The 144,179-nt window shown below is 44.8% G+C and overlaps 1 protein-coding gene and 2 long non-coding RNA genes across 5 annotated transcripts; 1 reads left to right on the plus strand and 2 right to left on the minus strand.

The window, feature by feature from the left end:
• Nucleotides 1–13,786: 13,786 nt before the first annotated feature.
• On the minus strand, nucleotides 13,787–22,281 carry LOC139277221 (uncharacterized). Of its 2 annotated transcripts, none has more exons than XR_011596053.1 (3): nucleotides 22,203–22,281; nucleotides 16,984–17,126; nucleotides 13,787–16,852 (listed from the first exon to the last, which is right to left on the minus strand). It is a non-coding gene; the product is annotated as an uncharacterized lncRNA (long non-coding RNA). The 2 variants fall into 2 exon arrangements; XR_011596052.1 differs by lacking the exon at nucleotides 22,203–22,281 and adding an exon at nucleotides 21,698–21,852.
• A 522-nt stretch (nucleotides 22,282–22,803) lies between these two features.
• On the plus strand, nucleotides 22,804–78,346 carry LOC139277220 (uncharacterized). The gene is made up of 3 exons (XR_011596051.1): nucleotides 22,804–22,890; nucleotides 67,693–67,787; nucleotides 78,137–78,346. It is a non-coding gene; the product is annotated as an uncharacterized lncRNA (long non-coding RNA).
• On the minus strand, nucleotides 62,042–86,304 carry alas1 (aminolevulinate, delta-, synthase 1). Of its 2 annotated transcripts, none has more exons than XM_070895379.1 (11): nucleotides 86,162–86,304; nucleotides 78,099–78,313; nucleotides 76,926–77,126; nucleotides 76,098–76,244; nucleotides 75,748–75,970; nucleotides 71,635–71,819; nucleotides 70,264–70,443; nucleotides 68,498–68,662; nucleotides 64,997–65,265; nucleotides 64,271–64,433; nucleotides 62,042–62,366 (listed from the first exon to the last, which is right to left on the minus strand). In XM_070895379.1, exons 2-11 carry the CDS (start codon nucleotides 78,298–78,300, stop codon nucleotides 62,206–62,208), a joined length of 1,896 nt encoding a protein of 631 aa, XP_070751480.1. In that variant the 5' UTR covers nucleotides 78,301–78,313; nucleotides 86,162–86,304; the 3' UTR covers nucleotides 62,042–62,205. The 2 variants fall into 2 exon arrangements, with proteins under 2 accessions (XP_070751480.1, XP_070751481.1); XM_070895380.1 differs by lacking the exon at nucleotides 86,162–86,304 and adding an exon at nucleotides 85,675–85,859.
• Between the last annotated feature and the right edge of the window lie 57,875 nt (nucleotides 86,305–144,179).

A 144,179-nucleotide genomic window follows, 5' to 3' on the forward strand; every position in this document is an offset into this window, starting at 1 on the left:
GCTTCCCTTTCAATTTGCGCATAATTACTCTCACTGTCACTGAGAGTGCGTGAAGCAAAAGCAATTGGTCTCTCCTCCCCACTACGTGATACATGAGAGATTACTGCCCCAACTCCATACGGAGAGGCATCACATGCTAGCTTAATCTCCTTCGATATGTCATAGTGAACTAACATGGTGCTCTCTACCAATTTGCTTTTACACTCCTTGAATGCTGTATCGCATTCTTTTGACCACTTCCAATGGACCTGTTTTTTCAAAAGTTCATTCAGTGGATGTAATACTGTAGCCAACTTTGGTAGGAACTTCCCATACTAGTTCAAAAGACCCAAGAATGAATGAAGTTCAGTGACATTCCTGGGAGTGGGTGCATTTCTAATTGCATCCAATTTTGCCATGGTTGGATGTAAACCATCTTTGTCTACTCTGTACCCTAAGTACTCCACTGAGTTTTTAAATAACTCACACTTACGAGCAGACACTCGTACTCTGTGCTTCTCTAGCCATTTGAGGACTTCATTCAATATGTTATTATGAATTTGCCTATTTGGTGCTGAAATTAGTATGTCATCCAAATAACATACTACCCCTTCAATACCTTGCAAAATCTGGTTCATCACCCCTTGGAATATGGCAGGGGCGGAAGACACTCCAAACGGTAGCCTATTAAATTGGTATAGGCCTAGATGAATATTTATAGTCAAACATGACTTGGACTCCTCATCTAGTTTAAGCTGTAGGAAACATTCGTAAGATCCAGTTTTGAGAAGATCTGACCATCTGTCATTGTTGTGAACAAATCTTCTATATTCGGCAATGTATTGAGTACATTTCCCTCCAGAACCTGGTTTACGGTTACTTTATAATCACCACACAATCTTACCTTACCATCAGACTTAGGTACAACAACAATGGGTGCAGCCCAATTACATCAATCTATCTTACAAATAATGTTCTCAGTCTCTAGTCTTTTGAGTTCTTGCTCAACTTTCTCCTTGAGTGCATATGGTACAGAACGTGGCTTGTAGTAAACCGATCTAGCGTCCTTCTGTATTCTGACACTCGCCTTGAAGCCTTGGATCGGACTGCCCGTTTCGCAGAACACCTTAGGATACTTCTTGATAACCTCATCCGTTGATGAAAATCTCGCTTCCACACAGAAAATCTTACTCCAATCCAGCTTCAGTGAGCTCAACCAATTTCTTCCTAGTAAGGCAGGCTTGTCTCCTTTCACTACTATTAGAGGCAAGTTCTGAAATTGATCTTTATATTTCACCGGTATGGTGATATGACCTACCACAGGAATTTTCTCTCCTGAGTAGCCTCGCAGCTCTATCTTGGATTTCTCCAGTTGGAAATCACGCAGTTTATCGAGGTACAGCGACTCTGGTACTACACTCATGGATGCACCCGTGTCAATTTCCATTGGTATCTTGAATCCCGCAACATCTATGTGGATTTTGATGCTTTCCGAATCGCTGTCCGTTAACCTCGTGCTCCTGTTGACGTGTAACTCTAACATCTCCTTGTCCTGTTGTTGTTCTTCCATTCTATGTAGTCTCTTTGGATTTCTACTCATAGCTTTGAACGCTGGACTCATAGCTTTTAAAGCTGGTTTACCCTTCAGTCGGCATGCCTTCGCAAGATGCCCAGTCTTCCTGCAGAAAAAACACTCTGGACAACTTTGAGCAATGTGTTATCCCAGGCACCTATAGCACGACTTTGACGCTCTGTTAGAATTTTCAGTTTCTGAGACTTTGGGCCCCTACCATCTTTTACTTTGAACCTGCAGGTGATTTACCTCGGTTGAGTGACGACCATAATCATTATTTAATTCTCGGGAATATTGTTCGGCCATGCCCATCGACCTCGCTGTCTGACAAGCAATCTCAAAAGTCAAGTCATCCACCGTCAATAACTTCCTTCTGATCACATAATTTTTCACCTCACAAACAAAACGATCCCGTAATGCTCGGTTTTGAAAGTTTCCAAAATTACAGTGCATCGATAGCTTTTTTAATGCTATGATGTAATCACTGATACATTCATCAGTCTTTTGATTCTGAATCCCAAAATGATAGCTTTCAGCAATTTCTAACGGTTTGGGGTTATAGTGCTGCTCCAGCTTCATTATAATCTCTTTAAGCGTTGTGTCCTTTGGCTCGTCAGGCACAAGCAGATTTACAAGGGTTTCGTAAAATGCCGGACTTGCCTCCGATAAGAAGATCACTTTCTTACATTCCAACACAGCCCGGTTCTGGACTGCATTGTCTGGAACTTTGATTATGTTATTTGTAGTGAAATTCATTTCTAGCCGATCCACATACGCTTTAAAACATTCCCAGTCATGTCTATATTCCCCCAAATGTCCAATTAGACCGGCCATTTTAATCTCCAGCTGTTCACACCGTGTGCTGTATTTCACCTCGGATTTTTGTAGCTTTTTCCAAAGACAGAAACTTCCAAAGTCTCTCTGTCGGCTGGCTGAATCCTTCACCAACAAAATTTAAGCTTTAAATCATCCGAAAAATCCCATCTCGCTGCCAAATGTGATATCTTCACAGAGCACAGCACACACAGCTTCCTACATGGCGGGCAGCTCTCTCTCAGAAGCCTCCTGGTTCTGTTTAATTATTAACTATGCCGTTGCAGTGCACAATACGTCCACATCCACAGTGTGGAGCTACAAACATTACAAGTTTACAGATATTACAGGATCCAAGGAAAAGTGACAAGTTGGATCCAAAATTGGCTCTGAGACAGGAAACAAAGGGTTATCTTTGTTGGGTGTTTTGTGACTAGCAGGATGTTTCCAGCGGGGTTCCGCAGGGCTCAGTACTAGGTTTCTTGCTTTTTGTGATATATATCAATGATTTAGACCTGAATGTAGGGGGTATGATTAAGAGGTTTGCTGATGATAGAAAAATTGGGCATGTGGTTGATAATGAAGAAGAAATTTATAGACTGCAGGAAGATATCAATGGACTGGTCAGGTGGGCAGAACAGTGGCAAATGGAATTCAATTTGGAGAAGTGTGAGGTAATGCATTTGGAGAGGGCTAACAAGGCAAGAGAATAACAATAAATGGTAGGACACTGAGAAGTGTAGAGGAACAGGGGGACCTTGGAGTGCATCTTCACAGATCCTTGAAGATAGCAGGACAGTTAGATAAGGTGATTATGAAGGCATATGGGATAATTGCCTTTATTAGCTGAGGCATAGAATATAAGAGCAGGGAGGTTATGCTTGAACTATATAAAACACTAGTTAGGCCACTGCCGGAGTATTGCATGCAGTTCTGGTCACCACATTACAGGAAAAATGTGATGGCACCAGAGAGGGTACAAAGGAGATTTACGAGGATGTTGCCTGGACTGGAGAATTTTGGCTATGAGGAAAGATTGGATAGACTGGGGTTGTTTTCTTTGGAACAGAGTAGGCTGAGATGAGACCTAATTGAGGTGTACAGAATTATGAGGGACTTAGATAGTGTGGAAAGGAAGGGTCTATTTCCCTTAGCAGAGGGGACAATAACCAGGGGGCATGGATTTACAGTAATTGGTAGGAGGTTTAAAGGGGATTTGAGGAGGAATCTTTTCACCCAGAGGGTGGTGTGGGTCTGGAACTCACTGCCTGAAAAAGTGGCAGAGGCAGAAACCCTCACTACATTTAAAAAATACTTGGATGTGCACTTAAAGTGCCGTAACCTACAGGCCTCTGGACCAAGAGCTGGAAAGTGGGATTAGGCTGGATAGCTCTTTGTCGGCCGGTGCAGACATGATGGGCTGAATGGTCTCCTGTGCTGTAAATTGCTATGATTCTATGATTCAATGACATGTCATCCTCTAACTTTTGATCACGTGAATACCTCTAGGACTACTTTGTTGAAGGTAAAGGTTTAGTTAAATTCCTGTGAACACAAAACATTGACAATTTTCATAAATATGTAAATAAATTGAGCCAGACAGCCCAGAAAAGTTAAAAGGTTGATTCCTGCCCTGTGTGGAGTTGACTCCTCCCAGCTGGGTGGCAGTAGGGGCGCTACACTTAACCTGAGACCCATTGGGTTATGGAGGGGAAAGCTCAGTCAGGGTTCCCACTCCCAATCACTAGCTATGTCCTAAAAACTGATGCCTAAGATACGCTCGTCTCAAGTTTGATTAACCTTTGGCAGGGGGTAACACTACTTCTCTCTCCCTTTTCTTCTTTTCTCTCTGTCTCTCTGCTGTGCACCCACCCCTACCCCCAATCATCATCAAAGTGAAGAGCAATATCTTGTCCATCTCAAGTTTGCACAGTATCAAAACTGAATCATCATTCGACTTTAATCATCGACTTAATCTTCACCCCAGTACGATCTGTGGGCTGAAGTTAATGGTTGACAATAGATTATCATTTTTGAAGCTAGGACCCACAATATATCAATGCAACTGTACAATTTGCTTGAACATTGCATTACTCCACAGTTTTGAATCACGTAAAAAAGCAAATGAGTTCATCCTAAAATAAAAATAATATGATGTGTCGTCTATTTCACTGTAGAGATGCTGTATTAACATCTGAAATGTAGCAAGTTGTATTGTAACAGACTCAACACTTCCCCATTGCTGACAGAAGTAGCGTAAGCCCAATAAAGGATTGATCGTGTCTCGGGAATCTGTAAGCCAGCAGATGCTGTTGGTTAGGGCCCTTGGTGAGCTCTCACCAGCTGAACCCCCTTCACTCAACGGGTCTTCAGAGACTTAAAAATCCCCAGTCTAGCTCTTAGCAGATAAAACAGCTCATCCCACTGACTGCACGTTGTCCTGCAGATGCTCGGACAAGACATTCACCAGAGAAACGGGAAATTGCAAGCCAGGCTGAGACAAGCTCCTTAATACCTGATGGTAATAAATTGGTTAACGCTCAAAAATACATTTAAATAGGGTTTCCCTCTTCACTCCAACATGGCAGCAATGTAAGGAAATTACATTTTATTGATAGAATTTTCCTAAAATGTAATTTTACGCATTAAAATATATGTCGGGGACATTTCCTTATAAAAAATACATTTTCCAGTAACTCTTAAAATTAAGACACCAACATTACTCAGTGTTTTAAAATGATGCACAAACCACTTCCAACGTACTACTCAAGGGGTCCAGGGAGAGCCTGAGGTGCTGGCACTCAGTGATTCTTTCTAATCTTCCCTCCCTCTTTCATTTTTTTTAAAGTAAATTTTGTTGCACTCTTTCTCCCACAGCGTTTGTTCTGAGCTCTCAGTTGCTGGGAATGGCTGGCAGGCTTCTCGAACACCAGATAGGTGGATGGGATGGTGGGACCTTGAAACGGAGCTCGGGCCTATCGAGGCGAGCAGGTGTGAAATACTATCATCCGGGCTACTCGCAGCAGCACGTGGGAGATCGATCCTCAATTCTGGGAGACACCATCAATTCAGGGAGGATTAGCAGCCCTTTGCCCTTACCCAACAGACAAGACCTCCAAGTGCATATCGTGGCTGCAAGAAGTATCTGGGTTCCTGGAGCATATCGGCACGTGGTACGTTGTCAAATCGTATGTAAGCTGTATAGTGATAATTATAAACGCAATGAAATTGTAGCACACATACTGTGCCTAACAAACAACAAGAACAATAACTTACAGTTATATAGCACATTTAACGTAGTAAAACATCCCAAGGTGCAATATCAATAAAAATGTTTTTGACACCTAGCCACAGAAGAAGATATCAGGACAGAGTATCAAAAGCTTGGTTAAATAGTTAGGTTTTAAGGAGCATCAAAAAAGAGGAGAAAGGTGTAGAGAGGCGGAGAGTTTTAGGGAGGGAATTCCAGAGCTTAGGATCTAGGCAGCTGAAGGTGCAGCCACCAATGGAGGAATGATTAAAATAGGGGATGTGCAAGATGCCAGAACTAGAGGAGAGCAGAGATCTTGAAGTCTTGCAGGGCTGGATGAGCTTACAGAGATAGGGAAGGGTGAAGCCTTGGAGGGATTTGAAAACAAGGATGAGAATTTTAAAATTGAGGCATTGTTGGACTGGGAGCCAGTGTAGGTCAAGCAGCACAGGGGTGATTGGTGAACGAGACTTGGTGCAAGTTAAGATATGGGCAGCAAAGTTTTGGATGAGCACATTTAAGGAGGGTGGAAGATGGGAGGGTGGACAGGAGAACATTGGAACAGTCAAGTTTAGAGATAATAAAGGCATGGATGAGGGTTTCAGCAGCAGATGAGCTGAGACAGGGTCAGGGTCTGGCAATGCTATGGAGGTGGAAATAGGCAGTCTTGGTGATTGAGCGGATAGGTAGTCAAAAGCTCATCTCGGGGTTGAACACATCACCAAGGTTATGAACGGTCTGGCTCAGCTTCAGATAGTTGCCAGGGAGAGGGATGGAAACAGTGGTCAGTGAACGGAGATTGTGGCAAGGACCAAAGACAATGGCTTCAATCTCCCCAATATTTAGTTGGAGGAAATTTCTGCTCATCCAATACTGGATGTTGGACAAGCAATGTGATTAATCAGAGACAGTGGAGGAGTCAAGAGAGGTGGTGGTGAGGTAGAGCTGAGTGACATCAGCATACATGTGGAATCTGACATTGTGTTTTCAGATGTTGTCGCCGAGGGGCAACATGTAGATGAGAAATAGAAGGGGGCCAAGGATAGATCCTTGGGAGACTCCAGAGGTAATGGTGCGGGAGTTGGAAATGCAGCGATGGCAGGTGATTCTCTGGTTACAGTTCTATAGATAAGAATGGAACCAGGCGAGTGCAGTCCCACCCAACTGGACGACAGAGGAGAGGCATTGGAAGAGGATGGTGTGGTCAACTGTATCGAAGGTTGCACATAGGTCGAGAAGGATGAGGAGGGGTAGTTTACCACAGTCACAGTCACATAGAATGTAATTTGTGACTTTGATAAGGGCTGTTTCAGTGCTGTGGCGGGGGCAGAAATATGATTGGCGGGATTCAAATATGGAATTGTGGGAAAGATAGCCACTGATTTGGAAGGCGACAACATGTTCAAGAGCAAAGGCAGGTTGGAGATGGGGCAGCGGTTTGGAAAGGCAGAAGGGTCAAGGGTAGATTTTTTGAGGAGAGTGGTGATGAAGGCAGACTTGAAGGGAAGGGGGACAGTACCTGAGGAGAGAGAGCGCCGTTAAGAACATCAGCTAACATGGGACTCAGGAAGGGAAGTTAGGTGGTCAACAATTTGGTGGGAATAGGGTTGAGGAAGCAGGAGTCAGGTCGCATGGACAAGATGAGTCCAGAGAGAACACAGCAGGAGATGAGGTAGAATCTAGATTAAGATGTGAGTTCAGGGCTAGGCCAGTGGGGAACGTTAGGGGGCTAGAAAAAGGGAGGGAAGCGGCAGAGGCAACTGAATGGATGGCCTCGATCTTTGTGCAAAAATGTCCATGGGTTCCTTGCACGTGTTATTGGAGGTGAGGGTGGAGTAGGCATGGGAGGGTGGTTTAAGAAGACATTTTGTGGTGGAGAAGAAAAGCTGGGGATTATCTTTACATTCCAGGATGATCTTTAAATAGTGAGCAGTTGAACAGTAAGCGTGATTTGTCAAACCAGGAAATAGTTGAGATCAAAGGCTTTGAATGTTTATAAAACAAGTCTGAAATATTAGCTTTGACCTATACAATTAGAAAAACATTTTCTCAGCTGTGCTATTTGAAAGGAATCTTCTGCAAGCTGCCCTTGAGCAGTTTCAGGAAGGGAAATCTCTTCCTGCCCACCCTCATATACTTTGCTGTTTTTATTTTTATTGTCCTTTGGTCACTTTAATATGTTTTGCAATGTTTATTGGGGATATATTCTTAAAATTAGAGCTTGGCCACTTAAGAGGGAAATCAGGAATCACTTCTCCACACAAAGTGTAATGGAGATCTGGAACTCCCTTCCCCCAAAAGGCTGAGGATGCTGGCTGAATTGAAATTTTCAAGACCGAGATTAATAGTTTTTGTTAGGTAAGGGCAACAAGGGATATGGGGCAAATGGAACTGAGGTAAAGATCAGCCATGATCTAATTAAATAGTGGAACAGGCTCATGGGCTAAATAGCCAATCTTGTTCCTATGTTCCTTCTAACACCGAGCCCTTACCAAGGGTTCACTTTGGGCATTACTATATACGTGCTTATTCCGGTCATAAAACAAGAGTAGGAACAACCACAACAATTTGCATTTATATAGCACCTTTAACACAGAAAAACACCCCAAGGTGCTTCACAGGCGCATTATCAAACAAAATTTGACACCAAGCCACATAAGGAGATATTAGGGCAGATGACCAAAAGCTTGGTCAAAGAGATAGGTTTTAAGGAGCGTCTTAAAGAAGGAGAGAGAGAGAGATCGTCAGAGAGGTTTAGGGAGGGAATTCCAGAGCTTTAGGTCTAGGCAGCTGAAGACATAGAAACATAGAAAGATAGAAAATAGGTGCAGGAGTAGGCCATTCGGCCCTTCGAGCCTGCTTCACCATTCAATATGATCATGGCTGATCATGCATTTCAGTACCCCAGTCCTGCTTTCTCTCCATACCACTTGATCCCTTTAGCCGTGAGGGCCACATCTAACTCCCTTTTGAATATATCTAACGAACTAGCCCCAACAACTTTCTGCGGTAGAGAATTCCACATGCCCACAACTCTCTGAGTGAAGAAGTTTCTCCTCATCGCGGTTATAAATGGCTTACCCCTTATCCTTAGACTGTGACCCCTGGTTCTGGACTTCTCCAACATCGGGAACATTCTTCCTGCATCTAATGTCCAATCCTGTCAGAATTTTATATGTTTCTATGAGATCCCCTTTCATTCTTTTAAATTCCATTGAATTCAGTCCTAGTTGATCCAGTCTTTCTTCATATGTCAGTCCTATCATTCTGGGAATCAGTCTGATGAACCTCTGCTGCACTCCCTCAATAGCAAGAATGTCCTTCCTCAGATTAGGAGACCAAAACTGTACACAATATTCAAGGTGTGGCCTCACCAAGGTCCTGTACAACTGCAGCAATACCTCCCTGCTCCTATACTCAAATCCTCTCGCTATGAAAGCCAACATGCCATTTGCCTTCTTCACCGCCTGCTGCACCTGTATGCCAACCTTCAATGACTGATGTACCATGACAGCTAGGTCTCGTTATACCTCCCCCTTTACCAATCTGTCATCATTCAGATAATAATCAGCCCTCCTGTTTTTACCACCAAAGTGGATAACCTCACATTTATCCACATTATACTGCATCTGCCATGTATTTGCCCATCACCTAACCTGTCCAAGTCACCCTGCAGCCTCTTAGCATCCTCCTCACAGCTCACACTGCTACCCAGCTTAGTGTCATCTGCAAACTTGGAGATATTACGTTCAATTCCTTCGTCTAAATCATTCATCATAGACGGTCGCTCGTATCGAGGATGACTTGTTTCCACGCCAAAAAGGATGAGTTCACAGGTGTTTCAATGAAGAACCTAATATCCCAGGTCCAGAACTATTTCCTGAAGGATGGAAGATGCCTGTGCATGGATTTTATTAACGTGGGGTGGCCGTTGCACACCAGCCACTACAATCATTAATGTATATTGTAAATAGCTGGGGTCCCAGAACTGAACCTTGCGGTACCCCACGAGTCACTACCTGCCATTCTGAAAAGGACCCAATTATTCCTACTCTCTGCTTCCTGTCTGCCAACCAGTTCTCTATCCACATCAGTACATTACCCCCAATACCATGTGCTTTCATTTTGCACACTAAACTCTTGTGTGGGACCTTGTGAAAAGCCTTTTGAAAGTCTAAATACGGCACATCCACTGGCTCCCCCTTGTCCACTCTACTTGTTACATCCTCAAAAAATTCTAGAAGATTTATCAAGCATGATTTCCCTTTCATAAATCCATGCTGACTTGGACCGATCCTGTCACTGCTTTCCAAATGCGCTGCTATTACATCTTTAATAATTGATTCCAACATTTTCCCCACCACCAATATCAGGCTGACCGGTCTATAATTCCCCGTTTTCTCTCTCCCTCCTTTTTTAAAAAGTGGGGTCACATTAGCTACCCTCCAGTCCATAGGAACTGATCCAGAGTCTATAGAATGTTGGAAAATGACCACCAATGCATCCACTATTTCTAGGGCCACTTCCTTAAGTACTCTGGGATATGGACTATCAGGCCCTGGGGATTTATCGGCCTTCAATCCCATCAATTTTCCTAACACAATTTCCTGACTAATAAGGGTTTCCTTCAGTTCCTCCTTCTCGCTCGACCCTCAGTCCCCTAATATTTCCGGAAGGTTATTTGTATCTTTCTTAGTGAAGACAGAACCGAAGTATTTGTTCAATTGGTCTGCCATTTCTTTGTTCCCCATTATGACTTCACCTGATTCTGAATGTAAAGGACCTACATTTGTCTTCACTAATCTTTTTCTCTTCACGTAACAGTAGAAGCTTTTGCAGTCAGTTTTTATGTTCCCTGCAAGCTTACTCTCATTTTCTATTTTCCCCCTCCTAATTAAACCCTTTGTCTTCCTCTGTTGAATTCTAAATTTTTCCCAGTCCTCAGATTTGTTGCTTTTTTTTGGCCAATTTATATGCCTCTTCCTTGGATTTAACACTATCCCTAATTTCCCTTGTAAGCCACGGTTGAGCCACCCTCCCCGTTTTATTTTTATGGATGACAGCAATGTACAATTGTTGAAGTTCATCCATGTGATCTTTAAATGTCTGCCATTGCCTATCCACCGTCAACCCTTTAAGTATCATTCGCCAGTCTGTCCTAGCCGTCGAAGTTACCTTTCTTTAAGTTCAGGACTCTAGTCTCTGTATTAACTGTGTCATTCTCCATGTTAATGAATAATTCTACCATATTATGGTCACTCTTCGCCAAGGGGCCTCGCACAACAAGATTGCTAATTAATCCTCTCTCATTACACAACACCCAGTCTAGGATGGCCAGCTCTCTAGTTGGTTCCTCGACATATTGGTTTAGAAAACCATCCCTTATACATACCAGGAAATCCTCCTCCACCGTATGGCTACCAGTTTGGTTAGCCCAATCTATATGTAGATTAAAGTCACCCATGGCCGCCAATAGTGGAGTGATTAAAATCGGGGAGTGCGCAACAGGCCAGTATTCGAGGAGCGCAGTGATCTTGGGGCGCTATAGGACTGGAGGATGTTACAGAGATAGGGAGGGGTGCGGCTATGGAGAAATTTGAAAACAAGGATGAATATTTAAAATTACGGCTTATTGAAAGCTTTGACCTTGCAGTTCCATATGCTGACTCACCTCATGCATTTCCAGCATTCTCTATTTTTATTTTAATGAGATTTACTCTCATTTCTCAAAAGATGGACTTCTGCTGAAAGAGGAAGTAACATCAATAACGAAACGGTCTTTGAATACATCCCACACTCTCTTTATGAGTTATTTCCCACAAGGACACCAAATAACTTTACTGCTTTTTAAGCATTTTGGCTGTATTTTCTTTGAGTTCTTTCAGCTTTGTATGGCTTTGTAGCTTATACTGAGTCCCATGTCTTGCCCTCTGGTTTCTCTCACATTACTAACCTTTGTGTTCTTCCCACAGTGTCCTACGACAAGCCCTTGTTTCATTCCCTGATTTTTGCTTTCAATGTTTCGATTGTACTGCATTAACAGGTGTGGCATCAATAGCTCAGTGAAAAGCCCAGTTATAAAGCCCACTAACATCACTATAGAGCTGGGAGAGTCAAACATGTACTCTATACTCAAACATGAGCTTTGAACTTACTGACCTTAGTTTGCCACTTACATATTTGTGACTGAGGGGAGTTATTAGGCCAATTATCTTGTTCCCTATGCATTAGAAACTGAATGATGGAATAGCTAGATGGCTGCTTCTTATTGACTCATGCTCTCCCACACGCCCCAAAAAATCCCCAGGATCTGCCCAAGGGGTCAGGGGAAGCTGACCTAATTTAAATACATCGGGCTGGCTCCCGTGCCATCAACAGTGCAACATGGACACCCATCCACCAGAGGGGATAGATTGTAAAATGTAGGGCTGAATGAAGGGCTGTCAAATCACCCCACCCAATAAAGATCACTGAAGATCATTGGCCCCTCAAAGAAGATCATTGGCCCCCATTACGCAGACCCCCCCCCCCCCTCCACACCGGATGGGTTGGTACCCCTGATGTCACTCGGCCCAATGAACGGGCAAGCTGGAGGGGTCAAGAAAACTCCCAGGGCCCTGTCAGTCGAAATGACAGCCCTTGAGTTCTGCAGCACCTGTTCCTGCCAATCATCCACTGGAGATCTCTGCAACATCAGGCAGGGAGCTGCGAGGGCCTGCGTTGGACAGGTGACAGAGGTCCTCTTCTGCAGGCCATTGGCTTCACCAAAGGTGGCATACCCCCTGTGGCACAAAGAGACAGGGCCACCACCTCCCACAGGCTTGCCAGCTTCCCAGGGTGCCGGAGGCTACCAGTTGTTCCCACAAGGTGCAGATTGCTCCACTCACGGACCCAGTCACATTTATCAAGGGGAGGGGAAGGTCCCCATTCACTAAACATGTAAATTGTCAAGCGATGCCCAACAAAGGAACTCTGTAAACTCTGAACATGGGGGAAGCTGTCATGAGGACTTTGTCCTTCGCCCATCCGCTATCGACAAATTATTCAGCAGGGATGGTGAAGGAAGTGGCTGGATCCTAGCAGACATGGACTGCTCCCTAAACCCTCCAGAGAAGTGCAGGAAATGTACAACTGCGTACCCGAGGCTGCCCAGCAGGTGGCATAGTGCAATGGGATGCTGAAAGCTCACTGAACAGGGGGAGGGGGGTAAGAGTTCCTGCAGTACATCCCTGAAATGGTTACATCTATCGAGTTATATCCAGTGTACAGCACAGAAACAGGCTATTCGGCCCAACCATGCCAGTGTTTATGCTCCACACGAGCCTCCGCCACCCTTCTTCATCTCACCCTATCAGCATATACACCTATTCCTTTCTCCCTCGTGTGTCCCCTTAAATCCATCTATGCTATTCGCCTCAACTCCTCCTCCTGGTGCACGTTGCATACTGTTGCTTTGCGGGAAGGGCTCAGATGCACTTGGCAACGGGACGTTTGTGGAACCAAATAATCCTGAGCTGCATGTCTCCATGCCCGGGATGGTGGCTCCTCGGAGGAATGCCCACTCACGGCAGCCATCATCATAGGCAGTCCCTCGGAATGGAGGAAGACTTGCTTCCACTCTTAGAATGAGTTCTTAGGTGGCGGAACAGTCCAATACGAGAGCCACAGTCCCTGTCACAGGCGGAACAGATAGTCGTTGAGGGTAAGGGAGGGTGGGACAGATTTGCCGCACGCTCTTTCCGCTGCCTGCGCTTGATTTCTGCATGCTCTCGGCGAAGAGACTCAAGGCGCTCAGCGCCCTCCCGGATGCATTTCCTCCACTTAGGGCGGTCTTTGGCCAGGGACTCCCAGGTGTCGGTGGAGATGTTGCACTTTATCAGGGAGGCTTTGAGGGTGTCCTTGTAACGTTTCCTCTGCCTGCCTCACGGAAGCCAAAGAGCAGCTGGTGGCACTATGTTCAGCCAGTGGTAACCTCCACTTGCATAACCCCTCCCCCTGCCACTTCTCACTGTGTCACCGCCCGACATGAAGTTCTAGGCCTAGAATTTTTACTCAGTGAAAAACTGTAATTACAGTCAGCAAACTACAGCAATTAAAAGAGTGTTCAAAAAAACAACTGTACTGAACGTTTATCCAACAAGCCACATCGGAAAACTTTTTATTCAACGGGAAGCAACATAAAAGTTCAAGATTGGAAGGCACAGGTGATGAGGTGCACACTTCGCCGCAGAAAGCAGATGACCTGTTAAAGTTCAGGCACTCAACATTGTCAAAGGAGTTGTAACAAGGTAGTCATGGACTACAAGGCCAGTATCAAGAAAACAGTGGTGAGATAGTTAGATATCAAGCTGTGTAAGTAATTTGCAACTGTACAGTTAGCTTCCTTGTGACAACGTTTTATTTGTTTAACAGTAAGAAAAACAAAATCTCATGTTACTAACTAAGAACAATGTAATACTGTTGACAATTCTGCAGTATTAACTAATGAAAAGGGTGTGTAAGGAATCCCTGAGGGATTTAAGGTGCAGGAGGAGGTGGACCCTGCAGGCAGGCAGACACCCTACCCACCAGGGACCCCATGCTTTCCCTCCAGGTTCTCTGACATGAGTTTGCCTTCTTGGCCGAGACCAAGGAGTTGGGAAGTGTAAGGTGGGGGTGACGGAGGGGGCCCTGATATTGTACTGAGGGACATGGGGCACAGGTGTCTCTCGACCCCTGGCAACTGTCTCCTGTGATTGGGCTGCTGCTGGCTGAGTCAGAGGAGGGTCAGTAGATCAGCCAGGTTTCGCCTGGCTTGTGCCACTGGCTCAGAGACCAAGGGAAGTGGCCACAGCCTGCGAAGAGCTGCTGTCCCCCTGGGACCATGACCTTCGCCGCAGCCAGATCCACGGGCCTTGAAGCACCTCGGTGAACACTGGCCATCTCGGGTCCTATTCCCATTGCCGCAGCAGTGAGCAGTGTTCCGAGCCAATATTCTAACCGCAGCCTAACCAATAATTTGTATTGTTTTAAATTCACATTATTGGTTTTGCTCCTTTTAAAATATTGGCATAATATTTTCATTTGCTCTAATTATTCTTCCTCTCAAAATATAAATTTGTCAGCTACAACCTACCTTTTACATACCGGTTTTTCCTTTCTTTAATTAACCCATGTCTTTCTGAGTATTAATTGTATCCTATATTATAACCACTGGGAGCTTCCTCATTACTGGTGCCAGGCTACTAGTTTATAGCTACCTAGTTGTTCCCTTTCTCTATTCTGGAATGGCGCTGTTAGATTATTAGCTCTCCAATTCATGGCACAACATCCACATCCACGGATCTTTCAAAAACGTCCCTCTCCTGCTCCATTTTGTTCTACCATGCGATCAATGTCAGTTTTATCTATGTGATTATATTTACCGAGAACGCCTCACCTTGGACTCAAGTAAAGCCGCATGACATATAAAATATGTTGTCTATCGCTAACCTCTTCCAGTTTTAACAAACAGTCCACACTCGAAACATTGATGCGTCTGTTCTGACCTGCTGATTGTGCGCAATATTTTCTTTCTGTATCTACTGTGCTTTGCCTCACAGCAACAGCAATAGGCCATTCAGCCCCTCGAGTCTGTTCCGCCATGCAATTAGATCACTGCTGATCCGTACCTCAATTCCATTTTAATGTCTAATTTTAATGTCTAATTTTGTTGCGTACAATTTATTAATATTTTTAGTGTGCGTCTGTGTGTGGTGTAATAGGTTTGGACTAGGTTAGGTAGTGATAGGTGCAGCTGAGGACAGTGGTACTGATCAGCTGTCTCATCCAGCCTCCGACCTCCGCAGAGAAGAGGAGCGGAGGTCGGGACGGGCGAGATCCAAAGATCGGAAGCGGAGAGGATGGACAAGGCATGGAGGAGCAGATAGGTCGGAGCCCAGAGGTGGAGCAGCGTGGACAAGACCAAGGGAAGGCGCAGCCCGGGCCAATAGCGAGGCTGTGAGGTCGTGAGGCTCACATTGCGTACTATGAATTCCACGTAGAGAGAGGTCCTGTTGGAATGAGGGAGAAAGGAGGACAGTAGGAGTATGTTTGAGTCTGTGTGTATGTATTGGCCCATGCGACGGAGCCTGGTCTCCAGTGGTCTTGGATCCCCTTGCCACTAGACCAAGACCTTGCTCCATCAAGCCCGTGTGGTGGCTGGTGTGCAACGGCCAACCTACATTAAAATAGGCATCTTCCAATGTTTAAAACGAGTTCATCAGTCATCTGAATACTCATTTTTAGTGTGGAAGCAAGTCACCCTCGACCGCAAGGGACTGCCTATGATGATCATCCAGCACCTGTGCATGTCTGTCAGGCTTGAACACTGTATTTTCTGTTAATAGCGGTGCAAAAATATTTGGAAACTAATGATAGATAACAACATCTCTGTAGAACAGAACCAAAGTTATAAGTAACCAATCATCAGTGAGCAAGGTAAAAAAAAAATATAATCTGCAGGTGTGTTTTCTTCACAAGAAACAAGCTTGTTTAAAAACAGCCGCACCAAGGTTATCTTGACTGCATTCATTTCAACAGTTGTGGCATCTTAGTTCTTTCAGTTCAAAGAATAAAAGTTGGAAGGCACACAGGGCTAGAGTTTCATTTGTACCACTCGAGCAAAAAGCATTGGCTAGGATATGCGCAGAAAAACCTGACGTGGAGGATCGAACAAACTTGAACTCACAAACTTCTGACTCAGAGGCATGAGTGCTACCACTGAGTCAAGGCTACACAATCTGGAAAGGAAATCAGTAAATTAATATGCAGGCAGTTTCTGCCCACCGCAATGGTCTGTGACACCAAGCCACTCGTGCTTCAGGCAGACTCCTCCATTCTCTCTGCAATAGTGGTCAGTGTGATTGGAAGGCCAGTCAGTGCACCGCACATTCTCTGCTCCTGTTCAATGATTCTCCTTTTAATCGACGGCCCCCAGGTTACAGCATCTGTGTCCAGCTGAGCAGAGCTTGGAGAGGGCTGCCCCCTCCAGCGCGGACTCTCCACTGTTGTCCCTGCCACCACCATCTGCTCTTGCCCACGAGTGAAGTGTGTGTCACCAGGTGAAAACCCAACTACATGTCCAATTTGACCCACCAAAGCGCAAGTATCTTAGTTGGAGCGTGAGTCCTGTGATGGTGGACCCTCAGGAGGATTCAGACACTCTGAGGAATCATCGTCTGTGACCTCTGCCCACTTCTGCTGTATGTATGATGGCACTGTCGGAAATAAAATATATGAATTAGTACTAGCAAGGTAAGAATATTGCTACTTATCATCGCTGTTGAAATCAAGTCAGCATGGCTGAGTGTCATATGACATGTGGGTCGAAGTTATTTAATTGTGTCACCAGGTAGCTGGGAGGTCCCCATCTCTGAAGGCCAGGGATGCCGAAATGCCACTGATCTCCAGCGCCTCCTTGTGAACAGGCAAATCTGTGGTGGCCCACCTCCAGTTCTCTCCCCTCTCGCTCGTGTTCTGTGCTCTCTTCTCCTGCAATGAGGGAAAGAACAGACCTATGAGTGACTGTAATGGCATGTGTTCACTCGATGGATGCGATGCATTTGGTGAGGGTGAGGAAGAGGCATGAAATTATATATATAGATGATCGTGAGAGGCAATGGTGGATGGATAGGTGGGGATGTGAAAAAGTGCACAGAAAGAGAAGGATCGGTGCACGTGCAAGGTAAGTGGGTGTGGGGAATGATGTGAGTGAGGGGGGTGGGATGATGCAGACAGCAGGATGAAGGTGAACATGCAACTGTACTCACCTTTCCTGACATGGCTAGGTCATTAAAGTTCTTCCAGGAGTGTGGCACAATGCTCCTGCTGCCAATCTCCTGGACTACCTGTAGCCACGACTTCTTGGTGTCAGCAGCAAGCTTCTTCCTCCCCGTTGTGGGGGAAGAGCTCTTTCTCCGGCTCCTCACTCACCCCAGCAGCACATTAAAACATTATTAAAACAACACGCAGCCTTTTCCCATCTGGAATCCATTCTTAAACTTCCTCTTCTGTTGTTTCCAACTCCTCCAAATACTATCTTCAGATTTGCCCTTTAAATCTAATATGGCAGGGGGATGGGAACCTATGCAGGGAGACAGAGGGAAATAAAATGGAGGCAGAAGCAAAAGATAGAAAGGAGAATAGTAAAAGTGAGGGGCAGAGAAACACAAGGCAAAAATCAAAAAGGGTCACATTACAGCAAAATTCTAAATGGACAAAGAGTGTTAAAAAGACAAGCCTGAAGGCTCTGTGCCTCAATGCGAGGAGTATTTGTAATAAGGTGGATGAATTAACTGTGCAGGCAGCTATTAATGAATATGATATAACTGGGATTACAGAGACATGGCTCCAGGGTGACCAAGGCTGGGAACTCAACATCCAGGGGTATTCAACATTCAGGAAGGATAGACAGAAAGGAAAAGGAGGTGGGGTAGCGTTGCTGGTTAAAGAGGAAATTAACGCAATAGTAAGAAAGGACATTAGCTTGGATGATGTGGAATCTGTATGGGTAGAGCTGCGGAATACCAAAGGGCAGAAAATGCTAGTGGGAGTTGTGTACAGACCACCAAACAGTACTAGTGAGGTTGGGGATGGCATCAAACAAGAAATTAAGGATGCGTGCAATAAAGGTACAGCAGTTATCATGGGCGACTTTAATCTGCATATAGATTGGGTTAACCAAGTTGGTAGCAATGCGGTGGGGAAGGATTTCCTGGAGTGTATTAGGGATGGCTTTCTAGACCAATATGTCGAGGAACCAACTAGAGAGCCATCCTAGACTGGGTGTTGTGTAATGAGAGAGGACTAATTAGCAACCTTGATGTGCGAGCTCCCCTGGGGAAGAGTGACCATAATATGGTAGAATTCTTTATTAAGATGGAGAGTGACAGTGTTAATTCAAAGACTAGAGTCCTGAACTTAAGGAAAGGTAACTTCGATGATATGAGATGTGAATTGGCTAGGATAGACTGGCAAATGATACTTAAAGGGGTGACAGTGGATAGGCAATGGCAGACATTTATAGATTACATGGATAAACTTCAACAATTGTACATCCCTGTCAGGATTAAAAATAAAAAGGGAAGGTGGCTCAACCATGGCTAACAAGGGAAATTAGGGATAGTGTTAAATCCAAGGAAGAGGCATATAAATTGGCCAGAAAAAGCAGCAAACCTGAGGACTGGGAGAAATTTAAAATTCAGCAGAGGAGGACAAAGGGTCTAATTAGGAGAGGGAAAATAAAGTATGAGAGTAAGCTTGCAGGGAACATAAAAACTGACTGCAAAAGCTTGTATAGATATGTGAAGAGAAAAAGATTAGTGAAGACCAATGTAGTTCTTTTACAGACAGAATCAGGTGAATTTATAATGGGGAACAAAGAAATGGAAGACCAATTGAACAAATACTTTGGATCTGTCTTCACTAAGGAAGACACAAATAACCTTTTGGAAATACTAGGGGTTCGAGGGTCTAGCGAAAAGAAGGAACGAAAGGAAATCCTTATTATTCAGGAAATTGTGTTAGGGAAATTGATGGGATTGAAGGCCGATAAATCCCCAGGGCCTGATAGGCTGCATCCCAGAGTACTTAAGGCAGTGGCCCTAGAAATAGTGGATGCATTGGTGATCATTTTCCAACATTCTATTGACTCTGGGTCAGTTCCTATGGACTAGAGGGCAGCTATTGTAACACCACTTTTTAAAAAAGGAGAGAGAGAAAACGGGGAATGATAGACTGGTTAGTCTGACATCGGTGGTGGGGAAAATGTTGGAATCAATTATTAAAGATGAAATAGCAGCACATTTGGAAAGCGGTGACAGGATCGGTCCAAGTCAACATGGATTTATGAAGGGGAAATCATGCTTGACAAATCTTCCAGAATTTTTTGAGGATGTAACTCGTAGAGTGGACAAGGGAGAACCAGGGGATGTGGTGTATTTGGACTTTCAAAAGGCTTTTGACAAGGTCCCACACAAGAGATTAGTGTGCAAAATTAAAGCACATGGTATTGGGGGTAATGTATTGACGTGGATAGAGAACTGGTTGGCAGACAGGAAGCAGAGAGTCGGAATAAATGGGTCCTTTTCAGAATGGCAGGCAGTGACCAGTGGGGTGCCGCAGGGTTCAGGCTGGGACCCCAGCTATTTACAATATACATCAATGATTGAGATGAAGGAATTGAATGTAATATCTCCAAGTTTGCAGATGACACTAAGCTGGGTGGTGGTATGAGCTGTGAGGAGGATGCTAAGAGACTGCAGGGTGACTTGGACAGGCTAGGTGAGTGGGCAAATGAATGGCAGATGCAGTATAATGTGGATAAATGTGAGGTTGTCCATTTTGGTGAAAAAACAGGAAGACAGAATATTATCTGAATGGTGACAGATTAGGAAAAGTGGAGGTGCAACGATGCCTGGGTGTCATGGTACATCAGTCATTGAAGTTTGGCATGCAGGTACAGCAGGCGGTGAAGAAGACAAATGGCATGTTGGCCTTCATAGCTAGAGGATTTGAGTATAGGAGCAGAGAGGTCTTACTGCAGTTGTACAGAGCCTTGGTGAGGCCACACCTGGAATATTGTGTTCAGTTTTGGTCCCCTAATCTGAGGAAGGATGTTCTTGCTATTGAGGGAGTACAGCGAAGGTTCACCAGATTGATTCCTGGGATGGTTGGACTGACATATGAAGAAAGATTGGATCAACTGGGCTTGTATCCACTGGAGTTTAGAAGAATGAGAGAGGATCTCATAGAAACATATAAAATTCTGACAAGATTGGACAGGTTAGAGGCAGGAAGAACGTTCCCATTGCTGGGGAGTTCCAGGGGTCACAGTCTAAGAATAAGGGGTAAGCCATTTAGGACCGAGATGAGGAGAAACTTCTTCACTCAGAGAGTGGTTAACCTGTGGAATTCTCTACCGCAGAAAGTTGTTGAGGCCAGTTTGTTAGATATATTCAAAATGGAGCTAGATATGGCCCTTATGGCGAAAGGGATCAAGGGGTACGGAGAGAAAGCAGGAAAAGGGTACTGAGGTTGAATGATCAGCCATGATCTTATTGAATGGTGGTGCAGGCTCGAAGGGCCGAATGGTCTGCTCCTGCACCTAATTTCTATGTTTCTATGTTTCTATGTTCAGATCACATCATGCGGATTCTCATCACACCCGCTGCCTTGCAATGGGACGCCAAATGCACAAGTAAAATGCTAACGAACTGGCTGAGGTAAAAAGCCACTGATAGACACGTTGAACTTATTTTCAGTTTTCCCCTTGATATCGGACCCCCCAACCCCGCTCCTACACGTCTCCAAGTTAATGTCGGCGCCATAATGTGGACTGGCAGTCCGCTCTGATCTGTAATCCTCCTCGCCTTCTCCATTCATTTGCTCCCTCCTGACTTGTCAATATTGCTCCACATGGTATTCTTTCTTCACAGAGATGGGGCAATAAAAGCAAGCTTTGTTTTGCCAGCGACACCCACATCCTGAGAATGAATATTAAAACAAAACCTCAAACAATGCTTGTTAGCAATTTATACTTTGGTTTAGTGGGTAAATGCACTGCCTCAGGTGGTACTGTGCCACACAAACCGGAAAGTCCAATGTGCAATTGTTGGCCTCAATACTCCTTGACTAGGGCGGGGAAAACATCCGGAAATGTGTGGGGACATCAGGTGAAGGCATGATCAGGCCCAGTTGTGATGCCCCTATTGTTAAATAGTCGGCTACCACTCACTGTCTAGGTTCACAACTCAAAAATGGTCACTTGGGCAGAGTACCGGGTACAACCAGCGCCAGTGGAACTGACCCCAGTTTAAATCTATACCTCTAAGAGAAACAGGAAAATACTGAGGAGGAAAAAGGAGGAAAAATGTTATACTGTACATGCTTTGGTTTCTCGTTTTTTTCTCCTTTTTCAAAGGGGTTTTGGTACTGACCTATAAATTATATAAATATTATTCTGTAATATACAAACAAATGTGCTTACACAAGCTACAGTATGAACCTTTTACCTTGCTATTCTGTGTCAGTAATTTAAGCCAATATTATTCAGGGTACATTACCGGGGTGTGCAGCAATATTTCTTGCAGTACGCTACTGAAGGAATGCTGAGTTGTCTTCATGAGGAGATGTTCAGCAGAGATACTGTCTGTCTATGCAAATGGATCTCATGGCACGGTTCAAAGAAGAACAGAGTGTTCTCCAGGGTCTGGGTCAACATTCCTCTCTCATTCAATGCCGCTAAAGATTAATTGCTCATGCATCTCAATTGGTGTTTGTGGGACCTTGCTGACTGCAAATTGACTGCCATGTTTGCCTGCATAACAGTGATTACATTTCCAAAGTAATTAATTGCCTGTGGAGTGTTCTGGGATATCCTGGGTAAGTGAAAAGTGCTACGCAAATGCAAGTTATCTTTTTTCTTGGCCTTGTTAACACTCATTAAACAATTACTAATCAGTTATTATGAACTAGTTGTAACTCAAATGTGGTTTCTTTTCTGAGGCTGTGGCTATGGCCAGCTGCCCACTAGTATTACTGTGGAATTAGCCTGCCAATGTGTTTTACCTTTGCTTACTTGTATTGGCCCTGGAATCCTGGCCTCCACGGGCCTGTACGGAATGTTTACGGACCCGGGAAGGCATCGCAAAAGCTGGTTTTCGGCGCACAATGCGCATGCGCCGAAAACCGGCTTTTCCGATCTGTCAAGCATCTCGGGGAGAAGGACAGTCCCACGGCAGAGATTGGGCTATTTTCCCATCTCTTGCCCAACGAATGTCCTTAAAACTCTTGCGCCTGGTAAAAGCAGGCGCATAGCCTACTTTTAACAGTGTAAGAGTTTTAAAACATATCAAAAACATATAAAAATAAAATTTAAAAATACATATTTATATTAAAAGCTCTGCCTACTCAGGTAATTTTATTTTAAACCATAATTAAAACTTTTTAAAAAAATCAACAAATATTTTTTTTTGAAAAACATTTCTATCAACTTTAATTTCTATAATGTATTTATGTGAGGTGTTTAAAAAAAAATTATGTAGTGTTTGGGTGTTTGGGGGTGTTTCTCATTCAAAGTAATTGGAGTTTCAGACTTACGAAACTCCTATTACTATGAATGAGAAAATACTTTACCGTGATTGGGTGTCCAGGCCCACGTGACTCCTACGGACATCCCAACGTGAACGTTCTCCATTGTGCAAGAAGAGGAGGCCTCAAGTCCGAGATCTCTGGTGGGCGTTCGACCAAAAGATAAGTGCGCATCTTTTCTCCTATTTTTAGTCAAACGCCCGCAGGAAGAAGAAACCGGGATTTCAGGGCCATTATCTTTCCTTACTGCCTGTTCTGTGTCTTCTTTATTTGGTTTGCCTTCTCTGGTTTGTTTTTTCTGGGACTGTTCAAGTGATGATTATTGTCTCATTTGTTTGTCCGTTAAGTTGCACTAAGGGGGATAACAGCTGCCTGTATCATCCGATCAAGACAGAAGAGGGGCTTGTGAGCTTTGGAAGAGTCTGGAGAGTTTGGCTAGTGATTTTGCAGTTTGAAAAAATATTTGACCCATTTTCTTGATTTGTTGCTACTGAAGCTTGCACAATTGTAACTGGGTCAGATTCAAACTCCCGACCCCAATCGAAGTTGCCATGATGTCTTCATTCCCTAGCATTCGGTCCTCCCTGGATTCTTCAACGAAAAAAAAACATATCAATGATGGCTACTGAGCAGCAAGGCATATCCCTTGCTGCCATGACTCCACCGAATGGAAGCAGAGGAGCGGGACAATAAGGCACTTGCAGCTACCATACTGTCAATAGAGAGGATTATTCATTCTGGGTGTTGAAAGTGCACTTTCGCTGCCTGGACAGTCAGGTAGGGATCTACAGTCAGCACCGAAGAAGATCTTCCGAATTGTGTTTGCCTGCTATGTCCATCCAGGAACGGCTGCAATTTGATATGGCTGAAGAGAAGACACTGGCTCTAAAGGATCCTAAGCTTCAGAAAGCAGAACATCAGGACGACATCCACTCGGAGGAGTCCTTGTTAACAGTTGCTAGGGGTATCATAGGGCAGACATTCTCAGATGTCTTCTCTTTATGACTTAATCCATCTGGACACCACAGCCTGACCTCCTTCTCTCCCACTAGCAAATAAGGAGACATTCACTCAAATGAAAACCTACCACATGACAACACTTCATCCCTCTTTGCCCCAACATGATGTTGCCAGTAATCACAAGAATGAATAAATCAGCACCGGATGAGTACAGCCTTTCCTGTTTGACTGCAATCCCTGTGAATAACAAAGCACAACATACGTGCGCTATGTTAATCCACTAATTGCAAAGTGGAAACAAACAGTCACCTTACTATTTCCTAACACTGGGTTTTCCATATTAATCATCATTGAGAAAGACATGGAGCTAGATTTTCCACTTTTTTTGCATGCTTAACGCCCACTAAACACCCTTTTTACCACTGAAATGACGTATAATGCCGATATATGGCCCATTTAGCTACAAAATGGAAACGGACGGGCATTTTTCAGAAACTTATCGCTGAGCGTTACTTTCCCCATGTGCGTAACGCAGAGAAAAAATAATACCGCCCGCCTACTTTTTTTAGGCAGAATCATCAAAATGGGTGAAACCAACATCCATAATATCGCCCAGTGTTAATTTCCGCGTGGAATTAATGGCAAGATTCAATAATACCGCCCGCCCACTTTTTTTGGGCAGAATCATCAAAATGGGTGAAACCAACATCCATAATATCGCCCAGTGTTAATTTCCGCGTGGAATTAACGGCAAGATTCAATAATACCGCCCGCCCACTTTTTTTGGGCAGAATCATCAAAATGGGTGAAACCAACATTCATAATATCGGCCAGTGTTAATTTCCGCGTGGAATTAACGGCAAGATTCAATAATACCACCCGCCCACTTTTTTTTGTCGTAAAGATCACATTTGCCGAAACTAACGCTCAGGATATCGGCCAGCGTCACTTTCAGCACCTCGCACACATATCGCCCACAATATCGCTCGCCCAAAAAAACGCCCGGAAAAAGTGGAACTAACCGAAAATAATCACAGCGTTATGGACGTCATGTTCTACATCACATGTCGCATCATTTAAAAGGCCGCTCTGCTTCAACCTCAGGGCAGTTCGGATGTACTCTGGAGGTCTTTGGAGGTGCTGTGAACATCTGTACAAACATCTTTACCATACTGTGAATGATTGGAATTTAATGGGTGTCTTCGTCGGCACATTCATTCTTTGTGACCAATCGGTGGAAAACAGAGAGCTATTGCAATGGGGCCTGTCCTTTCTCACCCTCTATTGATGACCAATTACATGCTGCAGACTCGAGATGGCCAAAGGTGCCCTCCACAGCATTATGTGCCCAATGTAAGATTTGCCAGACTGGTGAGGAGGACCAGATGTTACACCCCTCGCAAGTACAGGGACAAGCGGTCTTACCTCGACTTGCCTGACACCACCTGCCTTCGGAGACTGTACTTCCATCAGTAGTGCACTGTCCGTCGAGGTCAAAGTCACTGCGGCACTGTCGTTCTACGCCTCGGGTTCTTTTTAGGCCTCAGCTGGTGACATTTGCGGTCTGTCTCAGCATGCCACACATTGCTGCATTAGACACGTCACGGAAGCCCTGTACGCACGCAGGACGAACTTGATCAGTTTCCCTATGACCAGGGAGGCACAGAGTGAAACATAGAAAATAGGTGCAGGAGTAGGCCATTCGGCCCTTCTAGCCTGCACCGCCATTCAATGAGTTCATGGCTGAACATGCATTTCAGTACCCCCTTCCTGCTTTCTCGCCATACCCCTTGATCCCCCGAGTAGTAAGGACTTCATCTAATATATTTAGTGAATTGGCCTCAACTACTTTCTGTGGTAGAGAATTCCACAGGTTCACCACTCTCTGGGTGAAGAAGTTTCTCCTCATCTCGGTCCTAAATGGCTTACCCCTTATCCTTAGACTGTGACCCCTGGTTCTGGACTTCCCCAACATTGGGAACATTCTTCCTGTATCTAACCTGTCTAAACACGTCAGAATTTTAAACGTTTCTATGAGGTCCCCTCTCATTCTTCTGAACTCCAGTGAATACAAGCCCAGTTGATCCAGTCTTTCTTGATAGGTCAATCCCACCATCCCGGGAATCAGTCTGGTGAATCTTCGCTGCACTCCCTCAATAGCAAGAATGTCCTTCCTCAAGTTAGGAGACCAAAACTGTACACTATACTCCAGGTGTGGCCTCACCAAGGCCTTGTACAACGGTAGCAACACCTCCCTGCCCCTGTACTCAAATCCCCTCGCTATGAAGGCCAACATGCCATTTGCTTTCTTAACCGCCTGCTGTACCTGCATGCCAACCTTCAATGACTGATGTACCATGACACCCAGGTCTCGTTGCACCTCCCCTTTTCCTAATCTGTCACCATTCAGATAATAGTCTGTCTCTCTGTTTTTACCACCAAAGTGGATAACCTCACATTTATCCACATCATACTTCATCTGCCATGCATTTGCCCACTCACCTAACCTATCCAAGTCACTCTGCAGCCTTATAGCATCCTCCTCGCAGCTCACACTGCCACCCAACTTAGTGTCATCCGCAAATTTTGAGATACTACATTTAATCCCCTCGTCTAAATCATTAATGTACAATGTAAACAGCTGGGGCCCCAGCACAGAACCTTGCGGTACCCCACTAGTCACTGCCTGCCATTCTGAAAAGTACCCATTTACTCCTACTCTTTGCTTCCTGTCTGACAACCAGTTCTCAATCCACATCAGCACACTACCCCCAATCCCATGTGCTTTAACTTTGCACATTAATCTCTTGTGTGGGACCTTGTCGAAAGCCTTCTGAAAGTCCAAATATACCACATCAACTGGTTCTCCCTTGTACACTTTACTGGAAACATCCTCAAAAAGTTCCAGAAGGTTTGTCAAGCATGATTTCCCTTTCACAAATCCATGCTGACATGGACCTATCATGTCACCATTTTCCAAATGCACTGCTATGACATCCTTAATAATTGATTCCATCATTTTACCCACTACTGATGTCAGGCTGACCGGTCTATAATTCCCTGTTTTCTCTCTCCCTCCTTTTTTAAAAAGTGGGGTTACATTGGCTACCCTCCACTCTATAGGAACTGATCCAGAGTCAATGGAATGTTGGAAAATGACTGTCAATGCATCCACTATTTCCAAGGCCACCTCCTTAAGTACTCTGGGATGCAGTCCATCAGGCCCTGGGGATTTATCGGCCTTCAATCCCATCAATTTCCCCAACACAATTTCTCGACTAATAAAGATTTCCCTCAGTTCCTCCTCCTTACTAGACCCTCTGACCCCTTTTATATCCGGAAGGTTGTTTGTGTCCTCCTTAGTGAATACCGAACCAAAATACTTGTTCAATTGGTCTGCCATTTCTTTGTTCCCAGTTATGACTTCCCTTGATTCTGACTGCAGGGGACCTACGTTTGTCTTTACTAACCTTTTTCTCTTTACATACCTATAGAAACTTTTTCAATCCACCTTAATGTTCCCTGCAAGCTTCTTCTCGTACTCCATTTTCCCTGCCCTACTCAAACCCTTTGTCCTCCTCTGCTGAGTTCTAAATTTCTCCCAGTCCTCGGGTTCACTGCTATTTCTGGCCAATTTGTATGCCACTTCCTTGGCTTTAATACTATCCCTGATTTCCCTTGATAGCCACGGTTGAGCCACCTTCCCTTTTTTATTTTTACGCCAGACAGGAATGTACAATTGTTGTAGTTCATCCATGCGGTCTCTAAATGTCTGCCATTGCCCATCCACAATCAACCCCTTAAGTATCATTCGCCAATCTATCCTAGCCAATTCACACCTCATACCTTCAAAGTTACCCTTCTTTAAGTTCTGGACCATGGTCTCTGAATTAACTGTTTCATTCTCCATCCTAATGCAGAATTCCACCATATTATGGTCACTCTTCCCCAAGGGGCCTCGCACCATGAGATTGCTAATTAATCCTCCCTCATTACACAACACCCAGTCTAAGATGGCCTCCCCCCTAGTTGGTTCCTCGACATATTGGTCTAGAAAACCATCCCTTATGCACTCCAGGAAATCCTCCTCCACCGTATTGCTTCCAGTTTGGCTCACCCAATCTATGTGCATATTAAAGTCACCCATTATAACTGCTGCACCTTTATTGCATGCACCCCTAATTTCCTGTTTGATACCCTCCCCAACATCACTACTACTGTTTGGAGGTCTGTACACAACTCTCACTAACGTTTTTTGCCCTTTGGTGTTCTGCAGCTCGACCCATATAGATTCCACATCATCCAAGCTAATGTCCTTCCTAACTATTGCATTAATCTCCTCTTTAACCAGCAATGCTACCCCACCTCCTTTTCCTTTTATTCTATCCTTCCTGAATGTTGAATACCCCTGGATGTTGAGTTCCCAGCCCTGATCATCCTGGAGCCACGTCTCCGTAATCCCAATCACATCATATTTGTTAACATCTATTTGCACAGTTAATTCATCCACCTTATTGCGGATACTCCTTGCATTAAGACACAAAGCCTTCAGGCTTGTTTTTTTAACACCCTTTGTCCTTTTAGAATTTTGCTGTACATGGCCCTTTTTGTTCTTTGCCTTGGGTTTCTCTGCCCTCCACTTTTCCTCATCTCCTTTCTGTCTTTTGCTTTTGCCTCCTTTTTGTCTCCCTCTGTCTCGCTGCATTGGTTCCCATCCCCCTGCCATATTAGTTTAACTCCTCCCCAACAGCACTAGCAAACACTCCCCCTAGGACATTGGTTCCGGTCCTGCCCAGGTGCAGACCTTCCGGTTTGTACTGGTCCCACCTCCCCCAGAACCGGTTCCAATGCCCCAGGAATTTGAATCCCTCCCTGCTGCACCACTGCTCAAGCCACGTATTCATCTGCGCTATCCTGCGATTCCGACTCTGACTAGCACGTGGCACTGGTAGCAATCCCGAGATTACTACTTTTGAGGTCCTACTTTTTAATTTAGCTCCGAGCTCCTTAAATTCGTTTCGTAGGACCTCATCCCTTTTTTTACCTATGTCGTTGGTACCAATGTGCACTACGACAACTGGCTGTTCAGCCTCCCTTTTCAGAATGTCCTGCACCCGCTCCGAGACATCCTTGACCCTTGCACCAGGGAGGCAACATACCATCCTGGAGTCTCGGTTGCGGCCGCAGAAACGCCTATCTATTCCCCTCACCATTGAATCCCCTATCACTATCGCTCTCCCACTCTTTTTCCTGCCCTTCTGTGCAACAGAGCCAGCCACGGTGCCATGAACTTGGCTGCTGCTGTCCTCCCCTGATGAGTCATCCCCCCAACAGTAGTCAAAGCGGTGTATCTGTTTTGCAGGGGGATGACCACAGGGGACCCCTGCACTACCTTCCTTGCACTACTCTTCCTGCTGGTCTTCCATTCCCTATCTGGCTGTGGACCCTTCTCCTGCGGTAAGACCAACTCGCTACACGTGCTACTCACGTCATTCTCAGCATCATGGATACTCCAGAGTGAATCCATCCTCAGCTCCAACTCTGCAACGCGGACCGTGAGAGGGCTCTAGGATCCTCCAGAATTTCAAATTTCCCCAAGGTACAGGGAACAATAGACTGTACGCACAGCGCGATGTAGGCACCTTTTCAGGATGCAGAGGTTTTCAGCAAACCACAAGGGATTCCACTCCCTGACTGTCCAACTCGTTGTCGACCACCAGCAAATTATACTGGCAGTGAATGCTAAATTTCAGGGCAGCATCCATGATGCTCACATCCTGCGTGAGAGCACTGTATCTGACTTGTTTAACAATCAGCCACAAGGTCAATGCTGGATGCTTGGTGACAAAGGATATGGCCTCGTCACCTGGCAAGTGACCCCCATGCATGACACCCTCACCGAAGCTGAGAGGCGATACAATGAGAGCCACAGAGCCACTCGCAAGATCATGGAGAAAACCATTGGAGTGCTTAAGCAACGCTTTAGATGCCTGGACCAGTCAGGAGGTGAGCTCCAATACCACCCTGAGCAGGTAGCTCAATTCGTGGTGGTGTGCTCCATGCTGTACAACTTGGCTATCAGGTGGGGACAAGAATTGCCTGATGAGTCTGATAGTCCACCTCACCAGAGAGAGGAAGAGGAGGACGAGGAGGCGAACGCTGACATCGGCCCAGATAATCAGGCTGATGCTGAAGCCATGCCCCCGCCCCCCTGTAGACTGCATGAAAGTGCAAGTGCCTTATGTCAGGAGCTCATCAATGAGCGCCTTGCCTGAAAGAACGTTGGTTATTTACAAGGCTGACAGACCTCTGGATGTGTAGGTCATACATCAATGGTGGGCATCACCTTGGTGAAGTTAAAGTTTAAGTTGAGTGACGTTAAGTGTAATTATACCCTTTGGTGTTAAGGAATCACCAGTGTGTAACGGTGCAGCTATCTGAGTCAATGCGCAACAAGGTTTTGTTAAATAAAAAACATTTAAATCGAACATTTGTCTGAAATCATCAGTATTTCTGTAAAAACCAACCCTTCCCCTCCCCTCCCCCACCGCTTCTCCTCCCCACTTCTACCCCTTCCCCTTCTCCTCCTGACTCCAAGCAGCCTGGCTGAGGAGCTCCTCAAGTGATGCTTCGTTTGGGTGGGCGGGGGGTGACGGCCGAACCGCTGCTTGGATAGATACGGGAGAGGACGGTCCCGAGGTGGGAACGTGCTCCGAGCCAGAAGAAAGATGTTGCTGCTGGCTCTCATGTGTCATTGGCAATGGGGGTGTGGCACCTTGGGGTGCAGTGCCGCGCTCCGGGACTACTGGGAGCCCTCTGCCACCAGTGTTCCTGGCTATCAGCTCCAGGGCCTCCACCATCCCTTTCATGTTATATCTTATTTGTTGGACAAAAACTCGGTGCCAACTATGTTCTTGGTGCTTAGTAGGCTTTTTGCTTCTGGTGAATCTCCCTCATGCCTCCCACAATAGTCAAACAAGCTAACACCATAGCCACAAACGCTTTCAGTCTCTCTCAGCTCCCTCTCTCTCTGTCTCCTCTTCGACATTGACCTCCTGAGTCGCGGGAATGGAGCATTGCCTTGCCATTGCTAAGGACGGCGACACTTTACGGCAGAAGGTCAGTGAGATTTAACGCTACCGCTCATTTCATATCGCTCACAGTAACGCTCAATTTCAAAAATAGAGACTAGGTGCTTTGAGAATGGGCCAGAATCACTGGCTTCTCACCCATTCTCAAAGCACCTAGTCTCCATTTAAGTTTCCTAAAAATGCCCGTCAGTTTCTATTTTGTGCCATAATGGGCGATATATGGGCATTATTCGTCATTTCAGCAGTAAAATGGGCATTAAGTGGGTGTTAAGCTTGCAAAAAAAGTGGAGGTTCTAGCCTATGGAGTTGCCACTCCCATTCACAGCCATCTCCTTCCACATGAGCCATTCTACTGCCTGCTGATAGCTTCTTCCCATAAATTCAAACAAGTGTTTTTCTCCTTTCTCTGATTTCTGACAGAAGAACATATAGATGCTTGCTCTGTTCCTTGTCTTTCAGCTGCCATTGCACTCCCTCTTAGCAGAACCTGCTCTCTCCTTTATAGGAGGAAGCTATGCCCTGGCTCTGTCCCACGGCTGAATGTGCCTCCAGGTATTTCGCCTGCTGCTGGTAGCTTTATGGAAATCAGTTGGCCCTGGGATTTCTGAGGGGGTCAGCCTCCCAGGTTGTCGGTGTGTAAGGGGTGGTCTCGGGGGTCAGGTTCACCTCTGAGCAGTTCGAATCGCTCCCACTCCCTTGGGTTCTAGACTCTGGATTTATTTGGGGGATTTGATAAAGTGCAAGAGACAGCTGGTTTGGTGCAAAAGAACTTTGATTTTATTAAAGACAAGAAAATACAATGTCAAACTTATAATCACTTAAAATAAGGAACAGTACATCACACACTCAAAAGGGTTACAGCGAATAATACACCTCCCACCTCCCAATACTTAATACTAGCTAGATTAGACACCAGGGCAAACAGGGACTATGCTTACCAATCCTTTACTGTTAGTTAGTGGTGGTTTGCGATTTCGGGGTTCACTGTATTCTGTCAGTGCTGCTTGCCGTACCCCGAACGTCGGAGAGGACTTCTCACTGCGTAGTCTTCAGCTGGGTGGTTTCCGCTGATACGGTAGGGCGCGTTTTGGATCTATGGGGTAAGTATCCGCTTTCCTTCGTTAGAAATAGGTTCAAAGTCTCTTTAGGTAATGTTTTCACCTGTTGGTAGTCAGGCCTTAGATTGTAGAGTGGAAACTTTTGATTCTTCGGTTTCTTCCTTGTGGAGTTTTGTTTCGAAATCGGTCGATTGCGGTGGTTTTTGGTGGTACCGCGTTGGCTGTGGTCGGTTGCTGCTGCGATGGTGATGTTCTTCCTTCCTTTTTGATTTCAGGATGACGAGGTTGGAGAAGTTAGTTACAGCTGCTGTGGTGGTCTCTCTCCCTTCTTGATGCTAGGCTGTTGTGTGGATAGCATACCAAAGCATACCATAACACAATCCTGCCCTTTGTTAAAACAGGGGCCAGTTATACTGTTTGAGTTGTCCTAATCTTCGCACCAAATCAGTCCAGGATTCTTTGTTTAATTTTGGCAGGCCCGATAAATCTTTGTCATATTTTGGCGGGCTCATTAAAATGTTAACTTGTTTCGGGTGTGCCGATCTTCTAAATCTGTTCCTTGATGAAAATATTAGCTTGGCATTTGCAATGTCTGCCTGTGCTTAGGCTTTGCATGCAGGCTGGATTGGGCCTTTTTTATTATGCATGGGCTGAATTAGTTTCCTGTCCAGGGTGATGGCTGGCTATCTCGGAATTGATTGATGCTAAGTTAATGTCTCTTGTGGAGAAGGGTTTTCGAGTATCCACAATTTCTAGACAACCTACATTAGCTTCAATACCCCAGACAGCTTCAATACTCAAACTGGTTTCCTTGTAGGATAGTCACCCCTTAGTTTCTCTAGGTCTGCCCACACAGACTAAATTTGTCTTGTAAAATCCCAAATTCAATTAAAGTTCGTAGTTTCTTCCATGTGTACTTTAGGATTCCAAATTTTCTGGTAGATAGTTCCAAATTAAATTTCCTTTCCAATGAATCCAAACACTTGGGGGGGGGGGTGTGGGGGGGAGGGAGGTTTCCCACGAATTTTGCCCCCTTCAGGTGGGCATAAGTTCTTCTCCACTGCACTTCCACTGTCACTCTGGGGAATGTCCGTTCAGCCTGCCATTGTCTGTGTTGAAGTCCTACTCTGGGGTCTATTGCTGCCTGGGGAGTGTCGGACTGCCCCACCTGCCTGCAGGGCTCTGAGTCACATTGATGATGTTGACTCCCTGATCCATCGCTGCGTTAGAGGCAGAATTGCGCACGTATATTATTTTTGTCTCTTCCTCCCCCGCCATGAAAGTTTGAGCTATCAATGCCGCCGCTTCCAAGGTCAAATTCTTGGTCTCAATTAACTTGTGGAAAATTCCCGCATGACTGATGCCCTTGATAAAGAAGTCCCTTAGCATCTCTCCTCTGCAGGCATCTGTGAACTTAGTGAGGCTGGCCAAACGCCGGAGGTCCGCTACGAAGTCCGGTATGCTCTGTCCTTCACGACGTCGGAGGATGTAGAATCTGTGTTGGGCCATATATATGCTACTCGCCGGTTTGAGGTGCTCCCCGATCAATTTGCTAAGTTTTTCAAAGGTTTTGTCCGCCAGCTTTTCGGGTGTTAGTAAGTCCTTCATGAGCGCATAAGTCTTTGGTCTGCAGCTGGTCAAAAGATGAGACCTTCGCTTGTCGGCCGCTGCATCTCCCAGCCATTCTTTCGTAACGAAGCTTTGCTGAAGCCTCTTGACAAAATTGTCCTAGTCTTCCCCAACACAGTACCGTTCCTCTGTGCTACCGGTGGCCATTCCCGTGGGTCATGAATTCCCGTTTCTTGTCGCCAAAGTAAAGTCATTACTCTACAGTATGAAACCACACGAGGCACATTCTGGGGACAAGGTCACTCTGTGACCTTAACTCTTTATTTACAGGACTCCAAAGACGATGACCCTGCGTGGGACCTCCCTTTTTATACCTGTGTAATCAGGTAAGGAGTGTCTCCCACAAGTTCATCCCTTGTGGTCAAGGTGTGCATCTGGGTTGAGTGTATACAGTAATACAGTGGTGTTACATTGTGGTTACATACATGACAATCATCATTATAGGCAGTCCCTTGGCAGTCCATAGGCAGGAAGCTAAAAATGAGTCCTTAGGTGGATGAACAGTCTATTGTGTTCCTAACACAGATGAGACTGCACACAGGGAGGTTAAAGTAACAGTGACGCAGTCTTTATTAAGACACTCCAGAGTGAGGAACAGGTCTTAGGGGCCGGCTTATATACAGTGCTCCCAAGGGATGCTGGGATCCCTTTGGACTTCAGGGGATGCGCTCCGTGGTGGTGGAACATGGGAGTGCATGCTTTACAGATACACAACATCACTCCCCCACCAAAGTCAAAGTGAAAACTATTTACAAGGTGAGGCTTTCAGGAGCCTTTCTTTCCCTGGTGGACTGCCTCGGTACAAATGTGAGTTCTGGTGTGTTGGCTGTGCCCTCGCTGGGCTGGTGTGTTGTTGGCCCTGCAGGGCTGGGGTGAGCCTGGCCTTGCTGGGCTGTTGGGCATGATGGGTTCAATTTCCTGGTCCGGGGTAGTGTCGTTGATCCTTTGGGTGTGTGTTGTGGGCTCGAAAGAGGTGGTGTCTGCTTTGGGTTGTTCAGGGCAGTCTGCAGCCTCATTTGGTCCAGGTACTTTCTACAAATTTGTCCATTGCCCAGTTTGACTACTCCCTTCTTTAGCTATCACTGTGCCCGCGATCCACTTGGGACCATGTTCATAGTTTAGCACATACACAGGGTCGTTCAGATCAATTTCCCGAGACACAGTGGTGCGACCATCGTTTACATTTTGTTGCTGCCGCCTGCTCTCTACCTGATCATGCAAGTTGGGGTGAACCAGCGAGAGTCTGGTTTTAAGTGTCCTTTTCATGAGTAGCTCAGCCAGGGGCACCCCTGTAAGTGAGTGGGGTCTCATGTGGTAGCTGAGCAGTACTCGGGACAGGCGGGTTTGGAGTGAGCCTTCTGTGACTCGTTTAAGGCTCTGTTTGATTGTTTGTACTGCCCACTCTGTCTGCCCATTGGAGGCTGGTTTAAACGGGCCCGAGGTGACGTGTTTGATCCCATTGCGGGTCATGAATTTTTTTAATTCGGCACTGGTGAACCATGGACCGTTGTCACTGACCAGTATGTCAGGCAGGCCGTGGGTGGGAAACAGGCTTTCAATGGTGGCGGTGACGGTGCTTCCCGACATTATTTCACGTTCAATCCATTTTGAAAAAGCATCCACCACCACCAGGAACATTTTACCGAGAAACGGGCCCGCACAGTCGACATGGATCCTCGACCATGGTCTGGAGGGCCAGGACCACAAACTTAGTGGTGCCTCTTTGGGCGCGTTGCTCAACTGAGCACATACGCTGCATTGCCGTATGCAGGACTCTAATTCAGATTCGATACCGGGCCACCACACGTGGGATCTGGCTATCTCTTTCATCATTACTATACCCAGGTGTGTGCTGTGGAGATCTGAGATAAACATCTCCCTGCCCTTTTTGGGTAGCACTACGTGGTTACCCCACAACAGGCAGTCTGCCTGAATGGACAGCTCGTCCTTTTGCCGCTGGAACGGCTTGATTAGCTCTTGCATTTCAACGGGGATGCTGGCCCAGCTCCCATGCAGTACACAGTTTTTTACTAGGGACAGCAGAAGATCTTGGCTGGTCCAAGTCCTAATCTAGCAGGCCGTGACAGGTGATTTATCATTTTCAAACGCTTCCATGACCATCAACAAGTCTGCGGGCTGCGCCACCATCAACAAGTTTGCAGACTGCGCCATTTCCAGCCCCGTGGTGGGCAATGGTAGCCGACTGAGAGCATCCGCACAGTTCTCGGTGCCTGGCCTGTGGTGGATGGTATAGTTATACGCTGATAGCGCGAGTGCTCACCTTTGTCTGCGGGCTGAGGCATTAGTATTTATCCTCTTGTTTTCAGCGAACAGGGATATGAGGGACTTGTGATTGGTTTCGAACTCAAATTTGAGTCCAAACAGGTTCTGATGCATTTTCTTTACCCCGAACACACATGCTAATGCCTCTTTCTCAATCATGCTGCAGGCCCTCTCGGCCTTAGACAAGCTCCTGGAGGCATAGGCGACAATTTGCAACTTCCCCGCAACGTTAGCTTGTTGTAATACACACCCGACTCCGTCGACGACGCATCACATGCGAGCACAAGTTTTTTACACGGGTTATACAATGCAAGCAGCTTGTTGGAGCATAAAATGTTTCTGGCTTTTTTTCCATATATCCAGTTCTTACCTTTATGCAATAACACATGTAGGGGCTCTAAGAGGGTGCTTAACCTCGGTAGGAAGTTACCAAAATAGTTGAGGAGTCCCAGGAATGACTGCAGCTCCATGACATTTTGTGGCCTGGGCGCGTTCCTGATAGCCTCTGTCTTGGCATCTGTGGGCCGAATGCAATCCGCCGCGATCTTTCTCCCCAAAAACTCCACTTCTGTTGCCATGAAGACGCATTTCGACCTCTTCAGCCGCAGCCCTACGCAATCCAGTCGCTGGAGGAGCTCCTCCAGGTTTTGTAGGTGCTCGACGGTATCCCGACCCCAATATGTCATCCTGAAAAACCACCGTGCGTGATACCGACTTGAGTAGGCTCTCCATGTTTCTCTGGAAGATCGCTGCAGCTGACCGAATTCCAAATGGGCATCTGTTGTAAATGAACAGTCCCTTGTGCGTGTTGATGCAGGTGAGGCCCTTCAAAGACTCTTCCAGCTCCTGCGTCATGTAGGCCGAAGTCAGGTCAAGCTTGGTGAACGTCTTGCCTCCTGCCAGCACCGCAAATAGATCGTCTGCCTTAGGTAGCGGGTATTGGTCCTGTAGCGAGAAATTATTAATAGTTACTTTATAATCGCTGCAAGTCCTGACCGTGCCATCACTTTTGAGTACTGGAACAATCGGGCTGGCCCACTTGCTGAATTCCACTGGGGAGATGATGCCCTTGCATTGCAGCCTGTCCAGCTCGATTTCCACTCTCTCCCTCATCATGTGAGGTACCGCAAGCCACTTGTGGTGAATGGGTCGTGCCTCTGGGACCAAGTGGATCCGTACCTTCGCCCCGGAAAAGTTTCCAATGCCCGGCTCAAAAAGGGAAGGAAATTTGTTAAGAACCTGGGTACATGAGGCCTCATCGACATGTGATAGAGCTCAGACGTCATCCCAGATCCAGCAGATTTTGCCCAGCCAGCTCCTTCCAAGCAGTGTGGGGCCATCGCCCGGGACAATCCAGAGTGGCAATTTGTGCAACATGCCCTCATCGGTGATCTTGATCATGGCGCTGCCCAGGACAGTGATGAGCTCTTTGGTGTACGTTCTCAGTTTCGTGTGGATGGGGCTCAGGGCTGGTCTGAGTGCCTTGTTGCACCTCAGTCTCTCAAACATCTTTTTACTCATGATGGATTGGCTAGCGCCAGTGTCCAGTTCCATGGCTACAGGTAAGCCATTCAATTTTACATTTAGCATTATAGGTGGACATTTCGTCGAAAATGTGTGCACCCCGTGTACTTCAGCATCTGCCTCCTCTCTCTGAGGCTCGAAATTGCTTTGATCCACCATGGACTGATCTTCCTCTGCCACGTGGTGGTTAGCAGGTTTTGCAGAGCTTGCAGCTCGTCTGCAAGCTCGTTGGAGGTGCCCCATTGTTCCACAGCTCTTGCAAACATACCCTTTGAAGCGGCATGAATACGCTGAATGGAAGCCTCCACAACGTCAACAAGGTGTGAATTGCCTTGCATTCATCCTTTGTTGCGGACTCTGAGTCATCTGGGTCACCTGAGGCCTGCTGGCAGTTACAGACTCGTGGGTTCTGCCCTGTACACTTCTGCTCGCAAACACAGTTCCAGTTAATTTATGAACATTGCTCGCACTTGTGTGCTGAGAGATTCGTTTGGTGTTATCACTGGTGGACATAAATGCCTGTGCTATCGCAATGGCCTTACTGAGGGTTGGTGTCTCTACATTCAAAAGTTTTCATAGAATGGTCTCGTGGCCAATGCCCAGTACAAAAAAGTCTCTGAGCGCCTGCTCCAGGTAGCCATCAAACTCACATTGTCCTGCAAGTCACCTTAGTTCAGCGACGTAGCTCGCCACATCCTGACCTTCAGATCGCTGGCACGTGTAGAACCGATACCTCGCCATCAGCATGCTCTCCCTCGGGTTAAGATGCTCCCAAACCAGTGTACACAGCTCTTCATACTACTTATCTGTGGGTTTCACCAGAGCCAGAAGAATATTCATGAGGCTGTAGGTCGGTGCCCCACAGACCGTGAAGAGGACCGCTCTCCTTTTTGCAGCGCTTCCTTCTCCGTCCAGCTCGTTGGCAACAAAGTACTGGTCTAGCTGTTCGACATCCCAGTCCTCATCCTCCGAGAACTTCTCCAGGATGCCCACAGTTTGCTGCATCTTTGCGTTGGATTCGTATTCTCATCGCCAGTTATTGTGTTCCTAACACAGATGAGACTGCACACAGGGAGGTTAAAGTAACAGTGACCTCAGTCTTTTTTAAGACACTCCAGAGTGAGGAACAGGCCTTCGGGGCCGGCTTATATACTGTGCTCCCAAGGGATGCTGGGATCCCTTGGGACTTCAGGGGATGCGCTCCCTGGTGGCGGAACATGGGAGTGCATGCTTTACAGATACACAACACAGTCCAATACGAGAGCCGCAATTACTGTCACAGGTAGGACAGATATTCGTTGAGGCAAAGGGTGGGTGGGACAGGTTTGCCGCACGCTCTTTCCGCTGCCTGCGCTTGATTTCTGCATGCTCTTGTCGAGGAGTCTCGAGGTGCTCAGCGCCCTCCCGGATGCACCTCCTCCACTTTGGGCGGTCTTTGGCCAGGGACTCCCAGGTGTCAGTGGGGATGCTGTACTTTATCAGGGAGGCTTTGAGGATAACTTTGTAATGTTTCCTCTGCCCACTTTTGGCTCATTTGCCGTGAAGGAGTTCCGAGTAGAGCTACCATGTTGAAGGTGGCGGTGGGAAGCAATGGCAAAGGCCCAGAGTTCTTCCACTGTGGGGAGCAGGCCTTGTCATGGCCACTGACTTGCTAAAAGCTTCAGTCTCAGCCCAAGCCTCAGTAGAAGCCAGTATTCTGATCTTCTGCAACTTAATGGTCACTCGCCACCTCTTCCCGTGCTGCAGTGGTGTCCCTGTTGCAACACTACTGGATTTTTGCCAATAGACAGCGTTAGCAGCACTAGGAGTCTGCGCCCATTAGGATAATAAGGCTGACCCCAAACAATTCAACAGGGCCTGAGCGGATTCATGCTGCCAATTTGAAAAACCTAGAGTTTCATTGGTTCATTGAATTTCAGCCAGATGGAGCATGGTATGAAAGTGGAATGCTCCACGTTGGGCAGATGGAAAATGAAAAGACCAAGTCCGTGTTATAGAAAATTGGATGGCATAGACAGCAAATGTGAAGATGCACACAAATCAGACCAGTGCCTTCTTTTTGGGGCACGAGCAGCAATTAGTGACAATTGTGATATCTTATTACAAGGTGCAGTATGTCTCAATTTTACTTTTTGGAATAGGCGTTTCATGATCTTTTATTTCCTTCTTGACAAAGCCTTGCTCAATTGTTACATATTTGCTAGTGTTGCATGCAAATATTCCAGGAAGACAAGAAAAATTCAATGACTCTGAATCACGCACATCGATTTTTGTGCCGATCAAGTGCCTGCTTGTCCACATTCTGGAGTTTCTGATTGCTCACATCACACAGCTTCACGTCTAAGAATAGTTATAAATTGGGATATCAATTATGCCCTGGCTTGGAGGTGCGTGCTGGTTGGAATGCAACTTAGCAAGTATCTAATAATACACTGTGGGTGGAAACTGGAGAAACTACCAGGACAACAGACTTTGCCTTCCCCATGGACCACATACATGCCGACTCGGCCTACTCCCATCAGAAGGGTGTCCTGCTGGCCATAAAATCATTTCATTATTGTAACTGGAGAGAAAACATACATCCCGCTGTTGTGGCTCGAGAAGACACCCCCAAAATAAGTGTGTGGACAAAATCAGGTGGTAGGGTAGCATAGTGGTTATGTTACTGAGCTAGTAATCCAGAGGCCTGGACTAATAATCTGGGAACGTAAGTTTAAATCCCACCACGACAGCTGGGGAAATTTAAATTCAGTTAATTAAATATATCTGGAATTATAAAGCTCGTATCAGTAATGATGACATGAAACTACCGTATTATTGAAACAACCCAACTGGTTCACTAATGTCCTATAGGGAAGGAAATCTGAGGTCTTTACTTGTTCTGGGCTACATGTGACTCCAGACCCACAGCAATGTGATTGACTCTTAACTGCCCTCTGAAATGGCCGAGCAAGCCACTCAGTTGTACCAAATGGCTATAACAAAGTCAGCACTGTGTGAGTAACGGACTGCAGCAGTTCAAGAAGGCAGCTCACCACCACCTTCTCGGGGGCAGTTAGGGATGGGCAATAAGTGCCAGTCTTGCCAGTGACTTCCACATCCCATGAACGAAAAAAAAAACAACTGTGGCACATTTGCCAGTCTGAGCGAGTGATGTATCATCATCATCATAGACAGTCCCTCGAACCTTCCACTCTTAAAAATGAGTCCTTAGGTGGCTGAACAGTCCAATACGAGAACCACAGTCTCTGTCACAGGTGGGACAGATAGTTGTTGAGGAAAGGGTGGGTGGGACAGGTTTGCTGCCTGCACTTGATTTCTGCATGCTCTCGGCGATGAGACTCGAGGTGCTCGGTGCCATCCCGGATGCACTTTCTCCACTTAGGGCAGTCTTTGGCCAGGGACTCCCAGGTGTCAGTGGGGATGTTGCACTTTTTCAGGAATGCTTTCAGGGTGTCCCTGTAACGTTTCCTCTGCCCATCTTTGACTCGTTGGCCGTGAAGGAATTCCGAGTAGAGCGCTTGTTTTGGGAGAACAAACATAAGAACATAAGAATTAGGAACAGGAGTAGGCCATCTAGCCCCTCGAGCCTGCTCCGCCATTCAACAAGATCATGGCTGATCTGGCCGTGGACTCAGCTCCACTTACCCGCCCGCTCCCCATAACCCTTAATTCCCTTATTGGTTAAAAAACTATCTATCTGTGATTTGAATACATTCAATGAGCTAGCCTCAACTGCTTCCTTGGGCAGAGAATTCCACAGATTCACAACCCTCTGGGAGAAGAAATTCCTTCTCAACTCGGTTTTAAATTGGCTCCCCCATATTTTGAGGCTGTGCCCCCTAGTTCTAGTCTCCCCGACCAGTGGAAACAACCTCTCTGCCTCTATCTTGTCTATCCCTTTCATTATTTTAAATGTTTCTATAAGATCACCCCTCATCCTTCTGAACTCCAACGAGTAAAGATCCAGTTTACTCAATCTATCATCATAAGGTAACCCCCTCATCTCCGGAATCAGCCTAGTGAATCGTCTCTGTACCCACTCCAAAGCTAGTATATCCTTCCTTAAGAAAGGTGACCAAAACTGCACGCAGTACTCTAGGTGCGGCCTCACCAATACCCTATACAGTTGCAAAAGGACCTCCCTGCTTTTGTACTCCATCCCTCTCGCAATGAAGGCCAACATTCCATTCGCCTTCCTGATTACCTGCTGCACCTTTTGCTAACTTTTTGGGATTCATGCACAAGGACCCCTAGGTCCCTTTGCACCGCAGCATGTTGTAATTTCTCCCCATTCAAATAATATTCCCTTTTACTGTTTTTTTTCCCAAGGTGGATGACCTCACACTTTCTGACATTGTATTCCATTTGCCAAAGCTTAGCCCATTCGCTTAACCTATCTAAATCTCTTTGCAGCCTCTCTGTGTCCTCTACACAACCCGCTTTCCCACTAATCTTTGTGTCATTTGCAAATTTTGTTACACTACACTTTGTCCCCTCTTCCAGGTCATCTATGTATATTGCAAACAGTTGTGGTCCCAGCACCGATCCCTGTGGCAGACCACGAACCACCGATTTCCAACCCGAAAAGGACCCATTTATCCCGACTCTCTGCTTTCTGTTCGCCAGCCAATTCTCTATCCATGCTATCACATTTCCTCTGACTCTGCGTACCTTTATCTTCTGCAGTAACCTTTTGTGTGGCACCTTATCGAATGCCTTTTGAAAATCTAAATACACCACATCCATCGGTACACCTCTATCCACCATGCTCGTTATATCCTCAAAGAATTCCAGTAAATTAGTTAAACATAATTTCCCCTTCATGAATCCATGCTGCGTCTGCTTGATTGCACTATTCCTATCTAGATGTCCCGCTATTTCTTCCTCAAGCATTTTCCCCACTACAGATGTTAAACTAACCTGCCTATAGTTACCTGCCTTTTGTCTGCCCCGTTTTTTAAACAGAGGCATTACATTAGCTGCTTTCCAATCCGCTGGTACCTCCCCAGAGTCCAAAGAATTTTGGTAGATTATAACGAATGCATCTGCTATAACTTCCGCCATCTCTTTTAATATCCTGGGATGCATTTCATCAGGACCAGGGGACTTGTCTACCTTGAGTCCCATTAGCCTGTCCAGCACTACCCCCCTAGTGATAGTAATTGTCTCAAGGTCCTCCTTTCCCACATTCCTGTGACCAGCAATTTTTGGCATGGTTTTTATGTCTTCCACTGTGAAGACCGAAGCAAAATAATTGTTTAAGGTCTCAGCCATTTCCACATTTCCCATTATTAAATCCCCCTTCTCATCTTCTAAGGGACCAACATTTACTTTAGTCACTCTTTTCCATTTTATATATTTGTAAAAGCTTTTACTATCCGTTTTTATGTTTTGCGCAAGTTTACCTTCGTAATCTATCTTTCCTTTCTTTATTGCTTTCTTAGTCATTCTTTGCTGTTGTTTAAAATTTTCCCAATCTTTTATTTTCCCACTAACCTTGGCCACCTTATACGCATTGGTTTTTAATTTGGTACTCTCCTTTATTTCCTTGGTTATTCACGGCTGGTTATCCCTTCTCTTACCGCCCTTCTTTTTCACTGGAATATATTTTAGTTGAGCACTATGAAAGAGCTCCTTAAAAGTCCTCCATTGTTCCTCAATTTTGCCACCATTTAGTCTGTGTTTCCAGTCTACTTTAGCCAACTCTGCCCTCATCCCACTGTAGTCCCCTTTGTTTAAGCATAGTACGCTCGTTTGAGACACTACTTCCTCACCTTCAATGTGTATTACAAATTCAACCATACTGTGATCACTCATTCCGAGAGGATCTTTTACTAGGAGATCGTTTATTATTCCTGTATCATTACACAGGACCAGATCTAAGATGGCTTGCTCCCTTATAGGTTCTGTAACATACTGTTCTAAGAAACAATCCTGTATGCATTCTATGAATTCCTCCTCCAGGCTACTCCGTGCGATTTGATTTGACTAATCGATATGTAGGTTAAAATCCCCCATGATTACTGCCATTCCTTTTTCACATGCCTCCATTATTCTCTTGATTATTGCCCGCCCCACCGTGAAGTTATTATTTGGGGGCCTATAAACTACGCCCACCAGTGACTTTTTCCCCTTACTATCTCTAATCTCCACCCACAATGATTTAATATTTTGTTCATTAGAGCCAATATCGTCTCTCACAACTGCCCTGATAAAATCCTTTATTAACAGAGCTACCCCACCTCCTTTCCCTTCTTGTCTATCTTTCCGAATCGTCAGATACCCCTGTATGTTTAATTCCCAGTCTTGGCCACCCTGCAACCACGTTTCTGTAATGGCCACCAAATCATACTCATTTGTAATGATTTGTGCCGTCAACTCATTTACTTTATTTCGAATGCTGCGTGCGTTTAGGTAGAGTGTTTTAATGCTAGTTTTTAAACCATGATTTTTAGTTTTGACCCCCTTGCAGCCCCTTTATATTCAGTGGCCCTTTTTGTTTTTTGCCTTGGGTTTCTCTGCCCTCCACTATTACTCATCTCCTTTCTGTCTTTTGCTTTTGTCTCCTTTTTGTTTCCCTCTGTCTCCCTGCATTGGTTCCCATCCCCCTGCCATATTAGTTTAACTCCTCCCCAACGGCACTAGCAAACACTCCCCCTAGGACATTGGTTCCAGTCCTGCCTAGGTGCAGACCGTCCGGTTTATACTGGTCCCACCTCCCCCAGAACCGGTTCCAATGCCCCAGGAATTTGAATCCCTCCCTGCTGTACCACTGCTCAAACCACGTATTCATCTGAGCTATCCTGCGAATCCTACTCTGACTAGCACGTGGCAGTGGTAGCAATCCTGAGATTACTACTTTTGAGGTCCTACGTTTTAATTTAGCTCCTAACTCTTTAAATTCATCTCGTAGGACCCTCATCCCTTTTTTAACCTATATCGTTGGTACCAATGTGCACTACGACAACTGGCTGTTCAGCCTCCCTTTTCAGAATGTCCTGCACCCGCTCCGAGACATCCTTGACCCTTGCACCAGGGAGGCAACATACCATCCTGGAGTCTCGGTTGCGGCCGCAGAAACACCTATCTATTCCTCTTACAATCAAATCCCCTATCACTATCGCTCTCCCACTCTTTTTCCTGCCCTCCTGTGCAGCAGAGCCAGCCACGGTGCCATGAACTTGGCTGCTGCTGCCCTCCCCTGATGAGTCATCCCCCTGCACTACCTTCCTTGCACTGCTCTTCCTGCTGGTCTTCCATTCCCTAACTGGCTGTGGACCCTTCACCTGCGGTAAGACCAACTCACTACACATGCTACTCACGTCATTCTCAGCATCGTGGATGCTCCAGAGTGAATCCACCCTCAGCTCCAATTCCACAACACAGTCTGTCAGGAGCTGGAGGCGGATACACTTCCCGCACACGTAGTCGTCAGGGACACCGGAAGTGTCCCTGAGTTCTCACATGGTACAGGAGGAGCATATCACGTGACCAAGCTCTCCTGCCATGACTTAACCCTTAGATACACTTAAATTGGCAACAACAATGCTAAAGTTTACTCACTGATATAGAAGAGAAAAAAGAAAAACTACTCACCAATCACCAGCCAATCACTTACCCTCTTGGCTGTGACGTCACCTTTCTGTTTCTTTCTACTTCTTTTTTGCCTTCTCCCTGTAGCTGCACCGGCACACCTCTCCACGCACCTCCTCATGCTGCTCCCGACTGCCGCCGCGTTGGGCCTTTATAGGCCTCTCGCCGACCCTGGAACTCATGCCTCAGCGACGCATCTCCTCACGCTGCTCCCGACTGCCGCCGCGTTGGGCCTTTATAGGCCTCTCGCCGACCCTGGAACTCACGCCTGAGCGACGCACCTCCTCACGCTGCTCCCGACTGCCGCCGCGTTGGGCCTTTATAGGCCTCTCGCCGACCCTGGAACTCACGCCTGAGTGACGCACCTCCTCACGCTGCTCCCGACTGCCGCCGCGTTGGGCCTTTATAGGCCTCTCGCCGACCCTGGAACTCATGCCTCAGCGACGCATCTCCTCACGCTGCTCCCGACTGCCGCCGCGTTGGGCCTTTATAGGCCTCTCGCCGACCCTGGAACTCACGCCTGAGCGACGCACCTCCTCACGCTGCGCCCGACTGCTGCAGTGAAGCTTCGCCTGAGGAGCTCCTCAGCTAGGTGGTTCGAAGGCAGGCGGGGAAGTGGAAGGGGTAGAGATGGGAAAGAGAAGCCGGTGGTTGCGGGGGTGGTGGGGGGAAGGGTTGGTTTTTACAGAAATACTGATGATTTCAGACAACTGTTCAGTTCAAATGTTTTTTATTTAACAAAACCTTGTTGCACATTGGCTCAGATAGCTGCACCATTATATACTGGTGATTCCTTAACATCAAAAGGTATAATGGCACTTAACTTCAATCAATTTAAACTTTAACTGTCACCAAAATGATGCCCATCATTGATGTATGACCGCCACACCCAGCAGTGTGTCAGCCTTGTAAATAACACCAATGTTCTTTCAGGCAAAGCACTCATTGATGAGCTCCTGACATAAGGTTCTTGCAGCTACCATGCCAGCACGGGTCCTTTCATGCGGTCTACAGGGGGACAGGGGTATGGCTTCAGCATCAGCCTGATTGTGTGGGCCGATGTCAGTGTCTGCCTCCTTGTCCTCCTTTTCCTCCCTCTGGTGAGATGGACTGTCAGACTCATCTGGCAATTCTTGTCCCCTCCTGATAGCCAAGTTGTGCAGCGTGGAGCACAACATCAGGAATTGAACTACGTGCTCAGGGTGGTATTGGAGCTCGCCTCCTGAGTGGTCCAGGCATCTGAAGTGTTGCTTAAGCACTCCAATGGTTTGCTCCACGATATTGCAAGTGGCTCTATGGCTCTCGTTGTATCGCCTCTCGGCCTTGGTGAGGGTGTCCTGCAGGGGGTTTATCAGCCAGGTGGCGAAGCCGTATCCTTTGTTACCAAGCATCCAGCATTGACCTTGTGGTTGATGTGAAACAAGTCAGATACAGTACTCTCACGCAGGATGTAAGCATCATGGATGCTGCCCTGAAATTTAGCATTCATTGCCATTATAATTTGCTGGTGGTCGACAACGAGTTGGATATTCAGGGAATGGAATCTCTTGTGGTTCCTGAAAACCTCTGCATCCTTAAAAGGCGCCCGCATCGCAATGTGCGTACAGTCTATTGCTCCCTGCACCTTGGGGAAGTTTGCAATTCTGGAGAATCCTTGCGCCCTCTCACTCTGTGCCTCCCTGGTCATAGAGAAGCTGATCAAGTCCCTCCTGCATGCGTACAGAGCTTCAGTGACCTGTCTAATGCAGCAATGTGTGGCATGCTGAGACAGTCCGCAAATGTCGCCAGCTGTGGCCTGAAAAGAACCCAAGGCATAGAACGACAATGCCGCGGTGACTTTGACCTTGACGGACAGTGCAGTACTGATGGTGCTGGCAGGCTGCAGATCTCCCCTTATGATAACCTCTTTGTGGAAGCGCAGTCTCCGAAGGCAGGTGGTGTCAGGCAAGTTGAGATAAGACTGCTTCCCCCTGTACTTGTTGGGGGTGTAACGTCTGGTCCTCGACATCAGTCTGGCACGTCTTACATTGGGCACTTAATGCTATGGAGCATACCTTCGACCATCTCGAGTCTGCATTATGTAATTGGTCATCAAGAGAGGGTGAGAAAGGACAGGCCCCATTGCAATAGCTCTCTGTTTTCCACCAATTTGTCACAAACAATGAATGTCCCAACGAAGACACCTATTAAATTCCAATCGGTCGCAGTATGGTCAAGATGTTTGTACAAATGTTCACATCAACTCTAATGACCTCCAAAATACATCCAAACTCCCCCGAGGTTGAAGCACAGCAGCCTTTTAAAGGATCCGACATGTGATGTAGTGATTAGTTCCGGTTAGTTCCATCTTTTCTGGGCGTTTTTTGGGGCGAGCGATATTGTGGTAGATATGTGTGCGAGGTGGTGAAAGTGACACTGGGCGATCTCATGGCTGCTAGTTTCGGTAAATATGCTCTTTATGACAAAAAAAAGTGGGCGGGCGGTATTATTTTTTCCCGGCGTTAAACACATGGGGAAAGTAACACTTGCCTATAAGTTCACAAAAAATGCCCGTCGGTTTCCATTTTGTGGCTAAATGGGCGGTATCTGGGTGTTATGCATCATTTCAGCAGTAAAATCGACGTTAAGTGGGTGTTAAGCATGAAAAAAAAAGTGGAAAATCTAGCCCATGGGCTTTTGACAGTGCAAGTAGGGAGAAACGGTTTCCTCTGGCAAGTGGGGCAATAACCAGAGGTCATAGATTTAAAATAATTGGCGAAAGAACTAGAGAGGAAATTAGGAGAATTTTTTTCACACAGAGGGTTGTTAAGATCTGGAATGCACTATCTAAAACGTGGTGGAATCAGATTTCATAGGAACTTTCAAAAGACAATTGGACATGTATTTGAAGAGAACTAATTTGCAGGGTTATGGGGAAAAAACAGGGCTGTGGGATTCATTTGGACAGCACTTTGAAAGAGTCAGCACAGGCACGACTGGTTGAATGACCCCCTACTCTGGTGGAAGGATTCCATGGTTCTATGAATTGGATAGCTCTATCAGAGAGAGGGCACAGGCACGATGGGCTGAATGGCTTCTTTTTGTACTGTATGATTCTATGATTCTACTGATAACACAACCGCCATCGCCAACATCTTCAGCTCAGAGCAAACCTATTTCCTCACTGCCAGCGAAAACAAAATCTGTCAACGTTACACTCAATCGCAGCTCACAGTCAAAAAAGCAACAGCATAGCTGTTCATAAATTACAATATCATGAGAAAGGGCCCAGGGCATGATAATAAAGAGTAAACATAAGAACATGAGAAATAGAAACAGGTGCAGGTCATTCGGCCCGTCAAGCCTGCTCCGCCATTTAATAAGATCATGGCTGATCTTCTACCAGATCTCCACCTTCCCGCACTAGCTTCATATCCATTGAGTCCCTTAAAATCCAAAAATCTATCAATCTTGGATATACTCAATGCATGAGCATCCACAGCTCTCTAGGGTAGGGAATTCCAAAGATTCACAACCCTTTGAGTGAAGAAATTTCTCCTCATCTCAGTCCTAAATGGCCGACCCCTTATTCTGAAACTGTGACCCCACCCCCCCCCCCCCTGTAGTGTATGCAGCACTCAAATCACTGACTCCACGCAGTCTGGTGTTGTAGTAACTGCTGTGACCTTAGTCCTTTATTGTGTAACTCCAGAGTGCCTCTCAGGTGTGGTGGGCAGCCTTTAATACTCTGTCTTGCAGGTACCTTCAGGTCTCCCACCACAGCGCCCTCTGTGGCGCACTATTGTACTTATATAGTTAATGTACCTGGACAATACATAACAACCCCCGCCGAGTTCTAGACTCCCCAGACAGGGGAAACGTCCTCCCAGCATTTACCCTCTCAAGCCCCTTAAGAATTTTATATGTTTCAATGAGATCACCTCTCATTCTTCTAAAATCTAGGGAGTATAGGGTCAAGTTTCGGCCTGAGTTGCTCCTATTTTTTTGGAGCAACTAGTTTAGAATGGAGCATCTTAGAAATTGCAATTCTCGACATTTACTTTGCTCCAGTTCTAGTGAGGTAGAACAGTTTCATTTTAGAACAGATTTTTTTTTCAAAAGTGAGCGTGTCCAGCCACTTCCGCCTGTTTTGCAAGTTTAGGCAGCGAAAACTTACTCCAAACTAACTTAGAATGGAGTAAGTGTAGATTTTTGTACGCTCAGAAAAACCTTGCCTACACTTAGAAATCAGGCGTAGGGAACAAGAGATAGGGGGGTGGGGAGGGAAGTTTACAAACATGAAACACATCACTTTTACAAATAAAGAGCCATCATCAATAATAAATGATAAATAAATCAATAAATCAACCAATAAATCAATCAAAAAATATAAAAATAAAAAATAAAAAAAATAATTAAAAAATCAATAAATAAAAAATTACGTTTCTACTCACCGACTGCAAGACTGGGAACCCTCCAACAGCGTGCTAGGACAGGGCCCCCCCAGTGTGTCTCTCTCTGTCAGTGTCTCTCTCTCTGTCTGTCAGTATCTCTGTGTTTCTGACAGCGAGGGGTGGGGGGAGAAAGGGGGGTGGGGGAAGAAAACCAAGGTAAGTTTTAGGCGCGGTTTTGAGTGCGGAAATCAGGCGTGGCTTGCGGGGCTGCGCCGTTCTAGGCACGACCCAAAACTTGACCCCTATAAGTCTAGTCTACTCAATCTCTCCTCAGAGGACAATCCCCCCATCCCAGGATCAGGCCAGTGGACCTCCGTTGCACTCCCTCTAAGGTAAGTATATTGTTCCTTAGGCAAGAAGATTAAAACTGTACACAGTAATCCAGGTGTGGTCTCTACAAGGCTATATAGAATTGTAGTAAGACTTATTTACTCTTGTACTCCAATCTCTTTGTAATAAAGGCTAATGTACCATTTGCTTTCTTAATTGCTTGCTGAACCTACATGTTAACTTTCTGTGATTTGTGTACAATGACACCCAGGTCCCTTTGAATACCAACATTCCCTAATCTCTCACCATTTAAAAAGTATTCTGCTCTTCTATTTTTCCTAACAAAGTGGATAACTTCACACTTCTGCATATTATATAAACACACATGGTTTGCAAATTTGGCTGTTTGCACACATTATACCAGTTATAAAACCAATTCCTGTTTGGAAAGCTACTGGTAACAAAATATATACATGAACAATTTAAATACATGGGGTCGAATTTTCTTCTTTGGAGGTGGTGAGGTTGGGGTGGGGGTTTGGGGGGGGGGGAGGGTGGTTCCATCACCTTAATTGCAAGGTATTACGTATTGGGAGATTGTTATTTTGACACATGGCATGTGGTTGAGGTTGAAGGAGATCCAGGGGGAGGTTAAACATGCAACATCCAATCCCTGTGGAGCAACAATAAACATGAACTATATAGCTGAACCAGTGAAGTCATCATCACAGGCAGTCCCTCGCAATCGAAGAAGACTTGTTTCCACTCTGAAAATGGGTCCTTAGGTAGCTGAACATTCCAACACGAGAACCACAATCCCTGTCACAGGTGCGACAGATAGTCATTGAAGGAAAGGGTGGGTGGGACTGGTTTGCCGCACACTCCTTCCGCAGCCTGTGCTTGGTTTCTGCATGCTCTCGGCGATGAGACTCGAGGTGCTCAACGCCCTCCCGGATGCACTTCCTCCACTTAGAGCGGTCTTTGGCCAGGGACTCCCAGGTGTCGGTGGGGGTGTTGCACTTTATCAGGGAGGCTTGGAGGGTGTCCTTGTAACGTTTCCTCTGCCCACCTTTGGCTCGCTTGCCGTGAAGGAGTTCCGAGTAGAGCGCTTGCTTTGGGAGCCTCGTGTCTGGCATGCGGACAATGTGGCCTGCCCAGCGGAGTTGATCAAGTGTGGTCAGTGCTTCAATGCTGGGGATGTTGGCTTGGTCGAGGCCCAGTGAAGTACAAGTCAGGGGATGTTGCATTACATAGAATTACGTAGTATTTACAGCCCACAAACAGGCTATTTGGCCCAACAGGTCCATGACCATATTTATGCTACACACGAACCTCCTCCCATCCTTCTTCATCTAACCCCATCAACATATCCTTCTATTCCTTTCTCCCTGACGTGTTTATCTAACTTACATTACAACAGTGACTACACTCCAAAAATACTTAATTGGCTGTAAAGCATTTTGAGACGACCGGTGATTGTGAAAGGCACTATATAAATGCAAGTCTTTGTTTTCTTTCCTCCCCTTAAATGCATCAATGCTATTCATCTCAACTACTCCATGTGGTAATACATTCCACATTTTAACCACTTTCTCATAAAGACGTTTCTCCTGAATTCACTATTGGATTTCTTAGTAACTATCTTATATTTATGGCCCCTAGTTCTGGTCTCCCCCTGCAAGTTCAAAGTTCTTCTCTATATCTACCCTATCAAACTCTTTCATAATATTAAAGACCTCTATCAGGTCACCCCTCAGTCTTTTCTTTTATAGAGAAAAGAGCCCCAGCCTGTTCAATCTTTCCTCATACGTGCAACCTCCCAGTTCTGATATCATCCTAGTAAATTGTTTTGCACCTTTTCACGTGAATCTATATCCGTTTTATAATATGGAGACCAGAACTGTTCAGAGTACAGCAAGTGTTCGATACAAGTTTAACATAACTTCTCTGCTTGTCAATTCTATCCCTCTAGAAAGGAACTCCAGTGCTTTATTTTCCTTTTTTATGGCCTTATTAACCTGCGTCATTATTTTTAGTGATTTGTGTATCTGTACCCCCAGATCCGTCTGCTCTTCTACCCCATTTAGACACTTATTTTCCAAAGAGTGAGTATGTGGCCTCATTATTCCTCCTATCAAATTCTACCACCTTACACTTATCTATTTCAAAGTCCATTTGCCAATTGTACACCCATTCTGTAAGTTTATTAACGCAGTATAATGTGGATAAATGTGAGGTTATCCACTTTGGTGGCAAAAACATGAAGGCAGAATATTATCTGAATGGCGGCAGATTAGGAAAAGGGGAGGTGCAACAAGACCTGGGTGTCATGGTACATCAGTCATTGAAGGTTGGCATGCAGGTGCAGCAGGCGGTGAAGAAGACAAATGGCATGTTGGCCTTCATAGCTAGGGGATTTGAGTACAGGAGCAGGGAGGTCTTTCTGCAGCTGTAAAAGGCCTTGGTGAGGCCTCACCTGGAATATTGTGTTCAGTTTTGGTCTCCTCATCTGAGGAAGGACATTCTTGCTATTGAGGGAGTGCAGCGAAGGTTCACCAGACTGATTCCCGGGATGGTAGGACTGACATATGAGAAAAGACTGGATCGACTGGGCCTGTATTCACTGGAGTTTAGAAGAATGAGAGGGGATCTCATAGAAACATATAAAATTCTGACAGGATTGGACAGGTTAGATGCAGGAAGAATGTTCCCGATGTTAGGGGAGTCCAGAACCAGGGGTCACAGTCTAAGGATAAGGGATAAGCCATTTAGGACCGAGATGAGGAGAAACTTCTTCACTCAGAGAGTTGTTAACCTGCGGAATTCTCTACCGCAGAGAGTTGTTGATTTCAGTTCGTTAAATATATTCAAGAGGGAGTTGGATATGGCCCTTACGGCAAAAGGGATCAAGGGGTATGGAGCGAAAGCAGGAAAGGGGTATTGAGGTGAATGAACAGCCATGATCTTATTGAATGGTAGTGCAGGCTCGAAGGGCCGAATGGCCTACTCCTGCACCTATTTTCTATGCTTCTAAGTTTCCTGTATTTTGTCACAGCCCTCCTCTGTATTAACTATTCCCCCAATTTGGTGTCGCCCACAAATTCTGAAGTTATACTTCCGATTCCAAATCCTTTATGTAAACATTGAACAAAGGTGGTCCCACCACTTCTCACCTTTTGCCAGTCTGAGTAATTACCTTTAACCTCTAATCTCTGTTTTCTGTTTTGTAATCAGCTTGCTATCCATTCAGCTACTTGTTCCCTGACTCCACATGGTTCGACCTTAGTCATTAATCTATTGGCTGATATCTTATCGAAGGCCTTTTGAAACACCAAATATATTACGTTTATTGCATTACCCTTGCCTACTCTTTATTATATTTTCAGTTTCTAGATGTTATTTTCTTACATCTGTAAGTAAGAATTCCATAACCTTTCCTACCACCAACATTAGATAATTGGTTTATAGTTCCCTCGATTTGCTCTATCTCGCTTTTTAAATATAGGAATCATATTGGCTGTCAGCCAGTCCTCTAGCATTATTCCCTTTTCAAATGAATTTTTATATATATGTAATAGTGCCTCTGCTCTCTCTTCCCTAACTTCATTTAATTTGCACCAATGCAATCCATTGGGACCAGAGATTTTATTCTCACTAGTTTTGATTATTTTATCAATTATCTCCACCTTTCTACCTTCGATGTCTTTATATCTTTTTTGATTTCTTCTTCTAATATCATTCCTACCATGCTAGTTTCCCTGGAAAAAAAATGAGGCTAAGTAATTATTTTATATTTCTGCCATTTTGCTGTCAGTACCTTTGAGTTTATCGTGTGTATCTCTTAGTAGCCCTATCCCCATCCTGATTTTTCTTTTGTTATTTATGTGTCTGTAGAATATTTTACTATTTCTTTTTATAGTCCTTAATAATTTAATTTTGTAGTACAGATATCTCTTGCCTTCCTAGTGGTTTCTTTGACTTATTTCTGAACCATTTTACATTCACTTTTGTCATCCTCTCCTTTGTTGTTTCATAGAACCATAGAAATTTACACACGGCCCATCGTGTCCGCACTGGTTGATCAAGAGCTATCCAGCCTAATCCTACTTTCCAGCTCTTGGTCCGTAGCCCTGTAGGTAACGGCACTTTAAGTGCACATCCAAGTATCTTTTAAATGTGGTGAGGGTTTCTGCCTCTACCACTCTTTTAGGCAGTGAGTTCCAGACCCCACCACCCTCTGGGTGAAGACATTTCCTCTCATATAACCTCTCCCCAATTACTTTAAATCTATGCCCCCTGGTTGTTGATCCATCTGTTAAGGGGAACAGGTCCTTACTATCTACTCTATCCAGGCCCCTCATAATTTTATACACCTCAATCAGGTCTCCCCTTAGTCTCATCTATTCCAAAGAAAACAGACCCAGCATCTCCAATCTTTCCTCATAGCCAAAATTCTCCAGTCCAGGCAACATTCTTGTACATCTCCTCTACACCTTTTCCAGTGCAATCACATCTTTCCTGTAATGTGGTGACCAGAACTGTACGCAGTACTCCATCTGCGGCCTAACCAGTGCTTTATACAGTTCAAGCATAATGTCTTTTCTCTTGTATTCCATGCCTCGACTAATAAAGGTAATTATTCCATATGCCTTCTTAACCATCTTATCTACCTGACCTGCTACCTTTAGAGATCTGTGGACCTGCACTCCAAGGTCCCCTTGTGCCTTTACACCTTTCAGTGTCATACCATTTAATGTGTATTCTCTTGCCTTGTTAGACCTCCCCGAATGCATTACCTCACATTTATCCAGATTTAATTCCATTTGCCACTGTTCTGCCCACCTGACCAGTGCATTGATATCTTCCTGCAGTCCACAGCTTTCTTCTTCATTATCAACTGCACAGCTTATTTTAGTGTCATCTGCAAACTTCTTAATCATACCCCCAACATTCAAGTCTAAGTCATAGATATATATAGCACAAAAAGCAAGTGATCCAGCACTAAGCCCTGTGGAACCCCACTGGATACAGCCTTCACGTCACAAAAACACCCATCAACCATTACCCTTTGCTTCCTGCCTCCAAGCCAATTTTGGATCCAACTTGCCATTTTGCCCTGGATTCCATGGGCTATTACTTTCGTGACCAGTCTGCCATGTGGGACCTTATCAAAAGGTTTGCTAAAATCCATATACACTACATTATACACACTGCCCTCATCGACCGTCCTGGTTACCTCCTCAAAAAATGTAATCAAGTTAGTCAGACATGACCTTCCCTTAACAAATCCATGCTGACTGTCCTTGAGTAATCCATGTCTTTCCAAATGAAAATTTATCCTGTTCTTCAGGATTTTTTCCAATAATTTGCCCACTACCAAAGTTAAGCTGACTGACCTATAATTACTCAGTCTATCCCTTTTTCCCTTTTTAAACAAAGGTACAACATTAGTAGTCCTCAGTTAACTGTTTATAATACTTAGTGTATGCCTTTTTCTTTAGTTTCAATTTTTCTCTTTTTCTTTATACATCCATGGTGCATCATTACTGGTTAGTTTGTTGTTGCTTTTTCATGGGATATATTTCTCATGGTCTCTATTTATCACAGTTTTAAATGTTTCCCACTGCTGTCCTATTTCTTTGTTTGTCAGTAAATGTTTCCAGTTTATTTTCCCTAGTTCCATTCTCATCCCCTTTAAATCAGTTTTCTTCAAATTTATTACTTAGATTTTTGTCCTTCTCAATCTTTATCTTAAACCTTATGTTGTGATCACTATTGCCCAGATATTCCCTTACACTTACTTCTCTTATCTGATCTTGTTAATTTCCCATTACTAGATCCAGCGGTGCTCCCTCTCTTGCTGGGCTTTTTACACATTGGATAAGAAAGGTATCCTGCATACATTGTAAAAACTCAATTCCCTGTACCCCTTTCGCTATCTCTTCTTGCGAGTTTATTTGGGGGTAGTTAAAATCTCCCATGATTATTATTCTATGTCCTTTACTCATTTCACATACTTACTTATGTAGTTCTTCCTCCACCTTCTTTCCACTATTAGGTGGTCTGTAGTATTCCCCTATTAGTGTAATCGATTCCTTCACTTTTATTTCAATCCATATGGATTCTGTTTCCATCGTTCTGATAGTTATGTTCCTTTTTTCTACTGCTATTATGTTATCCCTAATTAGTACAGCTACCCCACCCCACCCCCTTCTTCTTTCCCTATGCCTATGTTGAAACTGAATCGTTTTTTTGGTCATATTGCATCATGAATACAGTTTTCAATTTTGGCCGAGACACGAGGGGAATATTCAAGGTCTGGAGACAGTGCAAAAAAAACCATGAGGCTGATATGAATGTCAGAGGTTAGAGTTACACAGAAAGATTTTTTTAAAACTTAAGCAATTTACCCTTGAAACGAGGCAACAGAAAAGTCTTCACAAAAGTATATGGTAATAAAAACCATAGATAAGATAAATCAGAGCAGCCCTTCAAGGTAAACCTTGACAGCAGGATTAGGGAGTACAAGTTCAAACCGGTGAAAGGCAAATTCAGGATTGATGTTAGGAAGTTCTTCCCCACACAAGGATTAAGCAACACCTAGAGAGGACCACTCGGTAGAGCAATGGAGGCAAAATCTACGATGTTTGGATGCTGTGATGTTCTGACTTTCCTTGTCTGTATTTATTTTGTGATCTTTTGAAACAACTTTGATGTAGCAAGAAAAATAATATGTTCACCAAACTATCAGAACTAGTAATACCAATTAGTAATGAACTATGTGTTTAACAAATTTCCTAATAACTTATATTTATATAGTACCTTTAACATAATAAAATGTCCCAAGCAATATTCCCTCATGGCGGCGCAGCTGTCTGCTGGTCCCACACAACCCGGGATCGGCTTTGCAAATGTGAAATTTTGCACATGCATGAAACTTTGAATGGGCCACACAGCCCGTTAAAGAGACCGTGCACCCCAAAAAAAGTTAGCAGGAATATTGGTCCCAAGGCGATTCACATGAGCATTATAAAAAAAACCTTTTGACACCAAGCCATACAAGCGAAAATGACTAAGGGGCCGAAATTCCCCTGTTCTGCGCCTCCCATTAGTGCCTTGGGGGGCATGAAACTGTTTTTGCCTGAGGGGGCGAGTGGGTGTCACTACCTGCTCCAGCGAAATTGTGCGGGAGTTAACGGAATTATGAATACGGTAGTGCTCCCACCAGTAGCGCCTTGGGTCACTGCGCATTCAGCGATTATGTCATCGCCATGCACGATGATACCTTTCTGCCACACGGTGGAAATTGGATAGCGCCCAGTGAGGCCGCCACAGTTGAATACCATGCCAGCCTCATAGGTTGCGAAGCGGGCCAGTGACCCATCGCAGGGGGAGCCTTAAAGGTGACATGCGCCGTGCGTATGCCGCCATCTTGTTTTTTTCCTAACTCACCGATTGGACCAATCGCCGCTCCTTCCTCGGGGTCCGGGCCGCCATCGTACAGCCCGGCACTCCGTCGTAATGCCGGACTGCAGCCATGGCACCTCTTAGCCCTCGTGGCCCTGTGGAGGCCTTCAAATGGCCTGCAGAGTTAACAGCCTCCCTCCCCTTAATGGAAGGGGCGAGGCATTGAAATGCATCAGCATAGCACTGCCGAACCCGCCCAAAAGAGAAGTGGAGTGCACGGTACAGAAAGTCCTGCCCCACCCCCCGGTTACCGCCCTCAAAAGCTTAGCCAACCACGTAGTTTTAAGGAGCACCTTAAAGGAGGAAATAAAAGTGGCGAGGTGGAGAGATTTAGTGAGGGAATTCTAGAGCTTAGGACCTAGGTAGCTGAAGGCACGGCAGTCAATGATGGAGCAATTAAAATCGGAGGTGTTCAAAAGGCCAGAATAGATGGAGTACAGAGGTGTAAGGAGATTATAGGGCTGGAGGAGATTACAGCGATAAGGAGGCCTGAGGCCATAGAGGGATTTGAAAACATGAGTACAAATAAAAATGGAGAGAGAGATAATGGCCTGAGAGATGTGGACTGCAGCGGTTCACAAAGGTGGCTCACCACCACCTTCTCAAGGGAGTCTAGGGATGGGCAATAAATGCTGGCCTAACTAGAGACTGAATGTTTTTAAATGTCCTCAGGTCGCATCCACAGCAGTATCACGCCCAAAGGTCCCTTCCAGCATGGACCCCATCAAAGTATGCGGTATCAATGTGAATGCACCCAATTTGCATGGGGCAGGTGGGCACATCTCCCGCACCCACCACCTGCCACATGCAGCAAGAAAATCTGACAGCCGGCCATCCCTGAGGAGTATTGACCACCTTCCCGACCCAACCACATCACTGAGCCAATTTGATTAAAAAAAATATTCAGCCCTTTCTTCTGGGGTCCAGATAACTTCAATGGCATGGAGCAAACCAGTGGGACCATTTTTTCCCATATGGAGACTGGTATGATAAAATCATGATTGGTCTAGACAGAGTAGATGGAACAAAACTGTTCCCATTGCCAGCAGAGTTGAAAACCAGAGGACACGAATTTAAGGTGATTGGCAAAAGAACCAAAGGCGACATTGATTCAGTTATTAAAATTCAACTATTAAACTGCTTTAACCCAGCCACTCTGCACACCCAAACGGCCTGGCCTCTCCTTCAACTCACTCAAGTAAAAAACTTTTTTTTGCAGCAAGAGTTTAGGATCTGGAACTCACTGCCTGGAAGGGTGGTGGAGGCAGATTCAATCGTGGCTTTCAAAAGGGAACTGGATAAGTACCTGAAGGAAAAAAAATTGCAGGGCTACGGGGAAAAGGCAGGGGAGTGGGACTAGCTGAAGTGCTGTTGGAGAGAGCCGGCACAGGCTTGACGGGCCAAATGGCCTCCTTCTGTGCTGTAACCATTCTATGATTCATTGCTTCAAGACACTCGCTGTACTAACCTCCAGAGATGGTCGGGTCAAGACTAAGCAAAGTTAGTGGCAGCTCCCACACGGAAGAGTCCCAGGCCCTAGATCCACCCTTGATGACATTTCCCTTGCAAGGTCAGGAGGTAGTTCTGCCCTTTATTTGTTGGAAATTCTCCAAATCAGCAGAGACACAGCAAAATTGGTTTTCTGCCATTTCTCCAGGGTATTTTGTGGCATATTCTATGGCCTGAGACAGGCAGAAGCAACAGATTTTTCTATCCATTAGTACCTACAATCAGCACACCCATAATAGACTTTGAATCTAAACACTTGAGGCTAATTGCAACTATGTTCATAGGTTAGGAGTGGAGTGGTCTGTTTCCTCCTATTCAATATATAGGAGGGAACAGAGAAAGAATGTGGTGAGTAGATATATGTGCCCTATTTTTTTTTAAACCTTGTGCCAAAATGATTTTCCATGGAAAATGTTTTTTTTTTTTTAAATCCTTAAATATGACAAGGAACATCATAATTCCTTTCGCTCAGAGGATGTGTTGAGTCAGCTTGAAAATACAAAACATGCCCTTAATGCCCTCATATTACAGCAGGCAGAGCTTATGGTTAAATAAAAACAAAATGAGCAGAGGATGTCCAAGAGTCTACGTGCTAGTCAGATGAAGGAAGCAGAAACAACAGCAGATTTACTAGTGATTAGAAGTAACGTTGGAATCCTGGCAGATGTTTCCTCTCTATCTCAGAGGTCCCCAACTACTTCCCTGGCTTAGATCAGTTAACACAGCAGAGCAGCTAGGCCCCCAGTTGTATTCTGTTCTCCAGTGTTAGCTTATTCAAGCCATGGCAGCAATTGGGGACAGCTGAGATAGAGGGGGAAAAATCTGCCAGGATATCCAACACATGATTTCCATCCAGTGACTTCTTCTGGAAAGTGCAAGTGTGGATAGCAGGCACTTTTTTTTGGAGTACTACTTTTTTATAATTACCTTTTCTAATTAATACCCCCCACTATTACACTCCCATGAAAACAAACTCATTTAGTATTTTTGCCATTCCTCCATAACATTTTTCTCATCGCTAATTAGCTCTACACTTAAACTATTCTTTACTTTTTGTTTATAAAATCCTTTACTATTTCCCTTTGTTACTTGCCAAGCTTTCTTCAATACCTCTTTTTTTTATTTTCTACATTGTTTAACTTTCTTTTGTATTATTAGCCTAGATTAGTTAAGCCTGCAAATTATCAGCAAATGCGAGAATTGTGGTTCAGACGATGAAGGGACAGAATTTATTCAAGTCAGGCTGAACACAATATGGTCAAATGTCTAACAGCATGCTTCGATTAATTCAAACGGAAATACCACACCAAAGATTATACTCCAGAAAGGCTGTCTTAAGTGTGCAAATATTCATTATTAATATAAGAATGAGTTTTAAGCTGGAGCTGTGTTGCAGAAAGAGATTTGATACAACTGTTTGGCATTGTCCAAGTCTTTCTTTCAGAAAGCGAGCTGCAGGTACAATCTCCTGGCCCTTACAGCAAGGATATATACGGACCCAAATGCATATATTCTGGGTGGTATATCAGACATTAAAATCTTAGCATGTATTAATAGAATATGCTTCGTGTTAGTGGCATTTGTATGACATGGAGATCCAAACATTTCTGGAATTTCCAAGTTGTCCTGCCATAAGCTGGCTTTTGCAGCAAGTCATGGAATGGGGCTAAAACCCACAATATTTGGACTTGAAAGCAAACATGCTACCAACTGAGCCAAGCGGACATCTGAAAGAATGTACTGTAATTATATTTGTTTGAAATTGGAGATTTGCTCACTACTTTTGGATATCCTCCTCAGCTGGACTTTTCTGGCTTCACATTGCAACTTGGTGACTCCGAACTTAGATGGTGAGATGCAAATTTTATGCACTAAAATTTTAGACCTGTCTCACCCATCAAAAGATTTTGCCTTCCGTTTGTAAATATGTCTTGAGCTGCGCAGGGTCTCAGCAGGTGTAGAAATAATCTCACTTACGTTCACACCTTTGCAGCCACTTTGGAGGACCAGACTAATCACACAATACTCACATCTGGGGAAATAAAAGAAATGGGAGCATGCATTCAAAAGGGAAAGGGGCTGAAGGATGTGGATGAACAGATACCTAGCATTCAAATGCAATTAGCTGAAAGCATGAGGACATGCAGATATAGCCATTAAAAAAAAATGGCAAACAACATTTTGGTTTTATAACTAGGGGCCGCTTTCGAGCCAATTAAGACTTTGACCATCTAGACTCTAGCGGATTTAGCTTGGATTCCATTCCTTGGTGGGCCAAATGGCCTGTTATTGTGTTGTACAGTTCTATATCCTCTTTCCCCAACACCACTTAAGTGACTGTACTAAAAGTCAATTTTGTATCATATTAAAACCACAGTGCATGATTAGAACCAAGATTTGCATCCAGATACCACAAATTCAGGATGGTACCAGCAAAAGCAGCATTGGGAGTTACAGGCTGTACAGCTAATTTCTAAGGACATATTCTGTATTCCGGCTCAGTCGTTTTAGATTGAAAATCAGAGAAATACTTCAGTACACAATCATAGAAACATAGAAAATAGGTGCAGGAGTAGATCATTCGGCCCTTCTAGCCTGCACCGCCATTCAATGAGTTCATGGCTGAACATGCAACTTCAGTACCCCATTCCAGCTTTCTCACCATACCCCTTGATCCCCCTAGTAGTAAGGACTTCATCCAACTCCTTTTTGAATATATTTAGTGAATTGGCCTCAACAACTTTGTGGTAGAGAATTCCACAGGTTCACCACTCTCTGGGTGAAGAAGTTTCCCCTCATCTCGGACCTAAATGGCTTACCCCTTATCCTTAGACTGTGACCCCTGGTTCTGGACTTCCCCAACATTGGGAACATTCTTCCTGCATCTAACCTGTCTAAACCCATCAGAATTTTAAACATTTCTATGAGGTCCCCTCTCATTCTTCTGAACTCCAGTGAATACAAGCCCAGTTGATCCAGTCTTTCTTGATCATTCTGGAAACATTCCACAGGTGGCATTTACTGCTTATGTGACAGTCATTCTTGTGGCTTTCATAGAATTTACAGCACAGAAACTTGTGATTGAGCCCAATATTTATGCGTCACACTCTACTTCATCTAATCCTCTCAGCATGTCCTTCCATTCCTTTCTCCCTCATGCATTCAAGGGGAAGTTCGGTAAGTACATCCATGTTATTCACCTCAACTACTCCATGTGATAGCAAGTAGCAAATTCTAACCATTCTCTGGGTAAAGAAGTTTCTTCTGAATGCTTTACTGGATTTAGTGACATCTTAACGACCCCTAGTTTTGGACTCTCAATAAGTGACTTCATCTAACCTATCAAACACCTTTATAATTTTAAAGACCTCTATTTGGTTACCTTCAGCCTTCTCATTTCAAGATATTTCAGTTTCTCCTCTATTTTCATTAGTGAAAAGAACTTTCCCAATCAATTCTATATTTCAAAACACAGTTACAAAACAGAGAGCCATGAGTATAGTTTTGCTGTTTTTATTAGGTTTTTTGTCTACTATGGAAATAATCTTATATAATTAAATTATATATGTAGTCAAGTTCTGTAAAAACACACATTATATGGTTTGACTTTAAATTCTAATACAAGGACAGCCCAGAATCAAATGGATCTAGGCATTAGGCATTATGCATTCACAGATATCAGGTTGCTCATTCCACTGAAGTAGGATCTTTCCCTCTCACACATGATCTCAAAATGTAGAGGTCTTCTGCAGAAGTTACACTCAGCAGAGGAATGGGACTTCAACTCCAATCCAACATCCTTCCATGTAATCAGCAGTTTTTCTGTTAATAAAACAGGAGGAGGTGATGTATTAAATAGAACACAATTCAGGAGGCAATATTTATTCAATTTCTGCAGTGGTTCTAAGCTGGCTGTTGGAGTTACATTCTGATTCCAAGCAACAACTATCTATGGATTAATTTAGGTTAAAAAAAAATCAATCCATCTAGAAGTAACCATAAATAGTTACTATAAAAACTACTGTAAATATCAAAGAAAGCAATGTATAAAACATGCACCAGATTTTTATGTCACAGTGAGCTATGCATTGTTTTATATACAGTAAATGCTTAGTGTGAAATTTATGCAATCTAAATGTTTACTTTAGGAGCTTAGGGGGAATGAAGCTAAAAATTGTGGGAAATATGTACAATAAAATTATGTAGATTTAATCTATTATTGGTCTAAATCCTAATTTTACATTAGGACAGACAACTAATTCAGACAAAAGGTTATGATAGTTCTTAAGTCCATGCCACTCCGCTCCCAACAAATTAAATAATTGCGGGATCATGTAGGTTTAACTCCTTCTGTACTTAGAAAAACATAGCAGTTACATCACAGAAACAGACCAGACCATTCAGCTGAACTAGTCTGGTTTGGCATTTACACTCTACACGAGCCTCGTTCTAAATCACAATTACTCACCCTATTCCTTCATCTACCTATCCAATCTAATCTTGAATGTTGACAGTTTCTAATTTAACCACTAACCCATGAAACAAATTTCATAGCCGCAAGTTTCTCCCGCCCTCAGTTCCAAATTTGCCCCTTGTTATTGCCCCCTCAACTACTGGTATTAGTCTGCTTCATTCTACCCTGTCCCATCCCTTTATAATTTTAAACACCATTATAAATCGGCCCCATAATCTGTGTTAATCCACTGAAGATAATTTTTCAAGTCTTCCTTTGTATTTTCCATACGTAGCAGCATCCTAAGTGCTGCACCCGCTCTAAAGCCTCAATATCCTTCCTATATAGTATGGAGCCCGATTATTCTCATAGTACTCCGAGGTTTTATGGTTTTACATAAGCTCATTACCTCTTGGCTTTTATGTTCTATACCTAGAGATAAAACCTAGAATTCTATTGGCTTTTTTCACAATGATATCAACCTGTAGTGCTGCCTTTAATGTTCTGTGAACCTATACCTCCAAGTCTCCCTGGTTTTTCACATCATTGAGCCTACTTCCATTCAGAGAATAATTACTGGGTTTTTTTAAATTGCATTACATCACTTACAAAAAATTAATTCTCTGGATGTGGACATTGCTGGCAAGACCATCATTTATTGGCCATGCCTAGTTGCTTTGAGCAGGTGGTCCTTGTTGAACCGCTGGTAGCGGTTTGATACAACGGAATGGCTTGCGAGGCCACAAGATTGTCAACTACATTGTTGTAGGACTAGAGACACATATAGGCCAGACTGGATAAGAACGACAGGGTTCCTTCCCTAAAGGAGTAGGGAATTAGTAAACTCATTGGGTTTTGTGACAATCCAACAGTTTCATTGCCACTTTTATTGATACTCACTTTAAAACAAAAATTGAACTCAAATGGCCATTGGTGGGATTTGAACTCTTGTTCTTTGGGTTACTAGTCCAGGATTACTTGTCCAGTAACAACACGTGCTGACATTGAATTCCAATCTCCTTTGCAGTTTCCTTTGGTCTTTCTAAAGAATTAACTATACCTATTTTGGTATTGTCTGCAAACTTCACCACCACTGCCTCCAAGCTGATTAGTAAATCAGTGAACGGAAGTGGCCCCAGAACTGAACCCCGAGGGACACATTCTGAAAAACTGCCCTCAAACCCGACACTATATTTTCCCTCAATCAATTTTTAAATCCAGTTTGCTATCCTCTTTATATCCCTTTACATCATTTGATGCGAAGTCTACTTACCAACAAAATAATTCATCATTTGAGGGGTGTGATGAGGGGTTGGGGCAATACGCAAGAGCTCCTCACCACGTGCAACAGTGGGGTAGTTGATAGCTTGGACGTAAATGTTGTATTTACTTAGCAGTTCATCACAGATCTGAGTGTTTTTAGCTGCATTTGCGACCTAAAAACAGCATAAATATACATAAAAATCAATGAATGTCTTACTAGAACCTTCAAAACTTTAACTGAGTCACATTGTAAATTGTTATTCTTTCATTCACTCTGGATCAATTTGCAATGGTAAAAGGCGACCGTGACTGCGGTCCTCTTTGGAATCTTTTATTTCCTACTCCAACTCCATTTCCAATTTTCTCCCCTCGTACCATGAATAATTCGCCAGTCAAATGGGGGTGAAGTAACTTGCCCTTGCAGCTCTAACATGCCATGAGCAATTTGGAGAAAATTTTCTTGTGCACCACACCCAAAATGATTGTAAAACAGAAATTGATGGTGTACAAAGTTTATTGCAAAATATGAATAAGGCAATCCTGTAACAACCTAATCATTTTGAACCGGTTAGTCACTTTTTATTTTGCCATGTATAAATGTGACAACAGGAAATATTTAGGAAGTAGTTTTGGCATGGTTGAGTATGGGGGGGGGGGGGCAGAAGGATGAAAGCAGAGCAGGGAAACTTTTGGCACCAAGTAAAAGTATTGTGTATACATGCAGAAGAATACCTACTCTGACTGGGATGATGTGACTGGGACAGTGAACCACAGGGAAACCAGCATCCATAAGTAACTGACGCATGAGCTTAACATTGCGTTGGTGTCTGCGGCGCAGTGCTCGACCTTCTTCACTTTTCAGGACTTGGACAGACTGCAGAGCACCGGACAGTAACATAGGTGGCAGTGAGGTAGTGAAGATGAAGCCAGCAGCATATGACCGCACAGTGTCTATAAGAGATGCAGTACTGGCTACATAGCCTCCAACACAACCAAACGCTTTTCCTGCAACATAAAAACCCCCACAAAATTATTCGCTATGTCATTTAAATAGTATTAATGCATTTCAGAGATTGGACAGCTATTAGCCTAAACACAAGGATGACATCAAGGTTGACAAGAAAAGATCAGCTGTTCAAGGATTAATACAAATAATTTCAATCATTTTTTTTTTATTGAAATTTACTGCCAGATAAATCATGAACATGAAAAAAAAATGCAGAACATTCAAGTTTGATTTCTTTCTATAAATAACACTATTGAGGGCATTTTAAGCTAGTTAAATAAGATGAGAAGGGAAGCACAATTGAATGCCATTCACACACATTTAAGTTGTGCTTTTCAGGCCTGACATAGACCATTTGTTAAACTTGCTTTTAAAACCGATTCAAGTCTTCCTTATAAATATCATGGGCTCACTACCATATTAGTATTCTATGCCAGTTATGCTGAACATTAAATTAATGCCCTCAGGCCATCCCCCTTCTGTACCCTTCAATGGACAGCATCTGGGATAAACACAAGAACAAGTGGCTTCAGCATCCCATTGTTCACCTGGTCACCCCAAAACCACATGCCACTGAAACCATGCTTTTATAGTTAATGACTATAATTTCAACTTAATGAAATGACACTATGAAGCACTGATGCCAAAACAGGAAGGATGCTAATTAGTAAAATAATCTTCAAAAGACATCCCTTTACTGCCAGTGCTGCAGTTAGCATTTGCTGATTGGCCAATTAATAGCTGATTTGTAGACTTTACTATTTGATTTTTTTTTAAGTCTCTAGTAACCATTGATTTACACATTCTGCATTGCCGTCTCCACGTCATAGTTAAGATTTTGATAAGTGCTGCTATTGTCAGGCCTCAGGCAGGCTCAGTAACATGAGCTTTGTTTACACTTCTCTTTGATGCTCAACAGCTTTCTAGGTCATTGCCACATTGTACGCAAGAACTTTGAAGCAGCAGAATAAATCAGTCCATGATCTCGAAAACATTTCACAAGTCTCACAATTCAGACCTCTTATATAAAAAAGTAACTGCAACTCTCAAAATAGCAATAAAAGGGACCACTCGCCTTGTATTCGGCACAACATTCCTATTTTATGCATGTTGTTTGGGGAGGGGAGGGGGGTGGGGGAGGCAGAGAAAAAATATTTAGGCATGAACATGAAGGATTATAACTGCACCAGACCCCATTTCTATCATAGTAATTTTGCAGAATTCAATACCAGTAAAATTATTTGGAAGCAAATTAGTAAATGCACTTGGTTCAACTAGTTAAGGTCAAATGGACCCAACTGCTCAAAGTCAAAAGCAACTCCCAGTGCCGTTATACAGTGAAAGCTGTTCTCTAGGTCACCCCTCATAAATTTAATATGAGGGGTGACCTGGGGTCAGAGAAGAATTTGCTTTGAAAAAGAATGGTGTTAAAACAATGTTAGACTAGTAAAGGTTCGCAAGAGGCTAGATATCGATCAGTAACTCAGTTGTTCCATTTACACGGTTGATACTTGATCGGTTTACATGTAGTGGGGGCCATGAAATCTCCAAACTGGTGCTACATTATCAGAAAACTAAGCAGCAGTATTTATGTAAACAACTTGTTCCATTTTAGAACCATTGCAATATAGTACATCAACTTTTTTTTGTGGGGGGGGGGGGGGGGGGGGAGGGAACTGACCAAGATGTTCACATCACCAATGCTTTAGAACATCCAAGAAACCTCCACCAGAAGAGTTATTTAAAACTAAAAAATGTTAGCCAAAATCCCTCTGAACACACGGATATCTGTGTGCATAATTTAGTAAAAAAAAACTGTAGCTGCATGAGCTTGAGCCATTTTGACAATGTAATAATGTTTTTGCAGTCATTTGGTGTAATTTTGTAAATTCAGTCATGGTACTAATTTACAAGAAATCCATGCTGAGGCACAGCTTTGCGCAGCGGATTGCAACCCAAAAGGTAAACCTGGTGGACAACTAATTTTTTAATAAAACCAGCTCTTCTCAGTCATTGGCCTTAGTGAACCCTGGCAGAGTTTCCTTTGGATTGCAGCCAGATGCCAGAGAGCAGTGCGTCAGGAATCAGTGGAGCAAACACAGTATAAATGAAGCCTCAAACTGATCTCATAACAATGAAAACCTGTAGATGGATCCAACTTTTGAAACTACTCATGGTGAATAAATGCTCACTAGTTTGAGTAGCTTGGCAACGATATTATAACTGGAGTATTAAAAACAGATCACCATCAGATGAGTCTCTATGGTGAAACATAAGGTTCTCGTACCTCAATTAAATTGAATTAGTTATGCCAGATCATGTTGGTTGATTTTTGAAATGCGAGTCTTAGAACTAACAGTTTCTATGCTAACATTGTACTTTTGAACAAAACGTTAAATGTGATTTTGTTGTCTTTTCTGCTTCAGGGAGGATTATATTTGTACACCTTCCCTCATTGCTATTGCAACATCCCTGCACGACTGCCACTTGGGTAAAAATGTGTGTGTTGTGCATTAAAGTGGTGAGTAACTGCAGCTAGTTAGAATCCCCCTCCCCTTGATTTGTGACAACTAACAGCAGAATTATAATAGCTTTAACTATTTGCTTCCCAACAGGCCAAGTGCAAGGCCCACCTTTCTGGGCTGGAATGGATTGTTTTAAAGTTTTTAGCTCACATAATGGGATGCGGAAAGAGATTTTTAAAATTATGGTAATAAGTTACTCCAATGTCAGAAAATCCAATTTTAACTAAAAATATAAAAATTTTAATTCTGCTCTTCTGTTGCCCCTATTGCCCACTCTTACTAAATGCAGTCTTTTAATTGTCCACATTAATTTTATTACCTCTACACCCCACCCCCTGCATAACATAACCTTTACTTCCCCTAAAAGTTTCAAATGCTTTATTTAAAATGTTTTCTTCCTTCTATTTATCTAGTGAAGGCAGCCCCAAACTAGTAACTGATTTGTGGCATCAAGGATTTATAAATTGCTGCTTTATAAAGCTACCTCGGAGACAGACCCCCCAAGGGAGTGAAAAAATATATAACTAAACCAAAGAACTTACAGGCTGATTATAATGGACACTCACAGGTTATTTAAAAATTCATCCTGCTATTTTATTCTTCAGATCAAAATAATCAATTTTGACCTCTTGTGCTCACATGCACTACTGATTGCTTAAAGAATGAATAAAACTCATCTTTTCCTGTAAGCACTTAATGTACTTACCCAGTGTGCCAGATATGATATCCATTTTATGCATGATTCCATCCCGATCTCCTATTCCTCCACCACAAGAGCCATAAAGGCCAACAGCATGGACTTCGTCCACAAAGGTTATAGCACCAAATTCATGTGCTACATCACAGAACTCCTCCAAAGGACAGACTGCACCTAAAAAGGATAGCATATTTGAACAGTTGAGCAATTTGCTTAATTCAGCTTTAAACCACAAGTACAAAAATTCAATGGTGTAATGATCACATACTCTTTAAAAAAAATGGAAAAGGCACATTCTGCTCCTACAACTGCATGTACCCATACATGCCAACCCAGTAAACCAAGTAAAGCAGAGGAATAGTTTCAACATCAACAAAAAAAACATCTAAAAGCTGACAATTCGAGAAGTTACCCAACTTACAAGCCCAGGAAGCAAGCAGGTTGCATAAGCTTTGTGACTTATTGGGTAACCAACCATTTATTTGAAAAACATTTAACTACAAAAATGTCTGAAAGAGGAAATCTAAATGTTGAAGGTTCAAATTTAGTGATTTATTTCTAGCGAAGTTTGGTGTTATGCTCCACTGAAATAATTTTTTTTTTAAAAACATAAAATGATGCATTCGAGATTAATTTTAGGATCCTTTATACTTAATAACTGGTTTTTAATCTCAAATGTCACTCTCACATCCAACCCTCCTGTCCCAATTTAAACCAACTCTATACCCCATCCAACTCTCCACACTTTCAGAAACACACTCCTCCTCCCAACCCTACTGGTTCAGACTGGCAATTCTTCTCCCCCTCCATCTTAGTCCAAACTGGTACTCTTCTTCCACAATCCTCCTTTCAAATTGGCACTCACCCCTCCCCACTGCTTAATACTGGTACTTTCCTTCACCCCCCCCCATCCTTTACGCCCCTCCATTCTTCCCTCAGTGCCAGTCCTATCAAATCCTGCCACTAACAGGCTAGGTTCCACTCCTTCAGCCATGCTCCACAAGTGGAAGAGTTCTCACCCATATACTAGACAGGAATTCTCCTGAGCACAGGAGCTCTGATCTACAGCAAAGGCAAGGATCCTTTCCACCAGCTACAGCACTATGGGGCAGTGCTAAGGAGAGATGGGCCTGTTGGGTTTTTAGCAGCAGACTTGGAATTACGTCGAGGGGTTCGGTCCGCTCGGATTCTTTGGCAGGAAATGCTGAGGGCTTGACTTGTATGTATTATTGGAGCGATGCCAGCAATTCTTGTATAAGAGTACAATTTAAAGAAATTCTAGATGCAGCATAGTCAAGCATTTTTTAAGGAATCACAATGCTTACATTTAACATTTTATGGCATCATGATTAATTTTGTTAGTAACTTTATGAATTGAGATTTTTTTTTAAATAAACAGATTAATGGAGAGTTAATGAAGCGCATGATTGTAACCACAACTCCAAAATGGTAGGTGTACAAATAGTTAGGTAAAGCTTTTTTTTTTCCAAACAAAAATAAGCACTAGATTGTTAGCAGCAAATCAAGTTTTAGTTACATGTAGAGCTTTTAAAAGTGCTTACAATTCACAATATGCTGCATCAGCACTGGCTCATACTGAATCCTTGCAAGCTGAAAAAATCAAGTTAGACCTTAAATCCTACAAGTATCAGTAATGTATTGCTGGGAAACAAGTTTTGCAACTTTAATTTTGAACAATTTGCTACTGTAGATGGTTTAGCAGCATCAGTTCCCCATCAAGTAAAACTACTTTAAATTCCAGTCTGAATGCATACCATCCATTGAATGGACCGTCTCAAAGGCTACAATCTTTGGAGTGGCTGGGTCCGACTTCTTCAACAGCTCCCGTAGATGATTAACATCATTGTGACGGAATATAAACTTGGGAACTCCACTATTCCGTATCCCTTGAATCATGGAGGCATGGTTTCCGGCATCAGAATAGATTTCACATCCTAACCACATTAAAAAAAAGTAAAATAAAAGTCCATGGTTAGCATCTGAAACATTAGAAGGAAATGAACATTGTTGACAAATAATGCCAAAAATTTTAAGATTGCACAATGTGAATTATGCAAGCGAACATCTACAGAAATTATTTTACTTTGGTCATTTAAGATAAGGCCCTATATTATTTGATTATTTCTATCAATATAACCCAATAGTTTCTTACAAATCCCAGAAATGGGAAGGGACATTTTTCCTCCTTACCCACCAGCAGCACATATTTATTTCTCTTGCTGGCATATGGTCAGAGCCAATGGAACCATTCTCCATTACCTTACAAGTTGCCAGTCTTCATGTACAAGCCTATACAGCAAATCATCAGGCTATAGAACCAAAGGGGCATCACAGCAGGAAAGATTGTCATGAATTTTGGAGGTGACAGCATGTTCAAGGATTTGGGAAAAGATTGGAGATGGGGCAGTAGTTTGCAAGGACAGAGGGGCTGAGGTTGGGCGGGGGGGGGGGGGGGGGGGTAGTATTGGTGAGAAACAGAGGATTGGGTATGGTAGAAAATGAAAATGTTTTAAAAAAGGAGGGGGCTGGAACAAGCCGAGATGCTTGAAGGAGAAGGCCCAGGAGTATGGAGAGAAACCAAGGTGCAATTTAATGACACTGCTACTGTGGCAATTTGGCAGGTGGAGGAAAGTATGGCCTAGTGGAGAGGCTTTGATAAGGGGCTGCATGTCCCCAGTAAGGTTCAAAGTGTGAATTTAGGCTCCCCAATGATTCAGTTGGAGAAGACTGCACATATCTGAGCCATACAAACGAGGTGGTGACAGGTTTGACTCCAGTCTGTGCAAAGTTAGATCTGAGCCAGAATTTGTGGGGACTCTACAATTGGCTTCTCATGTCCCTGGGACAATGAGGGGAAAATTCAAACAGGGGTGGTGCTTTTGATTTATATCCAGTGACTCTTGTTGGAAAGTATGCAGATGTCTGAAGAAAGGTGCGTTCAACTCTGATGCCCCACCTCCTACATGAAGAATGATCACTATGGGGAGGTATTGGCAGGTAGCCCCATCCTCTTTTTAAAAAAAAACACACCCTAGCAAGAATCAGCACCTCCAGGAGAGGGGTGTGGAGATATCTGGCTGGAGAGAGTCAATTTGACATAATCTGCAGCAAATAGCAACTCATACCTGGGAGCATTTTGGCCAATGTAAAGAGGGTAGAATCATTTGCCACAAAGCATGACGAAAATAGTAGTGCAGCATCTTTTCCATGGAGATCAGCTAATTCACTCTCTAAATCAACATGATACTTGCTGGTTCCAGAAATATTTCTGGTCCCACCAGCTCCAGCACCATGGCACCGAAGAGTATCCCTAGAAAAAAAAAGAGATGGGAATAATGGAGAATACAACTTTTTTTTTTTTTAAAGTCCATAAACGAGGAAAGAAAATATACCATAACTGAGCATGTACGCTACTAAAAAGCAATGTATTAAAATATTCCCAAATATCATCATTTTGTTCATTTGATGTCTAATCTTTATTTGCCTACATATTTGAAAATGGTAGGGAAGGGGATCCATATACAAACAAGTCATTCTTCCTTCTTTATATACCAACCTTGCTACTAATTTGAGAAAAAAAATCACTTATTTAAAAACCATGGTGCATTTGATTCTTTACACTGGGGCAGACAATAATCAGGGGAATAATGGAGGCATGTGAAAAAGGAACGGCAGTAATCATGGGGGATTTTAACCTACATATCAATTGGTCAAATCAAATCGCATGGGGTAGCCTTGAGGAGGAATTCATAGAATGCATACGGGATTGTTTCTTAGAACAGTATGTGACAGAACCTACAGGGGAGCAAGCTATCTTAGATCTGGTCCTGTGTAATGAGTCAGGAATAATAAACTATCTCCTAGTAAAAGATCCTCTCGGAATGAGTGATCACAGTATGGTTGAATTTGTAATACAGATTGAGGGTGAGGAAGTAGTGTCTCAAACAAGTGTACTATGCTTAAACAAAGGGGACTACAGTGGGACGAGGGCAGAGTTGGCTAAAGTCGACTGGGAAGAGAGACTAAACGGTGGCACAATTGAGGAACAGTGGAGGACTTTTAAGGAGCTCTTTCATAGTGCTCAACAAAAATATATTCGTGAAAAAGGAGGGCGGTAAGAGAAGGGATAACCAAGGAAATAAAGGAGAGTATCAAATTAAAAAGCAATGCGTACAAGGTTAGTAGGAAACTAGAAGATTCGGAAAATTTTAAACGACAGCAAAGAATGACGAAGAAAGCAATAAAGAAAGGAAAGCTAGATTACGAAAGTAAACTTGCGAAAAACATAAAAACAGACAGTAAAAGCTTTTACCGATATATAAAACGGAAAAGAGTGACTAAAGTAAATGTTGGTCCCTTAGAAGATGAGAAGGGGGATTTAATAATGGGAAATGTGGAAATGGCTGAGACCGTAAACAATTATTTTGCTTCGGTCTTCACAGTGGAAGACACAAAAACCATGCCAAAAATTGCTGGTCACGGGAATGTGGGAAGGGAGGACCGTGAGACAATCACTATCACTAGGGGGGTAGTGCTGGACAGGCTAATGGGACTCAAGGTAGACAAGTCCCCTGGTCCTGATGAAATGCATCCCAGGGTAATAAAAGAGATGGCGGAAGTTATAGCAGATGCATTCGTTATAATCTACCAAAATTCTCTGGACTCTGGGGAGGTACCATCGGATTGGAAAGCAGCTAATGTAACGCCTCTGTTTAAAAAAGGGGGCAGACAAAAGGCAGGTAACTATAGGCCGGTTAGTTTAACATCTGCAGTGGGGAAAATGCTTGAAGCTATCATTAAGGAAGAAATAGCAGGACATCTAGATAGGAATAGTGCAATCAAGCAGGCGCAAATGGATTCATGAAGGGGAAATCATGTGTAACTAATTTACTGGAATTCTTTGATATAACGAGCATGGTGGAGAGGTGTAACGATGGATGTGGTGTATTTAGATTTCCAAAAGGCATTCGATAAGGTGCCACACAAAAGGTTACTGCAGAAGATAAAGGTACGCTGAGTCAGAAGAAATGTATTAGCATGGATAGAGAATTGGCTGGCTAACAGAAAGCAGAGAGTCAGGATAAATGGGTCCTTTTCGGGTTGGAAATCGGTGGTTAGTGGTGTGCCACAGGGATCGGTGCTGGGACCACAACTGTTTACAATATACATAGATGACCTGGAAGAAGGGACAGAGTGTAGTGTAACAAAATTTGCAGATGACACAAAGATTAGTGGGAAAGCAGGTTGTGCAGAGGACACAGAGAGGCTGCAAAGAGATTTAGATAGGTTAAGAGGATGGGCTAAGCTTTGGCAGATGGAATACAATGTCGGAAAAAGTGAGGTCATCCACCCTGGAAAAAAAAACAGAGTAAAAGGGACTATTATTTGAATGGGGAGAAATTACAACATGCTGCGGTGCAGAGGGACCTGGGGGTCCTTGTGCATGAATCCCAAAAAGTTAGTTTGCAGGTGCAGCAGGTAATCAGGAAGGCGAATGGAATGTTGGCCTTCATTGCGAGAGGGATGGAGTACAAAAGCAGGGACGTCCTGATGCAACTGTACAGGGTATTGGTGAGGTCGCACCTGGAGTACTGCGTGTAGTTTTGGTCACCTTACTTAAGGAAGGATATACTAGCTTTGGAGGGGGTACAGAGACGATTCACTAGGCTGATTCCGGAGATGAGAGAGTTACCTTATGATGATATTGAGTAGACTGGGTCTTTACTCGTTGGAGTTCAGAAGGATGAGGGGTGATCTTATTGAAACATTCAAAATAATGAAAGGGACAGACAAGATAGAGGCAGAGAGGTTGTTTCCACTGGTCGGGGAGACTAGAACTGGGGGCACAGCCTCAAAATACGGGGGAGCCAATTTAAAACAGAGTTGAGAAGGAATTTCTTCTCCCAGAGGGTTGTGAATCTGTGGAATTCTCTGCCCAAGGAAGCAGTTGAGGCTAGCTCATAGAATATATTCAAATCACAGATAGATAGATTTTTAACCAATGAGGGAATTAAGGGTTATGGGGAGCGGGCGGATAAGTGGAGCTGAGTCCACGGCCAGATCAGCCATGATCTTGTTGAATGGCGGAGCAGGCTCGAGGGGCTAGATGGCCTACTCCTGTTCCTAATTCTTATGTTCTTATGTTCTTATTAAATGTTGGTAAAGTCCAGAACCAGGGGTCACAGTCTAAAGATCAGGGGTAAGCCATTTAGGACCGAGATGAGGAGAAACTTCTTCACCCAGAGAGTGGTGAACCTGTGGAATTCTCTACAACAGAATGTTGTTGAGGTCAATTCACTAAATATATTCAAAAAGGAGTTAGATGTAGTCCTTACTACTAGGGGGATCAAGGGGTATGGAGAGAAAGCAGGAATGGGGTATTAAAGTTGCATGTTCAGCCATGAACTCATTGAATGGCGGTGCAGGCTCAAAGGGCCAAATGACCTTCTCCTGCACCTATTTTCTATGTTTCTATCTACTGCCACTAAACACAAAAAAATATAATGCAACAGACATGGAATGGCTCAAATTCATTAAAAACACTTCAAGAGTGAAACTGATACTTTCTATAAAATAAAAAAACAATTACACAAGAACATAAGAATTAGGAACAGGAGTAGGCCATCTCGCCCCTCGAGCCTGCTCTGCCATTCAACAAGATCATGGCTGATCTGGCCGTGGGACTCAGCTCCACTTACCCGCCCGCTCCCCGTAACCCTTAATTCCCTTATTGGTTAAAAATCTATGTATCTGTGATTTGAATACATTCAATGAGCTAGCCTCAACTGCTTCCTTGGGCAGAGAATTCCAGAGATTCACAACCCTCTGGGAAAAGAAATTCCTTCTCAACTCGGTTTTAAATTGGCTCCCCCGTATTTTGAGGCTGTGCCCTAGTTCTCGTCTCCCCGACCAGTGGAAACAACCTCTCTGCCTCTATCCCTTTCATTATTTTAAATGTTTCTATAAGATCACCCCTCATCCTTCTGAACTCCAACGAGTAAAGACCCAGTCTACTCAATCTATCATCATAATGTAACCCCCTCATCTCCGGAATCAGCCTAGTGAATCGTCTCTGTACCCCCTCCAAAGCTAGTATATCCTTCCTCAAGAAAGGTGACCAAAACTCCAGGTGCGGCCTCACCAATACCCTATACAGTTGCAGCACCTGTACGAGAGAAGTTATGCCATTATGATGCAGGTTGATTTTATTTACAAGATAGTTACATTCATAAACTCACATGATAGACCCCACAACCCGTGGGTGGCGGCTCATTCCAAGGTAATCATTGCTGCACCAAACAAAAACCTCCTTCTTGACGCTCACAGAGTTGGAGTAGTCATCTGCCATGGGAAATACATCAGCACGGCGATTCACAGTTTTGAAAACACGGTAAGTGTGATCTTTTTTCTTTTCATCAATCTTTTTTTCAAAAAATCCATCATATTTGAAGGTTGAAACCGCTGCAAAAGTACAGAAAAGTTTTAAAGCTTCGAAGTAACATGACCATATCGGCTCAAAAAAATAAAATTTGTATGATTTGGTGCTGCTTATTGCATACTTCCATGGTTAATTTGTTGTTGCACTCACATTTTGGCATGTTGTCCTCAATGAGATGAGAAACTAAAGGCTTTTGCTTCACCACACCATGCAGATTCTTCAGTAGGCCTTCTTTCTTCTGCCCATCTGCCTTGTGGATGTTGACACCAGTTGAATTAACAGATGTCGCAGCTAACTCTGCAGAGGATAATCAATATGTTACCTTATTAAAGCACATTCGGTATACATCTCATGCCATAATCTAAACAAATTAATACAAATGTGATTTGAACTATAATGCACAAAAGCCAATTCAATAGCCCTAGGGACAAGGATAGCAGTTATCTTTCAAGCTGCCAATATATGGGTTGGGAGGTTCAATTCTGAAGTGATCAGGTTGTACATAATAGCAGATCTCAAAGAGACAAACTGCTTATTTATCATATCACCTGACTTTGCTGTGCAGAAATTGTCTGCCAGGTTTCATAGAAATTTATTTATGACATAGAAGGCGGCGGCTAGTCGGCCCATAATGTGTGACGGAAAAAGCTACCCAACTTAAACCCACTTTCCAGCTCTTGGTCCGTAGCACTGTGGGTTAATAAAGCAAATTGTGGCAGGGATTCTAACCTATGTCCCCAAAGAGACTGAAACCAAAATCCAGCAGCTTAGACTGCTCGGCCACACTACCATCCCAGTATTTGCAAAACAACAATGACTGCACTTAAAGGTTGTGAAGTACTTTGGAGCATCCTGTTGACATGAATGGCATTATATAAATTCAAGTTTGCTCTTTTTCTTCTAAAATTATCTGACAGCAAACTTTCAAAATTGAAGTACAGCAAAATGAATTTTTGTTAAAAGTCTAGATCAACTTACCTTTTCTCACAGCGTGCATCTGTTGCACATCCTCTGAAAGTTCCACACTGGCTTTTCGGACAACGCTGCTCTTACCATGGCTCATCTCAGCAGCAAGGAATGGACATTTGGAAGCACCAGCTTGTCCAGCATTAAGGATTGGGTGTCCTGAGGGAAGCTGGGAAACTGGGACACTTGGAGTTGAAGCCAAAGTAGTAGGTTCTGTGGTACATTAAAAAAAAAGCAAGGTTCGAAACTAAATCAAAGAGATAAAAAATATATCAATTTATAAAACTTAGAAGAATCTCGAGGCTCAACAAATTAAAAAAAACAGGCTTTCCAACTACACAGATTTGAATCAAATTGTTGAAAGAAATTTAGTGCGATATCAATATTTAAGCAATTACATAAGAACATAAGAATTAGGAACAGGAGTAGGCCATCTAGCCCCTCGAGCCTGCTCCGCCATTCAATAAGATCATGGCTGATCTGGCCGTGGACTCGGCCCCACTTACCCGCCCGCTCCCCGTAACCCTCAATTCCCTTATTGGTTAAAAATCTATCCATCTGTGCAAACCAAATGAAATGCTTTAGGAACTGTGCAGATTATGGATTACAAATATTGTGGTGTTTATAGCAAAACAGATTTAAAACATTAGCCCCAATTAAATGGCTTGCATAGTCTTGATGTTTATATCACCTCCCAATCCCAAGTGCTGCCCAAAATGAACCCAGTTAAAGCAAAAATTGTTTTCACCTCGATTACTGAGCTATAGTAATTCAGTTTGTTGTAGCTATGACTTTTATGACTCAGTCACAAGGTTTGAACTGGAATCACATTGAAGTCTATTATTATAAACGTGTTCATACAGCTGAGTGAGGGGGTACCAAAAAGGTTACACATTGCTTTAGCTGTTATCATTGAGTTACTGAGGGAAGTGGTTAAAGCATTAGTTGCAAGATAATCCAGCTCTATAGTAATCAATTTATTAGCCCATGCTATTCCACAACAGATGTCAATTTTGCCCAACCTCATACACAAAACAGCACATTTTAATGTGATTTTAGACCATTTGGGAACAACTTTGCTTCTTTTTGACTATATTCTGCTAACTGTGTTACTCACTTCCAACTTTTTGGAGTTATGTAGAGCAATTTTAACTATCACAACTTAAAATACAAGAAGCTCCTTACTCTCATTCACTGGTGTGGTTTCTTTGGTCTGTTGACAGTGAGCGGCAGAGGTGGTTACAGTACGCACTACAGGCTTGGCTCCTGCCTTCATCATCATAACAGGGCAGTGTTGCGCATAATAGATCAGGGACTTGCCAGCCTTCAGAAGAAAAGTCTGAGACACACGTGAAAGGAATGGGCAGCGACGAACAACAGCCTCCATTGCAATTCTTAACCTATAAAAGAAATAAAACATTGTTTAGTATGAAGTCTTGTGTGTTCAGTGAAACAAAAGTTAACTGGACAGGAAACACCCATATGGTATTCGATTTATGGAAAAGTCGTCTTGTAATTGCAACACTTCAGTGTTTAATAACACCGACCAAGATGGTTATACTTTACACCTACAAAAGCAAAAAACTGCAGATGCTGGAACCTGAAATAAAAACATAAAATGCTGGAAATCTCAGCGGGTCAGGCAGCACCTGTGGAGAGAAACAGAGTTAACGTTTCAGGTCGATGACCCTTTGTCAGAACTGACGAATGTTCAAAAAGAACAGATTCTTAAAGGAGCACTGAAGGGGGGGGGGGGGGGGGTGGGGAAGATGGAACAAAAGGGAAGGTCTGTGGTAGGGTGGAAGGCAGGAGAGATGAGAGAGACAAAAGGGGCGATGGGCCGTTATTTATGCACAGATGCTGCACAGCAACTTCTGACAAGGGCAGATCCGCAGAAATACAAAAGTTGCTGTACGAGATGCGCGCTCCGCCATTAGCTCCCTGAACATTGCATCTCTCCACCTGGCTCACCATTGAATGGCATGAAGTTGCTGCTTTTGCATGGTAGATACGAACTGAACTCAGCGCAGGAAGTTAAGTCTGCTTCATTCCATTCAAAGTACCCTTTTAACAATGTGATAAGTGTTAATTACTGCTAATCAAACTCTCGGACATTGAAAATTAACTATTACAAGTGTGGAGTCTCATTCCTTCAGGTTTCAATTGTTGTTGGAGATTTTTTTAATTACTTTTCTTTTGTCCCTTTTCTCGCTCAATCCAATTTTTCTTTCATCAATTTTTCCTTCTGGCATTGAATTCACCTACTCTAATTTGTACTTCCTGCTCAGTCCTTGTGCTGTTAATTCTGATTGGTTAAGGAGATACACAGTTGCTTTCCCTGTTCATTCCCACATTCTACCCTACGTAAATTAGAAGTGATCCAAAACTCGGCAGCCCATGTCCTAACTCACACCAAGTCCACTTATCCATCACCCCGTGTGCTCGCTGACCTACATTGGCTTCCGGTTAAGCAATGCCTTGATTTCAAAATTCTCATTTTTAAAATCTCTCTCCATAGCCTCGGCCCTCCTTATCTCTAATCTCCTCCAGCCCCACAACTCCCGAGATGTCTGCGCTCCTCTAATTCTGCCCTCGTGCACCCCCCCATTTTAATTGCTCCACTATTGGCCTTCAACTGCCACGACCACAAGCTCGGAAATTCCCTGCCTAAACCTCTCCGCCTCTTTACCTCCTTCAAGATGCTCCTTAAAAGCTACCTCTTTGACCATCTGCCCTAATATCTTCTTATGTGGCTCGGTGTCAAATCCTGTGAAGTGTCTTAGGATTTTTTACTAGGTTAAAGGTGCTAGTACATAATTGTTATTAATACTGCTAAACGGCAAGTTTGGGACTAATATCAGCAAGCACTTCATACCAAGGTTAATACGTGGAATGGTCTACTGAGCAAGATAGACATGTCATTCAAGAGACAGCTGAGGAGATATACTATTGGTCCCTCCGTTCACTAAAAGTCCAAGTTGCTCTGTTGCCCTCACCACACTTATCTTCTCGCACTGCCAACAAGTAACGGCACAAAAAAAATGTTCCATTGAGGCGCGCAGGAGAAAGTCTAACAAACGGCATACACAGAGATGCCCTGCTCCATCATGTGCAAAGAATCCAGACTTTTATGCATTAATATCTGCTCTTTGGAACAATTTAATAGCGTTTTATAACATATTGCTTTCTACAAGTTGCATTTATAGAAATGTATGTTTTCACTAGCCCATAGATTGAGCTACCTGTAGAGTTAATCAACCCATATTAAAGACACAGAGTATCAAATCTCTCCCACCACCCCCAAACTTTTTTAAAGTCTTGAAACTCTAGTTTCAAACCGATACTACTGAATTTCCTGAAATACAGAACACAAATCTAGCTGCTGTATAAAATGAGAATGGCATACACATCTACAAAACCACTGAAAATGTTTTTTTTTAATATAAATAAAGAGGAAATAAGTAGGTTGCTCAACCCAAAAATTCAAGACAAATGCAAAAACTCTTAAAACTAAACCGTTCTCAAAAGTAAACCCACCTGAACAAAGTGTTCGACTGGTATTTCAGATACTGGTCAGCAAACCCACACCTCAGAAAGTTCATGGTTATTGTACTCTGAATAAGCTCCTCACAACAACAGATGAAATTGTGTAGCTATAAGTGCGGGTACGCAAGCTAGAATCTGAAATGGTGCGAGTAATCGAGCTTCCAAATAAGGCTCCGGAATGGGGCAGCTGGTTCTGACAACCTCATCATCTCTTCATGCATTGAGACAATGGTGCACAGAGAGGTTTTGCAAAGGCTTCTGTTAGAAGAATTAGGCTGCCAGAAATATCCCATCAGTCTCCAAAGCTCAGACTAAAAAAAAAATTATTGGCATACTGCATGATTTAATATGTTGGGAAAACATCAAAGTTTACAACAACTACATGTTTTAAAAATAAAACGATATACATTTCTGCAAATAAAGACAACAGATTTGATCTTACACCATGAGTTGTCAGTTATGTTAGTGGGAAATTTACCAAGCCAAAGAAGTGAAAACAGTCCTTAGCTCCTCTTCGCACCTCCTAGCAACTAGTGCAAAGCAGAATTAAAGGCAGTGTGGGAGCAGATAATCGACCTGCCACCAACAGCTGGCGCGTATCAAGAAATTAAAAGGGAAACGGAGAAGTCTGGCAACTGAGAAAGGGGATATCCTTAACACAAATTATATAATAACCATCAATAGGTCAGTTAATTTACATCAAAACACAGGTCAGTATAACGGAGTCCTATCCAATTTCAATAATGGCAATTCAATTCTTAGTGGGTGGCCTATAGTTACTATTGTAGAAACAGGTACCGGTTGATACTGCACCGAGACTGTCAGCAACAGCAGCAAGGCCGAGCATTAATGGGAAATGCAGTGTTCTTAGTCTGTGCAATGTACAATATATTAAAGCCACCATGTTTCAAAATGCTTTACATTTAATAACTCCTTTCTAAAGGAGTGCCACTTACAATAAACAAGGTTGGATTAAAACCATCAAATCGCAAAAAGAAAGCCATATGAAAACTTACTGATCAGAATAATAGTGGGGTTTAGGTGGTCAAATCAAGAGGCCAGGTTGCAATTTGTATTCCTTGAATATAGAAGATTGAGAGGTGGCCAGATTGAGGCATTTAAAACTGGTAAACGGATTGATACGGGGAAGCTATTTCAAGAATCTCAAGGGGCAGAATCTTAAAATCAGAGCTTGGCCACTCAGGAAGCACCTTGCCACACAAAGGGTAGTTGAAATCTGGAACGCTCTCCCTTTCCTCCCCTACTCAACAAGTTGGATTTATTTTCCCCTCTCACTCTCAGCTTGAAAAAAATTTGCCCCACAAATTGTAGCGAAGTGCAAGTTGATAACGGTGTGGCGAGGTCACATGGGAAATCTGGGGTCTTGATGAACAACGCGACCAATAGTGCATCTCCTTAACCAATTCAATTTGAGATAGAAACGATGGAGAAGGAAATAAGGGCAACTAAAGTAAAATGAGAGAGAGAGAGCGCGAGTGAAAGAAAGATTGGATTAAAAGAGCAAGAGAGAGACAAAAAAAAAAATTAGAAGTTAAAATTTCTTGGAACAATGTAATTGTTGCCGCCGCCATACCCACCTCCCCCCCAGCAAGGTGGAGTGGCATGGCAGAAACAAATCTATTCATTAAAAGGTTCCTTACATTAGGAAATACCAGCCCTAACTTTCTAGTGAGTTTAATTTGTATCTATGACACAAATCCAGTATTTTTCTTGAAACTTATTACGGACGGCAAGATCCCATTCTTGAAGCCAACGGTGGAGCGGCGCAAATCGCCCAGCAATTTGTGGCGATTTGCAACTCACGAGGGATCACTTCCTCCCCACAAATTGCTGGATTTTATTTATAATTTTTTAAAATGATAAACACACGAATAAACGATCAGGAACTGCTGGCTCATCGTATTGCACACATTTGTAAATGGTCTTTTACCAAAGAGCCAAAGTTTGTCAGTTGCCACGATTTGAGTGATTTCACTGATTGCCAGTTCGGTGATTGGGGGAGGGGGGGGGGGGGGGCAGTGACAGTGCAGCCCATGTTGGACCAGTGAATGACAGATCACCACATCAGGATTTCCGCATGTGCCAAATCGCGAAGTTGCGGTCAGTTTCAAAAACGGAATGATGGCAAATGCTGCAAATTCCAGGCCATTATGTTCCACCCAAAGTTGATATGAAAAAGAGTACATACAAAAATTATATAATTATTTCAGGGAGTGTCTAGAAATTCCAACTAGTGCCAAGATTTTGTTTTAAATCAGAAAAGGGTGAAAGGAGAAGGAAAGCAATTTTGTCGACCGAGGAGAGGCTGGCTGGGGAGCGGCCAGAATACAGACGTCTTTTTTCGATGCACTTGGAGGTGGCCAAAGGCGGCGCAGCTCAGGTGAGGGTGCCAGAAAAACAGGTTAGGGAAACTCTAGCCCTATATCCTACTGTACCAACAGATTGAGACTAACTGGAATTTTGAGAAGAAAATAAAGCATCAGTAATAACAATCTCAGACCATTAACCCCATCCCACTAGAGTACCTGTAATAATTATGCATGCTCCTTCCTCCAATCAAGCGGGAGCTTTACTCAGTTATTTAGTTCCTTATTGTGGAGCCCACCCATTTCAGTTCCCTCCTGCCACACTGCTATCATTTAATGTCCAGGGGCACCGATTTACAGTAACGAGCAAGGTCACATACCATTTTATTACATGGCATTCCAGGAGTTTTACTGGTGGTTTAGAAGTCAAATTCCACAAGTCCGGCCATCTCCCAAAAACTAATTTGGTTGCTTCATTTCCTGTAAGCCAGTGTGAACACTCACTTCAGCCAAAAGTTCCATTTAAGATATGATTCTCAAATATATTAGATTCTCTCTTTCTAGTTTCACAGCCACAGTGCGCCTCAGAGGTTTTTTTTAAAATACATGTTAAATGAGGTAGTATCGGACATGGGCTTTATTACGGTTAGTAGTTAGAACAGGTTACCCTCAGAGAGCCACATTTCAAGGCTTGCTATAATAATGGCAGCATGGTCCAGAAAACAACTCTGTTTGATGTAGCCAATGACCAAACAACCTGATCTTCCTTTAGCGAGTTTGTCTGTAAAAGACAAAAAAAAATGCAGTATGACTTGATTCCTGCACTGTGACCCATGGTGTAAATTAGAATCTACCCTGCCCAAGATAATATTGTATTTATCCAAAGAATATAACCATTTCTACTTAATTTGAAAAGTAATAGCTTTCGAAAGCGACTCCCTATTCTAACTACATGTAGAATGTGTTATCATTGTTTTATTAATATACAGCAGGACAGAAATAACAGCAGTAAGTCAACAAGAGTTCAAAAATCTGATGATCTCAATCTCCTCACAGAACCCCTAGGGTCCAGGAATCCCTGTTTGGGAACATGATTTAAAAGGATATATTCAAATGAAAGAATTAATGTCACCAATTTTTAAGCATTTCTGCAGATTAATGCAGGGTTGTCAGTTGTAAACTACTACATAAGCAAGGTCACAACTTTTCTAGATACCGTTTACCAAAAATTACTGCAAAATTAACAAGCTCATTCTCTACAAAAAAATACAAAAAAAGTTAAATAACCTACAGCAAAATTTATCTAAAGTTCAGTTAGACCAGCTACATCACAACGTAACCCTCAAGTTTTAAATGTTAACACAAAAGTGAAAACAAGTTCAGTTTTTCTAAAAGATTGCAGTAAACTTGAGAAATGAGCTGTTCCCAGGAACTTAATACCTGAAAGACTTTCAACAAGTGATATCCTGCTATTGTTTACACTACAGTTGCACAACTTGATTCAAGTCTTTTTAAGCGTCAATCAGTAAGTTCAACAATTGAACATTCTTCTCAGTCACATTACACGTAGGCCCCAACATCTAGATTTTCAGAACTGTTGAAGCATACGCTATTCAGAACATTTATAAAATGTGATCCCTCAATATTATATCAAGCAGGCCACGCATATACCAGAAGAGTGAATGAAGACTTTAAAAAAAAAATACAAGTATTAGAAATTTATACTCCCAGCAGGATTTGTCAAAAACATTCTGTTGCCAGACATCTGGCAAATATGAAGGAGGAGGAAAGAGTCATTTGCCTCTATTTCAATATATTGTGTAATGATGTCAAGTTGGAATATGCACACAAAGAATGTTAACTTCAGACTTTCCACCTAGAGTGGCTTTTTAACATTGTCAACAAAAACTGCAAGAAAAGTTTGTATGAATACATGCAACCTTACAATGTACAGTTGAGATGAAAATAAAATCTGATTAATTCATTTCCTCTTCCACTCAGCCTGTAGAACTGCTTTAGTTGCATCACAGGGCGAGTTCATTTACGTAGAACTGCCTTAGTTAAGTTACATTACAGGGCTGGTCTACTTTTCTTTATATATTGCCTTTATAATATTTATGATGCAGGAAGTACGTTTAAAACTCATGGTTCTCCGCAAAGTTAATCAGTGGCAATAGGTCAAAAGAACATAAATTGTGTTACAAGAGAAACACTGACAGTACGACTAGCTGTAAGACTCAACATGCAACTCATCAATTTTAATCCAATTAACAAGAATTTGAGAGTGGACAGATTTGAATATCTGCAACATTTTCAAGACAGTTTGAAAGTGAAAAGATGATCATTTCACAAGTGAAGCAGTGACTGTTCCAGGAGCAACAATAAACCTTTAAAGCAAAGAAATTCAGCATACCTGAAGGAACTAGTGTTTATTGAAAAAATACTTGTTTCACAGCCAATGTACTTCTCATAACACCTGCATCATTCAACGGATTGCCTTCTCTAAATACGGTTTTAAAAGCATATGCCTGTACCCTCATATCGCTGTAGATAGCAGGCTTTTCATAAACGCAATTATTTCTCCATAAACAAGTATATATTTTAGCTGGGGGTACACACTTTCCAATAAAAGTGCATTCAGATGTATTACCCTTGTATTACATAGTCCCTCCCTGCATTGTGAACCACAGTGTAAAATAGATCAGGTTCCAAACAATATTGTCAAGCTTCTGCGGAGTGAAACATGTCAAGTCGATGACTTTTCACCAGTTCGGATGAAAGGTCACGGAGCTAAAACGTTAACTCTTTCTCTTTACACAGACGCTCCTGACCCTTCACCATTTTCGGATCTCGTATGCATTTGGTTTACTATTTCAACAGAAACTTACACATTTTCTTATTTCAGATTTCCAGCATTCGCAGTATTTTGCTCCCATGACGGGAGAGATCGCCTGCCATCATTACAGGGGTATATCTCCCCATTTGGGGAGGAGGAACAGAACAATGATTTCACTGAACTGTCATTGGTCCGTGACCCAAGTTTAGTTCAGGAATGTTTCTTTAAACTTTGCACAGAGGAAGACGAACAGCGTTTCACCATCTCCGGCACTCCATGATGTGCCAATCCAGAGTCTAGCCCGGTCTGAAGCCTTGCAACAAAAAGGTGGACAGGAGAAAGTAGTGTCAAAGGCTGCACATGAGCGGGTGTGATCGCAGCAGCCTTTCCCCAGCCACACGCATCACAGCTGATGTCACCGAGTAACCGGGGTAACCGGGCCCGGCCGGGCGGGCGCACCAGCCGGGGTCCGAGACAAGGAAGAAGTGACAAAAAAAAAACATTAGAAAAGATCGCCGCCGCGCTGCTCGGTGCCTTACCCGGTAATTAATGCTGCGGATAGTTGGAACGTTTCCCCCGGCGCTGCTGTGAGTATGACGGGGACAGCGCGCTCAGACACAGACACTCTTCTCGTTGCCCTGCACTGAGGACGAACTAGAACGACGCGGCGCGGCGCCGCCAATACCCGCACTCCCGGCCCCCAAACATCGCGAGATTCCACCGGGAGAGCCCCGCCCCATCGTGTCTTCACCCCCCCACACACACACACACAAACAAACTTTCCAAACTCTCTGGAGCCCAAGCGCCCTCCAGTGTATTCTTTCCTGCACTAACTTATTAAAACAAACAAAAAAATACCTGTACTGAGTCACCAACCAAAACACGATTTAAAAGTGGCCCTTTTAAAAGGCACTGGAGAGAAGATTTACAAGAATACCAGCAGAAATGAGAGGCTATACATATCAGGAAAGGATGAACAGGCTGGGGCTCTTTTCTCTTGGGAAAAATTGATGAGGGGTGCCCTAATACACGTCTTCAAAATTATGAAAGAGTAGATACAGCAAGAATGTTTCCACTTGTACATCAATATAAAGATAGTCACCAAGAAGGGAATTCGGAAAAAAATTATTTACCCAAAGAGTGGTGAGAATGTGGAATTCACTACCACAGGGAGTGGTTGAAGGGAATAGTATAGATGCATTTAAGGGGAGCTAGTCATGCATATGAGGTAGAAGGGTATAGAGGGTTATGCTGATCGATTTAGATGAGGAAAGACATGAGGCTCAAGTGGAGCATAGAGGCCAGCGTGGACTAGTTGGGCCAAATGGCCTGTTTTTGTGCTGTATATCTTATGTAATACGTAACTCAAAAGAACTTAATCACAAAACCAAAAGGAAATTTGCAATAAAATCATCACTATTACCCACTGTGCCGTCACTCAGTGGGTAGCACCCTCACCTCTGAGTCAGAAGGTTGTGGGTTCAAGTCTCTCGCCAGGGACTTGAGCACAAAAATCTAGGCAGACACTCCAGTGCAGTACTGAGGGAATGCCACACTGACGGAGGTGCCATCTTTTGTTTGGGACATTAGAGCAGACAGGGCCTGTGTTGCTCAGGTGGATGTAAAGATCCCATTGCACTATTTCTTACAAGAGCAGGGGAGTTATCCCCAGTGTACTTGCCAATATTTATCCTTCAAATCAACATCACAAACAGATATCGGGTCATTATTACATCGGTGTTTGTGGGAGCTTGCTGTGTGAAAAACGGTTGCTGCATTTCCTACATTACTGACTATACGTCAAAAAGTATTTCATTGGCTGTAAAGCCCTTTGGGACGTCTGGTGATTGTGAAAGGCACTTTATAAATGCTAGTCTTTTTCACTATTACACACATCGCACTCTAGTCCATGGGGTGCCCACAGGTCGTGGAAGGCTTCAAGCGTACCAGCGGACACTGCGCGCTCCCACTCCAGGGCTACTTGGGCATGGACAAGACCACGCAAGTGTATTAAAGTAAATCTTCTGCCCCGTGACCCACTTAAACACACATTAGTGACTTAAGGATGATGGCATGGTAAATGTTTGAGAAATAATCCACCTTTCCCTCAAACCCTGTGATATCTCAGCACCTGATCCCAGGAGTAATTCATGAAGGGTGATGAACTTAATCGATTTGCCAACTCAAGTCAACACAAACCTTTACGACTGAGCAGTATAATCCTAATATTTATAGAGCTGAAACAAGTGAGGTTTATCTCAAAGAGGCAGACCAGAAACATGTCCATTTAAACGTTTAAAGCTGTGTACTGGAATGTAATAAGATGCCAAGTTCTTTTTTTTTAAATATAAAAAGTTTGGTACCGGAAGCGGGTGGGGAAACTCCACTCCTAAAGCGTCATCCACTGGCTTCCCATAAAGGGAAGTTGAGGAACAACTTCTGATGCAATGGTAATGAACCAGGAACCTGTGGAGCTACAATATTACAACAGTGATTACGTCAAAATTACTTAATTGCCTGTAAAGTGCATTTAAGGCTGGGAAAGGCAGTAAATAAAAGCAAGCTCTTTCTTTCAAATCCACCAATGTCTAGTCTCCTTGCATTTGTGCGCATGAGTAGCTCAGGAATAGCTTCTCCTACTTTGTCAATCACTCCCTCTGACAACAAATATCCCTTATCTACTTCACATAGGAAACATTGTCATGTCCATTTTTCAGCACTGACTAGTTGTTTCCACCATTTAACTTTACTGGCCATTCAGCACGCAGTAGAATTAGCATTATCTTTGTTGGTTGTTTTCTACTCTTCATTCTTGAAGTTTTGACTCATCTCTTTAATCACCCTTATTGCCAAGTCCCAACTTCCAGGCCCTATGAGAGTGTCTTTACTAGCCTCTAAGTGTTGGATTATCAAGTCAGATCTCATTCTGCTTTTAAACTGAAGCAAAAAAAAGAGAATACTATATTTCTAGTAAAAAATCCAATTTGCTTCTTCAAAGAGTAGGAAGACACACCTAAATGCTAACTTGTTATTCTGAACATAAAAAGAATGAATACAAAAGTCTTCTACAGGCATATAAATAGTAAACAGGTAGTAAGAGGAGGGGTGGGGCCTATTAGTGACCAAAAAGGAGACCTATGCATGGAGGCAGAGAGCATGAGTGAGGTGGTAAATGAGTTTTTTTGAATCTGTCTTTACCAAGGAAGAAGATGCTGCCAAAGTCAGTGAAAGAGGAGGTAATGGAGATACTGGATGGGATAAAAAAAATTGATGATACTAGAAAGGTTGTCTGTACTTAAAAGTAGATATGTTACCAGTACCGTAACGGGATGCATCCTAGGATGCTGAGGGAAGTGAAAGTCAAAATCACGGAGGTACTGGCCATAATCTTCCAATCCTCCTTAGATTCAGGAGTGGTGCCAGAGGACTGGAGAATTGCAAATGTTGCACCCTTATTCAAAAAATGGTGCAAGGATAAACACAGCAACTACAGGCCAGTTTAAACTCGGTAGTGGGGAAGCTTTTAGAAACAATAATCAAGGACAAGTGTGGCTTAATTAAATAATGCATAGCAAGCCAACATGGATTTGTTCAAGGCAAATCGTGCTCAACTAACCTGATCGAGTTTTTTGATGAGGTAACAAAGAGGGCAATGTGGTTGACGTGATGTACATGAACTTACAAAAGGCATTTGAATAAGTGCCACATAATAGGCTTGCCAGCAAAGTTGAAGCCCATAGAATAAAAGGTTAAAGCCCATGGAATAAAAGGGACAGTGGCAGCACGGATACAAAATTGGCATAGTGAAAGGAAAGAGTAGTGAGCGGTTGTTTTTCAGACTAGTGGAAGGTATATAGTGGTGTTCACTAGCGGTCAGTACTAGGACCACTGCTTTTCTAGATATATATTAATGACTTGGACTTGGGTGTACAGAGCACAATTTCAAAAATGACAAAACTTGGAAGTATAGTGAACAGTGAGGAGGATAGTGATAGACTTCAAGAAGTTATAAATAGGCTGGTGAAATGGGCAGACACGTAGCAGATGAAATTTAAAGTAGTGTGAAAGGATACATTTTGGTAGGAAGAACAAGAGGCAATATAAACTGAAGGGTACAATTCTAAATACAGTACATGAACAGAGAGACCTGGGGGTATAAGTGCACAAATTGTTGAAGGTGGCAGGGCAGGCTGAGAAAGTATTTATAATTTTTTTAATTTTTTTTTTAAAAAAGCAAACGGGTTACTGGGCTTCATAAAGAGAGGCTTACAATACAAAAGCAAGGAAGGTATGATGAGACTTTATAAAACACTGGTTGGGCCTCAACTAGAGTATTGTGCCCAATTCTGAGCACCATACTTTCAAAAGGATGTGAAGATCTTAGAGAGGGTGCAGAAAAGATTTACGAGAATAGTTCTAGGGATGCGAGACTTCAGTTGCATGGATAGACTAGAGAGGCTAGGGTAGTTCTCCTTGGAGCAGAGAAGGTTGAGAGGAGATTTGATGGAGGTGTTCAAAATCACGATGGTCTAGATAGAATCGAGAGAGAGAAACTGTTTCCATTGGCGGACAGGTCGCGACCAGAGGACTCAGATTTAAGGTGATTGGCAAAAGAACCAAAGGCAACATGAGAAAAGACACTTTTCTTTTTATAAACACAGCGAGTAGTTATGATCTGGAATGCACTGCCTGAAAGGGTAGTGGAGGCAAGCTCAATCATGGTTTTCAAAACGGAATTGGATAAATACCTGAAGGAAAACATTTGCAGGACTACAGGGAAAGGGCAGGTGGAGTGGAACGAGCCGAAGTGCTTTTGCAAAGGGCCGGCACAGGCTCGACAGGCCTAATGGCCGCATTCTGCGCTGACTCTATGTCTGGAATTGCTGATTTAGAGTCAAGCATGCGCCCCTTTCTTAAAGGAGCACAACAAATAAAGATTATAAATCAACAACAAAAATTTAAAGGAACCTTAACAAATCAAATTAAAATGTTATCCCAAGAGGTGATAATACACTCCAGTCCCTGCGGAGCTCACAGAAGGTCTCAAGCATGCCGGTGGACACCATGTGCTCCATCTCCAGGGACACCTGAACGCAAATGTAGGAATGGAAAAAGCAAGCAGTCGGGTTGAATAACCCCCTCGATCACCCGCTGCCTGGACCTGTTGATGGCCACACACACACACGCATGGGACTGAAGTGCAACCAAAAATCGAGGAGCAGCCCCTTCAAATAATGGAAGAGTGGCTGTAACCTCTCACACTCTACATAAGCTTGGAATACGGACTCCTCCAGGCTGCAGAAAATGCACACAACCTGGGAATCCATGAACTGACTTAAAACCTTATGGCATGGGACTGCCCCATGCAACACTCCCCAGGCCAAGTCCCCAATAGATAAAGGGAGGACTCCCGCGTAGAGAGCTCTCCATTGGGAATTCCCGCCGTCTCCCGACAGCAAGATGGTATACCATGGCGTGTCCGGACAGAAGAAGAGTATGACAAAGTGGAGGCTGTGCATGAGCAATCCGTATAGGAATTCTCTCTGTGCAGAATGGAAAGGCAGGAAAGGGATTTCCCGGAGATGGCTCAAGTTGCGAGGCGCCAGCTCCCGAGGGATGTTTCTGGCCTGGTGCTGATAAGGAATTCTGTCCAGACGGGATCACTCCATATGCTTAAGACTCCTCAACACACCTAGTGGAGTCAAGGCCCAGTGCCACTATTAGCGACGCGATGGCTTTGTCTGCGAGTCAGACGTCGGCCCAGGACAGGTACTGTACTACCTCCTCTGGTGCCATCCAACCCGCTTCCTTCTGTGCTGTAATCATTCTACGATTCTATTTTTAAAAAGCTCTATTTACACACAGCTCACCTCTTTTAGGCCACTTTATGAGCTGCAGGTCAGAAATATCTGCCCACCACTGTATGAAGATCTGTTTATTCTATTCAACTAAACAGACCTATTCAATTTGCTTCTTTTATAGCAAAGATATTCCCAAGGAGTATTAGAAACTTGTGACTGCTAACCTTATTTATAACAGGTAGTTATCTTCATAACTGAATCAAAGGCTGCATGTGAGTCATGTTTTGGACCTCTTCTCAAGTTACCAGAGACTATAACAAGCTTGCAATATTTGCAACAAAATAGGTTTGAGGCTACAGATGGCTCTTTAAAGTCTTCATGTATTGTGCCTAATTTAAGGGACAGCTACCAGACTAAAACAAGACCAAACTGCTTGACGTTTCTCACAATTAGTCCTTCAGGAGAGAAGAGCAGTTGTGGTGGGGTAATGTAGACTGGAACCATTCATTAACCATACACACTACTTTTGTAAAAATTATTCTTGTCCATTAGAAACCAAACTAATTGCTCCTCAGAGCTCTACATTCCAGTATGCCTACTCACACGCATGTCATTAGTTGTATGCAGTTGCACACATGCCTGTCCATCAATCATCTAGTCAATAACTGTCCGAAGTCAGATTCCCCTCAAGACATTTCATGTAATAACTTAACCTAGCAATGGGTTTCAATCTATTTAATTAAAATTGCAGATGACCACTTTCACACAACTATTACCAGATTACATTGATCAAATCTACTCACCTCAAGTTAGGAGTGAACTACAACTACATCATCATAAACAGTCCCTCAGAATCAAGGAAGACTTGCTTCCACTCAGAACTCCTTCACAGCAAATGGACCAAAGGTGGGCAGAGGAAACTTTACACGGACACCCTCAAAGCCTCCCTGAAAAGTGCAACATCCTCACTGACACTTGGACTACAACGAAACAGGTAGTTGACTACTTTAATCAAAATACTCAAGGGTTACAGAAAGCAAACAAAACAGCATTTGCAAGTCATAATATTTATATCCCCTTCTTTGAACTGCATATTCTTAAGTTTCATTTAATTATCTGTAATAATCAATTTACATTCTGGCTGTCCTTTCCAGATTCATCTATTTTTGTCTCCCACAAATTATCAGAGTGGTTTCAAATTCTAGTGGTGCAAAGGAAAAGCATTGATACAAACTTCATTTCAATTCCACCCAATGGTCAATTTTCATAAGTGATGTTCATTGAAAACTCTTTAAATCAACTGTAGTTCACTTCATACAGTCACCATTAAGTACTGAACACCTTCCTTGTAACTTATAAAAGGGAAAAGGTTACAGATCTATTTTTTTTTTAAAGTTTCCCCAGGAAGAAAATAACCTTTTTCTCTCTAAGTAAATCCAAAGCATAATCTTCCATCAGTTTCACAGCATTCTCCATTCCCTTTATTAACAACACCACCATCATCATCATCATGATGACGTGTAGAGCTTGTACCAGACAACATCTTAAGAGGTCTGCCTCTCCCACACAATAATATTCAGATATATTTTCCAGGTGATATAACCCAATTTAGACGATCAGAATAAAATTTGCCATTTAAAATTTCACAAAGGCGACAACTATTTTAAGTTGAAACAATAATCAAGTGCCCCCTTATTAAAGGGGCACTAAAACCAGCACATTAAACAACTTAAACTTTGGATGTTAAACAAATCAAATTAAAATTTGGTTGCCGGGGGTGATGATGCACTCCAGTCCCTCCGGTGCCCACCTCTCGCGGAAGGCTGCAAGTGTACCGGTGGACACCGCGTGCTCCATCTCCAGGGACACCCTGGCTCGGATGTAACCGCAGAAGAGAGGCAGGCAGTCGGGCTGAACGACCACCTTGACCGCCCGCTTAATGGCCATGCCCAAGAGCAGGCCCTCCGACCTGCCCACTCCCCTCCGCACAGGGTACCCAAAGATCAGGAACGTCCACAAAGGAGACAACTCTTTTGGGGCAAACATAAACATTAAATCACGTGCCCCCTGATCTGGGGGACACACCAGACATTTCCAAAGCCCTTTTTTTTTTTTGTTTTGTTTTTGGTTTTTTTTGTATTTTTGTAGTTTATTTTGGGCTCTAAAACCATAATTTACAAGTGCCCCCTATAAAAGGGGAGGGGGACACTAAAAACCCAGCAATTAAAACAAATTAAACTTTAAAACATATAAATTCAAATTAAAATTTGGATGCCGGGGGGTAACGATGCACTCCAGCCCCTCCGGCGCCCACCTCTCGCGGAAGGCCGCGAGCGTACCGATGGACACCGCGTGCTCCATCTCTAAGGACACCCTGGCCCGGATGTAGGCACAGAAGAGAGGCAGGCACACAAAGAAGACAATCAGTATTCCAAATAGGCAGCTGTTTCAATATATACATTCACTTTTAATTGCCGTGGTTGATGGCAATTGCCATTACCAATTAAGTGGAAGCATGTGTCCCCCCCCTTCTCAATGGTGCACAACCAAAAGAAACTGTGCTTTTGCAAACTAGTGCCTAATTTATACCTTTTGAGAGTCAAACAATCTACTGAATCAACTGCTTAATCAGCTTCCAGCTCACAACTCTCAAATAATAGAATTCCACCATATGCCCCCTTGTTAAAGGGGCACATCCACCAGAACCCACATATTAACAAATAAAAGGAACCTTAACAAATCAAGTTAGAATTCTGTTATAATAATGCACTCCAGTCCCTCTGGTGCCCACCGGTTGCTGAAGGCATCCAGCGCACAGGTAGACACAGCATGCTCCATCTCCAAGGACACCTAGGCACGAATGTAGCCACGGAAGAGAGGCAGGCAGTTGGGCTAAATGACCCTCTCGACTGCCCGCTGCCTGGACCAGTTAATGGCCACCTTGGCCAGGCCCAGGAGCAGTCCTATGAGGAGGCTGACCGACCTGCCCATTCCTCTCCACGCAGGATACCCAACCATCAGGAGCGTGGGGCTGAAATGCAATCAGAATTTGAGGAGTAGCCCCTTCAAATATTGGAAGAGGACTGCAACCTCACACAGTCAACATAGACATGGAACACGGACTCTTCCAGACCACAGAAAATGCAGGTAGCCCAGGAGTCCGTGAACTGACTTTAAAGAACTTATTGCCTGGGGCTGCTCCGTGCAACACCCTCCAAGCCAAGTCTCCCAATAGTTAAAGGGAGGATTCCTGTGTAGAGAACCCTCTCAAATCATCTTCAAAAGTCCTTGGATTAAGTCACTAATACACCTGTATTGTATTGATCATTAATTACAGCTTCATATAAAAGGCATGAATTTAAAGTGAACAAATTCTATTGGGAAACAATGCTTTTTCCAAGTTGTTTGTTCCTTTTGCCCTCTCTCCAACTCTATGGAGCTGCTCTCCTCCAAGGTGTTAATTCAGTAGGCCCATCTCCTGGGTACACAGGTTAGGTGCAGGTTTGCAGGAGCTTCTTCCCTCACAGCTCCCAAGTGAATAGGCCACGCCCACAACTATTTTGTAGGAAACAATTAAATCAAGTGCCCCCTGATTAAAATGGGGGGTGGGAAAGGACACCAAACACTTTCAAACAAGTGCCTCCTTGTGTGTGTGGTTTTTTTTTGAGTGCACTAAAACACAACTTATACAAGTGCCCCCTGGCTAAAAGGGGGGGGGGCATTAAAACCAGCAAAATAAACAAATTAAACTTTAGACAAAACATCAAATTAAAATTGGTTGCCGGGGGTGATGATGCATTGCAGTCCCTCCGGCGCCCACCTCTCACGGAAGGCCATGAGCGTACCGGTGGACACCACGTGCTCCATCTCCAGGGATACCTTGGCTTGGATGTAACCACGGAAGAGATTGGGCTGAATGACCCCCTCGACCGCCTGTTGCCTGGACCGGCTGATGGCCCCCTTGGCTATGCCCAGGAGCAGTCCTACGAGGAGGCCTTCCGACCTGCCCGCTCCCCTCTGCACAGGGTGCCCAAAGATCAGGAGTGTGTGACTGATGCAACCAGAATTTGAGGAGCAGGCCCTTCAAAAATTGGAAAAGGACTGCAACCTCGCACATTCAACAAAGCCATGGAACACGGACTCTTCCCGACCGCAGAAATTGCAGGCGGCCTGGGAGCCTGTGAATCGACTTAAAAACTTATTGCACAGAGCTGCCCCATGCAACACCCTCCAATCCAAGTCTCTTAATAGATAATGGGAGGATTCCAGTGTTGAGAACCCTCTCAAGTCATCTTCAAAGTCCTTGGATTAAGTCACTAATACACCTGTATTGTATTGATCATTAATTACAGCTTCAATAAATGCTTCATATAAAAGGCATGAATTTAAAGTGAACAAATTCTATTGGGAAATAGGAGATGTATTCTGCTCTCCTCCTCTCCCCCTGGATGGTGAATAGTAGCAGGGCCCTTCCTCCTCTTCCTGGGGTGTTGTACAGGGTTTCTCCAGGCCTCAGGCAGGAGCTCCTTCCCTCACTGCACCAAGCTCCAAATGATTAGGCCACGCCTCCAACTGCTCTACAACTCTTTTGGAGTAAAACATAATTAACATTAAATCAAGTGCCCCCTAATCTGGGGGACACGCCAGCCACTTTTCAACTGCCCTTTTTTGGGGTTTGTTTGTGGGGTTTTTTGTGATTTTCTTTTTGAGCATTAAAATCATAAATTTTACAAGTGCCCCCTATAAAAGGGGAGGGGGGACACTAAAACCGACAATTAAAACAAATTAAACTTAAAACATATAAAATCAAATTAAAATTTGGTTGCCGGGGGTAATAATGCACTCCAGTCCCTCCGACACCCACCTCTCGCGGAAGGCCGCGAGCGTACTGGTGGACACCGCGTGCTCCATCTCTAAGGACACTCTGGCCCGGATGTAGGCACGGAAGAGAGGTAGGTAGTCAGGCTGAACGACCCCCTCGACCGCCCGCTGCCTGGACCGGCTAATGGCACCCTTGGCCGTGCCCAGGAGCAGTCCTACGAGGAGGCCTTCCGACCTGCCCGCTCCCCTCTGCACAGGGTGCCCAAAGATCAGGAGTGTGTGACTGGTGCAACCAGAATTTGAGGAGCAGGCCCTTCAAATATTGGAAAAGGACTGCAACCTCGCACATTCAACAAAGCCATGGAACACGGACTCTTCCCAACCGCAGAAATTGCAGGCGGCCTGGGAGCCTGTGAACCGACTTAAAAACTTATTGCACAGGGCTACCCCATGCAACACCCTCCAAGCCAAGTCTCTTAATAGATAAAGGGAGGATTCTGGTGCAGAGAACCCTCTCAAATCATCTTCAAAGTCCTTGGATTAAGTCACTAATACACATGTATTGTATTGATAATTAATTACAGTTTCAATAAATGCTTCATATAAAAGGCATTAATTTAAAGTGAACAAATTCTATTGGGAAATAGGAGAAAGAGAAAGGTCTCTCCCAGAGTGTATACACCTATCAACTTAATTGTTCCACTTATAACTGACCCAAGCCTCTTCTCTCAATTTAAATCTAAACAACGTATGAATTGCTAATTGAAATTAGGCATTTTATTTTAAGTATCAAGATATACTATTCAACTATATAATGGTCTGAGAGTTCAAAGAACGCAGTATATAATCTAAGTATCCTTTTTCTTAATAAAACTATAAGGAGACATTGTTTTACCCAGTGTCCTCAAACAAAAAACAAACATGTCCCCTTTTAGGGAGCCACAACTAATAAAGAACTAAGCCATAAAACAAAGGAAACTTATAAAATGAAATAATAATGTTATTATCCGTATCAACTATACCAGTGGACAATGCATGCTCCTTCCCCTGGGCTAACCTAGGCGTGGACAAGGCCGCGGAAGAAAGGCAAGCCAGCCAGAGCAACCAACTCAACAGGCCAGATCCAACCTGTGAATGGAGGCCTCTTGCCTCTGAGTTGGAAAGTTGTGTATTCAACCTCCTCCTCCTTACACTTGACTACATAATCTAGGCTGATAGTTTAGTGCAGTACGGAGGGCATGCTATACTGCTGGAGGTGCTATCTTTTGGAAGGGATGTTAAACCAAGGCTCTATCTGTTCTCTCCAGTGGATGTAAAAGATCCCATGGCAGTATTTGAAGACAAGCAGGGTAAAACAGATTATCTAGTAATTTATCTCATTGCTGTTTGTGGGACCTTGCTGTGTGTAAATCAGCTGCAATATTTTCCTACATATAAACAGTGACCACAATACAAAAGTACTTCATTGGCTGTGAATCACTTTGGAATGTCGTGAAAGGTGCTATAAAAATGTGAGTTATTTATTTATTTATATAGATTGTCTATAGTATAGTAAAACGACAGTATGAATGATCCACTACCTGATCTTAAATTATCACAACATCAACTACAACCAACAGTGGCACTCTTTAATGAAGCAAATCATCCAAGGTGTTTCACAGTTGGAGGTCAGACCTAAGCAGGAGTGAAATGAAGTTAGGAGAGCTGGCTTCAAGCATAGCTGAAGTGGTAGATTTTAAGGAGATTTTCAAAGGTTGGAAGAAATAGAGAAGGTGAAGGGGTTTAGGGAAAGAGTTCTAGAGTGTGAAAGCAAAATGGTGGAATGGATGGAGGAGTTAAATTGCAATAGTCCAGAATGTATGCATGGACATAAGGTTGCAGAGATAGTGTGGAGCAAATCTGTGGAGGGATTTGTAGATGAGTGTAAAGACTTTGAAGTCAATGGGTCAGATTTGCCACTTTTGTGCAGATTGCACAAAAATGGGCATTATTTCCAGCGTTGGCAATAAATATGTGTTTTGAGATCGCCGGATTATCGCCCATTTTCAAAACCCTAACTTTCCATTTTATAAAATGGACGTTACCGTGAGCAATCTGAAATGGGCGTTAGCATTACATTTTTTGACCTTCTGCGTAAACTGTCGGTGTCCATAACAACGCCATGGCAATGGTCATTTCCTGCGTTTCAGTAAGTCAGGTTTCATCAATACATGTGTAGAAGAGGAGAGAGAGAGAGAGAGAGAGCAGAGAGGAACTGAAAGCGTGCGTGGGTGTGTTGTGTGCTTGTTTGGCTGTTGTAGGAGGTAGGAGGGAAATTTACCAGCAGCAAAAAGATTTGTGAGCACAAATAACGTTGTTCCCACGGAGTTTTGGGGGAAAAAAATATAATCAAAATGGAAGGATGGAGGAGGCGACACAGCACACTGTGGAGACTGAGGATGCTGGCAAAAGCAGTGAGGTGGGAGAGGAACTATTGGGAGGACGAAAATGAGCTCGGAGATTCTCCAACGAGGCAAATGCCTCCCTCCTGAAGTAGGTGGAGTCACCTGGGATCAATTGACCCAGGGTGTGCGTGGGAAGCCCAGCCCAAAGATCTATCAGAAGATATGGGCTGACATAAACGAGGTGGTCTCGTCGGCGACAAATGAGGTGCATAAGGGCAACCAGTGCCGCAAGCGCTGGAACAACCTTGTCGGATCCGCCACAGTAAGTATTACATTTACAGGCAACTCTCGATTATCCGCACATGGATCCAACGGGAAACCATTGTAACGGGATTTAAAATTTCGGCCCGGGAAGGCATCGAGCCGCTGACATCGGAGTCCTTTTTTCCCGAGAAGGCATCGGGCTGGTGCGTTCGGAGTCCTTTCGGCCTGGGAAGGCATTGGGCCAGTGCGTTCGGTGTCCTTTCGGCCTGGGAAGGCATCGGGCCAGTGCGTTCGGTGTCCTTTCAGCCGGGAAGGCACCGAGTTTTAACTTTATAATGTCAATTGCTCTTATGGAGAAATCGTTTACCCGGCATAGCCCAATCTCCCGAGGGACCCGGATATTCGAGAGTTGTCTGTATTTATATTTACTTACATATTTATATAATTTGAATTGTAAGTGTAATGAGTGACTAAAATCAGATGTGATGTCTTGCACTTATACCGAGACTGTTTTACTCAAAGCCTGCATTGATGATGTGCGTCTTTATGTAAATAATGCTCATTTTTGTAATAATCATGATGAAATCTGTTGGTTATGTGTTATATCAGTCTCTGTGACAGTACCTAGCAATGATCTCACGCAATGATCTCATGCCATGTCGTGCTGGTGTTACCTTTTACAGAAGAAGCTTTCGAAGAATAGAGCCGAGCAGAGGTGAATTGGTGGGGGACCACCAGTCATCATCGAGCTCACCAACACCGAGGAGCAGGTGCTGGCACTATTGGGGAGCCACCCCCCGGTTAGCAACGCGAGCAGCAGCAGAATCTGATGTGAGGCCGCGTGAGTAAAGTATACACCACTGCGAGATGTAAAGTCAATAGATGCCACACCCACTCATATCCGACCAATAATATGTGATAGATGATTGATAAAAGTGTTCTCTAAATAATGATGGCCTCATGAGTTCATGAACTGTGATGATTTTGATAGCGGTGGTGCTTTTGTCATGCATATGCTGTGTATAGCGTTGGAATTACCTTGTGACCCGAGCAACCCCTTCTCCTCTAATAACCTCATTTGTGTTTTGTAGCTCAGCCAGCAGCACGGCCCCATGCAACACCATCGAGCCAAGAAGATGGGGGAACGGGGCCGACCGGGTGTGGCACCACACTAGTGCTGAGGAGCCCCATTTATCGCCCGTGGACCTGCAGGGTGCCTTCTCCACAGATGACAGTGCGGACTTCGAGGAGCGTGCATCGCCAAGTTCCATAATGCATTCGACAACGATTACATGTAGTGCTCCTGCGGCCATGCCCTCCTCCACCTTGGAGATAGCAGGCCCAAGCACTTACCTGCAGGGCACCCGAGGTGTCTCCATGATGGCACAGACCATGTGGAGGTTGGTTCGATGCAGCAAGTCTGCTCCATGAGCGGCAGATCTGAGCGGGGACATGATACACTTGACAATCCTACACACAATGGGGGGCATATCCCAACAGCTGGCCAGCATGTCCACCACCATGACAGAGTATGTGCTGCGGATGGCGGAGGCCCTGGAGGTGATAGCCAGGAACACTAATGGCAGAGGGCTCCCAGTGGTCCCGGAGCACAGCACTGCACCCCAAGGTGCCGCACCCTCATTGCTAATTGTCATGTATATAACCATCATGCAACGGTAATCTTAATGTAACTGTAACCTTCATGCAACTCCTGTACACTGTACTTATACCCTAGAAATGCACACTCAGACCACAGGGGGTGAACTTGTGGGAGACACTCCTCACTTGGGTTTCCAGGTATAAAAGGGGAGGTTCCACCCAGGGTCAACAGTCCTTGGTCCTGGCAATAAAGGTTAAGGTCACGTAGTGACTGTCTCTGCAGTACATGCCTCGTGTGAATTTGTAAAACGGTGCAGGGACACTACATTTGGTGACGAGAAATGGGAATCATCAAACCACAAGGATGGCCACCGGTAGCACAGAGGAACGGTACTGTGTAAGTGAGGACTGGGACGACTTCGTGGAGAGACTCCAGCAGTGCTTTGTCACGAAGGACTGGCTGGGAGCGACAGTGGCTGACAAGTAGAGGGCGCATCTACTGACCAGCTGTGGTCCACAGACATATGTGCTGATGAAAGACCTGCTCGCACCCCAAAAGCCGGCGGACAAGTCTTTTGAAGAGCTCAGCCAGCTGATCAGTGAGCATCTCAAGCCGGCGAGTAGCGTACACATGGCTCGGCACCGGTTCTATACACACCGGCATCGGGAGGGACAAAACATCTCGGACTTCGCTGCGGACCTGCGGCGCTTCCCACTCTCTGTAAGTTCACAGACGCCTGCAGCGGGGAGATGTTAAGGGATTCCTTCATTGAGGGCATAAACCATGCCGGGATTTTCAGGAAGCTCATAGAGACCAAGGACTTGATTTTAGAAGGGGCGGCGTTGATAGCTCAGACCTTCATGGCAGGGGAAGAGGAGACCAAAGCTAATTTACGCACGCAGCCCTGGTCCCAACATGGTGATGGACCAGGGAGTTAACATGGTGAACGCGGCTCGGGACTCCGCAGGCAGGCAAGGGCATTTCAAAAACGCCCAAGCAGCAACAGACTCTAGGGTGGGCCCGCAACAGGGACAATGGAAAGGGGATCGGCAATTCACATCATCACGAGGAACAATGGGTCCCGTGATGGGACCATTAACACCCACCATCAGAGTGCTTAGAAACAACCAAATGGGCAATCAGAGAGGAATGCCTGGTCACAGTCCTTTTGTTGTGAGGTGCAGGGGTAAACATACTGCGAAAAGCTGCAGGTTTCAGCACTATACCTGTAGGATTTGTAACATCAGTGGACACTTGGCCAGGATGTGCAAAAAGGCTGAAGCGAGGCTAATCTGCGAGACAGAGGAACCAGATGAGGGGTCTGCAATGCAGGATGATGCCTGGGGAAAAGCCATGGATGCTGAAGTTCAGCGGGTCCAGGTGGCTGACGGCCACAGCTCAAACACTAAAATGCCACCCATGATGATGAAAGTTTTATTGAATGGCATCCCAGTGCGCATGGAGCTGGATACGGGAGCTAGCCAGTCACTTATGAGTGCCCAACAATTTGAGAGACTCTGGCCACACTGAGCTAGCAGATCCAAACTGGAACGCATTGACACGCAGCTACGGACGTACACCAAAGAGATCATCCCAGTGCTAGGCAGTGCAAACTTGGTGGTAACACATAATGGATCACAGGACTGGCTGCCACTCTGGATCGTCCCAGGAAATGGGCCCGCGCTCTTGGGAAGGAGTTGGCTAGCTGAGATAAATTGGAAATGGGGGGATGTGCACGCCATTTCATCTGTGGAGCGAAGTTCATGCTCACAGGTCCTACAGAAATTTAGGTCACTGTTTCACTCCGGTGTCGGAACGTTCAAGGGCACTAAAGTAGTGATACGCATCACTCCGGACGCCAGACCAGTGCACCACAAAGCTAGAGCGGTGCCGTATGTGATGCGTGAGAAAATTGAAAGTGAATTGGACAGGCTGCTCAGAGAGGGCATAATTTCGGCTGTGGAATTCAGCGACTGGGCAAGTCCCATTGTTCCTGTCCTTAAAGCAGATGGCTCGGTCAAGATTTGTGGCGACTACAAAGCCACCATCAACCGAGTGTCGCTATAAGACCAATACCCGCTCCCGAGAGTAGAGGACCTTTTTGCCACACTGGCAGGTGGCAAGCTGTTCACGAAGCTGGACCTCACTTCGGCCTACACGACTCAGGAACTGGCTGAAGAATCCAAGCTTCTGACCACCATCACGACGCACAAGGGATTATTTATTTGCAATAGATGTCCGTTTGGCATTCGTTCGGCGGCAGCTATCTTTCAGAGAAACATGGAAAGCTTGCTCAAATCCATCCCTGGCACAATTGTATTCCAAGACGACATCCTTATAATGGGTCAAGACACTGAGGAACACCTCCATAACCTGGAGGAGGTGCTACACCAACTGGACCGGGTAGGCTTGCGGCTGAAAAAGGCCAAGTGTGTGTTTTTGGCCCCAGAGGTCGAGTTTTTGGGCAGGAGGGTTGCCGCAGACGGGATCCGGCCCACTGAATCAAAGGCGGAGGCGATCCACCGGGTGCCCAGGCCCGGCAACACGTCTGAGTTGCGATCGTTCCTGGGACTTTTGAACTAGATCTAGATTTGACTCAGATCTGGAACGCTGGGTTCGCAGGTGCACGACGTGTGCCCAGCTGGGCAATGCCCCCAGGGAGGCTCCACTCAGCCCGTAGCCCTGGCCCACCAGGCCATGGTCACGTATTCACGTAGACTATGCGGGCCCGTTCATGGGGAAAATGCTCCTGATCGTTGTCGATGCATACTCGAAATGGATCGAGTGCATCATATTAAACTCGTGCACGACATCCATCACCGTGGAGAGTCTGCGTACGGTTTTCGCAACCCACGGCTTGCCGGACAACCTGGTCCGCGACAATGGCCCATGTTTCACCAGCCATGAATTCCAGGAGTTTATGTCGGGCAATGGGATCAACCACGTCCGGACAGCGCCGTTCAAGCTGGCTTCCAATGGCCAGGCGGAACGTGCAGTCCAAGTCATAAAACAGGGCATGCTACGCATCCTAGGACCCTCCCTTCAGTACCACCCATCGTGCATCCTGCTGGCCTACAGGTCCCGCCCGCACTCGCTCACAGGAGTTCCGCCAGCGGAACTACTCATGAAACGCACGCTTAAAACGTGGCTGTCCCTCATTCACCCAGCCCTGGCAGGCATTGTTGAGGGCAAGCGCCAGTCCCAAACCGAGTTCCATGATCGAAACTCAAGGGGGAGGTGTATAGAAATGGATGACTCGGTATTTGTTCTTAACCATGCTTTGGGATCCAAATGGTTTGAGGGCACAGGGTCATAGTGGTCAGACTAAACAATGGGCAGATAGGCCACAAACACTTGGACCAAGTAAAGAAAAGGTTCAGCATAGATACGGAGGAACCTGAAGAAGAGCATGAGATGTCACCCACACCACTGCCAGTGGACAAGCAACAAGGACAGTCCACAGCATGCACAGTCCCTGTGGCCAACCCAGATAGGCCGGAATCACCTCAGGTGACAGAGACGCATGCCAAGGCTCAGCCACCAGAGCCCTAACTGCGGCGTTCCACGAGAGAGCATCGACCACCTGAAAGACTTAACCTTTGACACAAAAAGACGTAAGGGGGGAGGTGATGTCATGTATGTAACCATCATGCAACGGTAATCTTAATGTTACTGTAACCTTCATGCAACTCCTGTACACTTTACTTATACCCTAGAAATGTACACCCTGACCACAGTGGGTGAACTTGTGGAAGACACTCCTCACCTGGGTTTCCAGGTATAAAAGGGGAGGTCCCACCCAGGGTCAACACTCCTTGGTCCTGGCAATAAAGGTTAAGGTCACGTAGTGACTGTGTCTGCAGTACATGCCTCGTGTGAATTTGTAATACGGTGCAGGGACACCACACCAATGACACATGAGAGCCAGGAGGAAGATCTTGCTTCTGGCTCGGAGCATGTTCCCACCAATGAAGCATGCCTGAGGAGTTCCTCGGCAAGACAGCTTGGAGTAAGGAGGGAAGGGGAAGAGGTAGAGGTGGGGAGGAGAAGTGGGGGGGGGGGGGGCGGAAGGAAAGTGAGGTGCATGGCCGCAGGAGTTGTATTGGTCACAGTATTTCTATGTTGTGATTGCTATTTTGTTGGGAGGTTTGGGGGAAGGGGGAAGGGGATACCTTGTTTTTTTTGCATTTGTGTTCTTTGATTATGAAATTTTGTTTGAAATGTGAACACTTTTATGAATGATATAAAGGTCATCAATTTGTTGTGGGGTGGGTTTGGGTGTTTTTTACTGTTATAATTATGATTTTATACAAATGTTCTCATTAAATGCTTTTTATTTCACATAACCTTGTTGCGCATTGTCTCAGATAAAACTGCTTCTCCCTGTAAGTGCGTGGGATGTAAGTTCTCGTCCTCCTCCTCTGTGTGCCACCTCTTTGACTGGGCACATAATGCTCTTGAATATACATTTTGCCATCTCTAGTCTGCGGCATGTGCATAGTCATCAAGACAGGCTGAGAAATTACAGGCCCCATTACAATTACAATCAGTATTATACCTATTGTTCACAAACAATAAATTTACCGACTAAAACACCTCAAATAAATTAAAATCGTCCACAGTATGATAAGATGTTTGTTCAGATGTTCAAATCACCTCAACACTCCCCAGAACTTGAAGCAGCCTTTTATATGAACCGACCTCCAATTTACAACATGGCTTCCATACCGCTGGGTTTAGTTCAGGTGAGAGCAACTTTTTCTCAGCGGGTTTTTCGGCGAGCAATATCTTCGGCAATATGTGGGTGAGATGTAGAAAATAACGCTCGCCGATATTATGGGCATTAGTTTCGCCCATTCTGATCTTTACGGCAAAAAAAAGTGGGCAGGCGGTTTTATTAATTCTCGGCGTTAACTACATGCCGAAAGTAACGCTGGGTGATAAGTGAGCGATACATGGCCGTTAGTTTCCATTTTGTTGCTAAATGGGTGATATCTGGGCGTTATACCTCATCTCAGCGTTAAAATGGACGTTAAGTGGGTGGTATCGATGCAAAAAAAGTAGAACGTCTAGCCCCATATATGAGAGGTAAGAAACTGATAGAGGTCACCAAAATACAAGTGGTAGATGACTTGGATTTTATGCAGGACAGCAGAGTTCTGGATGAATTGAGGTTTATGTAGCATGGAACTTGGAGACAAGCAAGGAGACCACTAGAAAGGTAGAGTTTGGAGATGATATCAAATCAAAGTTTCTGCAACAGTGGAGGTGTGGTAGGGGCAGGATCAGCAACATTTTAGAGGTACAAATGTTTTGGAGGTGGATTGTTGAGGTTGTGCCTCCTCAGGTATAGCCTGAGTGGGCATCAAGATGGCGGGGGGCGGTGAGATGAGGGTTAAGATTTCGAGTTTCTAATGAAGAATGGGCAAGATGACTTTCGTCTTGCTAATATTGAGCTGAAAAAAGTTCTGCTCAGCTAAGACTCAATCACAGATTAAATAACACATAAACAATCTACTAATGTCATTTTCCCTTCTCCTGTAAGAGATCTCGATAGGGTAATCAAATATATTTGCAGATGATATAAATATTGGATGGTGAGAAACTAATTAGGTGCTATACTTGCTGTGCATTTTTTTCCAAAACTAATTGAAAAAAATTAAAAATAATAAAATAATTTTGTCCCTTCCCAAACATAAAATGTCTACAAAGAGAAAGAAAGAACTTTCCATTATATAACACCTTACACATCATTTGGACATCCCAAAGTGCTTTTCAGCCAATTAATTACTTTTCTGAAGTGTAGTCACTGTTATTTTGTAGGTAAATATAGAAGTCAATTTACACACATCAAGGTCACATAAACAGCAAATGAATGACCATATCATCTATTTTTATAAGGAAAAATGTTGGCCAGGACACTGGGCGAACCTCCCAATACTTATTTGAAGATAGCTATGCGATCTTTTACATCCATCCAAGAGGGCATACAAGGCTCCTGCTTAATGTCTCATTTGGAAAATGACCTCTCTGACCAGCAGTATTCTAACAGCACTGAAGTGCAAGCTAGATAATATGCTCATGTCCTGGAGTGGGGTTTGAACCTTCTGACTTAGACATCCAAAAGAGTAAAGACAACCCTAAATGCTGGAGGTGTCAGCCTTGACTCCCCTCGGAGTCAGAAGGTCATGGGATCCAGTACTTGAGCACATAATCTAGGCTGGTACTTTAATGCAGTACTGAGGGAATGCTGCATTGTCAGAAGTGCAGTTCTTCAGATGAGATGTTAAACTGTCCTCTCAGATGGAAGTAAAAGATCCCACGACACTATTGAGAGAAGAATAAGGTAATTTTCCCGGTGTCCTGGGCAACATTTATCCTTCAATCAACAACTGAACGTGTTTTATCTCATTGCTGTTTGTGGGACCTTGCTGTGTGACTATTAGCTGCCGCATTTCCTACATTAGAACAGTGACTGTACTTCAAAATGATTTCACTGGCTGTGAAGCGCTTTAAGACATTTTGAGCTCATGAAAGGTGCTATATAAATGCAATTTCTTTCTTTTCTTTTTACTCTTCAGTAATAATCTATTTTCAGAAGATTTTGCTTAACTATAACTTTGCACAAAGTGGACAATCTCTTTGGATTGAGACAAAATCTATTAAAAAAATAAGATTCTTTAAATCAGCAATGTTGTCTAATATTGCAATCCAACCACCAATAATTTACCATAAACAGAAAAAAAAGTTACTTCATAGTGATTGACATAATTGATATAGTTCCAAGAACAAAACATAGTTAGTAGTCATACCTGGATATTACTAATCTGTACATATCATACATATACTACTTATGTTATTTCTCAATAGTCAACTGTAGGATAAAATTTGACAAACCAGATTAAACCACCAAAGTCTTCAATCCTTTTGGGTCACCACACATCCATTGGGAATTTCTTGATCCCATCATGATACCAAAAAGAAAATTCAGTGAAAACAAAACAAAACTGGCCATTTATTTACAAGAGGATACAAGATGACTAGTGGGGGATTACAAGTTGTAATAAGGTTCAACAGACATCACAAATGCTTGACAAGCTCAAATGATTTGTTAGTCATTTGAGCCCCAAAGTTGCATTACTCCCTTCAAATGTCTACTTATATAAATGTAAGTTGTTATTGTGGTTGCCCATCAAGTAATTATTTTATATTAAATGGATTTTTTAAAACACTGTTTTTAAACCACTGTTGTTGCTTCCTTGCTACTGGGTGATTCAGTAAACGATTCAGTACTTTAAGGGGATAGAGTTTCCATTTTGGGCGCAATCGGGAAATTGCACCCAAAATGCACTTGAAATTGCACTGGTTAGGTTACTCTTCAGGTTGCTGCTAAAATTAATTTGCATAATCACAAATCATCCATGAACCTGCGCAATTAGACAGCGTAATAGAACTTAATTGTTTCTTTTTTTCTTTCCATTATATTCTTTAATGTATTTAAGAGTGGTAATCTGGTGCAGTTTTGTTGGGCCCAAAATTGCCCAGGTATTGCTCCATTTTATTTTGGAGCAATTTGATTTTTCTGGAGTATCTTAAAAATCCCCATTTTGCACATTCAATTTGCACCAGTGTAAGTGAGTTAGTTAGGATTTTTTTAGTTTAGTTTTTTTCAAAAGGGGGCGTTACCAGCCACCTACGCCTGTTTTGGCCGTTTAAGCCACTTTAGACAGCTAATAGTTGCTCCAAACTAACTTAGGCCAGCGTATGTGGCCACTTGTGGCCGCACAGAAAACCCTTGCGGAGAGTTAAGAAATCAACGCAGGTAGCCAGAGATAGGGGTGGGAAGGGAAACAGAGAGGACCTTGCAAAGCACTAAAAAAGCACAACAACATTCAAGAAGCATAAAAACCATCAAGAAGAAATAAAAAATAAAACTTAAGTCCTACCTTCCTAACTCGGCCCGGGAGGTCACCGGGCCGGCCAATGCGAGAGGTCACTCGGTCGGGGATAGGTGCGGGTGGAACGACTGGGCGGAAGAGCACAGGGAACTGGCCACAGGCTCGCAGAAGACACAGGCAGGCTGGTTGGCTGGGCTGGGCTCGCAGAAGTCACAGGCTGGCTGACTGCAGGAATCAATGGACAGCGGGCCGGCTGGCTGGCCGGCCGGTGTGGGAGACCACTCAGCTGGGATAGGTGCGGGCAGGACAACCGGGCGGGAGAGCACAGGGAACTGACCAATTGCCAATGTTATTCGCTACTGCGCATGCACGAATGTTCCAATGCGCATGCGCAGCGCTGCTGGCACTCTTTCACATGCAGTGCCCTAGCTCCTCCCCCCAATCCACTGGCCAAGCTGCACCAAGCCCCGGGAGAGTCAACAGAGTGGCCAGAATCCGGGGAGATCTTATTGGCGTTGTTTTCAGCCTACGAAGTCGCCGCATCTCTGGTGAGTGTGCCGAAAAAATGGGTGGGCCAAATTTGGGCCCATTAATACAGCTGAAAATGGGTTTGTCAGAAAAAATAAGGGGCTGGAAATCGCGCTCTCCATGGGCGCGTACGAGGTGTGCATGCGCCTGTGGGGTCCCCACAAGTTCTGGGTTTAGGTATGCAAGGCGCATGCTCCTAAATCCGGCACTTGCGATCTGTCAAAAATTCTTCTGACAGATCGCATGCCCAATATCTGTCCAGTGAATGTCCTTCAAATTCTTACGACTTTAAAGTGCAGAAAAATAATTTTTTTGAAATAATTCAAACATTTAAAATCCTGTTAAATAAGGTAAGTTTATTTTTAGACCCTTTAAAATATGTACATTTATTTTTCAACAAATCATTTTTGTTTTCAATAATTAAATTCTATTTTTATTAATTTGAAATGTGATGTTTTTTTAAGTTACTTTCAGTGTTTCTGTGTTTTTGGGGGTATTCCCATTCATACTTATGGTGGTTCCCTCCATACGGAATTACCAGAGCATTCTGGAAAGGGAGGGTGAACAGCCAGTTGTCGTGATACATGTAGGTACCAATGATATAGGTAAGAAGCGGGAAGAGGTCCTACAAGCTGAATTTAGGGAGCTAGAAGTTAAATGAAAAGTAGGACCTCAAAGGTAGTAATCTCTGGATTGCTACCAGTGCCACATGCTAATCAGAGTAGAGGGAGTAGGATAGTTAGAATAAATACGTGGCTTGAGCAGTGGTGCAAGAGGGAGGGATTCAAATTCCTGGGACATTGGAACCAGTTCTGGGGGAAGTGGGACCTGTTCAAAAGGGACGGTCTGCACTTGGGCAGGACTGGAACTGATGTCCTAGGGGTAACATTTGCGAATGCAGTTCAGGAGTGTTTAAACTAATATGGCAGGGGGATGGCAGGGGGGTAGTGTGCTGACGTGGATTGAGAACTGGTTGTCAGACAGGAAGCAAAGAGTAGGAGTAAACGGGTACTTTTCAGAATGGCAGGCAGTGACTAGTGGAGTGCCGCAAGGTTCTGTGCTGGGGCCCCAGCTGTTTACATTGTACATTAATGATTTAGACGAGGGGATTAAATGCAGTATCTCCAAATTTGCGGATGATACTAAGTTGGGTGGCAGTGTGAGCTGCGAGGAGGATGCTATTAGGCTGCAGAGTGACTTGGATAGGTTAGGTGAGTGGGCAAATGCATGGCAGATGAAGTATAATGTGGATAAATGTGAGGTTATCCACTTTGGTGGTAAAAACAGAGAGACAGACTATTATCTGAATGGTGACAGATTAGGAAAAGGGAAGGTGCAACGAGACCTGGGTGTCATGGTACATCAGTCATTGAAGGTTAGCATGCAGGTACAGCAGGCGGTTAAGAAAGCAAATGGCATGTTGGCCTTCATAGCGAGGGGATTTGAATACAGGGGCAGGGAGGTGTTGCTACAGTTGTACAGGGCCTTGGTGAGGCCACACCTGGAGTATTGTGTACAGTTTTGGTCTCCTAACTTGAGGAAGGACATTCTTGCTATTGAGGGAGTGCAGCGAAGGTTCACCAGACTGATTCCCGGGATGGCGGGACTGACCTATCAAGAAAGATTGGATCAACTGGGCTTGTATTCACTGGAGTTCAGAAGAATGAGAGGGGACCTCATAGAAACGTTTAAAATTCTGATGGGTTTAGACAGGTTAGATGCAGAAAGAATGTTCCCAATGTTGGGGAAGTCCAGAACCAGGGGTCACAGTCTGAGGATAAGGGGTAAGCCATTTAGGACCGAGATGAGGAGAAACTTCTTCACCCAGAGAGTGGTGAACCTGTGGAATTCTCTACCACAGAAAGTAGTTGAGGCCAATTCACTAAATATATTCAAAAGGGAGTTAGATGAAGTCCTTACTACTCGGGGGATCAAGGGTTATGGCGAGAAAGCAGGAAGGGGGTACTGAAGTTTCATGTTCAGCCATGAACTCATTGAATGGCGGTGCAGGCTAGAAGGGCTGAATGGCCTGCTCCTGCACCTATTTTCTATGTTTCTATGTTTCTATGTTTCTATGGCAACCTATGCAGCGAGATAGGGTGAAGTAATATGGAGTCAGAAACAGATGGTCGAAAGGTAAAAAGCAATAGTGGAAGGCCGAGTAAACAAAGGCAAGAAACAAAAAGGGCCACACCACATCATAATTCTAAAAGGACAAAGGGTGTTAAAAAAAACAAGCCTGAAGGCTTTGTGTCTTAATGCAAGGAGTATCCGTAATAAGGTGGATGAATTAACTATGCAAATAGATGTTAACGGATATGATGTGATTGGGATGACGGAGATATGGCTCCAGGATGTTCAGGGCTGGGAACTCAACATCCAGGGGTATTCAACATTCAGGAAGGATAGAATAAAAGGAAAAGGAGGTGGGGTAGCATTGCTGGTTAAAGAGGAGATTAATGCAGTAGTTAGGAAGGACATTAGCTTGGATGATGTGGAATCTATATGGGTCGAGCTGCAGAACACCAAAGGGCAAAAAACGTTAGTGGGAGTTGTGTGCAGACCTCCAAACAGTAGTAGTGATGTTGGGGAGGGCATCAAACAGGAAATTAGGGGTGCATGCAATAAAGGTGCAGCAGTTATAATGGGTGACTTTAATATGCATATAGATTGGGCTAACCAAACTGGAAGCAATACGGTGGAGGAGGATTTCCTGGAGTGCATAAGGGATGGTTTTCTAGACCAATATGTCGAGGAACCAACTAGGGGGGGAGGCCATCTTAGACTGGGTGTTGTGTAATGAGAGAGGATTAATTAGCAATCTCATTGTGCGAGGCCCCTTGGGGAAGAGTGACCATATCCCCAGGGCCTGATGGACTGCATCCCAGAGTAGTTAAGGAGGTGGCCTTGGAAATAGCGGATGCATTGACAGTCATTTTCCAACATTCCATAGACTCTGGATCAGTTCCTATCGAGTGGATGGTAGCCAATGTAACGGCACTTTTTAAAAAAGGAGGGAGAGAGAAAACAGGGAATTATAGACCGGTCAGCCTGTTATCAGTAGTGGGTAAAATGATGGAATCAATTATTAAGGATGTCATAGCAGCGCATTTGGAAAGAGGTGACATGATAGGTCCAAGTCAGCATGGATTTGTGAAAGGGAAATCATGCTTGACAAATCTTCTGGAATTTTTTGAGGATGTTTCCAGTAGAGTGGACAAGGGAGAAGCAGTTGATGTGGTATATTTGGACTTTCAGAAGGCTTTCGACAAGGTCCCACACAAGAGTTTAATGTACAAAGTTAAAGCACATGGGATTGGGGGTAGTGTGCTGACATGGATTGAGAACTGGTTGTCAGACAGGAAGCAAAGAGTAGAAGTAAATGGGTACTTTTCAGAATGGCAGGCAGTGACTAGTAGGGTACCGCAAGGTTCTGTGCTGGGGCCCCAGCTGTTTACATTGTACATTAATGATTTGGATGAGGGGATTAAATGTAGTATCCCCAAATTTGCGGATGACACTAAGTTGGGTGGCAGTGTGAGCTGCGAGGAGGATGCTATGAGGCTGCAGAGTGACTTGGATAGATTAGGTGAGTGGGCAAATGCATGGCAGATGAAGTATAATGTGGATAATGTGAGGTTATCCACTTTGGTGGTAAAAACAGAGAGACAGACTATTATCTGAATGGTGACAGATTAGGAAAAGGGAAGGTGCAACGAGACCTGGGTGTCATGGTACATCAGTCATTGAAGGTTGGCATGCAGGTACAGCAGGCGGTTAAGAAAGCAAATGGCATGTTGGCCTTCACAGCGAGGGGATTTGAGTACAGGGGCAGGGAGGTATTGCTACAGTTGTACAGGGCCTTGGTGAGGCCACACTTGGAGTATTGTGTACAGTTTTGGTCTCCTAACTTGAGGAAGGACATTCTTGCTATTGAGGGAGTGCAGCGAAAGTTCACCAGACTGATTCCCGGGATGGTGGGACTGACATATCAAGAAAGACTGGATTAACTGGGCTTGTATTCACTGGAGTTCAGAAGAATGAGAGGGGACCTCATAGAAACGTTTATAATTCTGACGGGTTTAGACAGGTTAGATGCAGGAAGAATGTTCCCAATGTTGGGGAAGTCCAGAACCAGGGGTCACAGTCTAAGGATAAGGGGTAAGCCATTTAGGACCGAGATGAGGAGAAACTTCTTCACCCAGAGAGTGGTGAACCTGTGGAATTCTCTACCACAGAAAGTTGTTGAGGCCAATTCACTCAATATATTCAAAAAGGAGTTAGATGTAGTCCTTACTACTAGGGGGATCAAGGGGTATGGCGAGAAAGCAGGAATGGGGTACTGAGGTTGCATGTTCAGCCATGAACTCATTGAATGGCGGTGCAGGCTCGAAGGGCCGAATGGCCTACTCCTGCACCTATTTTCTATGTTTCTATGTTAAATCTATGCCCCCTGGTTCTTGACTCCTCTGCTAAGGGAAATAGGTCCTCCTTATCCACTCTATCCAGGCCCCTCATAATTTTAGACATCACAATTAAATCTCTCCTCGGCCTCCTCTGTCCAATCTTTCCTCATAGTAAACATTTTCCAGTCCTGGCAACATCCTCCACACCTCTTCATATCCTCCCATTTATTGTGTATTCCCTTGTCTTGTTGCACCTCCCCAAATGCATTACCTCACACTTCTCCGGATTGAATTCCATTTTCCACTTTCTGCCCAACTGACCAGTTCATTGATATCTTCCTGCAGACTAAATCTTTCCTCTTCACTGTCAGCCAAATGGCCAATTTTTGTATCATCTGCAAACTTCGTTATCCTGCCCCCTACATTTAAGTCTAAATCATTAATATATACCCCATTGCAAAAACACCTGTCAACCATTACCCTTTGCTTCCTGCCACTGAGCCAACTTTGGATCCAATTTGCCACTCTCTCATGGGCTTTTGCTTTTTTGATCAGCCTGCCATGTGGGACCTTATCAAAAGCCTTGCTAAAATCCATGTAGACTACATCAAACACACTGCACTCATCGACCCTCCTTGTTACCTCTTTTTAAAAATTCAATCAAGTTAGTCAGACACAACCTTCCCTTAACAAATCTATGCTAACTGTTCTTGATTTTTTTTTTGTTTATTCGTTCACGGGATGTGGATGTCACTGACAAGGCCGGCATTTATTGCCCATCCCTACTTGCCCTCGAGAAGGTGGTAGTAAGCCGCCGCCTTGAACAGCTGCAGTCTGTATGGTGATACTTCTTTGTAGTGATTAATGTGTTTGTACAGATTAATCTGTGTCTTTCTAAATGAAGGTTTATACTGTCCCTCAGAATTGATTCCAATAATTTGCCCACCACTGAGGTTAAACTAACTGGCTTATAATTATTTGGTTTATCCCTTCCTCTCTTTTTAAACAATGGTACAATGTTATCAGTTCTCCACTCCTCTGGCACCACTCCTGTAGCCATCGAGAATTGGAAAATGATGGTCAGAGCCTCTGCAATTTCCTCCCTTGCTTCTTTTAATAACCTAGGACATTTCATCCGGTCCTGGTGATTTATCTACTTTCAAAGATGCTAAACCCCTTAAGACTTCCTCTCTCACTGTGTTTATCCCATCTAATATTTCACACCAGAGATGAGCGCTCATGTTGTCCGCATACAACTACACCATCCGCCGCAGACCAGGCACAGAAAACTGCGCCGATGCTCTCAGTAAGCTGCCATTGCCCACCACGGGGGTGGAAATGGCGCAGTCCACAGATCTAGCCATGGTTATGGAAACATTTGAGAGTGAGCAATCACCCGTCACTGCCCGACAGATCAAAACCTGGACAACCAGGAACCCTTATTATCTCTAGTCAAAAGCTGTATGCTTCACGGGAGCTGGTCCGTGTCCTAGTGGAAATGCAGGAAGAGATAAAGCCGTTCCAGCGGCGCAAATGTGAAATGTCTATACAGGCAGACTGCCTTCTGTGGGGCAATCGAGTAGTGGTCCCCAAGAAGGGCAGAGACACCTTCATCAATGACCTCCATATACCCACCCAAGCATCGTAATGATGAAAGCGATAGCCAGATCCCACGTGTGGTGGCCCGGTATCAATGCGGACTTAGAGTCCCGCATTCACAGATGTAATACATGCTCACAGTTAAGCAATATACCCAGGGAGGTGCCTCTAAGTTTATGGTCTTGGCCCTCCAAACCATGGTCTAGGATACACGTCGACTATGCAGGCCCGTTCTTGGGTAAAATGTTCCTTGTGGTTGTAGACGCGTACCCCAAGTGGATTGAATGTGAGATAATGTCGACTAGCACGTCCGCTGCCACTACCGAAAGCCTGCGAACCATGTTTGCCACACACGGCTTACCCAATGTCCTGGTGAGCGATAACGGGCCATGTTTTACCAGTGCTGAGTTCAAAAAATTCATGACCCGTAACAGGATCAAACATGTCACATCTGCCCCATTTAAACCAACGTCCAATGGTCAGGCAGAGAGAGCAGTGCAAACCATCAAGCAAGGCTTGAAAAGGGTAACTGAAGGCTCACTGCAGACTCGCCTATCCCAAGTCCTGCTTAGCTACCGCAGAAGACCCCACTCACTCACTGGGATCCCACCTGCTGAACTGCTCATGAAAAGAACACTCAAGACAAGGCTCTCGTTAGTTCACCCTGATCTACATGAACAGGTAGAGAGCAGGCGGCTTCAACAAAGTGCATACCATGATAGCGCAAATGTGTCACGCGAGATTGAAATCAATGATCGTGTATTTGTTTTAAATTATGGACAAGGTCCCAAGTGGCTTCCCGGCACTGTCGTGGCCAAAGAGGGGAGCAGGGTGTTTCGGGTGAAACTTTCAAATGGACTCATTCACCGGAAACACTTGGACCAAATCAAACTCAGATTCACGGATTATCCTGAGCAACCCACCTTGGACCCTACCTTTTTTGATCCCACAACACACACACCAGTGGCAACCGACACCACGGTTGACCACGAAGCAGAACCCATCATCCACAGCAGCACTGCAGGGCCCAACACACCAGGCAGCCCAGCAAGGCCAGCTGCACAGCAGCCCAGCGAGGGCCCAACAAATGATTCAACAACAGCAGCTTTCACACTGAGATGATCAACCAGGGCAAAAAGGGCCCCAGATCGACTCACATTGTAAATAGTTACACTATTCACTTTGGGGGGGGGGAATGTTGTTATATATGTGGACTTGTATTTACTCTGTACAGCCACCAGAGGGCTCATTCCCTGGAGTCCCAAGAAATCCCATAATCCCTTGGGAGCACAGGTATTTCAGAAGGCTTCACAGGTTGGAGAGGCACTCTGGAAACCTGCAATAAAAGACTAAGGTCACATGTTACTTTGAGCTCACAGTATTCTGCCTGACTCTTTCTCCATACACTGCAACAATGACTTTAAAAAAAACTAGACTGATCCATTTAATAGGTTCACTGATCTACACTAGTCAGTTTCTTCGTAAATGAAATATTTTTGGATATGAATTTTTTTTAAAACATGCCTATGTGCCAAGGAAAATTGGCACATTTTGAAGTGTCTTCCTGAACCAGCGCAATCGACAGAATCTCGCAATTCCGACCTGGGGGCATGGCCAATTTTGTGGGCGTGGCCTGACCCGGGAATTGAATCTTGAACCAGTGTAAAAGATCGCGGAAAACACAAATGTAAGTGTTTTGGGGCATTATTTAATTTACATTTAAAATTCTCTGATCTTTTGCGCTAAATCCGCCTGGATTGCGCTACGATAACTCACGGAAACTCGACCACTGTGTTCTTAAGGATTGTGAATTAAAAGGTCATTTATTGTCCTCCATCTATTTAAATATAAAAATTGTACAACTTCTGCACAGTTACTGCCTGTCACACTTCTGTTCACAGTCGGCCTCAAAATAAATATTAAGAAGGAAAGAAACTCTCCAGGAACACAAACTACCAGCACAGGTGTGGCTACAGTCTCTAGATTTAAATCTTTATGAACCCTATGTTTATTTAATCGAAAGTTTTTCTTCTCTCCTGTGCGAAAAGGAGCTGGTTTTCAAAGAGTATGGACCAAGGCCATTTGTTCACGTTTTAAGGTAAGCTGGAAGACCGCCTTGCTCCTGTCAGAGGCCTTCCCTTCTCTTTGTGCTAGAGCGGTTTGTTTATTGGAGGGGACAGTCCGTCGTGGGACTGAAACTCCAAAGTACACCTGATACCCAGGATATGTTTGCTATGAAAGTCCAGGTCCCCTTTGTGGCATTTTTCCCAATAACCCATGTGTGCAATCAGCAAATTCCCACTGGGATTAAATTGGTGACCTGATAGAGGTCTTTAAAAAATGAATGAAAGGGTTCGATAGGGTAGATGTAGAGAAGATGTTTCCATTTGTGGTGGAAGACCAGAATTAGAGGCATCAATATAAGACACTCACCGATAAATCCAATAGGGAATTCAGGAGAAACATCTTTACCCAGAGAATGGTGAGAATGTGGAACTTGCTACCGAAAGGAGTGGTTGAGACGAATAGCTTAGATGCGTTTAAGGGGAAGCTAACTAAACACATGAAGAAAGGAATAGAAGGATATGTTGTTGGGGTTAGATGAAGAGGGGTGGGAGGAGGCTCGTGTGGAGCATAAACGACATGGACCTAACTCCATATACCTGCCTTTGTCTGATATCCCTTTGTCATGTATCTTACATTATTATCTTTAACTGTATCCTAACATGCTATACATGACTGTAATAAGATCTGACCTGTAACCACCAGCATTCTTTTTCACCAGGGGTGCACTTGCAAGAGACAGGTATATAAGGACAGGTCTCAGGCAAGTGCAGCATTCCAGAGCTGTGAAATAAAAGGTGCAGGTCCAGAGTGACCTTGACTTCACCACATGCCTCGTGTGAATCTGTACTGAGGGGACAGGACTTTACAGTGGCGACGAGTTACGGGATTACAGAATCCACAGAATGGCGAACAGCGGATCAGATGAAAAGTACAATGCAGGAGACAATTGGGAGGACTTTATAGAAAGGCTCCAGCAAAGCTTTGTAACCAAAGACTGGTTAGGCGACGATAAGGCAGACAAGAGAAGAGCCCATCTCTTGACCAGCTGTGGCTCGAAAACATACGCTTTAATGAAGGATCTATTGGCACCCGAGAAACCAGCAAGCAAGTCATTTGAAGAATTGAGCACACTGGTCAGAGACCACCTGAAGCCAGCGAGCAGCCTACACATGGCCAGACACAGTTTCTACAACTACAGACGCTGTGTGGGCCAGAGCATACCCGACTTCATGGCGGAACTTCGGAGGTTGGCTAGTTTATGTGAGTTCTCCGATGAACTGAGGAGAGAAATGCTGAGAGACTTTTTCATTGAAGGAATAGGCCACGCAGGCATATTCCGAAAGCTCATAGAGACCAAGAACCTGACCTTCGAGGCAGCAGCATTGGTTGCACAGACATTCTTGGTAGGGGAAGAAGAAACGAGGTTGATTTACAATGCAGGTACGACAACTAACGAAATATCAGAACAAGAAGTTCACAGCACTAAACAAGCTGCGACCCCCACACACAGACAAAACCGGGAGAACAGGCTCTCGACAGCAGGCAGAAGCCATCAAGGGCCACAGGAACGGCTGTTCACACCTCATCAACCCACAATGCGACCAATCAACTACAAACTGAAAGAAGCTCAAGAGAGATCGGCCAGACGCAGCTCATTTTTTGGCAACACTTTGAACAATGGAACAGGTCTGTGCTGGAGGTGTGGGGGTGGGCACTCGTCAAGGGGTTGTTGATTTCAGCAGGCTGTTTGCAGAAATTGTGAATATACAGGGCATTTGGCCCGCATGTGCAAAAAAACAGCAGCTCGGCTGGTATACGAATCGGATGGGTCGGAAAGCAGACCAGAACATGGTGGGGACAGTACCCGGGACATCGATGTACAGCGGGTCAACACGATCAATGGCCGCTGCTCCGACAACAGGACGCCTCCTATAATGATGAGGGTCCTACTCAACGGGATATCTGTCAACATGGAGCTGGATACGGGAGCGAGTCATGGACGCTCAACAATTTGAACAACTGTGGCCGCATAAAAGAGACAGACCAAAACTCACAAGGGTCGACACCAAACTAAGGACCTATACCAAAGAAATCGTACCAATCCTCGGTAGCACCATGCTCTCTGTCACACACAAAGGGACAGTGAACCGACTTCCCCTGTGGATTGTCCCCGGAGACCCTCCAGCACTGCTGGGGAGAAGCTGGCTGGCAAAACTAAACTGGAAATGGGATGATGTCCATGCCATGTCATTAGAGGAACGGACCTCCTGCTCAACAGTTATAAAGCGATTTGAACATCTCTTTCAGTCAGGTGTGGGCACTTTCAAAGGGGCCAAAGTCAAAATCTACATCACACAGGATGCTAGACCGGTCCATTACAAGGCCAGAGCTGTACCCTATGTGATGAGGGAAAAGATTAAACATGAACTAGACAGGCTTCTGCGGGAAGGCATTATATTACCTGTGGAATTTAGTGACTGGGCAAGTCCCATCATCCCAGTCATGAAGCCTGATGGATCTGTACGAATCTGTGGGGACTATAAATTTATGCCGCCAGGTCACTTTCGCACCAATACCTTATCAGGGCCAAGTTCGCGTTAGAAACCGACCACAAGCCCCTCACGTCCTTCCTATCCGAGAGCAAGGCAATAAACGGCAACGCCTCGGCGCGAATTCAATGGTGGGCACTCATGCTGGCATCCTACGACTATACCATAAGGCACAGACCAGGCACAGACAACTGTGCCAACGTGCTCAGCAGGCTACCCCTGGCGACCACGGAAGGATCTGACGAACAGGATTGTGAGATAGTCATGGCAATCAATGCCTTTGAGTCCACAGGTTCGCCCATGATGGCTCGCCAAATCAGAGCCTGGACGGCCAGCGACCCCACGTTATCCTTAGTAAAAAGATGTGTCCTAACCAGTGACTGGGCAGAGGCTCGCGATGCCTGTCCCGAGGAATTAAAACCCTTTCATAGGTGCATGCATGAGCTACCACTACAAGCAGACTGCCTGATGTGGGGCAGCCGAGTAGTCATGCCTCTGCAAGGCAGAGAGGCATTTGTCCGGGAGCTCCACCGCGAGCACCCGGGAATCGTTCTCATGAAGGCCATAGCCAGATCCCACGTCTGGTGGCCTGGTATTGACACGGACTTGGAGCTCTGTGTCCGAAGGTGCACCATTTGTGCCCAACTCAGCAATGCCCCCATGGAGGCTCCACTGAGCCCCTGGCCCTGGCCTACCAAACCGTAGTCGCGGGTGCACGTAGACTATGCGGGCCCATTCATGGGCAAAATGTTCCTCGTAGTTGTAGATGGATTTTCAAAGTGGATCGAGTGCACCATTTTAAACTCGAGCACAACCTCCACCACTGTGGAGAGCCTCACAACCATGTTTGCAACACACGGAATCCCTGACATATTGGTCAGTGACAATGGTCCGTGCTTCACCAGTGCAGAATTCCAAGACTTTATAATTGACCGCGACATAAATCACGTCAAGACGGCACCGTTCAAGCCGGCCTCCAACAGCCAGGCGGAGAGAGCAGTGCAAATCATTAAACAAGGCATGCTTAAAATCCAAGGTCCCACGCTGCAGAGTCGCCTATCGCGACTGCTGCTGGCATACAGATCTCGTCCGCACTCACTGACTGGGATCCCCCCCGCGCAACTGTTGATGAAAAGGACTTTTAAAACAAGGCTCACATTAATCCTCCCAGACATGCACGAAATCGTTGAGGCAAAGCGCCATAAGCTGACTGAGTACCATGACAGAAATTCGAGGGGGAAATGGAATGAGATAGGGGACAAAGTGCTTGTACTAAACTATGGCAGGGGTCCCAAATGGCTTGCAGGGACAGTAACGGGCAAGGAAGGAAACAGGCTACTGGTAGCACAAATGGACAATGGCAAAACCTGCTGGAGGCATGTAGACCAAGTCAAAAGCAGATTTTCCAACAACACTGCGGAACCAGAGGCAGATTACAATGTGGAACTCGCACCACATCTGGTGGACAGACAGAAGGGAACAACCTGAGGAAAGGGCAATCCCAACAGACAGCTCAGGCGAGTCAACAACAATCACACCAATTGAAACAGACAGCCCAGGCGAGATACCAGCAACCACACCCAAAGATAAACAGACACCAAGGCAAACAACTGAACCACAACTCAGACGCTCCACGCGAGAGCGTAGACCACCTGAGGGACTGAACCTATAAAGACAATAAGACCTTGGGGGAGGGTGATGTCATGTATCTTACATTATTATATATAACTGTATCCTAACATGCTATACATGACTGTAATAAGATATGACCTGTAACCACCAGCATACCTTACCACCAGGGGTGCACTTGCAAGAGACAGGTATACAAGGACAGGTCTCAGGCAAGTGCAGCATTCCAGAGCTGTGAAATAAAGGTGCAGGTCCAGAGTGACCTTGACTTCACCACATGCCTCGTGTGAATCTGTACTGAGGGGACAGGACTTTACACCCTTAATACCTTTGGTTAACAGAAATCTATCAATCTCAGATTTAAATGAACACATGATCTTGCATCAACTGCTGTTTGCGGAAGAGAGTTCCAAACTTCTACCACCCTTTGTGTGTCGGTGTATCCTAATTTTACTCCTGAAAGGTCTGGCTCTAATCTTTAGACCATGCCCCCTAGTCCTAGACTAGTAGAAATCATTTCTCTCTATCTACACTATCAGTTCCCTTTAATATCTTGAAAAATTCAATTAGATCACCCCTTAACCATCTAAATTCTAGGGAATATAACCCTAGTTTGTTCATCTCTCCACGTAATTTAACATAGAAACATAGAAACATAGAAAATAGGTGCAGGAGCAGGCCATTCAGCCCTTCTAGCCTGCACTGCCATTCGATGAGTTCATGGCTGAACATGACACTTCAGTACCCGCTTCCTGCTTTCTCGCCATACCCCTTGATCCCCCGAGTAGTAAGGACTTCATCTAACTCCCTTTTGAATATATTTAGTGAATTGGCCCCAACCACTTTCTGTGGCAGAGAATTCCACAGGTTCACCACTCTCTGGGTGAAGAAGTCTCTCCTCATCTCGGTCCTAAATGGCTTACCCCTTATCCTTAGACTGTGACCCCTGGTTCTGGACTTCCCCAACATTGGGAACATTCTTCCTGCATCTAACCTGTCTAAACCCGTCAGGATTTTAAACGTTTCTATGAGGTCCCCTCTCATTCTTCTGAACTCCAGTGAATACAAGCCCAGTTGATCCAGTCTTTCTTGATAGGTCAGTTACACCATCCCGGGAATCAGTCTGGTGAATCTTCGCTGCACTCTCTCAATAGCAAGAATGTCCTTCCTCAAGTTAGGAGACCAAAATTGTACACAATACTCCAGGTGTGGCCTCACCAAGGCCCTGTACAACTGTAGCAACACCTCCCTGCCCCTGTACTCAAATCCCCTCGCTATGAAGGCCAACATGCCATTTGCTTTCTTAACCGCCTGCTGTACCTGCATGCCAACCTTCAATGACTGATGTACCATGACACCCAGGTCTCGTTGCACCTTCCCTTTTCCTAATCTGTCACCATTCAGATAATAGTCTGTCTCTCTGTTTTTACCACCAAAGTGGATAACCTCACATTTATCCACATCATACTTCATCTGCCATGCATTTGCCCACTCACCTAATCTATCCAAGTCACTCTGCAGCCTCATAGCATCCTCCTCGCAGCTCACACTGCCACCCAACTTAGTGTCATCCGCAAATTTGGAGATACTACATTTAATCCCCTCGTCTAAATCATTAATGTACAATGTAAACAGCTGGGGCCCCAGCACAGAACCTTGCGGTACCCCACTAGTCACTGCCTGCCATTCTGAGAAGTACCCATTTACTCCTACTCTTTGCTTCCTGTCTGACAACCAGTTCTCAATCCACTTCAGCACACTACCCCCAATCCCATGTGCTTTAACTTTGCACATTAATCTCTTGTGTAGGACCTTGTCGAAAGCCTTCTGAAAGTCCAAATATACCACATCAACTGGTTCTCCTTTGTCCACTTTACTTGAAACATCCTCAAAAAATTCCAAAAGATTTGTCAAACATGATTTCCCCTTCACAAATCCATGCTGACTTGGACCTATCATGTCACCATTTTCCAAATGCGCTGCTATGATATCCTTAATAATTGATTCCATCATTTTACCCACTACTGAGGTCAGGCTGACCGGTCTATAATTCCCTGTTTTCTCTCTCCCTCCTTTTTTAAAAAGTGGGGTTACATTGGCTACCCTCCACTCGATAGGAACTGATCCAGAGTCAATGGAATGTTGGAAAATGACTGTCAATGCATCCGCTATTTCCAAGGCCACCTCCTTAAGTACTCTGGGATGCAGTCCATCAGGCCCTGGGGATTTATCGGCCTTCAATCCCATCAATTTCCCCAACACAATTTCCCGACTAATAAAGATTTCCCTCAGTTCCTCCTCCCTACTAGACCCTCTGACCCCTTTTATATCCTGAAGGTTGTTTGTGTCCTCCTTAGTGAATACTGAACCAAAGTACTTGTTCAATTGGTCTGCCATTTCTTTGCTCCCCGTTATGACTTCCCCTGATTCTGACTGCAGGGGACCTACGTTTGTCTTTACTAACCTTTTCCTCTTTACATACCTATAGAAACTTTTGCAATCCGCCTTAATGTTCCCTGCAAGCTTCTTCTCGTACTCCATTTTCCCTGCCCTAATCAAACCCTTTGTCCTCCTCTGCTGAGTTCTAAATTTCTCCCAGTCCCCAGGTTCGCTGCTATTTCTGGCCAATTTGTATGCCACTTCCTTGGCTTTAATACTATCCCTGATTTCCCTTGATAGCCACGGTTGAGCCACCTTCCCTTTTTTATTTTTACGCCAGACAGGAATGTACAATTGTTGTAATTCATCCATGCGGTCTCTAAATGTCTGCCATTGCCCATCCACAGTCAACCCCTTAAGTATCATTCGCCAATCTATCCTAGCCAATTCACGCCTCATACCTTCAAAGTTACCCTTCTTTAAGTTCTGGACCATGGTCTCTGAATTAACTGTATCATTCTCCATCCTAATGCAGAATTCCACCATATCATGGTCACTCTTCCCCAAGGGGCCTCGCACAATGAGATTGCTAATTAGTCCTCTCTCATTACACAACACCCAGTCTAAGATGGCCTCCCCCCTAGTTGGTTCCTCGACATATTGGTCTAGAAAACCATCCCTTATGCACTCCAGGAAATCCTCCTCCACCGTATTGCTTCCAGTTTGGCTAGCCCAATCTATGTGCATATTAAAGTCACCCATTATAACTGCTGCAGCTTTATTGCATGCACCCCTAATTTCCTGTTTGATGCCCTCCCCAACATCACTACTACTGTTTGGAGGTCTGTACACAACTCCCACTAACGTTTTTTGCCCTTTGGTGTTCTGCAGCTCTACCCATATAGATTCCACATCATCCAAGCTAATGTCTTTCCTAACTATTGCATTAATCTCCTCTTTAACCAGCAATGCTACCCCACCTCCTTTTCCTTTTATTCTATCCTTCCTGAATGTTGAATACCTCTGGATGTTGAGTTCCCAGCCCTGATCATCCTGGAGCCATGTCTCCGTAATCCCAATCACATCATATTTGTTAACATCTATTTGCACAGTTAGTTCATCCACCTTATTGCGGATACTCCTTGCATTAAGACACAAAGCCTTCAGGCTTGTTTTTTTAACACCCTTTGTCCTTTTAGAATTCTGCCGCACAGTGGCCCTTCCTGTTCCCCGCCCCGGGCCTCTCCACCCCCCACCCCCCGCCATCTCCCCTCCGTCTCCTGCCTCTGCCTCCCTTTTGTCTCCCTCTGTCTCTAGGACATTGGTTCCGGTCCTGCCCAGGTGCAGACCGTCCGGTTTGTACTGGTCCCACCTCCCCCAGAACCGGTTCCAATGCCCCAGGAATTTGAATCCCTCCCTGCTGCACCACTGCTCAAGCCACGTATTCATCTGCGCTATCCTGCGATTCCTACTCTGACTAGCACGTGTCACTGGTAGCAATCCCGAGATTACTACTTTTGAGGTCCTACTTTTTAATTTAGCTCCTAGCTCCTTAAATTCGTTTCATAGGACCTCATCCCTTTTTCTACCTATGTCGTTGGTACCAATGTGCACCACGACAACTGGCTATTCTCCCTTCCATTTCAGAATGTCCTGCACCCGCTCCAAGACATCCTTGACCCTTGCACCAGGGAGGCAACATACCATCCTGGAGTCTCGGTTGCGGCCGCAGAAACGCCTATCTATTCCCATCACAATTGAATCCCCTATCACTATCGCGCTCCCACTCTTTTTCTTGCCCTCCTGTGCAGCAGCGCCAGCCACGGTGCCATGAACTTGTCTGCTGCTGCCCTCCCCCGATGAGTCATCCCCCCCAACAGTACTCAAAACGGTGTATCTGTTTTGCAGGGGGATGACCACAGGGGACCCCTGTACTACCTTCCTTGCACTGCTCTTCCTGCTGGTCTTCCATTCCCTAGCTGGCTGTGGACCCTTTTCCTGCGGTAAGACCAACTCACTATACGTGATACTCACGTCATTCTCAGCTTCATGGATGCTCCAGAGTGAATCCACCCTCAGCTCCAATTCCGTAACATGGACCGTCAGGAGCTCGAGGCAGACACACTTCTCACACATGTAGTCGTCAGGGACACCGGAAGTGTCCCTGAGTTCCCACATGGCACAGGAGGAGCATATCACGTGATCGATCTCTCCTGCCATACCTTAACCCTTAGATACCCTTAAATTGGTAATAACAATGTTACAGTTCACTTACTGATATAAAAAACAAAAAGAAAAGCTACTCACCAATCACCAGCCAATCACTTACCCCATTGGCTGTGACGTCACCTTTTGATTCCTTTCTACTTCTATTTTGCTTTCTCTCCCGCTGTAGCTGCACAAGTACACCTTTATAGGCTGCTCCGACGCTGCTCCCACCTCTCACCAACTGCCGCTGACCCTCGAGCTCCGGCTGGGCCTTTATAGGCCGCTCCGACGCTGCTCCAACCTCTCGCCAACTGCCGCTGACCCTCGAGCTCCCGCTGGGCCTTTATAGGCTGCTCCGACGCTGCTCCCACCTCTCGCCAACTGCCGCTGACTCTCGAGCTCCCGCTGGGCCTTTATAGGCCGCTCCGACACTGCTCCCACCTCTCGCCAACTGCCGCTGACTCTCGAGCTCCAGCTGGGCCTTTATAGGCCGCTCCGACGCTGCTCCCACCTCTCGCCAACTGCCGCTGACCCTCGAGCTCCCGCTGGGCCTTTATAGGCCGCTCCGACGCTGCTCCCACCTCTCGCCAACTGCCGCTGACCCTCGAGCTCCCGCTGGGCCTTTATAGGCCGCTCCGACGCTGCTCCCACCTCTCGCCAACTGCCGCTGACCCTCGAGCTCCCGCTGGGCCTTTTTCGGCTGCTCCGACGCTGCTCCCACCTTTCGCCAACTGCCGCTGACCCTCGAGCTCCCGCTGGGCCTTTTATAGGCCGCTCCGACGTTGCTCCCACCTCTCGCCAACTGCCGCTGACCCTCGAGCTCCCGCTGGGCCTTTATAGGCCGCTCCGACACTGCTCCCACCTCTCGCCAACTGCCGCTGACCCTCGAGCTCCCACTGGGCCTTTATAGGCCGCTCCGACGCAGCTCCCACCTCTCGCCAACTGCCGCTGACCCTCGAGCTCCCGCTGGGCCTTTATAGGCCGCTCCGACGCTGCTCACACCTCTCGCCAACTGCCGCTGGAGTCTGAGTATCATTCTGGTAAAGCTACGCTGCTTCCCTCCAAGGCCAATATAGCCTTCCTAAGGTGTGGTGCCCAGAACTGCTCACAGTGCCCCAGGTGTGGTCTAACCAGGGTTTTGTATAGCTGCAGCATAACTTTTACCTCCTTGTATTCTAGTCCTTTAGATATAAAAGCCAGCATTCCATTAGTCTTTTTGATTATTTTCTGTACCTGTTCATGACACTTTAATTATCTACATCTACTTAATAATGTACCTGGACCTTGAAGTCCTTTGGACCTCCACTGCTTCTAGCTTTTCACTGGTTATTAAGCTTAGAAAAAAGGAATATATACATGGAAATAATTAACTGCCGGTAGTCCTACCTTGGAGTTCAGACAACAGTTTATGATGAAATTAGGACTCTCAGTGACTGTATAGCCTGTTAATCATTCCCATGTGTCACTTATGCACCAACATTTCACATGAGACTTCTGCCAGATATTCGACAACAATTAGTAGAGAATCTAAAATATGTGACAAACTTGGGTTAAAACAGTTACGTTTTGTAAACTGAAGAACATAACAAAGACAATCTGAATCTATCAGCAGTTGTCAATGTGGTGTGTAGAGCTTGAATCATACTTCGAAGCAAAGTGCACATATTCTGTTTCTGGCAACTCTGTAAAGTTTTGAAAGCTGAATCATGAAAATGTGTACAGACAGGGCGTTTGGTTGAAAGCTGGATCCCAGGTAAAAATTGCAGTATTAGTGCCAAAGATAGATCTAATAATTGGATCAGGAACAGAGCTCAAGCAAAAGCATTGCACCATCATCCCTTTACAAAAGCAAAATACTGAGGATGCTGGAATCTGTAATAAAAACAGAAAATGCTGGAAATCTGGTCAGGCAGCATCTGTGGAGAGAAAGCAGAGTTAACGTTTTGGGTCGATGACCCTTTTGTCTCTTAATCTCTCCTGCCTTCTATCCTATCACAGACCTTCCCTTTTGTTCTTTCCTCCCCTCCCCTTTCCCTGCCTAAAAACCTGTTACATCTCTAACTTTTTTCCAATTCTGACCTGAAATGTTAACACTGCTTCTCTCTCCACAGATGCTGCCTGACCCGCTGAGCATTTCCAGCATTTTCTGTTTTATTGCAGAGCTCAAACACTCAATTTGAGGTGTTGATCCTTGAAGCTTCTTGTGGATAGTGGATGGAACATGTATACCATAGCCAGATTGCCCAATCAGTTAGGTGGACCAGCATATAGGTGAACTATTTCTAGTGCTGTTTTCCCTTGTCTTGTGTGTTTTTGTAAATATATGTGAGGATGTTTCCAGTAGAGTGGACAAGGGGGAACCAGTTGATGTGGTGTATTTGGACTTTCAGAAGGCTTTCGACAAGGTCCCACACAAGAGATTAATGTGCAAAGTTAAAGCACATAGATTTGGGGGTAGTGTGCTGACATGGATTGAGAACTGGTTGGCAGACAGGAAGCAAAGAGTAGGAGTAAATGGGTACTTTTCAGAATGGCAGGCCGTGACTAGTGGGGTACCGCAAGGTTCTGTGTTGGGGCCCCAGCTGTTTACATTGTACATTAATGATTTAGACGAGGGGATTAAATGTAGTATCTCCAAATTTGCAGATGACACTAAGTTGGGTGTCAGTGTGAGCTGCGAGGAGGATGCTTTGAGGCTGCAGAGTGACTTGGATAGGTTAGATGAGTGGGCAAATGCATGGCAGATGAAGAAGAATGTGGATAAATGTGAGGTTATCCACTTTGGTGGTAAAAACAGAGAGACAGACTATTATCTGAATGGTGACAGATTAGGAAAAGGGGAGGTGCAACGAGACCTGGGTGTCATGGTACATCAGTCATTGAAGGTTGGCATGCAGGTACAGCAGGCGGTTAAGAAAGCAAATGGCATGTTGGCCTTCATAGCGAGGGGATTTGAGTACAGGGGCAGGGAGGTGTTACTACAGTTGTACAGGGCCTTGGTGAGGCCACACCTGGAGTATTGTGTACAGTTTTGGTCTCCTAACTTGAGGAAGGACATTCTTGCTATTGAGGGAGTGCAGCGAAGGTTCACCAGACTGATTCCCGGGATGGCGGGACTGACATATCAAGAAAGACTGGATCAACTGGGCTTGTATTCACTGGAGTTCAGAAGAATGAGAGGGGATCTCATAGAAACGTTTAAAATTCTGACGGTTTTAGATGCAGGAAGAACGTTCCCAAAGTTAGGGAAGTCCAGAACCAGGGGTCACAATCTAAGGATAAGGGGTAAGCCATTTAGGACCGAGATGAGGGAAAACTTTTTCACCCAGAGAGTGATGAACCTGTGGAATTCTCTAGCACAGGAAGTTGTTGAGGCCATCTCACTAAATATATTCAAAAAGGAGTTAGATGTAGTCCTTACTACTCGGGGGATCAAGGAGTATGGCGAGAAAGCAGGAATGGGGTACTGAAGTTGCATGTTCAGCCATGAATGGCGGTGCAGGCTCGAAGGGCCGAATGGCCTACTCCTCACCTATTTTCTATGTTTCTATATTTTTTTAAACGGCAGATGCTATAAAACTGAAACAAAAATAGAAAATACTGGTATCATACTTGGGCTTGTGTTTAAATTCATTCACGGCTGCACTACTTCCAATCCCTGTAACGTCCTCCAGCCCAACAACCACACCAAACTCTTGTTCCTTTAAAACCGACTTGTGTACTCACCCCTCCCTTTCGCCCCACCATTGGCAGCCGTGCATTCAGCTCCTTGTGCCCCATGTTCTTGAATTCCCTTCGCCTCTCCACCTTCCTCTCCTCCTTTAAGACCCTGCTTAAAGCCCACCTCTTTGACTAAGAATTTGGTTATCTTTGGCTTAGGTTTATTGCTTTGATTATGTCTGTATGAAATCCTTTGGGGCAGTTTTCTATGTTAAGTGCAAATTGATCCAAATCTGTGCCTATCTGAATTCTAACTCCATGTTTGAATCTCTAGTCAGTTTCTTACCTTTGCCACAACATTGAAATGGTCCTAATTAAAGATATAAATGACATCCTGTGTTATTGTGACCATGGTGCATTATCCTTCTTTGTCCTTCTCGACCTCTCTGCAGCCTTTGACATGGTTGATCACATCATTCTCATTGTAAGAAAGCTGGGTTCGGCTATCCCGACAAATATATGCCAAGCAAGCCGACAAATCCTTGACATCCTCCCATTACCCATCACTAAGGAACCTTACGAGGTTTTGTCACCCAGTTTTAGGTCTAGAAGTGAGTGATCCCTGAGTAGGCTCACCAAACTGCCTTACTTCAACCAGTTCAGCTTATTTAAATTTTAAGTTGAACCTTTGATTAAGATATCACAAGCAACTGAGTGAATTAATTAATTATGTATTGCCAAATCATCAAAGACAGAGTCAGACAACTGGTCATGCACTAATTACTATTTATTGGTTAAAGAATCACAACTTAAAGTTAAAGTTGAGTCCATGAACATTTAAAAAAGATGATTAAATGTGGTCAGAGTTATCTAGCAGAGGAATAGCAAATAATTAATGGACAGAGTTACTTAACAAAATGAGAAGCCAAAGTTACACAGGCAATTTAGTATATCACTGTACATTAGCATTAATAGACAATGAGTATTAAATATGGTAGTGGTAAGAGTCTGAGATTATAGATTCCTAACTCCTTACATAGCTGACAAGTTAACAGCATTGAATAGCTGGTCTATTAGATAGATTATCGATTAGGTACTAGTCAAATTTTTATCGCATAATACTCCTGTGAAGCACCTTGGAATGTTTCATTACGTTAAAGGTGCTATATAAATACAAGCTGTTGTTGTTATTGTAGATACTGGTGATTAGCAATTCTTCAGAGCTTACACAACCTCATCCTTATGAACAGTGTAGTTGAATCAATTTATTTCCTTCCTTGGAACCGAAGCAATAGATTCTGTGATATTGAGTCGATGAGCTCCTTTTCAATGTGAGCAATTGATATGAGATTCAATCTTTGGTACTCAAAGACTAGAGGGAGCCTTGTACAATGTATATATGCTTTATTACAGTTATAAAACAAGTTACAATACAAGAAGTAAAGAGTTAAACATAGAAACATAGAAAATAGGTGCAGGAGTAGGCCATTCGGCCCTTCGAGCCTGCACCGCCATTCAATGAGTTCATGGCTGAACATGTAACTTCAGTACCCCATTCCTGCTTTCTCGCCATACCCCTTGATCCCCCTACTAGTAAGGACTACATCTAACTCCTTTTTGAATATATTTAGTGAATTGACCTCAACAACTTTCTGTGGTAGAGAATTCCACAGGTTCACCACTCTCTGGGTGAAGAAATTTCTCCTCATCTCGGTCCTAAATGGCTTACCCCTTATCCTTAGACTGTGATCCCTGGTTCTGGACTTCCCCAACTTTGGGAACATTCTTCCTACATCTAACCTGTCTAAACCCATCAGAATTTTAAACGTTTCTATGAGATCCCCTCTCATTCTTCTGAACTCCAGTGAATACAAGCCCAGTTGATCCAGTCTTTCTTGATATGTCAGTCCTGCCATCCCGGGAATCAGTCTGGTGAACCTTCGCTGCACTCCTTCAATAGCAAGAATGTCCTTCCTCAAGTTAGGAGACCAAAACTGTACACAAAACTCCAGGTGTGGCCTCACCAAGGCCCTGTACAACTGTAGTAACACCTCCCTGCCCCTGTACTCAAATCCCCTTGCTATGAAGGCCAACATGCCATTTGCTTTCTTAACCGCCTGCTGTACCTGCATGCCAACCTTCAATGACTGATGTACCATGACACCCAGGTCTCGTTGCACCTCCCCTTTTCCTAATCTGTCATTGTCTAATCTAGCATAGTAAAATAAGAGAGATGCAACCTGCCAACATCTACAAGGTTTCAAGGTGATCAGACTCGAAATAGCCTTGTGGTAACATGTGAGTGTGTCCCGTCTCACTCCGAGAATGTTCTAACTAAACTAGGCTTTACATCTTCCTTAAATACATGAAATCACTCATTATATTATGGAAACTTGAGCCTGCTTTTGTGCCTGTATGTCAATAGTTTCCCCGAGCCAAACAGCCCCTTAACCATTCCTGCACATTCCAAGATAAACAGACGGTCAACCAACGGTTCCCATGCTATGATCCCATAACATAAGATAACCACAGTAGATGAAATATCTCCTGATGTCAGTGTACAAGAACAGTTAAACAAACTGCTACCAATAACAACTTTGCATATAAAAAGCCTGTTCTACTGAAAAGCCTGTGAAACACATTTTTCTCTCCTATTCCTCATATTGAGCATAAGGAATTGCCCATGGCTCAATAATGCAATACATCCATTTGTCCAGTCAGTTTTTTATCCATGGAAGCTACTGTCATGTATGTACATGCTGTTTGTAGCCACCAGATGGTGTCATTGTTGGAGGCCACTGAGCAGCACGCACATGGTGCTGCTCTGGTATAAAAGGCCAGCCATTTTGTGAGTCAGGCACTTTGGGCCAAAATAAAGCAGAAGCAAGGTTCAAACTGAGTACTGTTTAACTAACTGAAACCTTGTTAGTTAAACAGTACTCAGTTTGAACCTTTATTGTACACATAACATTTGGCGACGAGAATACAAGAACCTTTGTTTGCAAAATGAGCACGATTGGATTTTTAGAGTGATTTGTGGAGGGAGAAGATTGGGCAGACTTTGTGGGCCTTTGAACTAGTACTTTGTGGCCAACAAAATGAAGGGGTTCGACGATGCAGATCGGCGCTGGGCCGTGTACCTCACTGTGTACGGTTCAAAGATCTGCGGCCTGATAAAGAATCTACTCATGCTTCGTGATCCAACAGAGAAAACATATGAGGAGTTGTGTACATTGGTATGGGATCACCTCAAGCCAGACGACGGCATCATCATCTCGAGATACAGATTTTATACACACTTTCAATAGAAGGGCCAGAATGCGGCAGAATTCGTTGCAGACCTGATATGTCTAGCGGGACCGTGCAAGTTTGGGACGGTGTTGGCAGACATGCTGCGGGACTTCTTTGTTATCGGTATCAACCACGAGGTGATCCTGCGCAAACTTCTGGCGGTGGAGGAGTTGGATTTAAAAAGGGCCATCCAGATCGCTCAATCATGTATGACGACGGACAGGAGTCTAAAACAAATATCGGTGAAGAACCGAACCTCAGCAAGTACTGTAAATGCGATTGATTCGGCGTTCGGCAGAGCGGCACATGGCAGGGCCTATCCGGCTGCACTCGCAAAACCTGTGGCTGCCCAAAGTCTGCCAGCGGGAATGTATCCGATTTATCTGATTTAAGCAATATAGTTGCAAAGGCTGTCTGAGAGCGGGGCATCTCCAGCGCAAGTGTCCACCGATTAGCAAGCAAGCTGCGACACACCACGTGGAGGATGAGAGTCAGACTAGCGCGGGTCCGGATACGCAATCCAAGATGTCAGAGGAGGAAGTGTATGGACCGTACTCTTTCATAACCAAGAGTAAACCAATTTTGATTAATGTGAAGTTTAACGGGATACCGGTATCGATGGAACTGGGGCGAGTCAATCAATCATAAACGAGTGTGTCATGTATGTAGACTAAGTATACTAACTGTATAGTCACATAAGGTGTGCCACCAGAGGGCACTGCAGTGGGAGATCTGAAAGTCACCTGCATAGGTGTGCAGGGCCCAGTATAAAAGGCTGCCCACTATGCTTGTGTCACACTCTGGAGTTACAATAAGTGGGACTAAGGTCATAACAGCTCAAGTATAATACGAGACCTCATGGAGTCATTCATAAGAGTTTTAAAGACATAACAACTGGTGATGAGATTACGAATTTTCACACAAAAATGACTAACATTGATGTATTAGAAAAGTTCTCAGAAGGTGAAGATTGGGAAGCCTTTACGGAGCGGCTCGACCAATATTTCGTAGCAAACGACCTGGTAGGCGATGATCCGGCCACGCTGGCAGATAAGCGCAGAGCTATCCTGTTGACCAGTTGTGGGCCCGCGGTCTACTGTGTCGTCAGGGACTTGCTTGCACCAGAGAAAACAATGACCAAGTCATACAAGGAGCTGAAAGTGCGAATTCGGGACCAACTCAAACTGAAGGAGAGCATTCTCACGGCCAGGTATTGATTTTATACACACCGCCGCCCCAAGGGCCAGGAAATCACGAAGTACGCTGCCGACCTCAGGAGCTTGGCAGGACCGTGTGAATTTGACGCATCAATCGCCGATGCGTTGCGGACGTCTTCGTAATTGGCATCAGTCATGAGGCCCTTCTTCACAGGCTGCTGTCTGCCAAAACCACCGTCACTCTGCAGAAGGCCATCAGCATCAGCCAGGCTTTCATGACCTCAAGCTGCAGCTCCAAGCAGATGATGACTCACTCTCAGGATTCAAACCCGGCAAGTACTGTAAACAGAATGGGGCCTTTCACAGGCAGAACTGTTGAACGTGAATCTGCCCAGGGCAGAGCGTACAGGGCCCCGAGTCGTTTAACTCAGAGTCTGCCGAGGGGTGCTGATATGTCCTTACTATACAGTATCAATGCACATGAGGCCCATGTTTGAGAGAAGGTCATTCTGTGACCAGTTACCTTTATTACCAAGACCTCAAGTGATGAAGGTGGATGGAGCTTTCCCTTTTATACCTGAAAGTCCAGGTTAGGAGTGTCTCCCACAAGCCCCTTGTGGTCAATGTTCTCAAGGTGTACAACTTAGGTCAGCCTATACATGGGTTACAATGATGGTTGAATACATGACATCACCTCCCCCTCAAAGTCTTATTGGGATCACAGGTTAAGTCTCTCTGGTGGTTTACGCTCCCTTGTAGAGCGCCTGAGTTGGGGCTCCGGTTGTTGGGCGCTGGCCTGAGTGTCTGCTGTTTGCGGTGCCTCAGGCCTGTCCAGACTGCCCACAGTGACTGGGCTCTCCTCCACTTGGTTCCGGTGTTCGGTCACCTGTGGTGGAGTGAACTCTATGTCGTGTTCTTCCTCTGCTTCTTCTATGGGGTTGCTGAACCTCCTTTTAGTTTGTTCCACGTGTTTGTGGCAGATTTGTCCATTGGTAAGTTTAACGACCAAAACCCTATTCCTCTCTTTGGCAATCACAGTGCCTGCAAGCCATTTGGGCCCTGCAGCGTAATTAAGGACAAAAACAGGGTCATTGACATCAATACATCGCGCCCTCGCATTCCTGGAATGGTAGTCACATTGTGACTGACGCCTGCTCTCAACAATTTCTTTCATAGTAGGATGTATAAGGGATAACCTAGTTTTCATTAGCAGCTCTGCGGGCGGAACCCCTGTGAGTGAGTGTGGTCGGGATCTATTGGTCAACAGGAGGCGTGATAAGCGGCTTTGTAGGGAACCCCCTTGGATTCTGAGCATCCCCTGTTTGATTATCTGCACTGCTCGTTCCGCCTGGCTATTTGAGGCCGGCTTGAATGGTGACATTCTGACATGGTTGATTCCATTGCCTGCCATGAAGTTCTGGAATTCAGTGCTTGTGAAGCACGGGCCATTGTCGCTGGCCAAGACATCCAGTAGACCATGGGCGATGAACATTGCCCCTAGACTTTCTACCGTGGCAGAGGATGTGCTTGAATTTAAAATGGCACACTCAATCCATTTGGAGTAGGCGTCTACTACAACCAAAAACATTATTCCCATGAAAGGACCTGCGTAGTCCACATGGATGCATGACCATGGCTTGGCGGGCCAGGACCAGTGGCTAAGGGGGGCTTCTGTGGGTGCATTGTCCAGCTGAGCACATGTGTTGCACCTGCGAACACAAAGTTCCAGGTCTGCATCTATCCCTGGCCACCAAACATGTGACCTGGCAATAGCCATCATCATGACAATGCCCGGGTGCTCATTGTGAAGTTCTCTGATAAACACCTCCCTGCCCATCTGGGGCATGACTACTCAGTTTCCCCACAGTAGGCAATTGGCCTGAATCAAGAGTTCATCCTTGCGCCTATGAAACGGTTTAAACTCCTCAGGACATGCCCCGTACATGGCTGCCCAGTCCCCATTCAGGACACATTTCTTAACTAAAGACAGTAGCGGGTCTTTATTTGTCCAGACTTTAATCCGACAGGCTGTCACAGGTGAGCCTTCACTTTCGAAAGCTTCAACAGCCATGACCATCTCAGCATCATGCTCAGTTGTCCCGTCAGTGGTGGCTAGTGGGAGCCTGCTGAGTGCATCGGCGCAGTTTTCAGTGCCTGGTCTGTGTCGAATTGCGTAGTCATAGGCGGCTAACGTAAGTGCCCACCTTTGTATGCGGGATGATGCATTCGCATTTATGGCCTTGTTGTCGGCCAAAAGGGACGTTAGGGGTTTGTGATCTGTCTCCAGCTCAAATTTCCTGCCAAAAAGGTACTGGTGCATTTTTTTTAACTACATGTACACATGCTAGCGCTTCCTTTTCTACCATCCCGTAGCCCCTTTCTGCCTGGGACAGACTTCTGGAGGCATAAGCTACCAGCTGTAACTGACCATTAGCATTCACATGCTGCAACACACACTCGACCCCATAGGACGACGCATTGCACGTTGAAACAAGTTTCTTACACGGGTCATATAACGTTAACAGTTTGTTGGAGTAGAACAAATTGCGTGCTCTATCAAAAGCTCTTTCCTGCTGTTCACCCAGACCCAATCGCCACCTTTGCGTAGGAGCACATGTAGCAGCTCTAACAGCGTGCTCAATTTGAAAAGAAAGTTACCAAAATAGTTCAGGAGCCCCAGGAACGAACACAGCTCCGTCGTGTTACGGGGTCTGGGTGCTTTGTGGATCGCTTGCGTTTTGGACTCAGTGGGTCTGATCCCGTCTGCTGCTACACTCCTCCCCAGGAATTCTACCTCTGGAGCTAAGAAGATGCACTTCGCCTTTTTCAGTCGCAGTCCTACCCAGTCCAGTCTGCGTAGCACCTCCTCCAGGTTGTGGAGGTGTTCTTCAGTATCGCGACCTGTGATGAGGATGTCGTCTTGAAAAACCACCGTCCTTGGAATCGACTTGAGGAGGCTTTCCATAATTTGCTGAAAGATCGCGGCGGCCAAACGAATCCCGAACGGACATCTGCTATACTCAAACAACCCCTTGTGTGTTGTGATGGTGGTCAGCTTCTTCGACTCACGAGCCAGCTCCTGGGTCATGTAAGCTGAGGTCAGGTCCAATTTTGAAAAAAATTTGCCACCGGATAGCGTCGCAAAGAGGTCCTCCGCTCTCGGTAGCGGGTACTGGTCTTGGAGTGACACCCGATTGATGGTGGCCTTGTAATCGCCACATATCCTGACCGATCCATCCGCCTTGAGCACCGGCACAATCGGGCTCGCCCAGTCACTGAATTCGACTGGCGAGATGATGCCTTCCCTCAACAGGCGGTCCAATTCGCCTTCTATCTTTTCCCGCATCACGTACGGCACCGCTCTGGCCTTGTGGTGTACTGGTCTGGCGTCCGGGTTTATGTGAATCACTACCTTGGCCCCCATGAAAGTGCCAATGCCGGGTTGAAATAATGAGTCAAATTTGTCCAGGACCTGTGAGCATGATACTCGCTCCACAGAAGAAATTGCATTGACATCGCCCCATTTCCAGTTTATGACAGCAAGCCAACTCCTCCCGAGTACTGCGGGACCATCCCCCGGGACAATCCAGAGTGGCAACCTGTTCTCCGAATTTTTGTGGGTCACAACTACCGTGGCGCTGCCTAGCACCAGAATGATCTCCTTTGTATATGTCCGTAGCTGTGCGTCAATCGGCAACAATTTTGGCCTCCTGGCCTTGGACACCCACAACCTTTCGAACTGTTTGATACTCATCAGGCACTGGCTGACCCCCGTGTCTCACTCCATTAATACTGGGATGCCATTGAGGAGCACTTTCATCATTATCGGTGGCGTCCTGGTATATGAACTGTATATGTGCCCCACATGAACTCGCTGAACTTCAGCTTCCAGCGATTTTCCCCAATATTCATTTGGCCTCATAGGGCTTACATTGGGCCTGTCCTCCTCGTACACCAACCTGGCTGCAGGCTTCCTGCACATACGCGCCAAGTGACTGCTGACGTTGCAGTTTCTGCAGGTATATTGTTGATATCTGCAAGCTCTGGCTGGGTGTTTGCTTCCACACCTCCAGCATGAGCTGGAGGCCCCGTTATTGGAAACAAAAGGTCCAGTCGGTCGTCTCTGACTGTCTCTGTAACTGTCCTTAAGCGCACCATTAACAGGTGTTGATGGCCCCATTACTGGCCACATTGTCCATTGCGATGGCATGAATTGTTGTTCAGCTCGCCATTGTCTCTGTTGAATTCCCCCTTTGGGTTCGACTACATGCTGTGGCGTGTCCAATTGCCCTTGTCTGCCTAGAGAACTGTGTGCCGCGTTAACAATGTTGACTCCCTGGTCATTTGCCGCATTTGAGCCAAGATTTTTGTTATACATCATTCTGGTCTCTTCCTCCCCTGAGATAAATGTCTAGGGTATCAGTGCCGCCGCTTCCAAGGTCAAGTCTTTGGTCTCAATCAGTTTCCTGAAAACCCCAGCGTGTCCAATGCCCTCAATAAATAAGTCTCACAGCATCTCTGCTCTGCATGCATCCAGGAACTTACATAGGCTCGCCAGTCACCGGAGATCTGCCATGAAGTCTGGAACGCTTTGCCCTTCTCGCCGCCGGTGCGTGTAAAACTGGTGTCTCGCCATGTGCATGCTGCTAGCCGGTTTAAGGTGTTCCCCGATCAACTTACTGAGCTCTTCGAACGTCTTATCCGCCGGCTTCTCTGGCGCTAGAAGGTCCTTCATCAGGGAGTACGTTCTGGATCCACAAACTGTCAGGAGATGAATCCTACGTTTGTCGGCCGAATCCTGTCCCAACCATTCCTTAGTGACGAAACTTTGCTGTAGTCTCTCAATAAAGTCGTCCCAATCATCACCAACACAGTACCTCTCTTCTGTGCTGCTAGTGGCCATGCTCACATAGTTTAAATCCCAGTTTCTCGCCATCAATGATACGCCCTTACTATACAGTATAAATGCACACGAGGCCCATACTTGAGAGAAGGTCACTCTGTGACCAGTTACCTTTATTACCAAGACCTCAAGTGATGAAGGTGGGTGGAGCTTCCCCTTTTATACCTGAAAGTCCAGGTTAGGAGTGTCTCCCATAAGTTCGCCCCTTGTGGTCAATGTTCTCAAGGTGTACAACTTAGGTTACAATGGGTTACAATGATAGGTGAATACATGACAGGTGCAAATGTAAGTCGAGTAACACCATGCTGGTGATGCGGAGGTCATCACAAGTCTCATCAGTGTCAATTCAGAGATTATATGTGCAAATGCTGCAGCACAAAGGGCCACCTCCAGCGAATGTGCAAAAGAGCTGTGACTCACCACATGGAAGAGGAGACAGCAGATGGCTGTGAATCCAGCGTGGATTATGAGGCGATGGCTAGAGAGGCAGCTCAGTCCCAGGAAGAAGTGTATGGAGTATATACCTGCACCACAGATTGTCCTCCAGTGTTAATGGAAGCCGAGATAAATGGCATTCCAGTTTTCATGGAAGTGGACACGGGGGCGACTCAGTCAGTCAGTAATGAGCCAGGAAGCCTTTGAGAGGCTATGGAACGATCAAGCTGAATGACCCAAGCTGGTCCCGGTTCAGGCAAAGCTGCGCACCTACACCAAGGAACTGATATCAGTTGTTGGTGGTGTGGATGTAAGTGTATCCCATGATGGTGCATAATTTACCACTGTCGATTGTTTCAGGTAATGGAAGAAAATGGATGGGGTAGATTCATTGGAACTAGGAAGACTTCATCCCTCCAGCGATCGACATCCCCCTTGCTCAGAGGCAGAGCAAGCCCTCACCTTTGGTTGGATTTGACACCGGAGAGCAGATCCGTGCAGCCCCCAAGGCACAGACCGCTCATCACGACTGCGTGGCGATGATCCAGCCGAGACGACCTGAACGCACCTTCCCGGTTTCAGTGGTAGAATCCCTGGGAAAGAAGATCGTGGCAGTCGACATCATGGACAGGGAAAAGATGGCGTCCAAACCGCTAATGGAGCAATGACACGTGGTTCCACGCAAGGAAGACGATTGGGGTAAAAGTAGTAAGGCCATTTAAAGGAGGCCATCAATCCACCATTTTTTGAATGAACTGCTTGAAATTGGTAACCAATGTAAAAGTCCAGCTGTAACGAGCAAAATGTTGTTGAGCGATGTCGGGTGAAAATTGCAATCAGCCAATGTCGCGGGCGAACACCTAACGGTCGTATACAGACGGGCTACCCAATGCTGTCGTCTGTGACCCCGGGACCAGAACGATGTATCATAAAGTGTCCACACAGCTGACAGAAGTGGACAAGCTGCAGAGTAAACGATCCCCCGAGAGCAGAGGCACCGGTAGCGATATCCTGCCTCAGATCGGTTTAACATTGATGGCATGAACTGCCATGGGCCAGAAACAGTAAACTGCGCCTATGCTCGCAGTCGGCTACCATCGCCCACCACCCGGGTGGAAAAGGCGCAGCCCACAAACCCACTTGTCACCACGGCAATGTCCAAGAGCGAAGGGTCACCCGCAATGGCTCCTCCGAACGGGACCTGGACCAGCCAGAATCCCTGTTACACTCACAATAAATGGTCAGACTGAGTACTGTGTGTAATGAGCAAGTGTGACCTTTGCTTCTTTATTAAGATTCCAGAGTGCAGGTACCTCGTGGGTGGCCTGCTTATATACTGTGCTCCCAAGGGATGCTGGGATCCCTTGGGACTTCAACAGGTAGGCCCTCTGGTGGTCAGGTGTGATGCAGGTTACCAGGGGTTAAATACATAACAATCTCAAACTAGAGAGTGCTCACAATAGTCCCCTCAAGGAAAGCGAGTCAGCAGTCCCCTGCGAACTGCTAAACAAGACGAGGCAACCCCACCATCGCTTAAACGAAACGCTCACTCGCTCAGATCGCTTCCCAGGGAGCAGCAGCGACACTGTGCAAATGAAAAGGACACGGGGATCACAGACACTTCAGCTGTCTTTGGGCCTGCCCGACACTAGGAGTAACAGCAAGAGCCCTGAGCTCCGGCAACTCGAGCAAAATGAGCTCACCTCGCCCACAGACCCACTAGCATGGGGTGCTGCGCCGCCACCAGACGACCCGGATCTCATCCGGCCGTGCTGGAACTAGACTGTCCTTGTGTCCCTGTACTGATATACCTGTACTGATCATGTAAATGTACCACACAAGAAGAAACACAACTGTAATCCACACAACAAATGTACCAAGATGTAAATGTAAAACCCATGTGATGAACTTGAATGCAACTTGCATGTAACGGGCCATTAGCCTGATCTCTGTGTGGGGGGGAGAATGGAATAGTCATGGACTCACAACCAGAAACCACGGGGACCTCCACTGGTAACAAATCTCACTACCAACCCATCCAGGCTAGAAGTGACCCTCCAATGGTCAACCAGGAAGAGCAAAGCCCAGGTCACCGTCAATGTACGAGTCACTTTGCATTAAAGACTTAGGGGGAAGTGATGTCATGTATGTAAACCATGTATACTAACTGTATAGTCACATAAGGTGTGCCACCAGAGGGCACTGCGGTGGGAGACCTGAGGGTCACCTGCATAGGTGTGCAGGGCCTAGTAAAAAAGGCTGCCCACCATGCTTGTGTCTCACTCTGGAGTTACAATAAATGGGACTAAGGTCACAACAGCTCAAGTACAATACTAGTCCTCATGGAGTCATTCATAAGTGTATTAAAGACATAACAGCGAGGGCATTTAATAAGCTGTGGGATACTAAGATTGTGAGGCCCAGGCTGAACCCTGTTAACGCCAAGCTGCGCACATACACCAAAGAACTGATAAAGGTGATTGGCAGTGCACAAATGAATGTGTCGTATAACGGTGCAGTTCACGAGTTACCACTGTGGATTGTTCCAGTCAATGGTCCAACACTGCTCGGCGGGAGCTGGTTGGAGAAAATAAGATGCGACTGGAACAACATAAAGGCGTTGTCGTTGGAGGAAGATACATGTGCCCAAGTACTGAGCAAGTTCCCCTCGCTGTTCGAGCTGGGTATCGGCAACTTCACGGGAGCCAAAGTGCAGATCCACGTGGACTCAGATGCAAGACCCGTCCATCATAAAGCGCGGGCAGTGCCGTATATGATGAGGGAGAAGGTCGAAATTGAACTGGACAGACTCCAGCGTAAAGGGATCATATCAGCGGTCAAATTTAATGAATGGGCCAGCCTCATTGTTCCTGTGCTGAAAAGTGATGGCACAGTCAGAATCTGTGGAGACTACAAGGCTACGATCAACAGGGTTTCAAAACAAGATCAGTACCCGTTACCGAAGGCTGATGACTTGTTTGCAATGCTAGCCAGAGGGAAGTCGTTCACTACACTGGACTTGACATCGGCCTATATGACGCAGGAGTTGGTCGAGATGTCAAAGAGACTTACGTGCATTAACACGCACAAAGGACAGTTTATTTACCACAGGTGCCCGTTTGGAATTCGCTCGCCTACAGCAATATTCCAGAGGAATATGGAAAGTCTACTGAAGTCCATTCCCAAAACTGTCGTGTTCCAAGATGACATCCTGATCACCGGTCGTGACTCCAAGGAACATCTGAACAACCTGGAAGAGGTTCTACTGCATTTGGACAGAGTGGGACTCAGACTTAAACGCTCGAAGTGCATCTTCATGGCACCGGAGGTCGAATTCCTCGGGAGGAAAATTGCCGCTGATGGCATCAGACCTACTGACGTGAAAACCAAAGCCATCAAGAATACACCCAAGCCGCAGAACGTGACGGAGCTGCATTCGTTCCTGGGTCTACTCAACTACTTTGATAACCTCCTACCTAAATTGAGCACCTTACTTGAACCACTGCGCATGCTATTGAGAAAAGGCAACAACTGGGTATGGGGTGCGTTGCAAGACAGAGCTTTCGAGAAAACCACCAATCTGCTTTGCTCGAACAAGCTGCTGGTACATTATGACCCATGTAAACGTTTAGTTTTGGCCTGTGAAGCATTGTCATATGGAATTGGTTGCGTGTTACAACAAGCTAATGAGTCACGGAAACTTCAACCTGTCGCGTATGCATCCAAAAGTTTGTCTAAATCCGAAAGAGCCTACTGCACGGTAGAAAAAGAAGCTTTAGCTTGTGTGTACGGTGTTAAAAAGATGCATCGATACCTGTTCGGTCTGAAGTTCGAATTAGAGACCGATTACTAGCCGCTCATTTCGTTGTTTTCCGAGAGCAAAGGTATCAATACCAACGCTTCATCCCACATCCAAAGGTGGGCGCTGACATTATCTGCCTATGATTATGTCATTCGCCACAGACCTGGCACAGAGAATTGTGCCGATGCTTTGAGCCAGTTGCCGTTGCCCACACCGGTGGTGGAAACGCCACAACCGGCAGATTTAATGTTAATCATGGATGGTTTTGAGAGTGAAGGTACCCCGTCACAGCTCAACAAGTTAAGACCTGGAACAGCCGGGACCCAATATTATCAGTGGTAAAGGGTTGCATCCTCAAAGGGGATTGGTCTGCCATACCTAAGCAAATGTGCGAGGAGGCCAAACCGTACATTCATCGCAAGGACGAACTGTCTATTCAAGCAGATTGCATATTGTGGAGCAATCGAGTTGTAATGCCTAAGAAAGGGAGAGAGAAGTTTGTGCGTGAGTTACACAGCACACATTCTGGTATAGTGATGGTGAAGGCCATCACCAGGTCCCATGTATGGTGGCCAGGAATTGATTCAGAGCTGGAAGCATGCGTGCATCAGTGCAACATCTGCATGCAGCTCAGCAAAGCACCAGCGGAATCACCGCTGAGTCTGTGGTCATGGCCATCCAAACCTTGGTTCAGGATCCAGGTATATTTTGCAGGTCCCTTCCTGGGCAAGATGCTTTTAGTGGTGATGGATGCTTAGTTGAAATGGATAGAATGCATAATCATGTCATCCAGTACGTCCACGGCAACCATAGAGAATTTCAATGTCATGTTCGCGACACATGGTCTGCCTGACATAGTGGTGAGTGACAATGGGTCGTGCTTCACCAGTCAGGAGTTTCAGGAGTTTGTAAAACTTAACGGCATAAAACATGTAAGGTCAGCACCGTTCACGGCTGCATCCAACGGGCAAGCAGACCGTGCAGTACAAGTTATCAAGCAAAGCATGAGGAGAGTAACCCAAGGGTCACGGCAGACCCGCTTGTCTTGCATACTGCTGAGTTACAGGACAAGACCCCATACACTCACAGGGGTCTCGTCTGCTGAACTCATGATGAAAAGAGGTCTTAAGACCAAGTTATCTCTTGTACACCCAGATTTAAGTAATCATGTTGAAT

Source organism: Pristiophorus japonicus, chromosome 12 (genome assembly GCF_044704955.1).
Source record: "Pristiophorus japonicus isolate sPriJap1 chromosome 12, sPriJap1.hap1, whole genome shotgun sequence".
In the NCBI taxonomy this organism is placed as follows: domain Eukaryota; kingdom Metazoa; phylum Chordata; class Chondrichthyes; family Pristiophoridae; genus Pristiophorus; species Pristiophorus japonicus.

Coding starts and splice junctions, on each gene's coding strand:
- alas1 (XM_070895379.1), bottom strand. CDS start 78,300: ATGGAGGCTGTTGTTCGTCGCTGCCCATTCCTTTCACGTGTGTCTCAG. Junction 76,245..76,925: donor GATGCACGCTGTGAGAAAAG/GTAAGTTGATCT, acceptor TATCCTCTGCAG/AGTTAGCTGCGACATCTGTT. Junction 62,367..64,270: donor AATGATGAATTATTTTGTTG/GTAAGTAGACTT, acceptor TTTTATTAACAG/AAAAACTGCTGATTACATGG.